General features: G+C 38.1%; 8 protein-coding genes across 15 annotated transcripts; 5 read left to right on the top strand and 3 right to left on the bottom strand.

Annotated features, from left to right (window-relative positions):
• The first annotated feature begins 24,967 nt into the window (after positions 1-24,967).
• On the top strand, positions 24,968-50,932 carry boc (BOC cell adhesion associated, oncogene regulated). Of its 2 annotated transcripts, none has more exons than XM_065258173.2 (19): positions 24,968-25,293; positions 35,169-35,294; positions 35,597-35,875; positions 40,269-40,415; positions 41,389-41,532; positions 41,616-41,909; positions 43,307-43,579; positions 44,198-44,457; positions 44,949-45,114; positions 45,566-45,625; positions 45,958-46,167; positions 46,322-46,500; positions 46,608-46,707; positions 46,828-46,950; positions 47,051-47,233; positions 47,378-47,583; positions 47,673-47,761; positions 47,856-48,007; positions 49,824-50,932. In XM_065258173.2, the coding sequence occupies exons 2-19, from the start codon at positions 35,186-35,188 to the stop codon at positions 49,955-49,957; spliced, it is 3,108 nt and encodes a 1,035-aa protein (XP_065114245.1). In that variant the 5' UTR covers positions 24,968-25,293; positions 35,169-35,185; the 3' UTR covers positions 49,958-50,932. The 2 variants fall into 2 exon arrangements, with proteins under 2 accessions (XP_065114245.1, XP_065114243.1); XM_065258171.2 differs by having other exon boundaries at positions 24,989-25,293; positions 35,594-35,875.
• A 118-nt stretch (positions 50,933-51,050) lies between these two features.
• Positions 51,051-61,799, bottom strand: LOC135740120 (basic helix-loop-helix domain-containing protein USF3). The gene is made up of 7 exons (XM_065258170.2): positions 61,706-61,799; positions 61,011-61,099; positions 60,873-60,937; positions 60,700-60,731; positions 60,509-60,591; positions 58,935-59,031; positions 51,051-58,813 (listed from the first exon to the last, which is right to left on the bottom strand). Exons 3-7 carry the CDS (start codon positions 60,917-60,919, stop codon positions 52,080-52,082), a joined length of 6,993 nt encoding a protein of 2,330 aa, XP_065114242.1. The 5' UTR covers positions 60,920-60,937; positions 61,011-61,099; positions 61,706-61,799; the 3' UTR covers positions 51,051-52,079.
• Positions 61,800-62,130: 331 nt separating this feature from the next.
• naa50 (N-alpha-acetyltransferase 50, NatE catalytic subunit) lies at positions 62,131-65,676 on the bottom strand. 2 transcript variants are annotated; one of them, XM_065258169.2, is made up of 5 exons: positions 65,469-65,676; positions 64,141-64,274; positions 63,941-64,060; positions 63,671-63,737; positions 62,131-63,572 (listed from the first exon to the last, which is right to left on the bottom strand). In XM_065258169.2, exons 1-5 carry the CDS (start codon positions 65,474-65,476, stop codon positions 63,395-63,397), a joined length of 507 nt encoding a protein of 168 aa, XP_065114241.1. In that variant the 5' UTR covers positions 65,477-65,676; the 3' UTR covers positions 62,131-63,394. The 2 variants fall into 2 exon arrangements, with proteins under 2 accessions (XP_065114241.1, XP_065114240.1); XM_065258168.2 differs by having other exon boundaries at positions 64,141-64,277; positions 65,469-65,665.
• Positions 65,677-66,471: 795 nt separating this feature from the next.
• atp6v1ab (ATPase H+ transporting V1 subunit Ab) lies at positions 66,472-74,026 on the top strand. Its single transcript, XM_065258167.1, has 15 exons — positions 66,472-66,624; positions 67,895-67,987; positions 68,155-68,283; positions 68,829-69,043; positions 69,230-69,367; positions 69,461-69,612; positions 70,187-70,349; positions 70,433-70,541; positions 70,631-70,753; positions 70,870-70,984; positions 72,414-72,477; positions 72,692-72,895; positions 72,978-73,072; positions 73,149-73,320; positions 73,395-74,026. Exons 2-15 carry the CDS (start codon positions 67,906-67,908, stop codon positions 73,485-73,487), a joined length of 1,854 nt encoding a protein of 617 aa, XP_065114239.1. The 5' UTR covers positions 66,472-66,624; positions 67,895-67,905; the 3' UTR covers positions 73,488-74,026.
• A 1,819-nt stretch (positions 74,027-75,845) lies between these two features.
• gramd1c (GRAM domain containing 1c) lies at positions 75,846-88,102 on the top strand. The gene is made up of 18 exons (XM_065258166.2): positions 75,846-76,053; positions 76,706-76,813; positions 77,155-77,290; positions 77,382-77,482; positions 77,850-77,945; positions 78,040-78,120; positions 81,836-81,960; positions 82,069-82,225; positions 82,317-82,476; positions 82,561-82,707; positions 83,082-83,200; positions 85,404-85,546; positions 85,649-85,752; positions 86,097-86,267; positions 86,399-86,465; positions 86,651-86,770; positions 86,849-86,954; positions 87,071-88,102. The coding sequence occupies exons 2-18, from the start codon at positions 76,718-76,720 to the stop codon at positions 87,137-87,139; spliced, it is 1,998 nt and encodes a 665-aa protein (XP_065114238.1). The 5' UTR covers positions 75,846-76,053; positions 76,706-76,717; the 3' UTR covers positions 87,140-88,102.
• A 587-nt stretch (positions 88,103-88,689) lies between these two features.
• zdhhc23b (zDHHC palmitoyltransferase 23b) lies at positions 88,690-94,650 on the top strand. Of its 4 annotated transcripts, none has more exons than XM_065258161.1 (5): positions 88,690-88,928; positions 89,901-90,070; positions 90,292-90,999; positions 93,122-93,289; positions 93,371-94,650. In XM_065258161.1, exons 2-5 carry the CDS (start codon positions 89,934-89,936, stop codon positions 93,642-93,644), a joined length of 1,287 nt encoding a protein of 428 aa, XP_065114233.1. In that variant the 5' UTR covers positions 88,690-88,928; positions 89,901-89,933; the 3' UTR covers positions 93,645-94,650. The 4 variants fall into 4 exon arrangements, with proteins under 4 accessions (XP_065114233.1, XP_065114234.1, XP_065114237.1 ...); XM_065258162.1 differs by having other exon boundaries at positions 89,887-90,070; XM_065258165.1 differs by having other exon boundaries at positions 89,884-90,070.
• A 74-nt stretch (positions 94,651-94,724) lies between these two features.
• On the bottom strand, positions 94,725-105,285 carry ccdc191 (coiled-coil domain containing 191). The gene is made up of 15 exons (XM_065258160.1): positions 105,251-105,285; positions 104,834-104,963; positions 104,572-104,727; positions 103,975-104,377; positions 103,607-103,760; positions 103,330-103,520; positions 102,221-102,470; positions 101,351-101,793; positions 101,153-101,244; positions 100,217-100,299; positions 99,821-99,922; positions 97,819-97,962; positions 96,747-96,899; positions 96,367-96,521; positions 94,725-94,914 (listed from the first exon to the last, which is right to left on the bottom strand). Exons 1-15 carry the CDS (start codon positions 105,254-105,256, stop codon positions 94,743-94,745), a joined length of 2,634 nt encoding a protein of 877 aa, XP_065114232.1. The 5' UTR covers positions 105,257-105,285; the 3' UTR covers positions 94,725-94,742.
• A 1,192-nt stretch (positions 105,286-106,477) lies between these two features.
• qtrt2 (queuine tRNA-ribosyltransferase accessory subunit 2) lies at positions 106,478-118,171 on the top strand. Of its 3 annotated transcripts, XM_065258158.2 has the most exons (9): positions 106,478-106,548; positions 106,710-106,959; positions 107,055-107,110; positions 108,227-108,303; positions 108,453-108,662; positions 108,929-109,128; positions 111,978-112,147; positions 115,468-115,564; positions 116,069-118,170. In XM_065258158.2, the coding sequence occupies exons 2-9, from the start codon at positions 106,757-106,759 to the stop codon at positions 116,298-116,300; spliced, it is 1,245 nt and encodes a 414-aa protein (XP_065114230.1). In that variant the 5' UTR covers positions 106,478-106,548; positions 106,710-106,756; the 3' UTR covers positions 116,301-118,170. The 3 variants fall into 3 exon arrangements, with proteins under 3 accessions (XP_065114230.1, XP_073669280.1, XP_065114231.2); XM_073813179.1 differs by lacking the exon at positions 106,478-106,548 and having other exon boundaries at positions 106,624-106,959; positions 116,069-118,171; XM_065258159.2 differs by lacking the exon at positions 106,478-106,548 and having other exon boundaries at positions 106,630-106,959; positions 111,978-112,129.
• The last annotated feature ends 13,499 nt before the right edge of the window (positions 118,172-131,670 follow it).

The following is a 131,670-nucleotide window of genomic DNA, read 5'->3' as shown; positions in this document are numbered from 1 at the left end:
AGATGTTATTAAATTAAGGGATTAGGATATGCCCTGTAAGGGAAACCACCCCTGAAAGTATTAAACTTTGCTATGTTATCTGCCCGCTTTGTCTGTGATTTGTACATGAATAATACACCTTGCTGCTTGTTTGGGGAGAAGTGTGCTATAGCTTTTCTAAGCCAAGTAGATGATAAAAACAATGAAAAACTTTTAAAGACTAGTGACCAGAATATCACAGAGATTTAAGGGTGGGATTTAATTGATGGATGAATCTTCTGAATCTTCCTGTAAGCACTATTGGGGCCATAATCACAAATGGAAGCTACATCACTCTAGCTTTAACCGGCCACGCACATGAGCTCCTCGCAAGATTTCTGATCAGAGAGTAAGAAGAACAGTTAGAAGAGTAAGAGCCAAGGACCACTCGGAAAACCTGAAGTTTGAAGGGGGAAGCATCATGGTGTGGGGCTGTTTTTCATCGCATGGTACTGAAAGACTTGTAATTGAAGGAACGATGAATGGAGCCATGTACCGGGAGATTCTTGAGAAGAACCTGCTGCCATCCACCAGGTTGATGAAGATGAGACGTGGTTGGACCTTCCAGCTGAAAAATTATCCAAAGGATACAGCAAAGGAAACTCTCAATTGTTTTCAAGGTGTAAGAATAATAAATATACATAATAAAGGCTAGATGTCTCATCCGCGCTTCTGGCCAATGGAGTCGATGTCCGCACCTGGCGGCCATCTTGTCACAGTCAGCTCGCTCACTCGTAACAAGTGCTTTTTAAATAACCATAACTTGCTCCATTTTCTACCGATTTTCAAACTGTTTGGTTTATTATAAACATCAGAGATGTACCTATGACAAACGTTTGTAAGAAACCAAACCATTTGTAAATCAGTCAAGATTTCAGCGGGATAATTCAATTTGAGTATTTGTGTTTGTGCAAATCACTCACCTTACATCAGGTACCACAGAGCTCGCCGGAAAGCTTGCCTGTGACAAGATCCCTACTGAAAAATCCAGCCCAGACCACCATAAGCTGGTTTTAGCTGGTCTCTTGGCTTGGTTTTAGCTGGTATTGCTGATGTAGCAAGCGGGTCTAGCTGTGTTTTGGTCACTTTTTAAGCCGGTCTAGCTGTGTTTTGGTCACATTTTAAGCCGGTCTAGCTGTGTTTTGGTCACTTTTTAAGCCGGTCTAGCTGTGTTTTGGTCACTTTTTAAGCCGGTCTAGCTGTGTTTTGGTCACTTTTTAAGCCGGCCTAGCTGTGTTTTGGTCACTTTTTAAGCCGGTCTAGCTGTGTTTTGGTCACTTTTTAAGCAGGTCTAGCTGTGTTTTGGTCACTTTTTAAGCTGGTCTAGCTGTGTTTTGGTCACTTTTTAAGCTGGTCTAGCTGTGTTTTGGTCACTTTTTAAGCTGGTCTAGCTGTGTTTTGGTCACTTTTTAAGCAGGTCTAGCTGTGTTTTGGTCACTTTTTAAGCTGGTCTAGCTTTGTTTTGGTCACTTTTTAAGCTGGTCTAGCTGTGTTTTGGTCACTTTTTAAGCTGGTCTAGCTGTGTTTTGGTCACTTTTTAAGCTGGTCTAGCTGTGTTTTGGTCACTTTTTAAGCAGGTCTAGCTGTGTTTTGGTCACTTTTTAAGCAGGTCTAGCTGTGTTTTGGTCACTTTTTAAGCTGGTCTAGCTGTGTTTTGGTCACTTTTTAAGCTGGTCTGTGTTTTGGTCACTTTTAAAGCTGGTCTAGCTGTGTTTTGGTCACTTTTAAGGCTGGTCTAGCTGTGTTTTGGTCACTTTTTAAGCTGGTCTAGCTGTGTTTTGGTCACTTTTTAAGCTGGTCTAGCTGTGTTTTGGTCACTTTTTAAGCAGGTCTAGCTGTGTTTTGCAACACTTTTTAAGCAGGTCTAGCTGTGTTTTGGTCACTTTTTAAGCAGGTCTAGCTGTGTTTTGGTCACTTTTTGAGCCGGTCAAGCCGTGTTTTGGTCACTTTTTAAGCCGGTCTAGCCGTGTTTGGTCACTTTTAAAACCGGTCTAGCCGTGTTTTGGTCACTTTTAAAGCCGGTCTAGCTGTGTTTTGGTCACTTTTAAAGCCGGTCTAGCTGTGTTTTGGTCACTTTTTAAGCCGGTCTAGCTGTGTTTGGTCACTTATAAAGCCGGTCTAGCTGTGTTTTGGTCACTTTTTAAACTGGTCTAGCTGTGTTTCGGTCACTTTTTAAGCTGGTCTAGCTGTGTTTCGGTCACTTTTTAAGCTGGTCTAGCTGTGTTTTGGTCACTTTTTAAGCTGGTCCAGCTGTGTTTTGGTCACTTCTAGCTGGACTTAGCTGGTCAGGCAGGAAGACCAGCTGAACCACCAGCTTTGCCAGGGCTTAAAAGTTAAAAAAAATTCAGCTCTATTTTTTTTATTTTTGATTAAATAAAAGAAAAAAGTATTGCAATGTATTGCAACATGCGGCATACTGTACCGTATCGTACCGTGACACATTGTATCATGGCGCATGTATCGTGATATGTATCGTATCGCGAGGCCCTTGCCAGCCCTAACAAGCAACCCTTTGCCACCCACAACACCCTAAAATATCAATAAAAGCAAGTTTTGGGCAAATCACTATACAAAAAAAAATCGAAGAATTCAGTTACGTTGAATTGTTAACCCTGTTAAATTCAGAAATAGTAAACAACCTGATGTTAAAACCTGTAGTTTCAAGTGCTTCCTGTAAAAAACCTGACAGTGGCCTCATTGAGCACTTCAGCAAGCTGATGTACAAACATACAGTTGAGACGGTATACATGTAATCCTCATCCGCTGTTTATACAGCCTGTAACTGCAAACCACTATACAACACAACACTCCAAACCTCCTCAGAAAAATAACATCCTCTCACAAACAGCACAACTAAACCGCACAATATACCCTAAACCACATCGCTCGGTTCAACCTGCCAGCGTACCCCACCGTGGTACGCTCCAGGGGTAAACTAAATCAACACCTCCCTGTCCCATTTTTCCTCACCTCTCTTACTTTATCTTACCTCTCTATGCTCTCATTGCTTTCGCTCCACATTCTTCTCTTTTATCTTTCTCTCCACACATAATTGATTAAGGGCCGCTTCCATAAATCAATTTGGTATGGGCATCAGTCAGTAATGAATGGGGGAAGCCCCCCTCCGAGCGTCCAGTATTAATCTAGCACAGCATGCCTTTCCACTCAAAACTCTTTCTCTCGCTTTCTTTCACAAGCACATACGCACTAACGCAAACTACACACAAATGCCAAAAACACACTACTTAAGCTCAGAGGGGAGCTGCCGTTCATCCTGAATGCAGAAAGAGAGAAAGAGGAGGATGAGAAGAGAGGTTGGAAAAATGAACAGACAGGCATGTGAAAGAGAGACCTTGTGAAAAACTATGATGGCAGGGCAGAAAAGAAGAGATGAGGGGAGTACACACATACACACACATGCACTAACATCCACCTTTTTAAAGCTAGTATAAGCAATGTGCTAATGAAAAACAATTTCTTTCCTTTTTTAACTTCCCAAACAGTTTTTTTAAATACATATTGTAGCTTTGATTTATGAACACTTTATTTTTAATTTACAGTATATCCTATTAAGGGGCAGTTTCCTGGACAGGGTTTAGATTAATCCAGGATTAGGCCTTAGTTATAATAGGACATTTAAGTAGTTTTTACAAAAAACATTACTGGTGTGCATCTTGAGACAAAACAATTTGTTAATATACAGTATGTGCAAACGTCTTAGGTCACCATGCTACCATTATATTTGTTGTTTTTGCAATGTTATAGTGATCATATGATTTCTCAGTCTCTTTATTAGAATACAACCAGAAAATACAGGAAATGTGTATGTAGTATTAAAAACAGTTTAAAAGTATAAGCTGAAGTGTGATGTAGGGCAAACTCTCCTTCCACTTGAGCAATAGCATTGCAGGATCCTTAAGCATAAATGAAATTAAATTCTAATTTCTAATACTAATCAAATGACTTCAGGACTTTAGTCTCCTCAAAAAAGCTCAAGATGTGTTTTGTGCCAAGAGGTCACACTAAACACTGACTGATGCCTAAACAAGACATTAAGTTCTGAATTTTTTTTTTTTTACATATTTCCTGTATTTTCTATTTGTATCTTAATAAAAAGGGTAAAAAAATAAATATGGATGGACATTGAAACTTTGCTAAAACAACAAAGCTGGTGATGGTGGCCTAAGACTTTTGCACATTACTGTATATTAGTGCAAGATGTTTTTAGTCTGGGCATAGGATAAGCCCTGGCCGGGAAACCGCCCTTTAAAGTATGCACACTGTAAGAAGTCATTTCAACTTACTATTCACTATGGATGAGTTGCTATAACTAATTAAAAGTTTAAATTGCTTACTCGATTAAAAAAAAAAATTAAGTATGTAAAAAGATTTAAAAGCTTACAAGCTTGCAAAAGTCACTAAACGCCACTTCCGTCAAAAATGGGATAATGATAGCAAATAAATGCTCTCGGCATGTACAATACGTATCATCAAATACTATAAATAAATGAGCTTAATCCCGGCCTCAGGTCATTCAGAAATACCGGTTTGTTGGCAGAATCCATTAAACGCGCAAGAATTTTTTTCAACAAGTGCATGCTAGAGGAATTGGATGAACGATTGCATGAATACGGCAAGGTGCAAGAGTTTTTTACCCAGTTAACGGAGGTTTACCAAATATATGAGGTAGTGGTAGCCGGTGACAACTTTTTTCGAGGGCACACAATGCGAAGTTCGTCACAACATGTATGTAGCCCATTATGTGTGTGGTTCGTAATTTCAAAATATGTCAAGTGAACCTATGTGCATCACGTGTCTTGTCAAAATAAGTGCCTGCTGCAGACGCATCTAAAGGTTTTATGATAAAAAAAGATGCTCGCATTTGCCAGATACTCGCATAATCTCATGCGTAATCAGAGTTTACTGTTAAGAGAGTGTCTTGCGTGTATTTTGTGAACGTGAGCATTTCTTATATCATTAAAAACGGTTTTGACGTGTGTGCAGCGGGAACTTATTTTGACAAAACACGTGATGCACATGGTTCACATGACGCAACAAACACATATTTTGAAACCTAAAGCAACACATGACACTCCCAACACTTATTTTGAATTTGCAGTCACGAGCCGCCACTGGTATGAGAAAGGACAGTTAAGGGTGACTGGAGACTTTATAGAAGTGAGGATTTTTGTACTTAGAGGGTTTTGCAGCAAAAGACAGTCAAATTTGTTAAATACCAATGAAATGATGAAAGTAACATTTGTGAAATTTCAATTACTGACTAATAATTTATTACTGAGCCTAAAACTCATTTACAAGAAAACATGTCAGAGGGTTTCACATATGAACTATGTTGCATGACATACGGATCACATATTTTTTTTTACTGCACTTGGTAAAAAAGTGATGGACGTATACCACATTATTACATTTTGTCTTGACTATAGGGAGGTATTTAGAATGGACTGTATGCAAAACGATTTAAGACAAAGTCTTTTCTTTCCTCATCCTCTCTACCTTTATCACAGTTTTCCCATCAATTAGCTTTTTTCTCTTTGCTGTTTCTCGCCTTTCACTACTTCAGTTCTTCTTCCCTCTCACTCGCCCCCTCATCCCCCTCTCAGCTGCAGAGTGTTAGGGTCGATGATAGCGTAAGCTGTATGGCCTCTAAAAACAGTTTGTCTTAATGAGCTCCGAAGAGGCGGGTCACAGCTGAAGCCAATTGTGAGACCTTCCTGTCGGCATGGCTGCAGGCTCGGGGGTCACGAGGGGTCGCGCTGGCCCCATCACACCAGTGGGCTCCAGCCCAACAGTCTGATCCGCAGACTCAAGGGGACACATCTGGTTCTGATGCAACTCTGCAGTCGGCTCTCAGGGTTTAGGAGCGAGAGGGAAAGGGGTCACATTCCTCTCAGTGTCAAAGTCAGGGCCGAAGGTGTGCGTGACGTGACATATGCCCCCTGATCTTTCTCCTCCTCTTCCTCACGGGCAGGTGAGATCTGGATAAATCGACGTGGCAACGCTTTGAAGGCATTGCCAGTAAAACGAGCAGCTATTAACGATCGTAACTAACAAGCTGCAGGCGTCCTCGATGCGCGTTCTCATGCTAGTTTAACACTCGTCTATTTCCATATGTGCTCTTTCTTTCATGGATGCCTGAAGCTAATACTTCACAGGCCAAAACACTATTTCATACCCTCTCAAAGATCCAAGGATCAAAAGGCGATGTACCTGCACACATGCGGGTAACACATGCGGCTTTGTAAATGATCAGACATGCAGATACATTCACAGTCTGCGATCTGTTTGTGTGATTGTGCATTCGTATGCATGTGAGGACATAACTAAACACAATGCAGTGTTTGTTAACCTTTTTGTGCATTGTCTGTGTTGATTTTAAGGACAGTTGCACAGATGAGGGTCTGAAAATATCAAATATGCATTTGTATAATCTAATTGATTTCAAATAAATATATCAAGGTTATATTTTCACACAATGCTCTTTACATTATGTAAGATGATTTTACAAAACAGTGAATCATAAAAAATGATGAGACTGGTAAGATCACATTTAGTAAAGCTTACATTTGGTTTAAACACAATGTTCAGCACACACACCTTCACGCATGCGAGGTGTCACTAATGATGGAACATGCAGATCTGTACACACACACACACACTTTACAATTATGCAAGCCTTTGTGGTTCCAGATGCTTTATACACCTGAGCCCATAAAACAGAGTGCGTTAAGGCAGTAATTTCTATTCTACTTCTTCGAACACACAAACGTGTACACACATGGTGCCATAATTGGCTCCTGCAACCTTCTCGGCTCCGACTAAGAGTGAACCCCCACTCCGTCTCCCCCACCCTCGCAGGCCCATAAAAGCACATCTGGAAAGGCAGTCTATTTCTTTGCCTCTCTCTCCATCTCTGTCCTGCTCCCTCATTCAGCAAAAAAATGAAACAGCATAGAAAGAGCCTCTCATGAGCGACTACAAACCCAGAAATAACCCTGTCAGCTTAAGTGAAATGTCCTAATGAACCATCACCAGATATACTGTTAGCCACGATGACCGCTCTGGATCTGCTTAGGTACGATTTCACTGAGCACCACTGAGATCCTTACATTGAATAAATGGCAGTTTTGGCGTATTCATGGGACTGTCTGGTTGAAATTAAATTGAACTTCAGCACAAAGGGTAGTTAACCTCTTCTCATGTGGCTGATTATATATCATTACAGGTACATTTATTTTTTGCTTTTTACGATGGTTATATTATTAATTTGGTATTCATTGTCATGGATCATAAGATATTAGTATGTAATCAAACTGACAGTCATAGACAGAAACACACACACACACACACACACACACACACGACTGTCAACATTGTTACTCTTCATTGAAAATACAGTAATAGAATTGACACAACAGGAAATTATAATTTTTAGCTATAAGACACTTTTTACAAAAAATATTTATGCTATGGTCTATAACATCTTGTGATCTGTGACAATGAGTACCAAATCATTAATATATAAAAAAATATAATAAAGTTTAAAACATGACTGCACTGTTTAAAAGTTGGTCAACTTAAAAACTTTTAAAGAGTAAACTAGCATGTTCAAGTTCAATGAACTCAAAATTTTGAAGGGTTGTATTTTTTAAGATGTAAAATAAATCTTGTCCCTGGAGTATGTATGTGAAGTTCTAGCTCAAAATATCACATAGATAATTTATTATAGCATGTTAAAATTGCCACTTTGTAAATGTGAGCAAAAATGTGCCATTTTTGGGTTTGTCCTTTTAAATGCAAATGAGCTGATCTCTGCACTAAATGGCAGTGCCGTGGTTGGATATTGCAAATTAAAGGATTAGTCAATTTTCTTAAAAGAAAATCCAGATCATTTACTCACCACCATGTCATCCAAAATTTTGATGGCTTTCTTTGTTCAGTCGAGAAGAAATGATGTTTTTTGAGGAAAACATTATTTTCCCATTTTAATAGACTTTAATGAACCCCAACACTTATAATGTGTTTTAATGCAGGACTCTAAACAATCCCAAACGAGGCATAAGGGTTTTATCTAGCAAAACGATTGTGATTTTTTTGACAAGAAAAATAAAAAATATGCACTTTTAAACCACAACTTCTCATCTTCCTCCGGTCCTGTGACACACCAGCGCGACCTCACGCAATACGTCATCACGTTAAGAGGTCACGGATGACGTATTGAAACTACGCCCCAGTGTTTACAAGTGTGGAGAAAGAGGACCGCTCCGACGTTGTTGTATGTGGAATGAAAACTTTGAAACAGCCATTTTAAACTGCATTAAAACTGTTAAGTGTTGGGGTCCATTAAAGTCCATTAAAATGAGAAAAATCCTGGAATGTTTTCCTCAAAAAACATAATTTCTTCTCGACTGAACAAAGACATCAACATTTTGGATGACATGGTGGTGAGTAAATTATCTGGATGTTTTCTTTTTTTTTAAATTTACTCCTTAAGGGGTGGTATTATTATAATAAGATCCCCTTCTGACATCACAAGGGAGCCAAATTTCAATTACCTTTTTTTCACATGCTTGCAGAGAATGGTTTATCAAAGTTTCTGGGTTGTTCTTTTTCACATTTTCTAAGTTGTTAGAAGCAGATTTTCATGATATGTTTAATGCAACCAGGTAACTTACTTACTTACTTTTTTACGTTGAACCAACAAATATTTTTTACACCAAATGTACATGCATTTATAACAACATGAAAAATATTGTGTGTGCACCCTGTAATGAACAAATAGTACAATATTAGTGCCGGTGTGCATCTACATTTTGTTCTGGATTCGCTAAGGCTCTGCCACACCTCCACTGCACTTGTCCACGATTTGCCTGTCGCTCAATTGGTAAAGCATTGCGTTAGCAGCACAGAGGTTGTGGCTTTGATTTCTTGGGAACACACATGTAAAGTGTATAAATATAATGTAATGCTTTCTTAAAATACATTTAGATGTCTTATCCTGACTTGGCTGTAAAGACATTCCTGCTTTGCTTGACTATGTACCCTTGCTGTTTTCTGCACTTATTAGCGTGAAAAATGATTGAGCGTAGAAAAGTATTTTAGACCCAAAAGTCATTGCAGTACAACCAAATATCATAATGTTATGTTGGAGCACTTCATAGACTTCCTTCTTCTTATTATTAAGGCGGGACTTTCTTTGTACAGCACTCCAATGTATTTGTTTTTTGATATAATCCAAGTTTTAGCTCTGCCAAAAGATGACGCATTCAAACAGATGATCCTATTAGTAAGATATATTTAGTACTATGCAGCGTGTTTTGAAGAATCCTCTAAACGGGACAGTTATGACTTGTTTGTTTTATATACACACACATGTGTCTGAGCTGTAAGATGTGCGGTCTCTGTTTATTCACCCCTGCTTTCTGAGGCCACATTGGCTCGTGGGAAATAGGAAACAATCCTGCTGGGCGCAGTTCATCCACCTCAAGCTTTTCTGACTTTTTAATTGATGTATTATACATTCTCTGTGTGCGAAACAGCACAAACTATCTCCGGCACTTGGACTATAACTATATATACATTTAATGAGAGCCTCTGTGGTGAAGTAATGGCTGGTTGGGTTATATGGGAATTTGGTACTGGAATTTGTTTTAGAGCGCAGGAAGGAGTAACCATCTATATTAATTCATCGCGATAACTCTCCAAAGATAAGCTGACGCGGTCTGATTCAGTCTGGCTGTGATCATACGCTTTCTGTTTTCCAGCGGATCTAGGCAGAAGACCAGGAAGAAAATAAAGCTAGCCACAAGAATCTTCTGGCTGGGCTGTGCACTTTTTTCGCACTGCAACTTCTTTAGGCCCAGAGAGAGAGAGACGAGGGTAGGAAAAAAGACGCCAGCATTTTTATTCTCATTTTTAATGAAGTCTTGAGAAATGGGAGCTATAGCTGCATGGGTTGGGTTTTACTTATGAGCCCAAGGCTCTTAAGCAGGAACATATGCGGCCCCTCGGCCTGAGGGCTCAGGTTACTACGGGTACACTAAAATGTTGAGAAAGAAAGAGAGGGACGGGGTAATAGAGAAGGAGACAAGGAGAGCGAGAGAGTGAAAAGATTAAGAAAGAATGCGTGGGTATTTGTGTGTTAAAGAGGTAGTTCACCCAAAACTGAAACTTGTTGATTCAAACCAAAACAGTTTGAATCTTTTTCCAAGTCAGTCTGGTTCATGCAGTTACAACAAACATGTTCATGTTTCAAAAAATAGGATGCAAAATCACAACGTATCATGTGAATAGATTCCAAGGAAAAAGGCCATATGGTTATGAAACAGCAGGCTGAGTAAATGATTGAATTTACATTCTTTTGGTGAACTATTTCTTTAAAAGTGAAAAAAGAGAGAATAAGAAAGAAAAAGAAATTGGTAGAAGAAGATTGAGAGAGCAGGAAAGAGGGTGGGCAGTTCTGCGGTAGGTAAATAGAGTTCTGACCCAGGCCCAGTCATTGGAACAGCAGGCCTTCTGCTCCACGGGATTTGCTCTGGGTTTTTGTTTTGTGTTTGGAGGGGGAAAGGGGAGATGGGGGCACTATTAACCAGCACCATCGTTTTTCTAATTAGAGCTTTGGGGAATATTTTCTTAAGGACTGTCGACCCTCCCTGAAGGACTCCCAAGAGAGAGGGAGTGTGTGTGTGTGTATCTAGTGGAAGGAGAGATAGGAGACATAAAGGATGTATGTGCCTATATACGTCTTGCATACGTGCATTTCGGTGTACATATTTGTGTGTGTAAAATGTATAAGAAGTTTGTTTAAATATAAACTTTTGTGTAAAAAAGTATGTAGTTTTCTAAACCAGATCAATACATTGCAGAGAAGACTAATTTATTTGAGGAGGCTTTTGGAAAATATGTTTGGAGTTTAATTTATGTATTATACAAATAGTTTTTCTTGCCTTAACCATGCACTTCACAAAAGTTTTAAAATAATTTGTTATCGCCATCAAAAAACACTAATTCAATAAATACCCCAGAAAAATGTTTAATTATCTTGCAAAGTTTTGCTTCCTAAATATAACTAACTTGTTTGAATAATGTTTAGTTGCTTTAACTAGAAAGGACACCAGCTTTACTTACTGTAGTACCAAAAAAATATTTTGAAGAGTACTTGTAGCAAATAGTTTTGTACAACATCAGCTTTTATAACACCACCGTAATATTTTACTATGTTCTTACCTCATCTTAGATAAATTAATACATAGGCTACCTATCTTTGTATCTTTTGTAAAGCGCCTCGTGAACAGTGTTGGGGAAAGTTACTTTTAAAAGTAATGCATTACAATATTAAGTTACTCCTCAAAAAAGTAACTAAATTGCGTTACTTAGCTACTTTTCATGGAAAGTAATGTTTACGTTACTTTTAAGTTACTTTTGCGTAACTTTATCTTACTTGGCTGAGGCTTAATCTCTTTCAGGCCTTGCAGGTGTTTTTATGATTGCAAAAATGTCAAGCTCTGGCCTGCCATCTGTTTATGACTTAAAGGGGCCATGGCATGAAAATCTGACTTTTTCCATGTTTAAGTGCTTTGATTGGGTCCCCAGTGCTTTTATCAATCTAGAAAATGTGAAAAAGATCAACCCAGTAACTAAGTTTAGGTAAACCATTCTCTACAAGCACATGAAAAAATAGGTTGTTGGAATTTGGCTCTCCTTATGATGTCATAAGGAGCTCTTATTATAATAATACCACCCCTTAATCTGCACTATCCAACCACAGCACTGACATTTAGTGCAGAGAAAAGCACAGTTAAGTTTTAATTGCAACAAACCACCATCATTGTGATCAGTGTTTGAATTTCATCAGCTCAATTGCATTTTAAAGGACACACCCAAAACGGCACATTTTTGCACACACCTACAAAGTGGCAATTTTAACATGCTATAATAAATTATTTATATGGTATTTTGAGCTAAAACTTCACATACGTGCTCTGGGAACACCAAAGATTTATTTGACATCTTAAAAAAGTATTGTGTCATGGCCCATTTAAACTGTTCCCGCTCAGGCACACAGAGTGCGTAATTCTATGTTAATGTGTTCAGTTTAATTCAGTACATTACATTATTTTTAAATTGAATTAATTAAACTGAAAAGTAACTCATTACTTTTTTTAAAAGTAACTCAAATATTAATGTGTACATTTATAAAGTAATGCGTTACTTTACTCGTTACTTCAAAAAAGTAATATTATAACGTAATGCGCGTTACTTGTAATGCGTTACCCCCAACATTGCTCGTAAATGTGTTAGCATTTAGCCTAGCCCCATTCATTCCTATGGCTCCAAACAGGGATGAATTTATAAGCCAACAAACACTTCCATGTTTTCCCTATTTAAAAACTGTTACATGAGTAGTTACACGAGTAAGTATGGTGGCACAAAATAAAACTTTTGTTTGGAGCCATAGGAATGAAAAGGACGCAAAAGAACACATGACAATTTTAGTGCATAATCCCAAAATTATGCCAAAAGACACACACGTCTCTATCTCATGTATACCGCATGGATGTAAAACCACCCTCACTCCATCAGTCATAAACACACACACACTGTTAGTTCATTAGGTTGTGATGGTCAAGATCCATTCTCCTTGTCGAGGAGCAAAGGAAAATTTTCTTTTCTCTTTTCTTCCTTTTCCAAACCTTCTTTTCTTCTCATTTTATCCTTGTGCTGTTTCTTTTCAGTGAGTCTGCTGCTCTTGTCGTGGCTTTGATCCCCCACCCCCCCATTTGTGGGCCTCTACTGAGCTCAGTGGAGCGATTTCCTGAGTCTGCCTAGATTAATGAGTGTGTGTATGTGTGTACTTCATAGTGCACTTGAAAAAAATAGTGGGAGAGAATGAGACGAGTTAGAGAGAGTTTATGTATGTGTGTGTGTGTCTGTGTCTGTGTGGTTCTCCTCTGGCTTTTCAGAGACCGCACATTATTTTTGTGTTTTATCTTCAAAGTCACTGCGTCCACAGTGTGCCTGTGTTTGCCTTGCTCCCTCGCCATTTTGAAACATTTGCAATCACAGAGCCCTCGTTGTGGATATGATGGCAATCTCGCTTCCACAATAAAAAAAGCAACAAGACCGACATGCACGCTCACGAGTAGAGTACACATACACACACTTGCCCTCGCCAGAAGGGCAGTTTGGACAGCAATGTGTTTGCGTAAACGTAGATAAAGTTGTTGCTTTGCAACGCGTTTCTTCCAAATAAATCAACGCCTATCAGATGCTGCATAAAACGAAACCCATAATCAGATTCTGAAAGAAATCGCAAACGGCTAAAAATAACTGACTTATTGGAGCCATGTGTGGATTTTGAGGGGGGAGATGTTACTGTGGTGGGTCGCATGAATCAACCGGTGGAAAAAACAGTTTGTCTTTTCTGAGATAACAGCCACGTGACTCCCGGCCGAAGCCTGTTTATTTACTCTCACTTAGTGTGTGTATGTTAATACGCAAACACACATTGGATAACATTAATATACAAACACATACACATCCTCTAATGCCTTTTACTGCTTACACACATTTATACAGTTTTGTTGCTTTTCACTATATTTTTAGGACAGGGTGCAGACGGAGAGGGGACTTGAACCCAGGGCACACTTCATGACCAGTGTATACACACAAAATACGTCATTTATATTCACTTACATATACAAAAACACTTGACACCCTCTAACATGTAATTATTATGGTGTAATGTATACCTTACAAAAAATAAGTATACTTCAGGTTTATTTTAATAAGTATACTTAAGTAAAGTTCAAGGTATACTTTATGTAGTAAAATACTAATATCAGTATACTAGTATAGTATACTTTTAAAGGTTTATATAAAAAATGTCTCACTTTTTAGTTTAACGTGTATAAAAATAATAAACAAGGAGTATACACTATATTTTTCCCTTGTTCTGAGATCACACTACTAGTAAACTTACAGTTATATGGACAGTTTAATACATGGCACGTTTTTGTGTATCTAATGACTGCACAATTTGAAGTATACTTTCAATAAATTACTTATTTTATACTTTATCGTTGAAGACTGCAAGTTTTCTTGAGTTTTAAATCATACTTTTATTTTAATAATTTCATATTTTTTCATATTTTTGAGTTTATAAAACAGTAACACTATATAGAAAAGTATTTTATAAGGTACTGAGTCGAAAAAGTAAACACAACTTCACTGCAGAAATGATACTGAGCCCCTTAGGTGACATTGGAATAAAAAAATCTAAAGTATAGTTTCATGTGCTAACGTGAAACTTTCGCGTGCTCACGTGAAACTTTTGCGTGCTCATGTGAAACTTTCATGTGCTCACATGAAACCTTAATGTGTAGAATTTTTTAAAAGTTTAGTTTTGTGTGCGCGCATAATAGTTTCACGTGCGCATGCGAAATTAAATGCGATTGTTTCACGTGAGCATGTGAAACTAAACTTTATTTAATTTTTGCTCCATGTCCCCTTAGGGGCTCCATATTATACAGCATGAACTTAAAATAACTTGTTTTTGCAAGTCAATTCTACTATTTTAAGTTTTGACTTGTGATAAGTTGACACAACTTATAAAGACATGTTTAAATGGTTTAACTTAATTTGTGAAGTTAAAGTTACATAAAAATATATAAAGAGTTTGGTTCCAAAATGAGATCAAACATTTTTCAAAAATCTCATTTTTTATTTTGCATTCAAATAAAATAAACCAACTGCAATTGGTTTATTTTTATTTAAGCCTTCATAACTTAAAAATACAGTTAAGTAGCACAATAAAAACATGATAACACAATAATAAACATTTAATAATAAACATTTAATAATAAACAAAAATTGTAAAAATTTAATTATCTCATTTTGGAACCAAACTCTTCATATGTTATGTTTGATAAAAATGCAGCTTTTTTACAATGTAAAAGTAAATTAAGAATACTTTATTGTACTTTTAATTATATCCTAATCAAAATATTGAGTACCAGTATATGCCAGATATTCTTTATTTTTATATAATTTCAAAATTCTAAGAAGTACGTAAAAAGTAAACTGAAGTCTACTTTCTAATTCATAGTTTAAAAGAATGATACTTGAATAAAGTTTTCTACAAGGGTACATTCCAAATAAATGAATACTGTAGGTGAAATAACAAATAATAACAAAGTAACTTAAAAATGTGAGAAGAAAAAGATGGTGCAGTAATATTACACAGCTATGCATGATAGTTACACAGTTAAGTGGCCATCTAAAAATTCGGACTCCTTAATACCACGATTATTAACAAATATTACACATACATTTACATTAATAAGAACTATTTCTCATTAAAACAAAAAAGAACACTTGGACTAACACGAGTAGAAAAGTACAAAAACTTTTTTTGCACATAGACATACTCACGTAGACTTACACACACTTCCACGTCTGAGCAGAAAGTGTGTATAAGGGTGCAAGTGTGTTACAGGCTCGACTATGACCCAGGTGTTTTTGATTAGGACCCCTATCAGAAAAAGACTGAGGAGCGGGGGTGTAATGATGGAAGAGAGTCAAAAACTCTCCCTTTTAACTCTGAGGCCCGTAGATCAAACCCTAGCCAGCTTCCCTGATAGGCTCATAAATACCTCCTCCAAACCAGTTCTCATCCCTTATCATACTGTTATTGCTACGCTGATTGCAGTGGTTTAAAGGAAAGGGTTGATATGTGTACTGGAGTAACAGCGCCGATGCATATCCCGATTGTCTGTGTGTGTGTTTGGAGAGAGTTTTGATAAACCAGTGTGTTTGAGTTAGAGAACGAGTTATCTGTGCCTGTACCTGTTTCTGCCTAGGCCTCTCGGTCTTCCAGCAGAGGTACTGGACTGTCTGAGTGTTTGTTAAGCTTCTGTGCGGTTTTGGCGAGTATGGTTGAATTTGTGACACTGTGGTGATGAAGTCAGGAGCAGAGCCAGCGTGTGCAAAACCCGTTGTTGGACGGCGCATTGTAAAACTCTGTCTGCTTATTTGATAAGAACTCGTCCGTCTTGAAGGAAAATAAACAGCTGGCGAGTCTTCAGGAAGGAGATGTTACTAGAGCACAACACAATATTTACATCACTGTTTACATCATAATACACACCCGTCTCTCTCTCTCTCTCTCTCTCTCTCTCTCTCTCTCTCTCTCTCTCTCTCTCTCTCTCTCTCTCTCTCTCTCTCTCTCTCTCTCTCTCTCTGAGGTGCACTACTTGACTGACTGTGGTTTACATTTATGCATTTGGCAGACGCTTTTATCCAAGGCAACTACAGTGCATTAGAAGGTATAAGTGTTGGGGGAAACGCATTACAACTAACTTGCATTACGTAATAATATTACTTTTCTGAAATAACGAGTAAATGCATTACTTTTTAAATGTACAAAATGTTGATATTTGAGTTACTTTTTTTAATGCAAGTTACTTTTCAGTTTAATTAATTTTATTTAAAAAAAATAATGTACTGAATTAAACTTAATTTATACCACGGGCCAGTTGAATGCATTTATTCTGATTGGCTGAGAAATGTAATTTTTTTGTAAACCGCACACCTAACCTGTCAAATGTCTTAAAAATAGGCACCAGAGCAATGTTTGTGGTAACCGTGGTATAAGAGGAATATTTGACTCTGTTCCTATGAATTATAAGAAGATAATGCACACCCACAGTTATAATTCAACGACCCGTCAATTATTATTACTTATATATTAACGTAGAATTACGCACTCTATGCGCCGTGGCCAAAGGCGGAGACTACTTAAAGGAACAGTATGTAGGATTGTGGCCAAAACTGGTATTGCAATCACAAAACTTGTGGCTAAAACTGGTACTGCAATCACCCAACTGGTGGCCAATACACAAAATGACAACATAAACATCAGTTGAGGGCTGCAACTCCACTTTTTAAATGACAATATCCTGGCCGGACCACTGTTGTCAGTGATATAAGTACTTGAAATTTAAAGGATTTCTTAATGTCTAGTGACATATCAGGGCCATTTTAAGATTATTTAAGATTTTTAGGGCTGTCAAAAGATTAATCGCGATTAATCGCATCCAACATAAAAGTTTGTTTACATAGCATATGTGTGTGTACTGTGTATAAATATTATGTATATATAAATACACACACATTCATGTATATATTTAAGAAATATTTGCATTTAAATACTGTATATACATTTCTATAATTTATATTATATAAAAATATAAATATAACAATTTTTTCTTAAATATATACATGATTGGGTGTGTTTTTATATATAAATAATAATTATACACAGTACACACACATATGTTATGTAAACACAAACTTTTATTTTGGATGCGATTAATCGCGATTAATCTTTTGACAGCCCTAAAGATTATTAGTTGATATACATTTTTTACATACTGTTTCTTTAAGTATTTTTACTTTTTACATAAAAGTCAATTTTTAATTATTCATATTTTATCAGTGTTTTTCTTTGGAAAATATACATTCCAAAGCATATTATCATCATTTTTACTCAACTACATTTTATAATTTCAAGTTTTTGGTTTATATTTAATATTTAAGTACATTAAACATCTAGTTCTTTTGTACTTTCACTCAAGAAAAGTAAAAGTACACAATTTTATGAAATTAGGTATTAAATCAATTTTAAAATGCAATATAAAAGGAATACACATTATGATTCTATGCTTTAGAATGTAGTGAAAAAAATTTTGTAAAGTAAAGTACATTTTTTCCCAAGACACTCTGATAAGATGCTTGGAAAATTTACTTAAAATACTTCAACTAGTGTCCGCCTCTGGTTGCGGCTGAGTGGGAACAGTTTTAAGTCGGAAATGGAGATGGCAGGCCAGAGCTTGACATTTTTGCGAAGGAAATATGCAGTTTCGGAATGCACAACTTCTCTGTCATAAAAACACCTGCAAAGTAACGCAAAAGCAATGAGAGCATCACTTTTCATGAGAAGTAACCAAGCATTGCAATTAGTTACTTTTTTGGGGAGTAGCTTAATATTGTAATGCATTACTTACAATAGTAACTTTCCCCAACACTGGAAAGTTATACGTTTTTTATCATTATATGTATTATTCCCTGGGTTCAAATCCCTGACCTTTTGTTCTGGTAATGCAATTCTCTACAACTGAGCTATAGAGGAGCACAGGACTGTGGTTACTGTTATTGTTAGATATAGATATATTACTGTTGGCTACTATATCACTAGTAAAGATAAAAATGTAATTAAAAATTTTTTATAATAATTTATGTTTGATTGAAATAAGAAAAATGTAATGGATTTGGCAGCTAGTTTATTGTATTTAAATTTGAAACATGTACATATGAATGCTTTCTCAAACAAATTAGCATTAATCTGGAGTAATTGACAAACAAAATTCCCAAGAGATAAAATCTATATTTTTATATTTGTTAAATATGGCCTAACAACTTATATTTTTTTTTTTTATTACCATTTTACCATTATCTGTACAATGCACATAAAGAAGTTTTTGTGCGTGTGTGTGTGTGTGTGTGTGTGTGTGTGTGTGTGTGTGTGTGTGTGTGTGTGTGTGTGTGTGTGTGTGTGTGTGTGAGAGAGAGAGAGAGAGAGAGAGAGAGAGAGAGAGAGAGAGAGAGAGGGGGGGGGGAAGAGAGGGACTGAAAACAAAATAGAGCAAAAAAGATTGAGCCCTATGTGTCCCCAAAAGTTAAGAGAACTGATGAGAAACAAATAAAACTGGTGACAATGTCATCAGTCAGTATGTTTTCCTGGGATTTGTTTCACACAGTCTCTCTCCATTAGTCTCTACATGTTCTCTGCATGATCCAAATGCCTTAAATGCATGTTTTTAAGTGGAAAGAGAGCGAAAGTCATAAAAAGCAGAAGGATAAGTGAACTGGGAGTAAGTTTCCTTGTGTTTATTTACAATGGTGACTTTATACTGGTCTCTGTGTGACCCTGCCTCTGGCTATATGAGTGACAGATAATGATCAGAGGGTCTCTTATCAGTCGGGTCGCTCTGGAATGGTCAGACTGTTGTACAATGCCAAGCCCCGGGAAGTCGTGCCGAGATGTTATTATGATGGTATGTCACAGAGTTCCTTGCCAAGACTTAAATATCTCGACACAAAGGAACATTCACAATTCATACATATGCAAACGATAATCAGTATGCATATTACTTAAAAACCGTGTCTTCACACCTGGAAAAATAACATTGCATTGCTCACTTCTACTACAAAATGCAAAGTTAGCACATTTCTAAAACAAACAGTCTACCAAACTCTCAAAAACACACACAGCTCCGAGCTCCCTCGGTGCATATGGTCGGCACTTAGATTGAATGCTTTGTCAAGAAGGTAATTTCGCTTGCGTGTGAGCCATTGCTCCCAGGTTGTGTGTGTGTGAGGCTCTGTGAGAAGTCATTTTCCGAGCCTGTTATTTGTAGCGGGTGAGATCATGCTTCATTGCTGACACCGAACATAAAGAAGCATTGAGTAAAGAAGAAGCCTAGGCCAAAACGAGAGGTGCGCGCACGTACAGAGAGAGGTAGATTTACAGATGTCTGCTTACACACTCGCTCAGGTACACAACTGTACACACCAACACAGGGCTACATTTATGCACACACATTCATACAGACTGGGAGTGGACTGTCAGTGTAGTGGAGAGCCAGAGGACCGTGGGGACTATCATTTTTCTCATTAATTATGACCGTCTGGCAAGCCCAGGGTCCAGGAAGTGTGTGTGTGTGTGTGTGTGTGTGTGTTGGGTTTGGGGGGGTGTAGAGTATGAGGGTAAAATAGGGAGGGGCAGTAAAAATCAAGATAGAGAACTTTGTGTAGGAGGACAGGGAATGTGAATGATAAAACCAGGTGTATGGAAACGAAAGTGAGGGATATGTGTGCAACATATTTCTTTTTACTCCCCCTAATACTTTCAACAGTCCACCCTAAATCCTTTAGACCAAAACATCTAGACTGAAAAAGACCTGAATGCCATCAAATTGTTCCAGAAAAGTGTATTTTTCTGATTATATTTGCTGTTTGAAGAATATTTTGCTGAACACCGAGCATTGTTGTTTAGTTAATAAAGACATCACTTTAATTTTTTGGTGAACTGTTCCTTTAAATGCTTAAATGAATGAAATCCAAAATCTCTGAAGTACAATTTTAATGATGCCTGTCTAAACAGCAAACCCGTGTTGTTTATAATAAAAAATAACCCATAAAACACAGTAGGAGACACAATAACAAATAAAGACCTCTAGATGAGTGCAACATTAAAAAAAAACGTAACTAAACCCACATCGTTATTTTTCCCAATCGGCCTGTGAATGAAGTTTTCCGTGAAAACTTCTAGAGGTCATTAACCCGGGTTAAGACCGGGCCAGACCAGGTCAGGGTCACTCTGAAATATTATCCTCATTCCTTAGTTGAGAGTCTGGCCGAGCGACACAGGGATTTCATCGGCTCCATGTCCAATTACTGCAGTCGGTCGCATCTGGAGCAAGTTAACAGGCCGATCCAATCCAACCGCGGCACGGCAACATACGCCCCAGTTTTGACGACACAATCGCGCGAGGAATAATAACAATAAAAGCATATAGAGCCCTCACACACATGCACGCACAAACTCTCCCATCCAGAAAAATAATAACATCTATAATACAGCAGGAAATGAAGAGTCCCGGAGGCTAGGGCACAGGATCACACAACTTTACACAGGCCTTACTGTGTACGCACCAGCGTGAAATGGGGGCTTTGTAAAGCGTTTCGCTGAGAGTATTTTAATTTATAGTTTAAGTGGTGTGCGTGCATGGATGTTTGGACAATTTGTTTGTTGTCATGATCTTTTAAGCTTTTTAAAGGGATACAAATTCTGACGTAAATGTAAATTTGTGTCTAGTGTTCAGCCCATGTGAATGCATGCTAAATGGTTTGTTTTAAAAGTGTGATTGAGTCATTCAGGTAGCGTTCTGTAAATGTTTAATGCAACCTACGAGGTTTACACGTGTTTTGTGTAGGTGTATTAGTAAACAGTGTTGTTTAAGTACTGAGTGTACTTGTGTAAGAGGCACTGACGGCGACTTATTCTTAGTTTTGTCACACTGAGGAAGTGACACAGCTGCTAAGGTCAGCAGGAGACACGGTGCTCGGGGGTCGTTGTCATGGCGCCCATAGAGAGCAATAGGTTTGGAGACTCCATAGGCACACGTCCACTCGTACATTTTACAAATACACTCTCTCAAAAAGTGCCAAACACTTGCCAGACTGCGACAAACACAAGAGTGCCACACACACTGCCTACTTTGCAAAGCTTTGAGCAACAAGTGTGAAAAGCCTAGCTTTGGGAACAGAACATTACTTCTATAATAATCACTACTCCAATCATCTGCATATCAATCTGTGCGTCTTTATTATATAAAGCTGAGGTATCCCTGAGAGGGAGCAGTGCATGCTGGGAATGATGCATGCTGAGCCAGAGGCATTCTGGGAGGCAGCTTCCCTGCAGGCTTGGCCTCTGAAATAGCAGCATGGTTAATGGCCCTTTCATGGCTTGGCCACAAAAGCTTTTGTCTGTGCCTAATTCAGCCTATGGTGCATAGAGCAGGGAGGGAATGTGGCACCCAATGCTTTAAGTCCTTCCCATAACTCTCTCTGTCTGAAATGAAGGAGTATGGGTAAAGGTTTGACAGGTTCATACTGGAGCCAAGCTTATATCTGCCTTGTGTTGGTATTTAAACATTTCTTATAGATTTATGTACAGAATACAAAAATATTAAATACTTTACTAATGAATACATTAAAGGTTGTGTATACAGCAGCATATTCATAGACACATATACAGTAGGCCAAAAAGTGATGTCCTGGGGGAGGGGGTGGTACAATATTTGCTTTTAATGCCCTCTCAGATTAGATTAAACGTTTGCTGGGCAAAGATTAATCGCGATTAATCATAAAAGTGATTTTTTTGCATAATATATGAGTGTGTGCTTGTGTGTAATTATCATGTATATATAACTACACACACATAAATATATCCATTTCAGAAGTATTTTATTTATATATCATTTTTAAAAATGTATTTATAATATAGAATATATAAAAATTAGGGCTGTCAAAAGATTAATCGCGATTAATCCGTCCAAAATAAAAGTTTGTGTTTACATAACATATGTGTGTGTGTGTGTGGTGTATAATTATTATAAAAACACACCCTATATAATATAAATAATATAAATGTATACACAGTATTTAAATGCAAATATTTCTTAAAAATATACGTGAATGTGTGTGTATTTATATATACATAATATTTACACACAGTACACACACACACACACATATGTTATGTAAACACAAACTTTTATTTTGGATGCGATTAATCGCGATTAATCTTTTGACAGCCCTAATATAAATACAAATAAATTAAGTGCTCGGCAAAGATTAATCGCATACAAAATAAAAGTGATTTTTGGCATGATATATGAGTGTGTGCTGTGTGTAATCATTCATGTGTATTTAAGAAACATTTACAGGTAAAATTATATATATTTATATTTTTATATACTCTATATTATATATAAATAAAAATATATATATAAATAAAAAAAAATTTAAATGAATATATGTATTGTGGTTAAATGTATATAATAATTACAGACAGTACACAGAGATATATTGTGCACAAAATCACTTATTTTGTATGCCATTAATCACGATTAATCTTTGCCCAGCACTAAAATATATATACACATGTAAATGTTTCTTAAATACATACATGACAGTGTGTTTATTTATATATACATAATAGTTACACACAGCACACACATATTATGCAAAAAATCTGTTTTATTTTGTATTCGATTAATCGCTATTAATCTTTGCCCAACACTAGATTAAACCAATAGGTGTATGATACAAAATGGACGAACAGTAAACTTCTGAGGTATTTATTGGACAAAATGTTTTGGGGACAAAAGGCAAACCACAGAGTATTAGGTAATCCAATTTTTATTTGAATATACAAAACAAGTGCATAGAAAAACAAAAAGCTTAGAGGTAATAAGCATACATTGACTAAAGTTTTATCTGTTATTAATATTTCTTGATATTCTTTTGTGTTAATATTTTGTAGTCATTGTCCTGGTCTTTAAAAAAATGTGGACATGTGCTGTCAAAACACATTAATGCAGCATGCATATGCATCTTTCATAAAAGATCAGTTTTACCCCATGCATTATATTAATTGTGTTTAAAAGTAAATCATATACTATTATCATAAATATTCTATATATCATATATTAAATAAGACCCAGTGCAACACATAAATTTAACATTATTTGTAATTAGCAGCGAGACACACACACACACAACATAGACAAATTTTTTCTTTGCATAAACAACCTCAGACCACAGATTCACCCACATATGTTTATACTGCAACTGTGCCAAATGAAGCTAAACACACTGAATATAAACCATAAAGTGCAGTGCAACGTACACACTGCCAACACATTTGCCTATCCAGTCATGAGCCAAGCCCTATACATCACGTTACACCTATTAACTTCACAAAAAAAACACAAAAAAACAAGCCACAGTCGTTCCTTATTATTGCTGCGTCACAGTTGTGGAATTATTTGTGTAAAAACAGCAAACTAATTCTACATTATCAGAGTTTACATATGGCATCAGTTATCTGCTATTAAAAGTTACCTAACAGAAACCTATACCTCAACTAATTGCATTGCATGAGGTCATAGGTTTGATTCAGAGGAAAATATTCCAAAATGCTTGAATCACCATTATCTCACATGTTTAGTTTGGTTGTGCAATATCATATCAATAGTCTGTTACCTTAAGGTATGTGATAAGTCGGATACAATGAATCAATACATCCAAACCCTAAAACCTTGGACTCCACTGGCAGTGTTCAGCTAGTGCAACTTGCCTGTGTGTTTTGGCAGTGTGTTACAAAGTTCTTTATAATGAAATATAGCCATAGAACTTTATTGGTAATAGTTACCGCTCGCCTACATACCAGTGAAGACTGATGGCATGACTAGAACAATGAATAGTATTGATGTAACTAATTACTGGTGCAATTACAGCATGTGTGCATGCCTGCACAGTGTGCGTGTAAATTGGAGAGGGTCTGATTGTTGGTGTGTCAACTGCAGCTGTGTCCACATGGGCAGGATGCCCGTACAGCTAATAAGCAGAGAGGTCCAATTCATCCTCTGCTGTAACATCGGCTCTTGTGCCAAGCAAACCAAAAAAGAAAACATGTGGCCCTGACATGGCATGCAGAAACCAAGCAGGATCAACCACACACATCGCTTTATAGAGACATCGCTTCACAAGTTAACTTTCACCTGTGGAGCCACAGGTGACACACACAAACAAGTAATCTGCTATTTTCCATAGATAAAAAAATATAGTTGTAGAGCATTGTGTTAGCGGCACAAAGGTTGTGGGTTTGATTCAGTGATCGTCGCTTTGGATAAAAGTGTCTGCCAAATGCATAAATAAACCAAATGGCTCTGTAATGGTATGATGAGTGATTTTTAGCATCACACAGGGGAATTGTGGTCGCCATAGAGTATGAGGAGTTGCGCACCACAGCTGCGCCTGCGGGACTGTGCCATTCAATAGACGGGGTCAACGTAGACTCTTTGGGGACTGAACGCATAGCAAATCAGGGAGAACAGAAAGGGCAACAGGAGGGGGATGGGATTTAATATCCTCCTTGCGCGCATAACTTCACTAACATTTGCGCCAAAGAACCACTGTGCACAAATTACGCACGAAAAAAAGAAAACGCAAGTCCTCATCACCGCAAAAGTTTGACACTCAAACTTCAAATCGCATTGCTTTGGGAGAGACAAGCGTAACTGCGTGGAGATTTGGGAAGGAATCTTCATTGTTCAGATCCCTCCTCCTTCTTGGGAAGTGGGAGGACCCGAAAAGCTCCTCGCAAAAGGGAGAATTGTTCCAGGGCTCAGTCATCCAAAAACGTCCTTTCAATGCGAGAAGTTGGGGAGCTGAAGAAAATGTCGGTGCTGTAGTAGTAGTAAATAACTAAAGCGGCAGCGGTTAAAGAGAGAAAAGAAGCGGGCGACTTGCATTTCTGTTGGATTAAACCGCGAAAACAGTTGAGGAAAAAGTCGAGACTCGGAAAAAGTAGTGGATTCAACTCCAAACTACTGCACGTTTCTGGTAAGTCTCTCTCTCCTCCCCCCAAAACATCATCTCTTGTTTTTGGGAACCCCACTATGCTTTTCTAGATTTACTTAAGTTTCATTCAGGTTTTTGTGTTTGCAATATATTTCAACTTTTTGTGATGATACGGTGTGTAGTAGTGCTCGCGCGTTGTGCATCACTGAAATAAGTTTTTATGTATTCGTCAAGAAATGATGCGGGTGTTAGCTAACTGGCTATTTTGTTTCGTCGATGATACTTGTTGCAACAAATTAGAAGTAAACGTTACATTAAATCCTTTTTATTTTTCGATGGTCATATATATATATATTATGCTAAAAGTGCGTGTTTTAACAGAATTTCAGTGAAAGAAAGTAAAATGCGTTTTCCACTGGAGTGATGTGCAGCCTTTGGTGTCTCCGATGCTAATCAAAGGCAAAATAAAACAAATTTTTGTACGACCCTCTTGTTTGCTTACATCAATGTATCAGTCTAACAGCGTAAGTAAATATATTATGAGATTTTAAGGCATCTCTGTGTAAATAAACATTTTTGGCATAGTTTTACAGGCCTCGTTCCGCTATAGTAGTTGACATTACTATGAATCCCAGTGCACACCAAAGCAAAACAAATGTTGTTGTAATTCACCCTGACATTCTTATAATATGTTGACTTTTGTGTTTTTTATAATAAACAAAGCTTTAACATGTTAAAGGAATTTTATAATAAGAGTTGAACGTAAATAAACGTTCAAAATGTCAAGCTTGTTGTTTACTAAACAAAAGTTTTGCTTTTTTAAGTACAATAAGGTTGCTGTTTAAATCTAGCACGTTGATGTTTCCGTTATAAGGTCAAAAGACGACAAAAGTATTTTTTGAATGCTCAGCTCTTTATAAAACTTTAATGTGGACAAACAGAGTAAATATTTAATTTATGAAAAAATTAAAAACTGTCTACAGACTTCACATAAAGCAGTTATTGGTGAATATTTAATTCGTGAATTTGTCAGATGCTTTTATCCAAAGTTAGGTTTACATTTTATCACCATGTGTGTGTTCCCAGGGATCGAACCTAACATCTCTCAAAATGTTCATACAGTCCATCACCGCATTAGTGTCACACATTTGTTAATAATTATAATCTGAATCCTGTAAGTCCTCCTAAACCCAGGTGCTATTTAGTTTTTTGGGTCATGCATTCGAATGATGAAAACAATTGAGAGGAATGCTGTCTGACCATGCCATTGTTTTAAACTATCTGATTTTTTAGGAGTCGGATAGCTGCGTTTCAAAGCCAAGAATTCAATTTGAAGAAAAACTGTGGTAGCTCGGTTTTTGCTTAAGATGATTGGTGGTCGGGTGGATCAAAGTCGTTCCATAATTGATTCCAGTCTGATTATCTTGTTGGCTTTTATAGCGCTCTGACCTTATTTGGTTATAATGCTGGGAAGGCCTATTAGCTGTGCACAGATGGATGCACAGATTTTTGGATGACATGCCCTCACGGCTTCACATTCTTTCGGTGTAACAGGTATCCCATTGCTGAGCCCGAGGGGCCTGTGTGGGGATTTGGGAAGGTTGATAACAGAGTATTAGAGGGGTGAGATGAGCGCATCAGGTATCAGCGTGGCGGAGATGTTGGGTGTGTGACATATGTCTTTAAAATGCTTTTGTTTTGGTCAGCAACTGGATATATAGACATTTGATCCAAATGAGAGAATGTGGTGGTTTCTTTTTTTTTTTGGAAAGACCATGTTTTGTTTAAGGGTGTAACTTTTCTGTTAATTTGCAGAAGAAGTAATAAAAAACACCTCCAGGTTGACTTTCATGTCTGTTACGGCGGGTATGTTCATGCAGCCATAACAGCCTGGAGGAAACAATCTGCGGGTTTGTGCGTGTGTAAGAGATGCTCTCCAATCAGGATTATCTTCTCATAGTGGAATGCACGGCTTGTCAGGCTGCCATTTCTGAACATATAAGCCCCGGTTGCAGAATTATCCAAAGCTTAAAGAATGGCAGCTGTCGGGAGACAATTTTTAGCCTGCAGTGAGAAATAATTATCTATGAAAGTATAAAGTCTCTCGTGGGTCTGCACCTGGCCAGGGTAATTTACTTTCAGGCCTTTCTCTGTTTCATTACGCACATGATTACACCTGGACATCCAGGTGGCTAGCTGTCCTTCTCGTTTTCATGAACGCAAGCAGGATTTTCAACTTGGAGTTACTTTTGTTTAATGACAATGCATGGCTCGTTCTGGAAATAATAAGATTCACTTTGGCTCAAATACCTTATCTTGTGAAATTTGTCAGTATTAGATGAGCTGTGTGTCACTAGTAGTTGTTGTTGTTTTAATTGTTAGGTCAGTAAAGTGTCAAGCTCTTTTTTGGACCTTAAATGTCTTTGACTTCAAGGAAATGCGCATACGTAGTGGTGTGCTGCTATTTGTCTAAGTTTGTCTGTTGCAAGTCAGTGAGATCATTGATAAACTCCAGACCTTGGTAAGTAAGCAGCGACTGTTTGCAGACAAACAGCTCAGTGTGTAAAGCAGATATTTGTACAAAGATTAAGGCCCGTTTGACAAGCACCGAGTAATAGAGACACTCTCAGAGTCCATTCACACACACTTGATGATAACTCGCCTTCAGATAGCTGTGGCTCACGCCGTTACAATCACACACATGCTCTAAAACATCGACACACACACCAGAGCTCCTTTTAAAGGGGTGTGAATTATGTGATTATGTAAAAAAATATGCTTTTTGCATATAGTTATAATGTTACAGAAGATCCATTTAAATGAACCATCTACTCACCCTCATGTCTTATGAAACTTTAGAGTACAATTTTAGCTAAATCTTAAGTGAATAAGATAAATATTTTTACTGTTATACATTGAAATAGCTTAAAGTTGCATATTTGAGATCTTCAAATTTGCATTCTCCTCCACTGCAGTTTATATTATAAATACATTATAACTTAAGTAGGACATTTTAATTTTGGTATGACATCAGTCTTGGACTTTTGTACATCATCACAAGTCCATGGGTTACTGTATTGTTGTAGTTCTTCGGGTATGTTTATTATGTGGTTGGTTTTGCTTTTGATGTGTCTACAAACTCTGTGGTCATGGATGTTGCAGGTGTTTATAGTTGACAAGAGCTACCGTGTCAAAGCCAAACCTATGGCTCTAAAGTACCAGTCAGTAGACTTTAACCACCATATGCTGTTTCGAAGACATTTCAGACACTTTTCGACTTTAATTTCTTTGTTTGCTTTGCGGTTGTTTTGTTTTGGGTTTGTTGTGTCTGGGCTGTTAACAACCTTTTACTAGGGATGTGAACACGTGGGATTTATTAACCGATTTAATATATGTCTTATTACTAAAGAATTTCATATTTTGGCTGAGTCTAAGCTCAGTGGGTTCCTGTGGAATAATGTGAAGAAATTGCTTTAGATATATAATTGGTTCCATTCACTCTAATGGAAAAGTTGCCAGGTCCCCTGCACTAAACCCCCCCTCCCTCTGTATTTAATCAATACTGGAACCTGGACCTTTCATAATACCTGCCTTGGTGGGGAGCAGCGCACAAACAGAGTTAGTCTAATCCTAACTGACAGTTCCCATCGGATGGCCAAATAGAGGTATGTGGTCATGTGACCCTCCTCCTTAAACTGCCCCCAAACTCAATAATTAGCGTGTGCTAGTTAACGCTGCCTTGTTATATATGAATTATGCAAATATCAGTGCGTTTAATTGATTAAAGCCTCTGGTCTTGGCTCAGTTGTTTGCTTGTTAATTCATTGAGTGGGTCTCATTATTGCAGTTTTTGGGCAGGGGTGGATGTTGCTCATTAATACGTGAAAAGGAACGGTGATTGGGGGATTGGCTTGTTAGTGGCGCTTTTGATGTTTAATTTTCCGGCATGGGAAAAACTGATGTCTGTGAAGTCCATTGTAGGAGTTTAGGCAGAACTTATAAAGATTCAGCTTTGCGTACACCTGCTAATCTCTTCTGAGAGTCATGAGAACGTTCTAGGAGTTTTGTGATGAGGAAGAGCCTGAAGATTAGAGCAGCCAGCAGGTGAACTTTGTTATAAGGTTAGTATTAAATATTTAAGACACTTTTTTTGCCGACATGAACCCCAAGAACCTTTAGATAATGTTACATTTAAAGAACTGTAAATGGTTAAATGTTTTGAAGTAAAAATTGGGAGACGTGCTAGATGTTATGACTGTAAACTAGGGCTGCACAATATATAGAAAGTGATGGAATATCGCACATGTGCATATCAAAATGGTTTGCAATAAATGTCCGATTTAATTTTAATATCTTAAAAAGAAACATAACTCAAAGTTTCAGGTCGATGTGAATAATATAGTATCTGGCACGCAGATGTTAGTTGGGATATGCATGTGTGTGCAAGTGCGCATGACAACGGTGATTTTTCTTTTTAACTATTTTTTTATGTTTGTCAACATATGTTGGTTATATAATTTGTAAAAATATATTGTAATACAATTTAATTTGATTTTATAAAGAAATATCATATCATAATTTAAATATAGCATTATTTGGCATGATTTACATATAACATTTTTCTTTAATATCTCACAGCCCTGTATCGCACTGTAAACTCTTATATTTTTAGTTTTAAGTGACTTGCGTTGCATACAAGGTATACATTCAGTATCTGTGTTTCCTGGAAATAAAAAATGGCAAAATGGTTCAAATTATCATTTCTTTAAAAATCATAATTTCATATTGTCAAAAGATTTTTTAGGTACTTTTGTATGAAATCACAAGCCAAACACTGCACTGTAAAACCTAACAGTTAACTTATCTCAAACCATTTAAGTAAACCGGTTACATTAGACCATTTAAGTTTTAAAACACATAAATTTAAGTACTGTGAACTTGAGTCATGTGCAATTATGCACTTATATTTAAGTAGTGTGAACTTAAATATAAGTGCATAACTGCATATGACTCAACTTTTTTAAGTTCACAGTACTCAAATGTATGTGTTTTAAAACTAATGCAACCGGTTTACTTAAATGGTTTGAGTTGAGTTAACTTTTAGGTTTTAGAGTGTGCTGACCTGATGAGCTGCAAATCAGCAGAGAAGTACACAGATTAAGGACCATAAAAGTTATATTGCACTTTTATGCATTTGGCTGACGCTTTAATCCAAATCGACCTACAGTGCATTGCGAGGTATACATTTTTATCAGTCCATGTGTTGCCTGGGTTCGAACCTGTGGCCTTTTGCGCTGTCCCGCAATGCTTTACCACCGAGCTATACAGAAATAGTTAATCCAAAGTGTATTATCTCCATTTTGACTTCTTCCTCCAAATGGCCAGCAAACGTCAAGCATCCACCATCTTCCCCCTCGCTGGTCACTCACCTATTGATATCCACTCTCTAATTCGGACCCCAACTATAACAGCTCTCGTCCACAAAACCCCCCCTTCTTACTAACCCAAAACTCCAGCGCTCACTTGTCCATTGAGCTGCCCCCATCAGCTCTTCCTCTGGCCCTTCTGAGAAGCGTCTCTCCTTTCACAGCGAGCCGTGGGGTTATTGTCCCTGTGTCGGCTCACTGCTTTACAATGACTCTCCACTCTATTAAGATGCGTTCTGCCTGTTACTGTCGCCCAGAGCAACGGCCCTCCCGCAAGGCAGATATGTGCTGCGGCATTGTGGGCCATGGGCCCGCGCAGGCAGTTGAACCCGGCACCCCTCACACTTGACACCGCATGTGTTTATCTAAAGGGGGGGCATTGTGATGTTTGGAGAATCGTGGATTGGTCGGGGGGTTGAGGGACGTAAATAGGGTAAAGGAAGAGGGCCGATTACATATTCAGCGACTCGAGGCGTCAGAAGGAGCTAAACCACACCTCCTCCCCTCGCTCCTTGTTGCCTCCTCCTCAGAGAAGATAGCAGATGGAATGTGAGCGCTACAAGGGAGGCCCACGGGCGGCCAAGAGCAGTTTTATCCCATTAGTAGGGTTGTCAAAATGAATTTCACACACTGGAGGACAATGGTGACCAGAGTGGCCCTAGAAGAAAAGGCTCCATTTAGTCACAAAGAGGCATTATGAAGTCACTTCAGCATTATGCTTTTTGTCGCTCTCTCTTTCGCTCTTTCTCCTGCATACGAGTCTAAACGCACATGCCTTTGTAAGCCCTCATCCAGATGCTCAGATCAATGTGATCCAAAGGGGTCACGTACTAAAACAGGCATATGTTTTTTTCACTTACAGTATTTATGCATTTGGCACACTTGTATCTAAAGGGACTTCAAGGTATACGTTTTTAAATCGAACCAAGAACCTTTAATTCTATACTGATAGTAATTGAGCTACAGGAACAATCTTTTTAACACTACTACATGTGGTGCAATATAAATAATTGACAGAAATTGATCTAGAAAGTGTTTTTCTCAATGGTGATGACAGGAGCTGGATAGGCCATGTGTGCTCGAGTGTGTGTGCGACTTTTGATGCCCGGGACAGGTGGCTTGACAGCAAAGGAGAGACTTTTGGCCCCTTTATCCAACTTGCATTCCAACAGCTGCTCTGTTGACTGCACACAGACACACGGCACAACTTTTCTGGGTGTAAAGAACTTAATATTGCAGTTGTTAAGACCTAGAAACCGCAGTTGTGTTGGTAGTTATGATAACAGTTGACCACCGGTTGCAGACGGGGTAGTGGCTAAAAGCCCAGAGTTTGTAAGCAGAATGTTTGTAGTTAAGCTCTGTTAGGAATACTTTATAAACTCTTGTTTATTTTTTTTAAACAGCAATTGTCTCTTTGGATATTGTCTGTTGGATTTGGGTCTGCTGTAATAACAATGACAGCTGTAGGATTAATCATTCTGCTTATACACTCTTAAAAAAAAGGTGCCACACTATGCCATAGACAGAAGAACCACATAAAAAAACAAAACTAAAAAAAAGTTTTGGAAAAGTTTCATTGTAGTGGAAAAATGGTTCAAATGGATAAATTTAAAAAAAAAAAATTCCAGTGTACCGTGGGAGGGACACTGCATTATATGACAGAAAACTTCATCAAATACAACAACTCAAAAACAAAAGGCTTAACATGTCACATATCTTTTGAAAGCTGAAATTTTTGGGATTCGAATGATAAACTGTAAATGATGTAAACTGTTTTAAGATACAATCAACACAGCAGGTATCTTTTTGGGCATTTTTTAGCCTTTTTCAGGAATGCTAAGGGGTTAAAGAACATTGACTGAAAGGATATTTTGGGAACCAGAAATGTTCTTCTATGGCATCGCTGTGAAGAACTTTGTAGCACCTTCATTTTAATAGTATTAGTAGTAAAACATAGTAGCTGTAGTTTGTTTATTGTTTACAGTATTGTTCAAAATTACCAGTTCCAGTTGTAGACTCATAAAAAATGCAAATAACTGGCTACATAAAGTTTTTTTTAACCATCCAACTCTACAGAATCATACTAAAGGTATATTTACACAAAAACAACAAAAAAAAACCTTCTGAAAAAATGAGAAATTGTTGAGCAATTCCAGCAATATGGATGTGACATTTGCAGTCAAAGCTCGAAATATAAATTCTCAGAAAATGCATTTATTACCAATAAATTAAACCATCTGTTTATATTTTCCTAAACCCCTGATAATAGAGTTCAGACATTAGAAAAAATCAGTCTGTTTACAAGATTTCTATTTTAGAGGAGGGAAATGTGCATTAAGTATGTGAGACATAGGACACATGTTTTTGGGAGACAACATCTTTTTAGGAATTCTGTGAATTAAAATGCATAAACCAGAAGCAATAATACTCAACAAATGGAGATGGGATGTCTCTCTTTAAAGAACATTTCATATGTATTTTAGATTTTGTATGCACATTTATGAGGAAGAAACAGTGTTATGTACAAGACAATACAAAGGATTTGCACTTAAAGGGAATTTATACCGTTTTGAAATCCATTCAGTTGATCTTGAGGGCTGGCGGGAACACTTTTAGCATAGCTTGCCTTAGCATAATCCATTGAATCTGATTAGACCATTAGCATTGCGATTAAATTATATTAAGCAGTGCCCAAAAATAGCCCTCAACTATTGAAAGTAACCATGGGGACTATTTTCGGGCACTGTGTAATATCATTGCACCTGCTGCAGCCATGTTACGGCAGCAAAGTCCTTGATTATTACGCCAGAATGAGAGTATAGTTCCTAGACATGTCGGACTAGAAAACCGCAACTTTTAAATTTCCGTCGGTCTTAGTACACAGTGTAACTACAGAAGAGTCAAGTTTTAAATAGGAAAAATATTAAAACTCTTTGGTTATTTTTGTGTGCGATGCTAATGGTCTAATCAGATTCAATGAATTATGCTAAGCTATGCTAAAAGTGGTAGCGCCAGACCCGGAGATCGGCTGAATGGATTCCAAAACAGTAAAAATCAAGTTCATGTTTTAGTTGACATTGAGATATTAACTATCAGTTTCAAGAGCTTGCACTTTGAAACATTTCCAAGCCCCCACAACCCCATGGTCGTGTAAATGAATGGCCAAAAGTAATAAAAAAAGTTTCTCGTTTTTGTCTGCGTATTGTTGTTAGTTTGGTAGAAACAAATCGTTGTACATGTATTTGGTCGTTCGCGTTTTGTTTTATTATCTACCCCAGTGTGCCTGGAATTAACGTCATGGTGTTTGTACTCCACAGACGAGAAACAAATATACCATGTTTGTACTAAACTGAGAAATCGATCATTGTTTTAGCACACTGTAATTAGAAAAGATGACTTCATTACCAACATTCTCTACCCAGTCCAGACTAAATAACATCTCTCCACAGCTTCATACGAACAGCACGACTTGTTTATTTCTGCTGTTGGAACGGAAAAACATTTATTTAGGGCCAACCCCAAAATCAGTAAATGGCACACATTCTTATTCCGTCAGCAGAGTTTGGCTAATAGCTAATGGCTATGTACCTACCAACTCCAGAAAAACAAGTCCAAATCCCAAGACGTAGACTTCATTTATTTTCGCAGAGTTGTTTTTTAACATTTTCTGGAGTTCGGTGCCACGTTCCCTCCCATGTCCCAATTTTTCTGTGAGGCTTCATTAATCATTATGTACAAGTGATGGGAGTGTGTTTTAGTGTGTGTGTGTGTGTGTGAGAGAGAGAGAGTGAGAGAGAGATTTGCAGTCTGGGAGCAATGGACCACCCTCCTCCTCCTGACGGGAAGTTGTTAGTTTAACCTGACAGGAAAGAATTCGGGAAACTTGGCAGTGCGAGCCAAGGGAGAGAGAAATGTTCCCTTTCCTGCATTAACTGTTAATACACTAACCATAACTCTCTCTCTCTCGCTCGCTCGCTCTCTTTCTGTTAATGTCTCTGTAAAGATCGCATTGCACTCAATATTTCCAGAAAACACAAATTATATCACTCCCCCACCCCATTGTTTTTTGTGTGGAGACTTTTTCCCTTTTGAACCCGTGCCTGTATCAGTTACACCTGGCTGAAAGATTTCTTGGGTTTCTATCCGGGCACCCGCTTCATCACAGGTTTGATGGATGTGGGTGCAAACGGATGTGTTTCAGTTTGCTTTAGGTGATGCACTTAGCAGGCTCTGTAAGGAATGGTTGTTTCAGATGGTGCACTGAATGCAGGCAGCTTTTGCATTTCGTTTACTGTGGGCTGGCAGCATCAAATCTGTGGCCTGTGCTCCGAATAGGATCTTTACTAGATTGTTAGTACATGATTCAAGTCATTTATATAAGCTTTTGTTTAATAATTAGAATATTTAGAATAAAATTGTGCTTTACGTAATGTTATGCTAGCCATTTTTGAAATTATAACCTTATTCTTTCTTGTTTTCCTTCTCTCTTAGGGGGTAGTGTATGGAAAATGTCTGGGATATTGGATTGGATTCCTTGGGAAAGAAAGCGGAAGGTTCGAGTTGTCTGCACCCTGGGTGCACTGCTGTGCTGTTTGCAATGTAGTGTTGCATTAAGAGGTGAGTTTCTGCTGTTTTACTTAAAAAGATGAAATTAGTTATAACTAGTCCATATGGGTAAGTTGATATCTAACAAAAAATATGATGCAGAGTTGATGTACAACAATACTTTGTGTACACTAGACATTTACTGTTGCTGTGACTTACTATGCGTATACATATTATCAGTATTATGGGATCAATCCCAATTCTCTACTAAGTAAGCAACATACATAAAATGTTAACATACAACATACATACATACATAATTGTACCTAATGTAGTATTTATTCATCATGCATCACACTTTTTGTTTTTAGAAGATGTCCCAGTCTTCACAGATGAGCCTCTCTCTGTGGTACAAAAAGTGGGGGGCAGCGTGACCCTGCGCTGCAGTGCCCTGCCCAACCATGTCAACATAACCTGGCGGCTGAACGGTCGCGAGCTGCCAGCTGGGGGCGACGAGGAGCTCGGAGTGTTGGTGCAACCTGGCTCGCTGTACATCCCTACCCTTTCTAACCTCACCGTGGGCAGATACCAGTGTGTGGCCACCACCAGTGTCGGGTCTAGCGCTAGTATACCGGCCAACGTTACTGCTGCTAGTGAGTAGACCCAAATTTTTTAGGCATAAATGGATGTGGTGTGAACTTTGAAGGTTGTTGTGCTGATGAGTTTATGAGTCTTTATAGTGTGCGTGTGGTTGTGTATTGTGGTTGCGTGCCAGGCCGAGCAGTACTGGTGGTGTGTGTGTGTTTGTTCTAAGTTATTAGCAAATGGCCTCCTCCCTGTTCCTCAGTACTTTTCTCTTAATTCAGAAAGGGAGACAGAAAAAGCGAGTCAATTTTGTGAAAAATATTTGCGCAGAAACCTGAGTGCACTTTTGTGAGTTTGTATATGTAGCAGGCTCCAAAAGTCTGTCTTTTATTTAGCCAGAAGGGTTTTATTTGCCATATTTTTATTACAAAGTATGTTTTACGCATAACTGTTTGGTTAAAAGGTGGAATCGAGAAATTGTCACCCAAACTGTACAAGAGTAAAGTACGTTTTCAATCCTTCGTTATTCTGTAAGTCTGGCTTTACACTTTTGGACCTCACTGTTTGTGTAGATATGCCCATGCACCCGTGTTTGTGTGAAAGTGTGAGGAGCATTAGTTTGGCGGGGCCAGTTGAGACAGGATCCTCTGTCAAGATGAGACGCGACATGAGATTCTTGACACCATCTTTACCTCCGCGAGGCAGGCTTGCTTTACATCATCCACCCCCCAACTTCCTTCTCACAAACTTTCTACTCTTGACATTTAATGCTGGATTGCATTTCACTCCTCTCAAAGATCATTTGTTTTTTCTAAGCTCTTTTTTTGCCTCTCCCTCTTTCTTTTCTTTTACTTTGTTGTCTTTTTTTCAGCTCTCTCCTGGTGCGTTAGTTGAAGTACTGCGGGGCACACACGTGTGAGATGTAATTGATAAGGTCTATGAATCAGGATTCAAGGGTGGCTAGGGGCGCCCAGATGCTAGTTCTTAGCAGGGGCCCCAATCTCTGAAGATTCCCACATTGGCCCCTTTTTTAATTTAATGAAGACCTCCTCCCTTAGTCAGGGGGGGGGTTGGACGGTTCCACTTGGAGCGCGCTTGCGTGTGTGATCGCAGATTTACTCATGTCTCCATATTTTTAAGCTCTGCTCGTTTCTTTTTGCTCTGTGAAAGTGCTTGGCCATCCCTGGTATCTGTCTCTGTAGGAATTCTGTCTGAAGTTTGTCCCACAGGGAAGACTGTTGCATTATTTCAAACTCTCCTCAAATTCCTCCACAGACAAGCAAGACTCCCCTATTCCTAAAGCCAAGAAACATTCCTGCACTCGTTCTCTCTCTGTCTCTCTCTCTCTCTCTCTCTCTCTCTCTCTCAAACAGCTCACATATGTTTTTAATTCATAGCGTAACTAATTTTCAATAAACTCCGATTTAAAGTTATACACCCTGAGTGAAGTTATTTTTCTTGAACGTCTTTTAAAATTACACGAATAGTCTGAGAAACGCTGCTGATTCCACGTTTACTAAACTCAAACCGTGATACTGTAAAAGTCATAAACACACACACGGCTACACAGCAACAGACATAAAAATGATGAATGCCAAGCTACCATCCAGCATATATGAAAGCAAAGCCAAATGGAGTTGGAAACGTAGCTGATCTACTTTATAAATACCATTAATCCTGACAGCTCCCAGCATTCCCCGCTCTCCCGGAGATCTACAATGTACAGTACACACAAAACGCACACATCACCCTTTACCTCCTCACATGCATACAAACATAATAGAAGCATCTAAACATTTATTTTACAGTTTTTTTTCCTTGTGGTTTGACATTCCCGGCCACTGTTTTTCCATTTGTCTATTTTCTTTTTCCCTCTCTTCATCTTTTATTTTTCTTTATATGTCCGTTTCTTTATATGTCCAGTTTTATCAACAGGCAATGTTTTGCATATCATCACTGCACCTAAAAACACAACGAAAAAGTGCTGAAGAAAAGTTGAAAATGTCATATACCAAAAAATGAAATTTCATTATTTATTTACCCTCAAGTTGTTTCAAACTTGAAAAAGTTTTAAATGTTTTTGTTCTGCTGAACACAAATGAGTATATTTTGAAAAAAATCACATCTGGGGGACCATTGAATTCTATAGGATTATTTTTCTTACTATGGAAGTCAATGGTGCCCCAGATCTGCTTTATCTATTTTAGAAAAAAAACAGCATTTTCAACTTTTCTTTACCACTTTTTTTTTTGTTTTGTGCAAACAGAATTTTTACTTTTAAGTCGTTCCTGATGTATTCTTGCTTCTTGCACACATTGCACTTGTCATGGAGTGGCATATACGAAAACAATTTACACAATACAAACTGAAGCAGAATGAAGTAAAATAATCTTTCGACAGCATTTACTTTTTGTCCGTCTTGTTATTTTCGTCATTCATCACCCCTCGCACACCTTAAAGGCTCATGTGGGCAGTTGTTTTGTGGGGGCAATGTTTTGAGGTCACCTCTCTGGGAGAGTCACAAGAGGGGTTAAATTTGTGCACTTTTCAGGAATTTAGGGGAGGTGTGGGGCATTCTGGGAGAGATGGGCTGTAAAAAGACCCTGATTGATTTTGCAAATGGCTTGTCACACTGGGTTTTCCCCCAAACCCTTCTCCAGCCTGCTGTCAGCCACTTATGCTGGGTTTCTCATCTACTAAAAATTATTTTAAAACTTCAAAAATCAGATCAGGCAAGTGGTATATTTACATGTATCCAAAGCGACGGTGCATTCAATCTATACATTTATCAGTGTGTGTGTGTTTCTTGAGTAGAAACCCATGACCTTTGCATTGCTAACAGAGTGCTTTACCAGTTGAGCTACGGAAACTGTTGTAATCAAATTCAGATTATTTAAATGTTCCTCGGGTTTCATCCATCATTGTATGCGTTTTGGTTCCAGGAAGAACCTTTTTAAACTTTACCTCATTGATATTTTGGCTCGGCTTTGCCCGTCGTGCATAACTTTGAGTCTTTACAGATGCCAAGTCATATAACTGAACTCGGGAGAACAATAAAACGATTTGATTTGTTAGGGGCGAAATGAACAGTCAGGGAGAATTTGATTAAATTCGGGGGTTTTTCAGGACACTGGACAATTTTCTCTCTCTGGAAAATATTTTCCTACACAGAATGACATGCTTATGCAGACTCACGTCGGTGGAGTCTTTCTCTCTTATTGCAATCCAAACTGCTTATCCTTACATGAAACTCAAGAGGACAGATCACCTTTGGCCTTTTGACCTCATTTTAGCCTGGTCTGACTTAGGCTCAAGAAAGCCAGACTTTGTGTCTCTGTTTGTCAGAGCTATTGGATGTCTGCCCATTTGATATCCCAGGAAAATTCCTAAGCGCATATGCGCTCCAAAGCTTCTCAGTTACAAAGATACAAAGAAGCTTTCAACCTCAGAGTTCTCAAAAATGGGTCTTAGATGTGCAGCCTTTTTTAAAGCGTTTCCTATTTGAACTGATAATATAGGTAGCCTTCTGCAAAAAATGGATAGATTGAGCAGAACTTACATTTTGGCCTTTGTTAAAGTTCAAGCTACAAAGTCACATGCATTTTTTTGTTTGTTTGTTTATTAGGGCAATGCAATAACAAGAGTAACAGAGCAAATGTTAAAGGAAAACATCACCGTTTTTCAATATTTTACTATGTTCTTACCTCAACTTAGATAAATTAATACATACCTATCTTTTTTTTCAATGCGTGCACTTCACCTTTGTACAGCGCGTCGTGAATGTGTTAGCATTTAGCCTAGCCCCATTCATTCCTTAGGATCCAAACAGGGATGAATTTAGAAGCCACCAAACACTTCCATGTTTTCCCTATTTAAAGACTGTTTCATGAGTAGTTACATGAGTAAGTATGGTGGCACAAAATAAAACATGTTTTTTTAAGCAGATAAAAAATGAGAACTACATTGTATGGTGGAAGAGCACTTTTTGCAGCACTTCAACCTCGGCGTGCAGTAACATCCTCACTCCTGACTACTCCCCCTCTCGTGCAAATTTCCCTTAATATTATTTAAGTGCTGCAAAAAGTGCTCTTCCACCATACAATATAGTTCTCATTTTTATCTGCTTAAAAAATTGCCCCCTTTTTTGTTTTGTGCCACCATACTTACTCGTGTAACTACTCATGTAACAGTCTTTAAATGGTGTTTAATGGCTTCTAAATTCATCCCTGTTTGGATCCTAAGGAATGAATGGGGCTAAGCTAAATGCTAACACGTTCATGACGTGCTGTACAAAGATTAAATGCATGCATTGAAAAAAGATAGGTATGTATTAATTCATCTAAGCTGAGGTAAGAAGATAGTAAAATATTGAAAAACTGTGGTGTTTTCCTTTAAACTGTATGTTCGAGAAACTGAATTTTGTTTATGTTATTTATATGTTTCTCATGTGTTTGAATACAGAGCTGCGAGATTTTGAGCCAGATGACCAGCAGGAGATCGAGGTAGATGAAGGAAACACAGCAGTGATCGAGTGTCATCTACCTGAAAGCCAACCTAAAGCTCAGGTCCGCTACAGTGTCAAACAGGAGTGGCTAGAGACATCTAAAGGTACTTTCACATTTTAAACTAGGTCTCATTGCTCTCTACAAATATGCAACCCTGCCTCAGTAAATCACAAAACAGTGACTTGAGCTTGGTTTTCATTTTTCTATATAATGTGAAAATATAACCTTAATATCTTATCGACTGAGTAAGGTCATGTCAAAGATTGAAATTAAAGTGAAATCAAATTTGAGATTATTATTAGATTATGAAACTTTAGCAGGGCAACAGTTTAAAGATTTAGGAGATTCTTGCAAGTTAGATTTTATAAACATGTATAAAGCTAGCTGTCTAAATATCCAATTTAATAGCACAGGCATTTGGAGGTAACACTATCGCCCCCTTGAGTAGTGAGGTTCGCTGGCGCCACAGTAACGTAAGAACACAAGTATGTACAACGGGACCACACGCTTGCAAAGTGTCGGCCAAGCATTTTAAAGTATTTTTCTACCCTTCTGTCTCTCCGTGGCTGAAATCTAAGAACCGTTTCATGTGAGCTTTCTAACAAGCCACAGAATTACAATTCAAAAACGTTTCTCTTTATTTGTTTCTGTCATTTTAAAGAGCACACTGGCTGGTTCTGGTATGTGGTGTTAGATGGCGCTTGTCTTTTTGAGAATCAGGTCTTCAGTGCTGTCTGGTCTTGTCCACTCAAGGCGTCGTGTTTTAGCACGGTTGTCTTTTGTGTCTCACTGTTTAAATTATCAGTTTAATGATGATCACAGCTTTGATTTAAGCAATTGAAAAGGTTAGTTTCGCACGAAACACAAAATTATGCCTGTAGGAGACACATGTGTGACGCTACCTGTGAAATCTCACAATGGAATTATAGGATTAGGAGCATCAAAGTCAATATTAAAGATATCAAGGTTATAATTTTACATAATGTTTCTTTTGTAGAAAACAGTAAATTGCAAAGTCTGACTTCAAACAACCTGTTATCAATGTTATAATCTTCTGTTCTCTGATTGTCTCCTAGGAAATTACCTCATCCTGCCGTCAGGAAACCTTCAGATAGCCAATGCTACGCAGGACGATGAGGGTCCCTATAAATGTGCCGCCTACAACCCTGTCACCCAGGAAGTAAAAACCTCCACCTCTACCGATCGTCTACGGATACGACGTACGTACACAAGGCATACAAAAGCAAACTTGTGCAGTCAGTATGTCAGTTGCGTAACATGTATTCTGTCTGACACACTCCAGGTTCGACATCCGAGGCTGCACGCATCATCTATCCGCCGGCATCCCGGTCCATAATGGTGAACAAAGGCCAGCGGCTTGTGCTCGAGTGCGTGGCCAGTGGCATTCCCACACCACAGGTCACATGGGCAAAGGATGGCCTGGACTTGCGAAATCATAACAACACACAATTTCTGCTTAGCAACCTGCTGATTGACACGGCAAGCGAGAGCGATTCGGGCACGTACGTGTGTCACGCTGACAACGGCATCGGCTCGGCTAACTCCGCTACCGTGCGGTACGACGTACAGGTGTTTGGTGAGTATTATTACTAAAGAGCAGAGTTGTTTTAGGTTTTTTAGTATTCAAAATAGTTTGAATAATCTTATATATAGTATTTGTTAATTTATTTATAATTATTTTTTAAGTTATTTTTTTATAATTTTCTATTAGAATTTGTCATTTATTAGTTTTATAATTTTTATTAATTTTAGATCTGTGCAATGATTAATCGCAATTAATCGCATATAAAATAAAAGTGATTGTTGCATAATATATGAGTGTGTGCTGTGTGTTATTATTATGTATATATAAATACACACACATTCGTGTTTGTATTTAAGAAACATGTACATGTACATGTTTATATAAATTTATTTATATATTCTTTATAATATATATACATTTAAAAAATATATATATAAATAAAAAAAATCTGAAATGAATATATGTGTGTGGGTAAATATACATAATAATAACACACAGTACACACACATATAATATGAAAAAATTACTTTTATTTTGTATGCGATTAATCGCGATAAATCTTTGCCCAGCACTAATTTTAGTTAAAGGTTGGTTTTATTTCATTTAATAATTGTAATGCCTGAGCTTAAAATCATTTCAGTTTATTTCTAGGGCAACATTTCTAATTTTCATCCACTTTTTAACTATGATTTTTTATTTTTAGTTTATGAACTAATATTTAGGCCTATATTTTGTTTACTTTCAATTAACTGACATGATTTTTACAGTTTCAGTCTTGGTTAACAATAAAAACACTGCCATACAGACAAATTTTCAGTGAAACGTGGCGTCTTCATGCATCGACAACCATATAACTGCACCAGTATCTGTCTACGTTTAAAACTTGCGGTCGTAAAAACATTTGTGTTTGTTGTGACTGGTGAGGTGGCCCCCAAATAAGAACACCTCCTGGCTAGCGGCCCCCATGTAATCTCAATTAGAGCCCCCTGCTGTAGTTATGGAAAAATAATGTGTGTGGTGGCAACATTTCAATTTCCAGTCATTTTGAGGTAATAAGCATCCGAAATGAGCCCACAGTACATTAAGCGAACAGAAAGAGTACGTGTGTTCGCGGGATTGAGCTTGGGAGACATTGATGAGGTTGTTTTTGCGGGCCTGCAGCTGTGATTAATTTCGCCAGTCTTGCTGCTGCTCTAATGAGCTCGAGCTGATTCAATACCAGCCAACCATCAAGTTTTGGGAGAAGAAAAACCCAGTCGCTTCCAGACTCCTCCAGACTTCACAAACAGCACTTGTGGAGATGCACTAACGTGCCGTGCACGCTAAACTGTCAGCGTGCGTGTTGATTTATGCTATTCAGCTTGCACATATCGGCTGATGCTTGACAGACACGCTGACATCCTTGCAACTTAATGTTTTGACATGAGATTCCCTTCTTGTTTTGTCAGAGCCCCCACAGGTGCGTGTCGAGCTGCAGCAACAAGATGTGGCGTGGGGCGACACGGTGCGTTTCAGCTGTCAGGTGAGGGGCAAACCCACGCCCACTGTGGTGTGGCTCCACAACGCTCAGCCCGTGAGCCCATCGGCGAGGCATCGAGTGTCGTCGCAGGTGCTACGTGTGCTGAATGTTGGGCCGCAGGACGACGGCGTGTACCAGTGCATGGCGGAGAATGGCGTGGGGAGTTCCCAGGCCGCTACGAGACTCCTTACTGTCCCGACAGGTATGCAACACTTTAGGGGAATAATATACTAGTAGATTTAGGTTTCCTGTTAGTTGAGTTAGCAGTTTTTGCTCATTGGCGTATTATCAGACAAGCTGTTTTTATTAAAGGGACACTCCACTTTTTTTGAAAATATGCTCATTTTCCAGCTTCCCTAGAGTTAAACATTTGATTTTTACCGTTTTGAAATCCATTCAGCCGATCTCCGGGTCTGGCGCTACCACTTTTAGCATAATTTAGAATAATCCATTGAATCTGATTAGAGCATTAGCATCGCGCTCAAAAATAACCAAAGAGTTTCAATATAGCCCAATTCTGTAGTTAGATTGTGTACTAAGACCACCGGAAAAGAAAAAAAATTGATTTTCTAGACCGATATGGCTAGGAACTATACACTTATTCTGACGTAATAATCAGTGACTTTGCTTATGTAACATGGCTGCAGCAGGTGTAGTGATATTACGCACTGCCCGAAAATAGTCCCCATGGTTACTTTCAATAGCAGGGGACTATTTTCGGGCAGTGCATAATATCACTACTAATAATCTCTTTAAATATACAATGTGACACTGCCTCTGAAAATCCAGCTTATGTTGATTTTACCATCCCTAACTTTAGTGCCTTCACGGTCCGGTAAGCTACCCATGATTCGACCAATGAGCCCAGACAAGGTCTTGCGGGAACAGCCACCATTGAAGCCTATGGCCACCAGTGCAATGCTGCCTCTCGACTGCTCCGAGATCAGAGTGTCACTTGCCGATGCTCCAATTATCCTGAGCCAGCCACGCACGGGAAAGGCCGACTTCTATGAACTCACCTGGAAACCACGTCATGATGGAGGAGCACCTGTGCTGGAATATGTCATAAAATACAGAAAGGTACAGCAGCACAGTATTCCAAATGCCACCTTGTGATGGTTTAAATAGTTGTGCTTGTCAAGATAAAAGCATTTCTAATGTGACACAGTCTGTGAATATAGGCTAAAGTTTCATAATTTAAAAGCGAGATAAGGAGCAATCATTGACTTTTTACATAAAGGCGGGGTGCATGATCTCTGAAAGCCAATGTTACCTAAACAAACACGCCCCTACCCCAATTTAATCTGGACCTTCTTTTGATAGACCCGCCCCACACATACGCAACCCAGGCAACAATGTCAGTTAGCAGACACGCCCCTTACTGCTGATTGGCTACAAGTGTGTTTTGGTACTCGGCCCAACTCCCTTTTCCAGTGTTTTTCAAAAATCATACACCCCGCCTTTAATTAAAATTTTTGACAAGACCTTACTCATTCAGCATTAAAGATATAAAGGTTATATTTTCACAGAATGTGTTCAGTAAATCATAAAAATTGTATTGTCTCTCACAGGCTGGAGAATCTCCTGGTGAGTGGATCACAAGCAGTATTTCGGGCTCCCAGCACAAGCTGACTTTGACTAAACTACAGCCCACCAGTCTCTATGAAGTGGAGATGGCCGCTAGGAACTGCGCTGGACTCGGGCAGCCCGCCATGATGACTTTCAGAACAGGCAAATGTACGCAAACATACAGCTTAGGATTTGTGCAAAATGAGTTGTGTATGTAAGGGTTAAAGACCAGCTGACTTAAAGACAGGGTCCATGATCTCTGAAAGCCATTGTAGACATTTGAAATCACCTAAACAAACACGCCCCACACATACGCAACCCAGGCATCAATGTCAGTTAGTAGACACCCCTTTTACTGCTGATTGGCTACAAGTGTGTTTTGGTAGTCGCCCCGACTCCGTTTTCCAAAGGGTTTTTCAGAAATCGTGCGCTCCGCCTTTAACATTATCCCACTTATTTCATGCCTCCCCAATTTTCCTGATTGTCATAATTGACCAATTAAAGTCAGGTGACCCAGAGAGACATGTAATAAATCAATTGAATGCTCAGGTCCTTATTTAGCGCCAGTGTTTTTATTTAAGTAAAGTGAGTTATTAAAGGCTGCTTTCATTTTCATCAGGGAGAAAAGGAGGACCTATAGGGGCTCCAAAAACACCAGTGGTGCCACCCCGGCTCTCGCGTGAGTATTCATTTGTGCCATATTTATTACAATAATAATAATAGTATGTTTACTTTGTTGCTTTAGTACTAACCTCTTGAAGGTACTTTGTACTATATACAGCAAACTTATCATAATAATAATTTTATACACTAATAGTTGATTTTAGCATTATGCTAACATGACTGTTTTCTTGATTCCTTTCAATCTTAAAACAAGGATGAGATTACAGTAAGTTTGTTATGTGTTGCTGTACTTGAATGTGCGTGTCTTGTGTGCATGCATACACACTCTCACCGCTGGTCTTGATTGTATTTAATTACTTTATAACAACCTTAATTTGTTATTTACAGCTCCGGAAGCACCAGACAGGCCTACGGTCTCCATGGCGACAGAGACCTCAGCTTACGTGACGTGGATACCTCGCGGGAACCGCGGATTCCCCATCCAGTCATTCCGTGTGGAGTACAAGAAACTACGTAAAGGGGGTGGAGACTGGGAAGCGGCTGTGGATAACATCCCACCATCCCGCCTCTCAGTCGAAATCGCGAGCTTGGAGAAAGGCGAGTATTATTTTAGCTATGTATTATTGCCCGACTGTTCTCATGATTTTAAACTTTTTTTATTAAAGTGAACTTTAATTACTTACAAACAAACAAATGTGACAAAGTAAATGTTTATCAGGTTTTTTACTTATTCCTTCGCAATATCTTGCAGGCACATCATACAAATTCAGAGTTTTGGCTGTTAATGTGTTGGGAGCGAGTCCACCCAGTGCTCCCTCTAAAGCTTACACAGTAGTGGGCAGCGGGCCACCAAACCGACGTCCTGTTGACGGACCCTACATCACATACAACGAAGCCATTAACGAGACCACCGTTATCCTCAAGTGGACGGTAAGTGCTGTCTTTTTTTTAACTTTTTTTTACCTAGCTACCTCACCTGTTGCGTGGTCAAATTCATATTATGTGGTTTTAATGATTATTACTTGTTGTTTTTACAGTACACACCAGTAAATAACACTCCTATTTATGGCTTCTACATCTTCTATCGACCCACCGACAGCGACAATGATAGTGACTACAAAAAGGATGTAGTGGAAGGTGAAACAACTTGACTAACCCATTATCTATTTAAATATTGAAATATTTTGTGTATCGTTATTCACATTGAACATATACGAATAAGGGGTGTAAAATGTAATGTTTTGGGGTTTTGTGTAGGTGACCGATATTGGCACTCCATTACGGACCTGCAGCCCGAAACGGCTTACGACATTAAGATGCAGTGTTTCAATGAAGGAGGAGAGAGCGAGTTTGGAAATGTTGTCATCTTGGAAACTAAAGGTTTGTATTCTTAATCTATAAACCACTTCTTAACCTACAGAGATCTCTAGATTCTGATGTGGCATGGATATTAACCAGTAACATCTGTGTGTACTTACAGCACGCCCTCACCAGAGGACCACACCTCCCGAAACATCATCCTCCAGACCTGACCATCTTGGAAACCCTGTGCCACGGCCTGGTGATCTGCCTTACCTCATTGTGGGCGTGGTGCTAGGGGCGTTTGTTTTCATCATCGTGGCTTTCATCCCAATCTGTCTGTGGAGAGTTTGGGCCAAACAAAGTGAGTTTAACAACCGAAACATGCAAAGTAGTTAAAGATCTAACTGTTTTGTATTGTCAGTCTTAGTCACTGAAAAAGTGTCTAAATGTACACACATGGGTATCTTTGGAGATGATTGTAATTTGGGATTTTTCTTCATTTTAGAACAAACCCTCGATATGCGCTTCCCAACTTTGGCACCTACAGTTTCTCCATGCCAGTACACCATGGTACCACTGCAAGGTTTGGCTCTTGGTCGGCCCTGTGGGGTAGACCCCAACTTGGCACATGCCCACACCATCTATGCTCCTAAAGGAGAATATATTCCTAATGGGAAACACACTATGCAACCCCTACCTGGAGTTAACCAGGTAAGAAAGTGGGATATCTAATCTGTATTAAACAACAAAAGTATTCAAATGACCCTTACTGATATTCATTAAACCCTTGACTCTTGTAGGAGGATGCTGGCTATGAGTATGAGAGTGATGCTTTGTTGCCTCAGAAACATCCCAATACACAATCGCATATCAACATTTACTGTAATGGGTAAGAATTTATTTTGTTTTTTAAGCGACTCTTAAATTTGTGAATGAATTTGAAACAGAAGTGTGTACTTATAAGTCATTTTGGTTGTTCATAGGGTACCTGGCTGTCCTGAAGTGGGTTGCTGTGAGAGTGGTGACTCCCCATTGCAGGTCATCAGCTCATCTGATCCTCCACAAAATCCTGACTCTGTGGAGGACAATCACCTTTATACTGAAGCAGTTCACATGGAAGTGGAAATGCCTGCAGGTGTGTATAGTTATTTTAAGGTGCTGTTAAATGTATTTTCCTAGGCATAGATAAATTAAAAGAGTTCTGTACATGGTTATGACATATCGGGAGCCTCACACTATTGTTTCCTCCTCATGTAAACCTCGTGCATGCAAAAGACCGCTGAAAAACAGACCAAACTCAACAACATAACACCGACTGTGTAAACTAAGGTGACCAGACATCCCCGTTTTTTTGGTGTTCTGTCCCCGTTTTACAGCACGTCCAAAAAACAACCAGCAAGTACACTGAAAAATCCAATCATTAACGTTTGGAGTACCAGACGGAGCAATCATGTAATGATTATTTTCACCAGCAGAGGGGGTTGCAAGCCACACTGATTACTTGATCGCAGGTCACTGCTTTAGCGAAGAATTTACTACGAGACATGAGAAAGCCTCATCAAGTTATCATCAATCGAGTTATCATAAGATATGAAAACAGTCAAAATTATGGGGGGTTAAGGTACTGAAGTAACTACTCATGTTAAATTAAATTAATAAACCGATGAAGTGAACTGATGGTAGAGCATGGTACGGAGCATTTCTTATTATTCTTTCTGTTCTTCACGTTTACAATGCTATGAAATCAGCTGAAGTACGTTAGCACTTTTGAAGTCAATTTGATGAGGTATGTCATATATGTGCATTGTATTAAAGAAAATGGAAAAAAATAGATTTAGGCTACAGAAATTGTTCAGTTAATTTAATTGGAAACACTGCAAAAAAACAACTTTTTACTTAATTTTTTTTCTTGTTTTCATTTAAAATATGAAAAAATCTTAAATCAGGATGCATTTTCTTAATTAGCTTAATGACATAAGAAAACAAGTCTAGTTTTTAGACCAAAAAATCAAATTTATGCTTAAAACAAGCAAAAAATATCACTTAATTCAAGAATAATTTTCTCGCAAAAAATCTGCCAAAGGGGTAAGAAAATTATTCTTGAAAATTATTCTTCTATTAAGTGATATTTTTTTTGCTTGTTTTAAGCATAAATTCACTTACATTTGATATTTTTTGTCTTAAAGCTAGATTTTTTCTTAGGTGATTTTGCATCTTGATTTATGAATTTTTAGATATTTGTACTGTAAACAAGACAAAAATACTAAGTATGAAAGTATTTTTTTGTTGTTGTTGCAGTTAACCCACAACAATAAAAAGATATAAACGTTTTGTCCCCATTTTTAATTCATAGATTACAACAAATGAGTTTTTAATCATATTTTGATCCTTAAACTAGGAAATGTCCACGGTTTTCATTTTAAAAATCTGGTCACCTTAGTGTAAACTCTGCTAAGAAAGAATCAATAACAACAGTCCTTTCAGAGTAATTTATTTCTGATTACAAGCAAAATAAACAACAAGTAGATTACCTTAGTTCAAATCATAGCTAAAGCGTATAAACAACACTGAGCTAAAATGTGTACTATGTATACAATATTACCTGCAAACCGGCTGCCAAACCTCCCTTCACCTAGCGGTGATCCATGATCGCCATCTCTCCTTGTCGTTAGGAAACCAAAACATTTGTTATTTTTGACGAGGTGTTTGTTTCAGAGTTAATTTTAGCCGCTAAGTTAGTCAGACCATTAAACAAACAGAACCCGGAAGTAAAGTTTCGACCTCACGCGTAACCGCGACAACGCATGTGCGTCCGATGAAACCTTATTTAAGAGAATTAAGCAGTGCTGAAACCGTCAGATATTTTAAGTGTTATTGTTTTGAGTCTCAGAAATACCATAATACAGTTCACAGTATATATAACAGTGCATTTTCTGTTATCCTCTCCACAGACTTTTCCCAGTCAACTGCAGCTGATACAGGCATGAATGGGTTTCTTCAAAATGCTGAGCAACCGGAACTTAGAACAACTTTGAACTTAAGGCGACTTGAAGAACCAGGGACACATGATCTTAAAGATGGATAAAACGCTCAAAAAATAAAGAAAAACAGAGAAAATATTTATTTTTGTATAACAGATGCTATATTTATATATTTATGTCTTTGTACATAGTATAGTTTTTTTTACTGTGTGTATATATAGGTTTTTATTTCAGATGTTACACGTTTTTGGTGTGTTTGTCGGTCATCAGCTAGACATTGATGAACATTTTCATAAGCATGCTATAAAAATTATCCTGTATTAAGTTTCAGATTTCCCACTGACAAGATTGTGTTGATGTTGGAAGTACAGCTAGTGGAAAATGTTATGCTTTTAGAGCATAACACACCAATCATTACATTGTAATGCGTAGAGATTCGAGACAGATAACTGTTTAAAAACACTTTGCATCAAAAGTATTTGTAGAATGTGTACACAACTTATACCTTTATGCATAGGTATTTTATGCACAGTATACCCACATGTTTTATGATTTTATAGCATGTAAATGCTACTGTAAGGTTACAAGATACGCCATTTCCGAAATGTCTGATTGTAACTTTTTTACAGGGGTTTCCTCAATTTAAGTAAGCCATTATGAGTGATTGTGTTTTTATAGCTTTGTATATATTACTAAAAATTATATATGTTCATCATTAACAAAAATAAGGAATATATGCAAAGTATATGCATTCTGTGTGTAGTAATATTGACTGAGAAAGAGACCATATATTGTAGGTATTTATTTTTTCAGTATTTGAAAGATTGTTCAAATGGGCACGCCTACAATATCCAGATTTCTGTGTTGTAAACTGAGTTGTAGTCAAACTTGTATAGTTAAATCTCTAATAGATTTTACTGTTGGAGACCTGCAAATCACCTGCATCAGTATTATTTTCCCATTGTAATAAACACAAAACATGAAGGAAAAGAACAATCTCCAACATTATCTAGAAGTGTAGCTCTTTGGTTACATGGATTGAGCACTATTGCTTGTAAATAAAGCTAAAGAAAATCATATTTTCTTGTTGTCATTCTAGTCTTTTATGTTGTGTATTTAATAATAATTAAGTAAATGTGAAATGTAAACAATTGTGCTAGGAAAATCAATGTAATGTTTTTATGGAAATAACTGGAGTGAAACATTTAATATTTGCTGAAATTACTTTTGATCTTGTCTATTACTACACATGAATTGTGAAATGCCAGTAAACATACAAAATAAACAACACAAACAAAAAAATGCTAGAACCCAACACAAGTCACTGCTGACCCTGCATAAAACAAAAATACCTGATATAAATAAAATATGGTGCAAATTATTTCTTAAAAATCAAATGCAAGACCCAAAGCTACAACTTAAAATTTGAATTAAACAAAACATGTTAAATTATACGATGTAGTGCTGTTGGATAGCTTTATTTTTCTGAGGTTTAATTACACAGAATATATAATAAATTAATGTATTTTTGTAATTAAACCACGCCCCCCCCCTGACACCACCTCAGGGCAACCCATGGGGCCACGGGCCCCAGGTTGAGAAACACTGGCTTTAAGAAAGCTTAGTCAAAAAAAATGTACTGACATCTGGTGGATTTACCATGCTAAAACAATCAGAAATCTAAAAAACCCTAGCATGCTCCTTATGACCATCAACCACAATGGGAGACCAAACCAAACACATCTATTATTAGATTAGATAGAAACTTTAATTTTTTACAAGTATCTACAGACAATGCAAGCTTTTTATAAATAATTAATTTTTTCCTGGAATGATAAGATAAAGTTAAAGAGATAAAAAGAAAAGATTTTTTACATGGGAGAAATAACACATACTTTACAAAATGGATAAAAAATATCTACATTAGCATTAAATGCAAAGTTATAATCGTTTTTGCTGTGGCATTTAATACCCATTCACTTTTGTCGCTACATAATAAAAGTTAGTAATTTTCTCTTAAATAAAGATGGCTGTTCTTAAAAAAATAACATGAAACAAGTTATACATTATGCAAAAGCATGACAGTATCAGTAAGAAAACCTAAACAAAGTAAATAGACCAACAGCCAGTAGACAGAACATGTAACGTCTGATAGATTTTTGCTGAGAACGATTTACACTTTAGTCTTTAAAATTAGTCTGAAAGTGTTTTTTAAATGGTACAGCCTTAAACAGCAGAGGTCCCATCATGTCCCAAAATATGACTGATGTTGTGGGCTGGGCGATTAGACTGTTTATTTGAGTCTGATGAAGTAGTGTTTGCAAGGGACAACAATGGGGACATTGGCATAGATGAGCCATCTGGAGGCATTGCTGTGGCAATTTCAGGAAACAAAGAGGTCAAGTTGAAGTTAGACAAATGAGGTGTGATACCTGATGAGTTTGCAATTGGCATAGGTGTTATTTCTGTGAGAAGAGGGAAGCTAGCCTGTGCAAACCCTACAGGTCTGGGGGGAGAAAGAATAGAACCGAAGCGATTGTTCAGAGGTGCACTCGCGGTCTTGTCGGTGCTTGGACTAGTAAACATCTGATTGGGGAAATACTGTAAAGGAATCTCACTTGGAAGGCTTGGATGAGCAGGGGAATATGAGGGATAAAACGAAGGCAGAGTGTTTTGGGGTTCCACAGGAAGGAGGGCTGGGGTGCGAGAGGCACTGGGCTGTGTGACTGGTGGGATGAAAGACGCATTGGCATTAATGGGAGGTGGTGGGTTCATTCCTCCATCAATGAAAGAAAAGCCAAAATTCTGGGCGAGATGTTGCTCAGACACCAAATTGTTTTCACTGCTGACCTGTGCACCATCTGCCATAAAACGCACAATGCTACTTCGCCTAGCTTCACTTCCTGTTTGTGTACGACCAATGAGCACTCCTCCACCCGATGGAAGAGGGAGGGAGCTTTCTGGTTCAAAGGGATTTTCAGGTCTCAAGTTGCCTGTCCGAGTTCGATCTCCTGGACGGATCTTTGTGTTTTGTGGATCTGGTCCAATGTGGTGGGGACGCTGACTAACAGCTGAGAGTGACCTGGCTGAGCCTTGAGTGTGTCCTGTGTCTGAACTGCTATGTGGTGTAGGAGGATGGAGTGGACCTGCTCTAATAGGTGGACCATGCAAATTTCCGCTCACTTGAGAAAGGTGGCCTTTGTTATTATCTCCTAGACGTATGGGAGCAGATTTCTGTGCTGGGTGTAAATTGGGACTAGAAGATTTAGCTTGAAGCTCTCCGGCAGAAGTCACACAGTTGTATTCTATATTCCCTGAGGTACAACTCTGTGCTGTCCTTTGGTGCCCATTTTGCTCAGGAATATGTGGTGCCAAAAGACTTTGCATAAAGCTTTGGTGACATCCTTCTTGATTTCTTGTCAATCCTGCTCCAATGTGCAAACCTTGAGCAGTAGGATGTGGACCTGAATATGTCCCACGTGAACGCCCATCTCCTGTGGGTCCACTACTCATTCTGAATCCTGCTTGTGACTGAGGACCTCTCTGGATTTGGGGAACAGATTTGCTGGTGGACATGTCACCACTTCGAGACACTTGCACTTCAAAGTTACTTAGCTGATGTCCACTAACCAGAGCCTTAAAAGGTCCACAATCTGGTATTCGCTGTGTGTCTGTGGTATTGACATGATCAGGGGGTAGCCTACTCTGAGAATTATGAGCAATATTTCCTTTACCACGTGATGAATCTACATAGACTCGTAATTCTGACTGGTCCTGTGCATTGTTTCGGGGTGCTTGCAAATGCACCCCCATACGTTGCTCACCAGTAGCAGGAGCTTTCCCTATAAGAGCCTCTGCTGAATAACTAGAAAGACGATGACGCTCCTGACGCGAAGGAGTGCAAACAAGATCTGAAGAGCGAGAAACAGAATTGCTTGCCTGGGAGGTCAACTGCTGCTCCATTGAACGAGAAACCATTAGTCTTTGCAAAGCTCCATGGTCCTGACCAGGTGTACGCTCTGGCTGACCTAAGCGATTATTTTGATGTGCCCTTTGACCTGCCTGTTGTGCCTCACAATTTTTGTCCTGTCTAGCCCCAAAGTGCTGCTGCTGAATTTGTTGCTGAAGATGCTGATGACGTGAATGTGAATTCTGTGGTGGCAATTGCTGTTGTTGGTGTGACTGTTGCTGAATCTGTTGTGCTTTTTGTTGCTGTGACTGCTGCTGTTGATGGTGCTGCTGGGACTGTTGCTGCTGATGCTGTTGTTGGTGTTGCTGGGGAGGCTGTTGTTGATGTTGCTGCTGCATGCCACTCTTTTCCAAATGGTGTTGCTTTTGCAAATTAACAGTGGGTCCTGTCTGCCCACCACGCACCACTCCTCTTTTTTTATGTACATGCTGCTCTTGTAGTAGGGTTCTTTGATGAATACTATGGATCTGAGATTCTGGTGGTGTCAGGTGATGCTGTAGCTGATAAAGGTGCCTTTGGTCTTGCTGTTGTTGATGTTTGAGATAGGGGTTTCCACCCAAATTCTGTCCAGACTGTGAAGTGTTATGTTGTGCATGGCCTTGTTGTAAATGCACCACACTTGGCTGAGTGTGTTCATGTACAGGCACCTGAGTAGAGCAGTGTCCCTCAATAGGCCTAAGAACACTGCTCATGAAAGTATTTCCAGAAAACAAAGGCCCAACACCATCGGGGTGATTTCTTGTCATAATTGCAGAAGTACTTGAGGGCATCTGACTAACCATCATTTGGACATTATCTGTAGCTTTAATATCTACTCTTGAAACATTTCCTGCTGGGCATGGCTTTGAACGCTTACTTGGAAGCATAAGATCATCTTGGGCAGACCTTTTTGACATGTCCTTTTGATGACGCTCAACCATTCCAACACCAACATGAGCATTCTTCAAAGGTGCATATTCATTAGGTTGTGATGGGCCAGAACAGGTTGGAGGAACTTGAGATGAAGACTGAGGCACCATAACGGTAGCGACCCCTGATGATGGAACAGAGACCTGCTGTACAAGATTAGGAGATCCTGGATAAGGCTGGCTGGAGCTTGGTCTGATGAGGTTGTTTACATTAAGGCTAGTGACAGCACTAGGTTGAGACTGCGAGTAAGCTATGCTCTGTGAATGTCTGATGCCAGAGGTGCTGCTGACCAAAGGCTCAACTGGTGGACCTCGTCCAGAGACCTGAGATGAAGCTTTTGACATGGGTAAATCAGGCTGCCTTGTCATTTTAACCTGTTGATCATTCATGTTCTCCTTGGTAGAAGGGGTTGGCTGCATTTTTGGAAGGTCCCACCCTGCAGCAACAGTATTTGTTGGATTATCAACACTGCAACCAGCAGCCCTCTTGCCTGGGCTCTCTTGTTCAAATATGGCCCTTGCAGCCATTGCTAATATTTCTGCCTGCTCAGAAGTAAAAGAGAATGAACCAAAGGTACTTGAAGAGGCACTAATGTTGTGACCTGCTGGGAGCAATGATGCAACAGAAAACCCTCTGCCCCCCGAACCTCCTGCCATAGGTGAATCAGTCTGTCTACTGGTTCCCAGAGAAGGCTCATAGGAATCGTTTTCTAATGTACATTCCTGTTGTGAATGTACAGCAATCTCTTTTTGAGCAAAGGCACCTACTTCTGTCACAATCTTCTCTGTGACACCACTGGATTGTCCATCTTTGCTAGAATGTGTGTTCATATTTGATTCTGTCAACTTGAAGTCTGAAGTTCCATGGTTAGTTGATGTCATTGATATATTCATTGTAGGTGTCTTTTTTGGAGACTTGAATGGATCTGAAATCCCAGATGTTGAAGCATGAATTGGTTGAGATGACAAAGAAGAGTTTGAACCAGACATTGAAGGGATACTAGATGTCGTCTGAACTGGAGGAGAGTCAGTCACCTCTTTCCTCCTAGCAAACTTGACTTGAATTTGTGAAATGCTCTGACTTGGCATGATAGAAACCACTGGTCGGGTTGTTAAATCAGCAGTAATATTCAACTGTCTACTGGGTGTGGACATATCACCTGATACTGGGGGCTGACTAAGTCCTGAATTAACAGATTTAACTATTGAATTTGTTTGGGTAGAGCTAACAGTGGTTAGTGGAGTGGATTTCTCTGCTAAACTGGGCCCTGAATTTGATGATCTGCCTTCATTACTGGTGCAAACATTGCTGGCAATCTCCTTATTCTTACTAACAGTTTCTCTACAAAATGGCACACTGGAAGAGGAGTTAACATGAACTTTTGATGTAGCAAGTGATGCTGTAACCACATCCACAGTGCTACATTGTGAAGAGAGAGCAATACTAACACCTGAACAATTAGGATTGGAACCACTATCTGAAGTAAGTATCTTTTTACTGAAGCTGTCAGAATTTTTAGAAATAACTATGCTACCTTGAGTAGAACTTGGTAAACTAACACTGCTAACTGTTACACTGTCATGCACAGGGACAATGTCAATAGATTTTGTTGTAGTCTTAGACCCATTCCCTGAAGGCGAGACAGAACTCTCTTTCGATTTTTCACTAATGCTTTCAGAACTACTGCTTGCTAAACTAACACTGATTGGAGTAGGTGCATTTGAAGGGTTAATTTCCTGACAAAGTGAATCTTTCTCTAAAGAATTTGATAAATTAACACCCGTTGCTTTAGTGGACAAAGTAGTATTTGAAACAAGTGCTTTATTTTTTAAAGCAATTTTACCCACATTTTGTCCAGGTTTAGGTTCTTTTCGTTTAACTAATCTGGTTCTCCTGATTTTGTTTTGTTTGGTTTGATTTTTAGAGATTACACTGCCATTCTTTGGCAGGATTTTAATTGTACCGCCAGCAGCATTTGATGGTACAGGAAGAGAGGGGGGAATACTTGTTTCACTACATGTGCTGACATCTGAACCACACACTGAGAGAGAAGGTTGCACAGTAGTGTACGAGGGTGGAGTGATGGTGTATATTTGTAAATTGCTTTGACTTGAAACCTTAGCTATGCTCTGACTAAGACTGGTTAAAGCCCCCAAGCATTTCATTGCAACATTAGAGTTAGGTTCTTCACAGGCAGGTTGAAGGATTTGAGTCACACTTTGACCAGACTGTGAGTTCCCCTTTTCCAGTGGCTTTGTTGGTTGCAAAACATAAACCTGTCCATTCACAGTGATAGTCTGAGGTGCTTGTGATTGCAATTGCGTTGAAGGCCGTGGAAGAATGTTCACCAACTGTTTTGGCCCAGCTGCCTGCATGCTGATTGTACATGTAGTATTCGAAGTGGTCATCTGACTGGCTAAATTTTGGGATGCAGTTGACACAATGGCAGTGGTTTGACTTTGTTGTGTAGGTGTCAAAGTAGGTGCCTGAATTATGACAATGTGCTGGCAGGGTGTCTGACTAGTAATATCGTCTCTGAGAACCTGTGATGTTGGACATGAACTTCCCTGTTGCAAAATTACAACATGCGAGTTATTTTGCGAAGAGGTGGTCACAGCAACTGGTGTTTCATCAGAATTCACCTGCAATACCTGCATTGTCTGCAATACTGGCAGTGTGGCAGCTTGAGGTTGAGGCACAAAGGCAGGCTGTGTTGGTGGATTAATGATTGGCTGAGCCTGAGGCACCACACTGAGATGCAGCTGAGGCACAACGGCAGACTGGGCATGGGGCACTACTGTAGATTGGCAATGAGGCTGGGATGGCATAGCAGGCTGAACCGGAGGTTTAGGTTGTATGGTGGGGTTTGAGCTGGGCTGAGGTTTTGGTAATAGTGCAGGTTGAGCTCGAACAGCTGACTGTGAATGAGTCAACTGGGCTGGCTGTAGTTCAACAGGTTGCTGTTGAAGCACTAAAGCTTGGGACACAATGGTTGGTGCTGACAAAAGTGAGGACTGTTGAACTACCCCAGTCTGAGGTTGTGGCAGAACTGCTGAATATATCTGAGGCGGTCTTGGACCAGATGCCTGAAAAGGAATGTGTTTTGGTGTTGGGGCCTGCAGCTGCATAGGAATCTGCGGTTGCAACTGTAGAGTATTAGACTGCTCAATGTATTTTGTCCCCAATGAACACACAGATGATTGTTGAGAATTATGTGAAATGCTGGCCCCATCTGTGACCAATGCCTGAGAAACAGGTTGCACTGTATTTCCTGCAAGTTGTAGTGTAGTCCATGTAGTCTGGGTGCTGCTAGTTGCACTGGTTCTAAGAAGGGTAGAGCTTGTTGGTAATATAGGGCTTACAGTTTGGACTTGAGAATGTACAGTGGTGGCACCAGCAGCAGCAGGAACCACTGGGTTATTGATCACAACTTGAGGCAGTGAAGTTAGGCTAAGCATAGGCTGAATTCTGAGAGGCATGGCTGAACTGGTAGCAGAAATGAGACTAGTTGGGTTATCTGGTTGAAGTTGAGGAGGGAGTGGGGTGGAAACAGCAGGCTGGGAACATATACTTTGAACAGTAACATAATTCATAGATGGGGTTACTCTTGGAGTAGCTGGAGCGAGGGGAGAATATTGTTCCAAAACTGTTAGACATGGCTTAGGCACAGCAGGAATAAGAGTTGCTACCGGTAGATGTGCAGAAGCAGAGGAGATTACAGCTTTGTTTACAGGTGTTCCATCTGCAACACCAAAAGGTTGGCTCATGCCCAATGCAATATCGCATGACGGTTGGACTGTTACAACATTTGTTGGTTGTTTATCGAGGTGAGAAGCTGGATTTGTTGGAATAGTAGCTTCGCTTGTAGGACAGGAACCGTTACCATTGGAGTACAAAATTATTCCCTTTGTCAAGTGAGTTGGAGTTACTTTGGCTACTTTTGCACAGCGCTGCTTCCCTTTCCAGTGTATAGTGGGATCATCCAGGAAATTGATGCCATTAGCTTTGAGGAGCTCAATATAATGAGCACTTTCTTTGCGCAGGTCCTCCACCTGTCTCTGTAAGCGCTTTATCTCCTCCGCTGCAAAGGAAATAAACAAAACTCAAAATGGATACTGCACAAAAGTTCACACACTAATTAAATACGTATTCTTATAAACAGTCACTTATAAAACAGCCACTGTAATGAAATCATGGCTCACCTTGGACTTCATCTCCTCCATTAAGAAGCATTTCATCATTTTGTTGCTTCAGCTCAGTGATGTAGCGAAAAGCCTCAGCCAAAATCATATTTTTACTCTACAACAAGAAGCAAGATATCATTCATTGAGAACTCTATAGGAATATTAAAACATTGTCACTCTATGCTTAAAGGTGCAATGTGTACATTTTATGCAAAATAATATACATAACTATGTTTTCAGTGGTGTATAAAGATATTACATAATGAACCGTACAGAGCCTCACTACTTTGTCTCTGACGACATGTTTGTCCTTTGCTGCCTACTGTAGCGTCTCTATGTGCTTCGTGAGGAAGGGGTAAGCAGTAGACTAAAGCCGAAACTATACTAGGGACGTCAATAATTTGAATAAGAAATCATTTGTATTGCCTACATGTCGAACACGGCCATCCGCGCATAGCCGCGATGAGTATATTTGAAGAGTTTTTTTGCAAAAAAGATTCAGAAATCTCATGTTTTTTTTTAAACATGTTTTGACAAAAAAAAAATTAAAAACGGATTTATCTCGTTTTGCATCCAAACTCTTCATTTGAAAGCTGGGTGGCCTTAAAGGTAGGGTAACAGATTTGATCCTGAAACATTTTTAGTTATGCTGGTTAAAAGTCTCCTCACATCCTGATAGCAATCACTGTGTTAAGTTGTTTAAATGTATTTGTAAAAATTTATGTCATCTGTGAAAGGCGTAGGACCAAAATATGTTCAACAAATCATAGATTTCGGTCCGAACGGACGTTTCCTTTTTTGTCCCTCATACGTAAGCGTAATTTGAATTCCCACCGCGCAGCGAGTCCACGCAGATACCATACGTCATCGGCGCGTTCACGTGCGCTCTGTCTGTAAATAGCGGGAACAGCAAACTTTTCTGCTGAATTGACAACCTACACAGGAGCAACAAAACCAAATGCATCTTTTATAACAACAACAGCAAAAACTGCCTGGATCAGCAAGAGCAAAAATCCAAATTAACATCAGTAACTTTACTGCTTTACCACGAGATGCAAACAGCTACAGGAGGCAAAGGGTCTGAAAGGGTCATTGCACTGTTTATTTTGGTAAGGTAGGTACGCGATATGTTTTTATTGAGATGGATTCAGATATTATACTTTGATGAAAAGTTGTGTTGCTTATGAAATTTGTGTTCGTTTACGTATTAGCATAACGATATAGTTAATACGTCTACACAACCGAACGTGTGCTTAAACTAATTCTGATGTACATCAGTTGTTTATGTTGGTTATTTTGGAAGTGTTATTCACTTTGTACTGCAAAGTTTTCTCACTGGTGAATGAGACATGAGACGTGACCGTCTGATCTGTGCGTGTTCATGTGTTTGGAAAGAGGCGTGACTTTGGAGAGCGATTTGACTCGAGGGTTGGATTGGGATTTCATTGCTAGGTGGCTACCGTTAGCATTTTTCAAAATGTGTTACCCTACCTTTAAGCCATTTGTTGCAAATCGCAACCTCATGGCCAGATGGCGCTAAAATCTACAGAGTGCACCTTTATTTTTTTTACCCATTTCATTAGCATTTTTACCTGTTTCAAGGCCTGAGAACATGGCAAAAGTTCTCCGATCCGATTAATGCCAGCATTGATTTTTTCTTTACGGTGTCTTTCCACTGGTGATTAAAAAAGTAGAATATTTATATTTTTTATTTAAAAAAAAAAAAAAAAAAAAGATTTGATCCAAGAACCATTAGAATACTTGTACTGTAATATTTTCTCACCTGCATTATGAATCTCCTTGTTTTTCTTCCGCCTGATAATTCACAGAAAATTATAAACAGTAACAGTAAATTACCTAAGACCTTTAAACATACATATGTTGCCCAAACAAGAATAAATTTCTTATTTTATTAGTATATATACATATTATAATATAATAAATCAGTTTCCGTACCGTGGAGATTTTGGGTTATTTTTCTGATTTTGTACTATCTCCGGCATCCTGGCATACTCTATAGCCTGTCAAAACCAAACAATTTTAGCAAATATTAATTAGAAAAATATATATAATATATGCAAAATGACGTGTTACCTTCCAGCAATAAGCATTCAGTAATCATGTGTGTGAGCTCATCAATGATGAAGACCACAGACACAGGCGCCTACTGACCCTAAAAACAACTGGAGCAAAGAAATGATCAAATTAGCACACAAAATAAACGGTGTCATCTACGTACTACAATGCTTGTTACTGCCAGTGATTCAATAGGAGCACTGGAAGATATTTAAAAGTCTGAACATTGCACTGATTATAGCCACGTCAAGTTGACATGTCAGTTAGCAACACACATTGATATAAACTACAGGTCGTAACCGACTAAGCTAGTTTATGAAGCCGAAGTCAAATAATATAAACGTAATAACAAAACGCCAGCTTTAGGGTTACCTGTCATCTCTTTAACACTACAGAGGCTAACAGACTTAGCTTGTTAGCTCTTGTTAGACACCTAGACTGTAGTCAACTGTCTGCGTTGCGCTCTGCGCCAGAACATAGCAATTTAATGCAAGAAAACGGAAGAAAAACTGCACAAACATTACACTACTTAGTGAGTGGCTTCGTCAGCGTGCCCTTAACATAAAATATGCTTTTAATATGGCAGTTGGCAGTGAGCTAACACGACAGCAACAACTCTGCTTGGTTAACTTAGCAATAACTAACCAAAAAATTGCATAACGATCCTCTTTACCACGGCGTGACAGCAAGTCTGTCACTTACGCGGAACTTACCGTCTGCTTATCCATCTTCTGAGCCGATATCACTGTAAAAACTTTGTCGATGCTTAACCATTTACTCCATCTCTAACCTAGCATAAGCCTGCCAGTCACAAAATAATAAGGCGGGATTTCCGTTTCGACCAATAACCGTGAAGACAAACGAGACTTTATCCAATCAGATCACAAGTTAGCGCAGAAGGGGTGTTGTTGTTGGTGACGTCATCAAAAACGCATGCAGTAGACGCGTGAAGAAATGTTTGTTGTTATTAGCATTGTGAACTTTGTAAGCTCGTTAAATTTTAAACCCACTTCAAATTTAATTAAATACGAAGGTATATCATGTGAAAAAGCACATATAGAATAACGTTGTTTGAAATGAAACAACACTAAAATAACGCAGTGTTGCGTTGATATTTGAAATGAAACATCATGAAAAATAATGCAAATAGTATTTTTTATTTAGAGGTTTAAAAGTCATACAATATAGAGCTCCAGAAAAAGATAAAATTTTTCAAAGAAAGGAGGAACCAAAAACATGCTTTAACTACAATGGAGATGGCACGTCTCCCCTGGCATGCACTGAGTCTGGGCTTTTCCTGGGATCTGGATCTTTAAGTCCCATATAAATAACTTGTAGCAACACTCCCACATTGTGTATGGGAAACAGGTGGTAATCAGTGAACATCACTGAAACGTAACATTAGTAGAATTAGTTTGGTTCTGCTTGCAAGTGTGAGAAACTAAGATTCAAATTTATAAACACTCAGATGAAAACTTTCAAACAGTACTGAACTCTAACTTGGTGGTTTAAAAATAACTACAGAACCACATTCACCAAATTCAACACAACCGTCAAGGCCCATAAAAGCCATTACTGTTTGCAATCTAAAAGCATTACATCTCACCAGCAGCATTATAGCAAACCCCAGAAAAAGTTCAGACTCAATCCACAATTAAAAAAAAATGGGGGATTTTAAATAATGGGCTGGAAAAAAACATTCACAAACAAGTGGAGTTTACTCCCCTTAACCCCCAAATAGTTTACCCCACTCTCTTGTTCGAGGGGGCTCTGTGCTCCTTTTCCTCGAGACAGAATGAGGCGGCTGACATCACAGAAGACGTTGCATCACATGCAACACCCTAACATTGCATATTGCCTGTATGGTAAAACAGGACGTCTCAGCCACCAGTAAATTCACTTGCCATGCGTCCAAGGGCTTGGTATTGGGGTGATCGAGTTCTGACGATTCCATGTCTTCGGTTTCAACGACTGACGATTCGAACAATTACTCCAAGGTCTGCCAGGTGGGACATCTTGAGTCAGCAACTGTCATATTGAGAAAGACTTTACCTCTTTAGTTCTATTGTTTTGTCCAAGCAAAGCTATGTCCCCTTACCTTTAAACAAATCTAAAACAAATGCGAACAGTATGCTTTGCAAACATAACCTTCACCAGTCAGCAGCTTTTTGGAGCACTTATGGATTCTGCTTGAAAACCTCCATTTAATTTCAACTCTCTAAATAAACAAACAAAAAATGCAAATTTGGGGGGACTACGGTTTTTGCACAATAAATGCAGCAATTATGTCATTGACTTTTCTGTCTCAAATGTCCTCTGAAAAAAGTGGTGAGTGTGTCAACCCTGGGGCATCTGTTACAGTTCCATTTGGGGAATAGACCAATCCGAGTCTGCTTCAACCCCTAGTCGGCTTTCTGTAGCTCTCCTGCGGGGGGCGCACATGGGCTACGTAAGCTTTTCTGAAGAACGTGGGCATCTGCAGGCTCTATTCTCTTGTAATAGTTCTTTTTTGTCTCGATGATCTCAAAGCCAAATTTCTGGTAGAAGTCAATTGCAGACTCGTTGCTAATTTGCACGTGACTGTGGAAAGCACAAGGAAGAAATAAATACAAACTATTCCATATATTGGTTTTCAGAAATTAAATTTGCAGCATAAAGATGTTTTTCTCCAGACTCACAGGTAAATGTTGTCAAAAGTGCCATCCTTCTCACAAATGTTCAACACATGGTTCAGCATTTTTGTTCCTTCAAACAAACAAGATATTAGTAGCAAATAACAAAATCCAAACAACACTGCTTCAAATTCATTCAAAAACGCAATAATTCGATTTTGCAATCATAAAGCATCAACCACCAATCTGGAATTTGACTCATACACATGTACACGCATGCATTTAAAACTGCGTGTGACGTGACCATTCCAAAAACATATAGAAAAGTGATCTTACCTATGCCAAGTCTGCGGTAAGGTGCTAGGCAGCCCAATGTCATGATGTAGAGTCGCTTCTGGTTCTGAGAATGATCCACTCTACAGCACACGGCACCGACTGCAATGTCATTGAAGTACGCTGTAAAAGGTTTGAATGGTTAGCATTTCCATATTAAAAACTGCACAGGTTATTAGGTGGACAAAAGTTTGGTTTCTTACCTAGCTTGGCGAGCTCTCCTACCTCCAGAACATCTTTGTAAAACTTGTCATTGTAGCTGACAGGGAATATCACTTGGTTCAGACGCTTCAATTGTTTAATGTTGTGGGGAGTAACGTCCCCCAACTCGATCCGGCTACTAGAACAAAAGCAGAAGTCAACTACCTGTTTAGTTATACCTATGCGTCAAGCACAGTCTCTTCAGTGTCACTTCAAACAGTGACAGTTCAGTTACAATTCACACACAGACACACATTAAAAGTATTTCTTTGGCCAATTTATGAAAACAGTAAATCATCAGTGGTTCACTTTTATAAGACAGTTGTATTTTTAGGAGTGCGGCATGCCTAAGCCCAGCATTGACATAACAGCTGCCGATCACGTGATCACCACGGCACTCGGACAGGCAGCGGCGGGATGAGATGACAGATGCAAATAAATCGGATCCTAAATATGGAGGATGCCCCCTGACACACACTTACAAGTAATAAACAAAAACAAAAGCCCATGACTCACAATAATCGCAATGTATTGCTTCAAATAACAAAGCGTATTTTATTCTTTCTGGACAACAGGCTACATACAAATACCAGATGTAATCTGCGAGTGATAAATATGCGAGATGATGTGGATTTAACGCGAAAAATACTGTAGGGACTATTTTAGATAAAGTTGTTTTAAAGGGACAATATAACCAATATTGGTCTTTGTCAACATGGTTAAGTGCACACACAACGAGGTGTTTAATAGTAGTTGTCACGTTTACATTATCCGACAAAATTCAAATAAGTTAGACATATGAAGTGTCTTCACCCTGTAAACTCAAGTGTCATTTGCAAAGGCACGGTACACTCCATCACGTGTGTCACACCTACATTTAATTATTCACATAAAGGACAAAAACAGCAGCGTTAATGTACAAAATACCGGCATTTATAAGAGCCTTCACATCACGGAGAAATAAAAGCATGGCTGGCTAACCAAGATAGCAACTTGGAGACTGACTCAACATTTTCGGATTTAGATTCGACAACACGACCCGGTTTGGCACGAAACTAACTCGTGCCATTTGTGCTGCCGCGGAGTTTGGATCATTTATACAGAACGTGTGAGATTTTAAGACGTTTTTCGGGAAATGAACGAAAAAATGCGAGGGAAGGACTGGGTGGGAAAACTGCGGCGCAAATTTCTCTTCTCCACCTTAAGCGCGTAGAGAGCTAGCAGCTAGCATTTGACCAACTCTACTACCCCCCTGCTGGAAAAAAGAGAGAACACAGAAGGAAAAAACTTTACTTGTGGAGAAAAGACCCTTTCCGGTGCGTTTACTCACCCTTTCATGTTGAAGAAAACGCGTTTGTTGTGAGGGCTACAGGGGAAGGTGGCGATATTTGGCGGTCTAAAGGGGAAATTGGGCAGAGTTTGGGATGTGATCCCCTCCACATGTATGTTGCTAGCAAAGGAGCTAAGCAGTCCGCATTTGCCTCTGTGCTGGGGCCGATGGTTGCCAGGTCTTCTTGATAAAATCACCCCAAATAGCTTAAGTTCAAGATCTTTAACCTACTAAAAGATTTACAGAAAAATATTTTGAAAATATTAATATTTACGAAGACTATTTAGGTAGATATAAACACACACTTAATGCTTTGAAATACACTTACGATCTCAAAACAATAAATAGTTGCTGTTTCCTGATATATGAGGACTTGGCAACGCTGACTCGGGGAGGCTGGTTCTTGTCAACCTTCACCACTGACAACTAGAAGTAACAGGATGTAGAAAAACGGGATGTGACGTTTGAAAATTTGCGTTCCGAAAATACAAGTCCATCTTTATCAAACAATTAAAAATAAGATATTCAGAAATATCTAAATAAAACAAAACATTGGGAAATATAAGAAGACGGCATGTGCATTGGGTGTTAATGTAAAGATGATTAACTGCTATTTAGTATCCCCCCAAATCATGCCATGCTAATCAAATTTCACCCCACATTTAACATTTCACATTTAACCTTACACATATTTTGGAAGGTTAAATGTTAAATGTGGGGTGAAATTTGATTAGCATGGCATGATTTGGGGGGATACTAAATATTGTGCCATCTTTACCTCCAGTAATAGTAAAACAATTTATGTACAGTATACGACAGTTCAACACAACATTTAATGTTAATACGTATCTATAGTTGATTATTGTAATGCTTACAAAACACCTTATGTTATGTATACTCACAAACTTAACCTTTACTAGCTATAATCCACAAAGAATACACACAAAACTTAAAATTCACAGAAATCTCGTGTTAACAGCAGGGGGCGATGTGGAGTTTTCAGCACGCGCTGTTCAGTTTGCAGAGGGAGAACGGGCTCTGTCGTCAGCGCTCGACTGAATGAAGTCAGCTGACTTTTCTCCTAGCTCACTCATCATCTTACAAAATAGATCTTTTGGACCCTTGTACTGGACACAGGACTGTCTCGTTGTCTGAGGTATTTAAATATTTTTACGATAATAATTGTCAAGTAAGGATTCATTCGTGCATTCGCAATGTATCGCTTAGGTTCAACATTTAACATATTTTGATTAGAATATAATTCCCAGGTCGCGTTTCTAGATAATTGATTAATTAATAATTATTCCGTTAATGCAATCTTATTTGTTTTAATGTACATTGTGTCCTTGAGGCCGAATCACTGCTTCTGCGTTGGACGCATCCTGCGTTGTATCCATAAGATGGCACAAACGGGATAAACAAATTCCCAGATAAAACGTCGTAAAATGTTCTTTTTTTTCTTAATCTGACCACCATGATGTCGATCTGTTCACAAAACGTAGACCATTCATACTAGCCTAGGTCTGCGGCAAAGGTCATATAGATGAACATCATCACGATCATGTGATCATCCAGCATCTCCGTGCATCTCGCGAACAAATACAGCAACTACAACATTTACGATTACTATTGAATAACTCGTGCATTTTTAAAATAATAATGTTTTGGCTTTGATGCAGTAGTATATATGCTCAACATGCTTTGTATGTAGGCAGTTTATTAGGCTTTAAGACACAAATGCCTTCGTTTCCACGTCTTGTTTTCCTGTGGTCTATCCAATTTTCTTCTTTGTTTACTCATTATGTCCCATGAATCACGTAACTCAATGAACAAATTTAATATCAGATAGAGCAGTCCTGATGTCATATGAGTATCACGTGTTGTAAATTCAAATAAACCTTGAAGTTAGAGTGCTTCCTCTTGAGAGTTTTAAAATAAAGCACATAATATAATGCATAACTATTATAATGAATTTTTGGTTTTATGTATTGGGCAGTTTTATTATCTGGAGGACCTTAACTAAAAAGGTTTTGCTTAAAGATTCATGATTTGTTTTTATAACACATTATGAATAACTTATGAACACCAGTTTTCCAGATTTGCTCAATTGTATCTTTTCCTTACTTCCTCTCATAGTTTCCTTTTGTGTCATGTGCCCTAGTCATGTGGCAATGCTCTGTAAATGTATTATGTATAAATATGGTTTTACACAGTAGATGTACAGCAGTTGACTTTAACTAATACAGATTTTTCAGATATAAAAAATAAGAAAAATCTATATTAATATAAGCATACAAGCCTGTTCTCATAATGCTGATAATTCCATAGATAATAATACAATATAAAAATCTGAAAATGTGAGGATTTGATTTATTGGAAACCTATTTAATTTATTATTTGTCTTTTTTGACCTCTTTTTGCATCAGACACATTAAAAATGGACTTTTCCAAGTTGCCCAAGATCCGAGATGAGGAGCAAGAGGGACAATTTGGATATGTGCATGGCGTGTCTGGACCTGGTTAGTAAAAAACAAGATGTCATGTGTTTTATAATCTAAGTTGTAATGGTTTAGATTTTCTCATGTCATAACATTGTGCATAAACATTTCTTTGAAAACATTTTTAGCTGCCCACAAGCCATTGTTAAGATGCCATTTTTTTACTAACTCAATACTTGTGTTTGTAGTGGTGACAGCAACCAGTATGGCAGGAGCTGCCATGTATGAGCTGGTGCGTGTGGGCCACAGTGAGCTTGTGGGAGAGATTATAAGACTGGAGGGTGACATGGCCACCATTCAGGTGTATGAAGAGACCTGTATCCTTTAAACATAACAGATTTGTATTCTGTTTAGTATTAGCATTCTGTTTTGTGTGGCCTATATGTAACTATATGCACACAAACATGAACTGTTTTCTCTTAACTCTTCTTGTGACTTCTGTTCTGTATTATATACTTTTAAGAAGTTTGTTTAACTTCGTTCGGGAGGAGCATAGTCATGTAATTCAACCAATTATAGCAAAGAGGTCTCCATATACTATATTGCTGTCCCTCACCTCTATCCCACAACAGTTTTTGCAGCATCCCTCCTTCACCCCATTGTCTCACTTTCAGCTTGTATATCTATCCCAGTTAAGGACGGCAGAGAACTCTGCATTCGTGCTTATATTCAAAACTCAGAGCCCTCTCCTTGGACAGCATGCCATATACTATTTTATATCATATTTGATTATATGTTAATGTGAACTCATGCTAAATAAAGTCCATACGATTGATTCATGCCATTAATTAATTTATATACTTTGTTAAATCTATTGAACAGTATTGCAAATAGTATAGCAGTTTTCCTGAGCTATCATCAGCTGGTGTGTCTGTCGGTGACCCTGTCCTGCGTACCGGGAAACCCCTCTCTGTGGAGTTAGGACCGGGAATCATGGGTTCAATCTTTGATGGTATTCAGCGTCCCCTCAAAGACATTAATGACCTCACCAAAAGCATCTACATTCCCAGAGGTGTCAACATTGGTGCCCTTAATCGTGACCTGAAGTGGGAATTCACTCCATTCAAGAGCTTACGTGTAAGTGGCTTATTTAACATTAAAGGAATGAAAAGGCAGTAAGCTTAAAAACACAGCACCAAAAATTCCCAGTTTCCAAGGGTCAGAAAGAGGATAGAAAAACTAGACTTTAAGTAGACTTCTGGTAATAAAAACTATGATATTCCCAATTTTCAATGACCCAAAACAAAATGTTTTTCATCACAGGTTGGCAGTCACATCACCGGTGGCGATATCTATGGCGCAGTGTTTGAAAACTCGCTTATAAAACATAAAATCATGTTGCCGCCTAAAAGCCGGGGAACTGTCACATACTTGGCTCCACCTGGCAACTATGATGTCTCGGTAAGACAAGTAACAGCTTGATTTCTTTAAATAATGGTAAAATAAGATTAACTGTGTAATGCATGTCAAAGCGTGTGTATGTGTGTTTGTTAGGATGTAGTGTTGGAGTTGGAGTTTGAAGGTGTGAAGGAGAAGTTCACCATGGTGCAGGTGTGGCCAGTGCGTCAGGTCCGTCCTGTCACTGAGAAACTTCCTGCCAATCATCCATTGCTGACTGGGCAGCGGGTACTGGACGCCCTATTTCCGTGAGTCACAGTTGTGCTGTGTTTAAAATCACATGCTAACATGCTTTATACAAAATCTTAAAGGCGGGGTGCATGATCTCTGAAAGCCAATGTTGACATTTGGAATCACCTAAACAAACACGCCCCTACTCCAATAGAATCTGGACCTTCTTTTGATAGACCCACCCCACACATACGCAACCCAGGCAACGATGTGGGTTAGTAGACACGCACCTTACTGCTGATTGGCTACAAGTGTGTTTTGGTACTCGGCCCAACTCCCTTTTCCAAAGTGTTTTTCAAAAATCACGCACCCCGCCTTTAAGGTACACATTGCTTTGATAGAGGGATAAATGAAAAATCCCACTATGGCTATCCCATCCAATGTTCCCCTTTTAGCAAGTCTGATAGGACGAAGGTCACTAAATCAAATTTTTATTCATGAACCAGGTTTGATGAATTTAAGACATCTTATACAAAAAACTCACTATTCTGATTATTTCTAATGCCTCTATGTGTTTATTTGTGAGCCTGTGTGTTGTTCCTGTATATCTAAAGTTAGACATAAATATGAGTATATTCCTTTGATCCATAGGTGTGTGCAGGGGGGAACCACGGCCATCCCTGGTGCTTTCGGTTGTGGTAAAACCGTAATCTCTCAGTCCCTGTCCAAATACTCCAACAGTGACGTCATTGTCTATGTGGGCTGTGGAGAGCGTGGTAATGAAATGTCAGAAGTACTCCGAGATTTCCCTGAGGTAAGAAACAACATGGCTATTGATCCAACAGCAAACAAAATTTGTTTGGTACTTGGATGATTGACAGTCCTCTTGTTTAATAGCTTACCATGGAGGTTGATGGTAAAGTGGAGAGCATCATGAAGAGAACAGCCTTGGTCGCCAACACATCCAACATGCCCGTAGCTGCCAGAGAGGCGTCTATTTACACAGGTTTGTTAAAGCGGTTCCCACCTAAATCACTTATACTAATAGAAAAGCATGTTTGTGATGATCAAGTATGGCTGTTTATGTACTTTTAGGAATCACACTGTCGGAGTATTTCAGAGACATGGGTTACAATGTGAGCATGATGGCTGATTCTACATCTCGATGGGCAGAAGCTCTAAGGGAGATCTCTGGTCGTCTGGCTGAGATGCCTGCTGGTACGCACTTCTCCAATTACAAACAATGTGACCATCCTGGTCACCTGTGCATTTTGCACAACTGGTCCAGGAAAGCATATAGGCTGCTACATAAATCTGTGTGCTTGCGTTCACAGATAGTGGTTATCCTGCCTATCTTGGGGCCCGATTGGCTTCGTTTTATGAGCGTGCTGGAAGGGTTAAATGTCTGGGTAATCCGGAGAGAGAGGGCAGCGTGAGCATTGTCGGAGCGTAAGTACACCTTACTTAGGTTGCATTTATACTGCCTGTTTGAAATTACTCAATTTCGATTTTCCCCTCAAGTGGCACAGATTGCATATGACCCACGGACGTGTAATCAGGAAGAAAGCAGGTGATTCTCACGAAATCCAGATTTAGGTGTCCAGCATCAGATTTTTTAAAAAGCCCTTGAAGCACATATAAGATTAAGGTCTGAACTTACTATAACCATTATTTTTAGAGGATTTAAAAATATTTCCTATAGAATTATTTACATTTTTTAGATTATCATAAAAAATTATCATTGCCGCAACATGATATTACATTAAATATATGCATTTACAAACTCATGTTTTGGTAATGAAAACTAAAAAGTTGTCTAGGTACTATGACAAACAAAATTTCAACTTGGTAGCCATCTTGAGTGTCACAGTCAATTATGACCCTTCCAACAATTTTTTTTGAAAATGTTAGTTCCTTGAGGGCTTAAACAATGATTGAAAATGTCTCGCGGAGGATGTGAGAATTTTTCTAGGACACATATATATTACTTCTTATTGGCTCTACATTTACCAATGATCACCAAATACCACATGTTTCTTTACTGTAAATGTTTATAGTATAACATGCACTGAAGCTTTTTATTTTTTCATTATAAATATTTCCATGTCAAAGAACCCAAATCCAGTCATGGACACGTTGCGGTAATGAAAATTTTCCCCTTAAATGTGGAAAAAACAACAAAATTGGTTTGTATGATGTCATTTGAAATCATGTGCAAAATAGTACATGAAGAGATGTTTGTGACTGTATGCTTCCTATTTTGATACTCTTACTTTGCATATCCTTTTTTTATCACCTTATGAGTCTAATTTCGCAAAAATCCCCTAAGTGCATAAAATCCAATATTTTCCGATCGGTTTCAGGCCTCATTCATATGTGGAAATTAATCTGATCGGATACATGGATTCACGCCTGCAACGTAAGCGGATAGATCGGATATTCCCATCTCAAGACATGTCGTGCGTCATTAAAAATGCGATGCTTGCAAATGATGTGACCACCCATGATCACATGACTCTTCTTGAGAATGACAGCTCTGCTTAGTGTCGTAATGTCTTGTTACAGAAATAAAGCTCTATAATCTTGTATATTCATTTTGTTTGTGTCCATTGCATATCAAGACATTTTACTTCCTCTTGAGGTTTAAGCTGTTCCTGGTCAGTATGTCTACCTTTGCTTAGTGTTTAGTGTAAATGCAGATATCGGATAGCTTTTAAAAGATTATGTAAGCAGGTCGTCAAAAAAATCAGAGGCTACAGGCAACAAATCGGAATTGGGCATCACGATTTGGCAGTGTAAATCCAGTCTTAGTGTTTGACTTCAGTCATTAAAGGGATGAAATGCTTGTCTGCTTGCTCAGTATTTGTTTTAATTACAGTGTGTCGCCCCCTGGTGGAGATTTCTCAGATCCTGTGACTTCTGCTACATTGGGTATTGTCCAAGTAAGTGCATATTTCCTTCTAACTCCAATACTTAATACACAGTCATAATGCTGCCTCGTAGCAGTGTATAGCTTATTGTATTCCTTTATTATTTCTGGAAAAGGACAAATGTGACCCTATCTGTAAAATTTTTAGCTGGGTACAATTTTTATATTGGGTTTTTACAGACTGGGTCACAAATAAATGTCCCATTTATTACTTCTTACACGTCCAGGTGTTCTGGGGTCTGGATAAAAAACTTGCTCAGAGAAAGCACTTCCCCTCAGTAAACTGGCTCATCAGTTACAGTAAGTATACGCGAGCTCTGGAAGAATACTACGACAAACACTTTCCCGAATTCGTGCCATTGCGTACCAAAGCCAAAGAGATCCTGCAGGAGGAGGAGGACTTAGCTGAGATTGTGCAGCTTGTGGGAAAGGTAAGTATCCTGGTACAAATTTCTTTTTCTTCGTTGTTATGGTCATTATTAATATGCATTTAAAATGTTTTCATTTTTATAGGCCTCATTAGCTGAAACGGATAAGATCACTCTGGAAGTCGCCAAGCTGATCAAAGATGATTTTCTGCAGCAAAATGGATACACACCTTATGACAGGTATCAAACACACGTTTACACAGTTAAGCACATTATGCTTATATAAAAAAAACTAATCACTCGATTTACGTTTCAGATTCTGTCCGTTTTATAAGACGGTGGGAATCTTGTCAAACACGATAGCTTTTTATGACATGGCACGTCATGCTGTAGAGACGACCGCACAGAGTGACAACAGAATCACTTGGAGTATGATCCGTGAACACATGGGGGAAATCCTCTATAGGATCAGCTCCATGAAATTCAAGGTACATGACCTGATCCATCACATATATGTTGTACTTGAATCTTCAGTATTGTAATACATGTTGATACATTTTAGGACCCAGTCAAAGAAGGTGAGGAGAAGATTAAAGCCGAATACGCCCAACTTCTTGAGGACATGCAGAATGCCTTCCGTACACTGGAGGACTGAGATTCATGGCAGAGATCATAAACTTCATAAATATACACATCTAGTCAAAGTCTTCTTGCTGTCTTCTACATTTCACTGCTTTATGTTTATCTTGTGTTGTCGTTGTAAATGCGCTAGTGTTTTATCGTGGTGTCTCCAAATACAAGACATTTCTTTCAGTGTGTGTGCATTTGTGTATATGTGCAATATGTATTTTTTTCTGTTCAAACTCTCTTTATATTTTACCGATCATCCTCTTCATAAATCTAGATGTTGTTATTATATAAAGTGATGTAATTATTGTTCTATTTTTATCTGTACAGAAGATTGAAAGACACGACTTGAGAGATTCACTATATTTGTCGCTGGTATATTTACAGTCACAATGGTTGCCATCATGTTTACTTTGTTTGGCAAATTATTATTTTTTTGTTGATGATGATGATGATGATGTGCTCATTGCAGTATTGTCCATTGTATTTGTTGAGGAGGCATTACACATCCTCTTCAATAGTCAAAAATGTTTAAGTCCTAAAAATAAATATTGATTGAATATTGCATTTACTATTGAAGTATTTATTTGTGAACTGTTAGTCAAAATAAAACACTTTCTGTAGTTTATTAGAAACAAATACGTGATTTTTTTTTTTTAATAAAAACTTCCAGGTAATATTATTATACCTTAAATTTTACACAATATACATATACAATATATGATGGAAAAACACATAAGATATTTAAAAATGAAAGGCACTATGCCATTATTATATTATGTAAATCATAGTATTATATTTGCATTTTTGTTATCAGATTCTTTATCTTAAATCAACTTCAAGCTATACATTGTTTCAGTATATGTGTTCCTGGGAAATTGGTGTTAAGGAAGTACCCAGTACAAACTAAAATAGATTGAAGATACACTGTTAAAACAATTGCACTTAACTTTTAAGTATTATCAACTTCGATTTTCAATTTATTTCAACTTTTTTTTTACTAGCGACGAGTTGCTGTAACATATACAATTAATTTTGAATAAGTTAAGCTAACTGATTTATTGTAAGTATACGTTGCACATCTGACACCAGTTTGGTTGGTTTTCTACCCCTGCTCAATATTTAAATCTATGCACTTGGCAGATGCTTTTATCCAAAGTGGCTTTTATCCAAAGTGACTAGTGCATTCAAGTCATTTGATCAGTCTGCGTCTTCCCTGTGAATCAAACCCACAATCTTTGAGTTGTTACCGCAATACTGTACCAATTGAGCTACAGGATGTTTGTATGTCATGTCCATACTGCTGCTTTATTAAATATCATACAGTTTTAATGATCAGAAATCCTTTGAAATAAGTCCTGACTCCAGGTTCCTCCTAAGTTGTTGTCCTCATCTGATGCAGATGGCTCACTGTGGGTTGCATTAAGGGTTTTTAACTTGGGTTGTAAGGTACTGTTCATTTCTGCGGGTGTTTTAGTGATGACATATCCTATGAATAGCTCTACAGAAACCAATTGAATGGAAATTGGGTGGTGATTTCTTAGTAACCTTTCATCCCTCTGCAAGGAGCAGGTTCTCAGGACAAGTATTTCTAGCTTTGTACAAGTCACCGTGCAGATATTATATGCACTTTGAAGATTTTCATCATCTTAATCCTAAACAAATAGGCCTACTTATTTCCTTATTTAAGGTAATAAGAACTGTTGCTTCTTTAACTACAAAATGTAATTACTTCATACAGGTCAATTTTAGTAATGTTGCTTGTCACCATTCACTGTTTATACTTAGTCAATTCTCAGAGGTTGAATATCATGTTTTTAGTAGAATTGTATACATTTGTGTGCCACAATGTAAAAAGTTTTGACCTTTGATAAATTTACATAACTTATAAAAACAAGTTGAAAATGTTTAACGGAGTTTTTTCAATTAAAAATATATGTTGATTTGACAAAAATTGATTTGGCATCTATTTACTGAAGTATGTGTTCATATAATGGTGTCAGATGTATTTTGTATGACTGGTCCTACTACATTTTTCTTGACTAAAATGTGGCTGATCTACTTCCCTGCCCTGGGTTTACTTCTATATACTTTATAGCCTTATGTTTATGTTTTAAACAACAGTCATATCTCGTTACATTCATATTTTGTAAATATTTTTAATTAATTTGCTGCTTGGATAAGACATGCACAAATAGCCATGCAATCGTTTACATCTCTTTGTTAAAAAAAATCCCATTTTGATTTAAAAGAAAATCGAAAAGTTTTACATATTCCCACCCTGTAGCCTATTTAAAGGCTACGTGTGAACTATGCAAATGCGAGCTCTGCTTATTCTCAACGGCATGCTACTTCATGATCTGCTCGTATATGACTGTACACCTGTTGCCAGGTGTGAATAGGGCACAGTTGCAACAAGAGAGGGAACACCAACAACACGCCATCGAGACTCATTATCTCGGTTAAAGGTTTATAGGCATTTGCAGTATCGGCGACGATTAGAGGACATGGTAACACTCTTAAAGCCACCATTAAAACAAATGGATCTGATCTAACCAGGACGTACCCCTGATTTTCATCGTTTACTTTGAAAGGTAGGCAACAGTCGCTGCGTGCGCGCGTGCGGTGAATTACGTCGTGATAGACTCTAGGAGCAAGTAATTTCGCGCTTATGTTTATTTTATTATTTTAATGATGTGTGTACCCTGTCTTAGTCTGTGTGATTTCTAGATTCAAATCATTTTAATGCTTTTTAATGCTGTTCGTTCATTTTTGTGTGATTATACATACAAAGTGTTAATACTGTCAACATCTGTGTGAAGATCCTATGTGAAGAAATAGCTACTGTGGTGGTAGCCTATATACTTTTACTTCTTAGATGCTTTGAACATTGCCATAATAAATGTGAACAGTTTATCAATTTACTATAGTTTCATACTGTATAGCCTACATTAACAAAGTTTTGTAATTATATTATATTACTATATTATAATATTACTATAGTAAATATTAAAGTGTAGCCTATTTTTTCATTTGGTTATCTTGGTGAATGAGATTATCACAGGATTGTCTAAATGTACCTTTAATTTACCTTCAAGATTAAAATATTAGGGTATGATAAATATTTTTGGGTGAGCTTTCCCTTTAAGTTTTGGTTTAGTTGGCAGCAGATCAACCAGACCATGCCCATTTAAGTATATTAGTAAAACATTTATCAATCGATACTGAAGTCAAATGTTTCTTTAGCAGGCGACAGATATGACCCATACACCGAAGAAAGTGACGGGCAGTGAGCTCACACAGGAGAGTCTCTGTCAGTCTCTTGAAGCCAAATTGAGCCCAGAAGAACCAGAGGTGAAAATCTCAAATAAATCTTCATGCATACCTTAACAATGACTTATTTTCAATGTGTAAATGTGGCCTAAGATATCTGTATTGGACAGTTAACTGTACTTTGTCCTGCAAAAGATTACAGACCTTGTATCAGACATGATTGCTAAATATTATGAGGTATTATTAAACTCGCAGGGATGTAAAATGTGTTCCTGGAAGAATGCTTAATGCTGATAAAGATCTGTATTGTAACGCGGGCCTGAAATAACAAGCTTGAATGTGCAACAAGAACTAAAATGGCTGTATTTATAGAAAATGGAATGAAGCATGCTTTTGGTTTGAAATGTGATTTGACCTCACAGGTCCCTGAAGTGGCTGGGCCGAGCATAACAACATCGCAGCCAGCCGAATCGTTGCTTTACACAAATTATAACCAGAGGAGCGATGAGTTCAGGAAGTTATTTAGAGAGGTGCCCCAGTCGGAGAAACTTATTGCAGGTAATACTTGATAGAGGGAGACAGAGAGGGGCTAAAACAATGGTTGTGTAATCATAATAGATCTTATTTGTATAAACCATCTTTCTTCTAGACTACACGTGTGCTTTGCAGAAGGATATCCTATTACAAGGACGCCTCTACCTCACAGAGAACTGGTTATGTTTCTACAGTTTAGTTTTTCGTGGTACAAAAGTGAGTACTAGAGAAAGATAATAACCTCATAACCTCACTCTAAAAATTGCTGGGTTATTTTAACCTATAATAGGTAAAAATTGGACATAACACATACTAGGTTAAAAATGTTGTTATGCAACCATGGGTTATAATAACCCAGCATTGGGTCAATTTTAATATGAGCTGACCAATATTTATAATAATATGAGCTGTCCGAGCTGTCCAATATTTACCCATTATAGCTTTGAAATAACCCAGCCATTTTTAGAGTGCTCTATCAAATACCATGTCAATGCAAAATATTTCTAGTATTGTATGGATTGTATGCACTTTTTGACGCTTTATCGTGAATAATATTGTGGCAATAAATGTGACTTTGAATTAGATCATGTTGAACATGAAGGATATCACCTCAATGTCAAGAGAGAAGACTGCAAAATGGATACCAAACGCTATACAGATCAATACTCTTTCAGAAAAGGTGGGTATATGCTGTTTAGTCAAGTTTGTCCTTTATGATTTTGTGTTTTGAAGATGAATGTATTGTCATGACAAAAAATATTCATTCTCCACAGCTGTTCTTTAGCTCTTTCTCAGCAAGGGAAAAAAGTTTCCAGGGAATATTTCGGCTTTGGCAGAATATTCTACTCGAGAAGGTAGGACCTTTCTTTTCAACTTTACGATTAATAATAATAACATGTTTATAATAATATGTTTATAGCGCAAGAACCCAAGGTCACAAAATTATACAATTATTAGACAAGCAATAATACAATCAATTGTCAAACAAACAGTCAGAAGGGACATTTAGAAAAACAAAAGTTGACAACAATTAAGTACAGAAAAAAATTCTTTATCCAGCAAAAGTAAATAGATGAGTTTTAAGTTGAGACTTAAAGGTCTGAAGAGAGGAGGTAGCACAAAGCTTATTTCATAACATTTCTATGTGTGCATTTGTGTAACTGTGATGTTACCTGGATGGTTTACTTGTACTTGGTATTTGTACTTTTGTCACTTTTGGTGTAATTGTATGAGAACGGTATGTTAAAGAAACAAACTTTATGGGGCAATTTCCTGGACAGGGTTTATCTTAGTCCCAGACTAAAGTGCACTAAAGCTGCCTTAATTTAAAAACATCTTGTACTAACATATCTTAACATATATCAGTGCCATTGTTTTGTCTCAAGATACACACCAGTATTGTCTTTTTGTAAGGTTTGTTTGTAAAAACTTCTTCAATGTCCTAATATAACTAAGGCATAGTCCTGGGTTCATCTAAACCAGTGGTCACCAACCCTGCACCCTCCTGCCTATTTTAGATCCAACCCTGCTTCAGCACACCTGCTCTTATTTTTGGGTAGCCTTGAAAATCTTGATTAGCAGGTTCAGCACTGAAGAAAATGATTCATTGAATTTAATAAAAAATTTTAAGGTAAGTGGTTGTAATCAATTTATTTAAGCTACATTTAAATAAAGCTTAAATAAATTGATTGCAACCACGTACCTTAAAAAAATTGATTGAATCCAATGAATAACTTTTTTCAGTGAGGTGTGCTTCATTAAAGGTGAACTCTCTAGGAAAGTAGGGCCCTGTCCCAAATGGCACACTCCTGACTTGTGGACTTCCTCAGAGTCCACACTTTGATGACATCATGTAGTGCAGACCATAGGGACCTTTGACCACGAGGGTGCACCAGAGTTGTATTTTCGGACAGACTCGAGTGTCATGCTGGAACTAGGAAGAGAAGTTGCCCATTAGTGTGAACCCCTTCCGTCGCCTGATTGGCCTGATTGCTCTTTCGCAAAGGACTTCTGGGTTGGTAAAGTGTGTGAAGCTTGCTGGAGTGCAGATCACATCAAGGGTGCAAAGGAGGCGCTGATGAGCACACTTCGGGGCGTAAAAATTACAGATGGTACACCCTACAGAGACGTACACTAAGCGAGAATGCGCAATTTAAAGTGCCCCTATTTCATTGCTAAAAAAACAGCTCTCTTCCTGAAACGCACAGATTTGAAATGCTCCGTGTACATGATTGGCCAACTAATCTGTACGTTGTGATTGGCCTGAATACCTCTGACGTCAGCCGGAAATGTGACGCTCCTTATCATGTTTGAAAGATTCGTGCACAATGCAATGCTAACAGGAGTTAACTTACAGGCTGTTAGTCCAAGCGGGAGGAATTATAATAATGTCGGTCTTGTCTACATTACCAATCCCAGGAAGTAAACTGTTGACTACAATCCGTGTGTTTGATGTAGTCCAAGAAAAGAGATTTACGTTGGAAACGATAACTCGCGTCATCGTTTACTTTGGGGTTTGTATCTTTTGCACATGTACTAATACACACTTACACACCAAAGGAAATGTAAAATGTGAATCGGACAATAGGTGCTCTTTAAGGCTACAAGACTGAAAGTCCACATAAAGTGTGCCATTTGGGACAGGGCCTAAATCTCCAGGAACAGGGTTGGTGACCACTGAACCCTGTCCAGAAAACCGCCCCTAAGTGTTAATTTGTAGCAGAGATGTGTGTGCTGTTTGTGACTTCAATAGTATGGAAAAAATATTTTGGAAGTATTGTGATAAATGATGAAGACAATATTTTGATAAATGATGGTAAGCACACAGTTGATGGTACCCATTAAATTCCATTATATTTTTTTATTTCTACTATAGAAGTCAATGGTCACTATCTGCTGTGTGTTTACCATCATTTCTCAAAATATCTTCTTTTGTGTTCATCGGATAAAAGAAATTCATACAGGTTTAGAACAACATGAGGATGCGTAAATGATGACAGAATTTTCATTTTAAGGTGAACTATCCCTTTAAGCACCAACACCAACTCATAATTTATTATTTGGCAGATTAGAGCGGTTACTAATGTGGCATATTAACACAGTGTGAGGAAAACAAAGATAAAAATACCCTATAGACCTAAGGCCATGGATATGCTTAAGTGTAAACAACCTAAATCAGTTGGTTGACCCCCCTCAAGGCGTGGCTTTCTTCATCTGAAATCACTTTGTACAGAAAACACAGCCTTTTCTGCAGATACACACATTTGAAAAGCACATTATAACAGATATGATAGTGTAAAAAAAAAAACAGATTTAGGGAAAGGTCATGTTTTATACAAATATATAGCGGATCACTAGGCGGCGCACTTTCATGATGTGAGTAAAAGCGTCTTCCTGATTTCGGCAAGAGTTTGTCACGCAGGTTACTGGCGTTCAGCAGGTAGGGAAGCACCAAAGTCCTTTTACTATTACACCACCGCAAATTCAAAACATATTTTATAGTAAGCTGTTTATTTAGACAGGCGAAATGACCATACATGGGTGGAGAATTGTTAAATCGTTAGCTATTCATATAACGCTAACATAAACCGGTTTGGTTTGTTTATGTGTTTGTTGTTGTATACGGCCTTTGTGTTTTTAAATTGAGTTGTGGTTGTTTAACGATTTTCTCCCACAGTGTGGGTGTTTGGTAACTTTAAACTTAAAATACTGTCAAAAAGTTATTTTTCAGGGCGAGTTTTTTGCTCAAACGAATTATTGCGTCTGTTCCCCGAGTCCATGACGCTAATCTCGTTTATTTACATGTGCAGTCTGTGTCGCACAGTACAAACATTACCCTGTGTTTCCATAGTAATACTGTAGTTACTTTTCATATGTATAATTAGCACGAGATTTCTTCAAAAAAGCTTTCAGGGTATTTGTCTTTTACACTGTTTTTGGTAACAAACTCTGCTAAAAACAAATTATGTAATGGTTATAATGGGAGGTGTAACGTTATTGGTTTTATTGGAAAGTGTAATGGTTTATGTGGTTCTTGCTGGTAATGTTTTGGGTTGTGTTGATGGGATGTGTGCATATATGTGTGTGTGTGTGTATATATATATTTTTTTTAAATATAGGGCCCAGAACACACAACATAAATATTTTTTGTAGTAACGTAGATGCTAAACATCTGATGGTTCATCATTGTATTTTTAAAAGAAACCTTTATACATTGTATTGTTTTGTTAGCATCATTTTAATGTTGTAACTAAATTAGTTGATATAAATGTAGATATTTGTTTATTACTAATATTTTGTACGTATTTGTATAGCTGTATTTGTTTGTAATACTTTATACATATTCATGGAGGTTTGGACCTCCAATGGGCCTACAGGTTTCATCCCTGGTGGTAACGGAGGTGTCGAGCAGGTTAGGGCTGTTTCATGTGATAAAAATCAGGATAGAAACTCGGGGAATGGGGAAATTGTTTTAGTGTTTTATCAGACAAAACGCAAACGATCCAATGGGTGGAGATGAGAAAAACTAAGTATAAATTGCTCAATGCTGCTTTGCTTCCTGTATTGCAGAGCCTGACGAAGTCCGAGCTGTTGCAGATGATAAAGCAACATTATGGCAATGACTTGGGGTTGAGTTATGATGAAATGGAAAGCTTTGTAACATCAGCTGATACAGTCACAACTGCTCAACCAAGGTTAACTATACGTACACATCTTTACACCTGCATTTTTTATAATAACTACGTTTGAATAAATGAAAAAGATTGTTTACTTGGTTTTAATGGGTAATCTCTATGTTGTAGTCTAAACATGCGTGGAGAAGATAGCACCGGGAGGCCAGAAAGACCCACATCACTTCGTCTTCCTCAGGGAGAACTGAATTCCTATGAAACCAGTACACCACAGGGGGATAATTCACAATCTTCAGTTGGACTCCAAAGCACACTTTCTGTAAATGGGGTACGTCCATTAAACACTAATGGTTACCTTTGCATATATCAGAATATTGGTTTGCTATAAATTATTTGTTTATATATTAAATGCTCGACAGGACGATACTCTGAGCCCCTCGTCCCGTCAGTGCAGTCCAAATCTGTCATTGAACCGTTCTGGGTCCGATCGTGTTTCTAAACGCTCCTCTCTCTCACTGGATCTGAATGCCAATGAGGACCAGCTCTCGGATAACAGCAGATCTGACAGCCTGGAAGAGGGTGAGAGTCTGACTTTGTGTGCGTGTGTGTCCGAGATGTGTGTTTGTGCTTTTGTTTACATCAGTGTTTTGTTTTGTCTTGTAGTGGAGGAACGTGAGCCTGCGTCTCCAGCATCTCAGGGAAGGCTGTATGTGAACAAGGTGTTTCACATTAGCGCGGAGAAAATGTTTGAACTGCTTTTCACCGATTCCAATTTTATTAGGAGATTTCTGGATATTAGGAAGATCACAGGTATTTCTGTTTACTGCTGGATATGAGTGATTGTATAATTGCAGGTTCATTTGGTGTCCAAATCACATTTTACATTTTTAATAATTTGGTACACATTGTCATAGATCACAAGATATTGCAGGCCATTAAATAATCACCCATATGTTATTCGTGTAAATCTGCACCCACAGAACATCTGCAGAATTCAAAGTGGTAGTCAATACCATTCCTGACTTTCATATGCTAATAATAATATAGATAAGTAGTTTGCAGACGCACCAATACTTGCGATTTCAAAATGCAAAACATCAGTGTTGACTTTGGCTTTCGTCACATACTGCATGGTTTTGCATATTATACTATTTAAAGTGATAAATGACTGTATTATTTTGTAGGTTTGACCTCTACGTCATGGCAAAGGGATCCTTCTGGCTGTATGAAAAGGACTTTAAACTACAGCATCACCATTACTAACCCGCTAGTCGGCAAAATGTCCACTGCCACAGAGAACCAGGTAACTGAGGGCAACTGTACTGTAGGACTGTGAGGTGTTGGTTAATTGTTGTACAAATAATTGCATGTGGTATTATGTAATTGTCTTTGTTTATTTTATGTCATCATTGTAGTGAAAGCTTAATACACATACATTATATAAAACATGAAAACCTATTAAAAATAGTATTGAAAAAACTAAAAAGTAAATCAAAATAGTACGCCATTAATAAAAGAATACATTTTTCAACCATTTTAATGGGCTGGTTTGTCAGTTAACATATCACATTTACATTTAGCCAAATTGTGTGCAGGAAGAAGAAGAGTTTGTTGGTTGTATGATAATCCAAGTTCTGCGAATTTAAAAAGGTCACTGTCCCTGCCAATATAAATTTGCCAATCTCATAAATCTGCAAGTCTTAAGTTATTTGTTTATCCATTTTTATTTGGTGTAAAGTCAAATGTGCTTTCCATGTTTTTGGCCAGAGCAAAGTCAACCATACTTTATCCATTATGTTTGAGTTTTCAGCTCACACTTTATGGCACATAAAATAAATGTTAAAATAATAATGCATTAGATATATAAGCAGTCCCTCCAGAAAAACGAGATTATGCGATCGCATGATTGAATGCATAATTAGCCAAAGTCCGCATATTTATGCAGCGGCTGCATTTATTTAAATACACCGCACTTTTGCCATATAAATTGCAGATTTCTGCGTACAAAATATGCAGGGCTTGCTTGATTTCATAATCACCGCAAAAAGTCACAAATATCTTCGCAGAAAGTTGAAAAATTTTGCATTTACCTCACACAAGCGCAGCCATGTCCCCTGTTGCTATAGGAGCATTATGAAGTAACGCAATTACGTGACGTGAACATCAATGGAAAGCTGAAAAAGCTGCAAATAAATTTTTGCAAGTTGCCGCAGTGGTTTTTTTTTGCAAGTTGCCGCAGTGGTTTTTTTTGCAAGTTGCCGCAGTGGTTTTTTTTGCAAGTTGCCGCAGTGGTTTTTTTTGCAAGTTGCCGCAGTGGGTTTTTTTGCAAGTTGCCGCAGTGTTTTTTTTTGCAAGTTGCCTCAGTGTTTTTTTTTTTGCAAGTTGCCGCAGTGTTTTTTTTTTGCAAGTTGCCGCAGTGTTTTTTTTTGCAAGTTGCCGCAGTCTTTATTTTTGCAAGTTGCCGCAGTATTTTGTGTTTGCAAGTTGCCGCAGGGTTTTGTGTTTGCAAGTTGCCGCAGGGTTTTGTGTTTGCAAGTTGCCGCAGGGTTTTGTGTTTGCAAGTTGCCGCAGGGTTTTGTGTTTGCAAGTTGCCGCAGGGTTTTGTGTTTGCAAGTTGCCGCAGGGTTTTGTGTTTGCAAGTTGCCGCAGGGTTTTGTGTTTGCAAGTTGCCGCAGGGTTTTGTGTTTGCAAGTTGCCGCAGGGTTTTGTGTTTGCAAGTTGCCGCAGGGTTTTGTGTTTGCAAGTTGCCGCAGGGTTTTGTGTTTGCAAGTTGCCGCAGGGTTTTGTGTTTGCAAGTTGCCGCAGGGTTTTTTTTGTGCAAGTTGCCGCAGGGTTTTTTTTGTGCAAGTTGCCGCAGGGTTTTTTTTGTGCAAGTTGCCGCAGGGTTTTTTTTGTGCAAGTTGCCGCAGGGTTTTTTTTGTGCAAGTTGCCGCAGGGTTTTTTTTGTGCAAGTTGCCGCAGGGTTTTTTTTTGTGCAAGTTGTCGCAGTGTTTTTTTTGTGCAAGTTGTCGCAGTGTTTTTTTTGTGCAAGTTGTCGCAGTGTTTTTTTTGTGCAAGTTGTCGCAGTGTTTTTTTTGTGCAAGTTGTCGCAGTGTTTTTTTTGTGCAAGTTGTCGCAGTGTTTTTTTTGTGCAAGTTGTCGCAGTGTTTTTTTTGTGCAAGTTGTCGCAGTGTTTTTTTGTGCAAGTTTCCGCAGTGTTTTTTTGCAATTTGATGCAGTGTTTTTTTTGCTAGTTGCCGCAGTTTCATTGCATAAATATCCCACATATTCCATCGCATTTTTTAAGAAAACGTGTTGCAAGATCAAGGATTTTTGCCCGCAACAATCACAAAAAAACTTTTTTTTTTTCTGGAAGTACTGCATAAGAATTGGCCAACAGACTATTACTATACATCACATTCTTTTTGCATGTGAACCTCCACACAAATAATTGCACGGTTTAAAAAGATTGCAGTGTAAATGTATGTTTGTGTGACCAAATGTCTGTTATGCTCTCTATGTTTCAGGTACTATATAAAGAATCAAGGGAAGGTCAATACTACATGGTGGGTGCTGAGGTGTACATGCACGATGTCCCATATCATGATTACTTTTACACCCAGAATCGCTTCTGTATCATCAGTAACTCCAAACACAAGTGCAGACTCCGGTAAGCAGTATTTTTATATCTGTACGTCTCTCGTTTGTCATGTATGTGTAATTGGAGTCTTTTAGCAAACAACTCTTAATCTCTTTAATCTCCTGTGTGCAGGATCTACACTGATGTGATATACAAGAAGCAACCCTGGGGTCTTGTGAAGTCATTTATCACTAAAAACTCATGGAGCGGGATAGAAGACTACTTTAAACATCTTGGTTAGTATAATGGTTTTTACTCTCTCTAAAGAAGTCCCATGTTTCCGATTAGACCTTTAAATCTGTATTTTCTGAGTTTCGTATTGTATTACCAACAACCCGTTAGTCTGCAAATCAATGTTATAGTCGAGGTCTGTACTCATCCCTTAAGTTCCATAAAGTACTGAACAGATCCGAGTGTCGCTAAATGCTTTTAGCAGCATGTGCGTTTTCTTTCTCCTTAAAATTACTAAATAACAGGGATGCCAACATCCTGATCCCTAATCGATCCACTTACGTTGAAATCAGGCCTCTTAAATTAACACTGTTTCAATTCTCTTTGCCGATCACAATGCACATCTCAGAGGCGGAGCTTCTTGAAGAAGAGGTTGAGATGACACAAGGAAGTGGAGACGCTGGGAAGGCTGGAACGTTGCGTAGGAGACGAAGAACATTCAGTCGCTCCCTACAGGAACACATGAAGCCGGGCAAGCAGTACAGCTTAGACTCCGAACAGCAGAGAGGGGGCAGCATGGGTACAAATGTTATTTTGGAATACATGAATTGATAAAGTGTGTATTAATTTTGTTTGTCTCTGTGTCTGGATGCTGGTTTTTAAAAATGTGCTTGTATGTATTATGTACATTTACTTCATTTTATATTATAGGTGCAATGGACATGAAAAACGCACAAAAATTGAACGTCACTACCATTATATTTGGGATGAGTTTAATGTAAGTTTGAGTTTAATGCAATGTTTCATTTACTTTGTTGAAGACACATACTGATAAAATGTATACCTTGTAAGTCGCTTTGGATAAAAGCGTCTGGCAAATGCAGAAATGTAAGACATATAAAATTTCATTGTTAACCATTGCGATGCAGAATTATTATAAATGTACATTGTTTTTTCTATTAGACTTTTTGTTCTGACGGTTCTGAACTTGGGGTTATTCTTTAAACTTTGGGCAATGGAGGATGTCGCCCATCGTATGTATCTGAGCACCAAGCACAGAATGAGGGAGAAAGCAGAGTCCAAGTAATAACACTTTTATTTTAATCCAATTTGAATTTGACTCTTTTTGAAGCTAAGCACTCACTATTTGTCCATTTGCAGTTTGCAATCTGACCTAGGGACAAGACAGGGTCTGCCACTCAGAAGTCGAGAGGAAGTGAACTTACTGAAGACAGTACTGCAAGACTCCATTAACCTTCTTGAACAAGTAAGTATGTTTGGGTAGTGTAATCTGGCTACATAAAACTAATACCTTCCTTGGCAATATATCGTATACATGGGTAGATGTTTTGCTGTTTCTGACTGCTCCCTTCTTCTTCACAGCTACGCAGCTCTCTTATGGTGCTTCAGCAGAATTTTCAAGTCTACAACAGAACCTCCTCACAGCTTTAATGGCATAAGTATGGTGACCTGAGAACACAAAGGCATTCCTCCCTTGAGACCTGCCCTCGCTGTGGAGCGTTGTCATAAGGACTGTGCCCAAAGGCAGACTGGTAGCCATGTTCATAGTCTCTCTGGGCCTTCATGTTGTTGGTTGTAAGCTTTATTGACTTTGGAGGGGATCTTCATGCTGGCATACTAAAAGTTTCCTCCTGGATTTGTTCACTTTACCCTGATGGCCTTGAAACTGAAGGAGAAAAGTGACTGTGTATTTTTTTCATTGTTCAGAGTTGATGAACTGAAACATTAAAACAGCAGCACAACACACATGGCATATTTTACTATTTTGATGACGGAAGCCTTATAAAAGGAAATCATAAAAGCTTAATGGATTTGGTGCCGTTGCACAGGAGTCTTCTCTTTGGAGGCAATGCAGGCCCATTGCTTCTACATATCAGGAGCTTACGATCTGCCTAATGTTCATGTGGCCTTATCTCTTGAATTAGACAAATGTTTTTGTCTTAAGATACCTCTATGAATATGTCAATGATTGCACCTTTTAAACGTACTAAAGCAGGGATCGAATGATTGTACACACAGTAAATTGTAGAATTCAAGATTTTAATGTGGAGAAGGTAAAATAACCAAGTTTAAATTATAAGTGGTAAGGTTTTACCAAATTTCCACTTTGTTTTCATACCACTTTTGGTACTTTTTGGGAATGCACTGTGGATGGGTTTAATGTACATATAATTCTTCACAATGGGAACAGAAAATGTTGGTAATTTATTGTATGGAAATGTATATTCCTCAATATATTTAAACCTTTCACAGACAAATTGAAGCACAATTTGATATGTACATATTTTTCATACTGATTTGTTTTGTTCTTTTGAAATCTTGAATACATTTACTTGTAAAACTATTTATGAATAAAATCCAATTTTAAAAATGTAATAAAATATATGCATAACATTTAAATTGATCTATTATTATTATTATAATTATTATTTATTTATTTATTTTGTGAAAATTTGTATGCAAGACATTCCAAAAAGATTGCTACTATAAATGAGTATTTGCAGTTTGAGACTTTCAATAGTACCTTTGACGCTATTCTAACTACGTTGCGATTTATTTAAACCAAGCTTGATGACCAATTTTATTAGTTTGCCAACCGGTTCAAAGTAACAACAACAAAGTGATGTTTTCATCTTTAAAACAAAGCCAGTCTTGAAAGGACTGTGCAGCTGTTAAAAAACAATAAAGGATAATGAAAATATATAGTGCAATATATTCGTCGTGAGATTCATTAAAAATTAAATTAATCAGAAAAGAGATACTTTATTTACATTTACCTCAGATACTAGGATAAAACCATGGGTGTGTTCGACTCGGTTCGACTTCATGCGTCGTTGCGCAGACAAATCCGGACATATAATCAAAGTACCGCGAGAGTGATTAAATATCATAGCTCTCGGGATAGTTTGATGTCATAGGTCGATCGGTCTGCCCATCACTGCAAGAAGTCGAACACACGTCATTTCTTGTCGGCGCTCACACAATGGGCGGTTCTCGCGCAGCAGTTGTTCACGTGTGAAAGACTTCCTGATACAGTTTGGACTGTATTGTATTGTGTTTCCAGTACAGCGGATATTCCTTTTTCTTTTAGATATAGACCAAGTAACTGAATATGTGCCGGGGGAGCACGAGGATGGAATATTCCAGTACCGTGAATATGAAACCGGACAGCTGACTGTCACACCTGAGAACAACCAATCGCCTTTTACTTCTTAAACAGGTAGGTGTTGGTTTATTTGCGTGGTGCTGCAAAACCTCGCAAACAAAAGCATGAACATGCTTGTTTTTATTTACCTTAACTCGTTTCATAGGACCAGTATGCTTTTATGAGTTAAGTTGTTGTTTTGGACTGTAACATTAGCTGATATTTTATAGACTTCAATCTAATAAGTTTAGTAGTACTACTAGCGAACTACCAGAACTATGGAATGGGTTTTGATTGGCTGTTAATGTTTTATCATTGTATCCACCAATGACACACCTTTAAATTGCACGTCATTAATCATGTGACTGCAAACTCGAGTAAAATCCCACTCCCAAGACACCTTGTACTGTGTTGGTGAAATTGTCCTGATGAATCCTCTGGGAGTTTAAAGGGGACTTTTCTTTTAAAATCTGACTTTTTCTATGTTTAAGTGTTATAAATGGGTCCCCAGTGTTTCTATCAACCTAGAAAATGAGAAAAAGATCAACCCAGTATCTTAGTTTTGATAAACCATTCTCTGCAAGCATGTGAAAAAATAGGTTAATTGAAATTTGGCCCCCCTTGTGATGTCAGAAGGGGATAATACCGCCCCTTAATCTGCACTATCCAACCACAGCACTGCCGTTTAGTGCAGAGATCAGCTCATTTGCATTTTGCAAACGGCACATTTTTGCTCACACCTACAAAGTGGCAATTTAACATGTTATAATAAATTATATATATGGTATTTTGAGCTACAACTTCATATACGTACCCTGGGGACACCAAAGATTTATTTTACATTTTAAAAAAGTCTTGTGAAATGTCTCCTTAAACCATTTATATAAAGGACACTGTAGGACATACTTGCTGTATTTATGATTGACCCATAGAGGGGTACAGTAAAATATTTCTGGGGTGTTTGTAAACTCCCGAATCACCTGAGACCATTATGAGATTGTTTCAGACTGACAGATACATCACAATACAGCAGTGTTTCTCAACCAGGGGCCACTGGAGGGCCATTTGTTGGTGTCCATCATGAAGAAAAGATCCCATCGAGCACTAGATCAAGAGGATCCTCTGTGCTGCTGCGAGTATGTGAACCGTCAAGGTGAGCGGAGCCACATGGCAGCATGCTGTTGCGACTGTGAGGATTTGGACGAGGCTTGTGACAGGTGAGGGAGGGGCAGTGAAAGCTCTTCTGATTCATGAAGTGGGCACCAAAAATCTGTGATTCTGTTGTGTTTGTGTTATTTTGGTGGGATTTATATGTGACCCAAGTCTCAAAATCTGATTAGGAGCATCAAAGTTTGATTTCAGTCTTCGACTCAGTCATTATTAAATATATATCAAGGTTATATTATTTACATTTAAAACACGTTTTTTTATTTTCCAGGTGGATGAAGAGGGAAGAACAAAAAACAGACTCCGTGTCTCGAGTGTTGGCCACCATTAATGATCGTCTACGAGTGCCCTGGATATCCGGGGCCAGACCAGTTGACCTCTCGTTGATTCCTCCCCTTATACTGCTTCCTGTTTTTTTACACATAGCATCTTGGCACTACCTGTTGGGTATTATAGTGCTAACAACATTACCGGTCACAGTTCTTTGGTACTACTACGTCACCCACCGCAAGAAAGGACGTACTTTGTTCTTCCTCAGCCTCGCCATCCTTTCCCTCTTCTACATGTTCTACCTCTTCGTCACTGAAGTTTTTTCCCGTGGTGATGTGAATCATTTTCAGTTGGGTGCCGTGACCACCGGTGTCGCTCTCACAGTCATTTTCCTCATAAACACCAAGAGGGGGCCGGGTTATGCCAGGCCACGCCCCGCTGACACTCATAGCACAGTTACCTATCACAGCCCACCGGCGGACGTAGATGGCGCATATCTAAATGGAGCCCGACATCAGGTGGTGATAGCCAATCGTGTGAGTTCTCTCCATCAGAGCGGTGAATCTGGGACAGCACAGGAGAGCGTGGAGCACAGGGAGGTTCAGAGGACAAACTGGTGTGATGTTTGCAAGCTGGTACGTCCCCCGAGAGCCGGGCACTGTCGGATCTGTGGCGTCTGCATCTTACGTCTAGACCACCATTGTGTCTGGTGAGTTTCTATTTATAAACAATGTTTTATCCCAGAGGGTCTCCGTTCATTATCCATGTCATTGTCATTAATCACAAAGTTAGGTTGTGAGTTTATAAGGAAACATCTCTATTATTATTATTTCTAATTCTTTAGTCCTGCACCACATGAGCTATGGACATTCACATTTAGGTATTAAAGGGACACTTTTTTAAAAATATGCTAATTTTCCAGCTTTCCTAGAGTTAAACATTTGATTTTTACAGTTTTTGAATCCATTCGGCTGATCTCTGGGTCTGGCGGTACCACTTTTAGCATAGCTTAGCACAATCCATTGAATCTGATTAGACCATTAGCATCACGCTCATAAATAACCAAAGAGTTTGGATTTTTCCTATTTAAAACTTGACTCTTCTGTAGTTACATTGTCTACTAAGACCGACAGAAAATTAAAGTAGCGATTTTTTTTTTTTTTAGGCAGATATGGCTAGGAACTATACTCTCATTCTGGCGTAATAATCAAGGGCTTTGCTGTCGTAACATGACTGCAGCAGGCGCAAGGATATTACGCAGTGCCTGAAAAAGTCCCCTGCTATTGAAAATTACAAAGTGGACTATTTTCGGGCACTGCGTAATATCATTGTGCCTTCTGCAGCCATGTTACAGCAGCAAAGTCCTTGATTATTACGCCAGAATGAGAGTATAGTTCCTAGCCATATCTGCCTAAAAAATGGCAACTTATAATTTTCTGTTGGTCTTAGTACACGATGTAACTACAGAAGAGTCAAGTTTTAAATAGGAAAAATATCAAAACTCTTTGGTTATTTTTTAGCGCAATGCTAATGGTCTAATCAGATTCAATGGATTATGCTAAGCTATGCTAAAAATGCTACCGCCAGACCTAGGGTTGCCACCCAGGTCTGATAAAAAACCTGGACATATCAATGACCCGACCAATTGTTTTGCTCACAAGCCCCCTAACCCCCCCCCCCCCCCCCCCAAACAGCATAATATTTCTATAGACCTATGCAGTTATTGGCAACACTTTACAATTCTTATTTGTTAACATTAGTTAATGTATTAACTAACATGAACTAACCGTAAGCAGTATGTTTGTTACTGTATTTGTTAATCTTTGTTAACATTACTTTTCATGGTTTATTCATATTAATTCACAGTGCATTAACTAATGTTAACAACAATTAAATAATGTGTTATTAACATTAACAAAGGTTTAAAAATTGCTTTATAAGTGCAGTTCATTATTAGTTAATGTTAACTAATGTAGTAAACTAATGTTAACTAATGAACCTTGTAAAGTGTTACCCAAATATTTGTTAATTATAAATAGGTAAATCACTTTTACAATTTATATAAGCTGCTTATACCATTTATGTAAACCGTTTTATTTATATTCCATTTAAACAGGTCTAAATAGCAACTAGCTGGCCTGAATAATGCACATGAAATTAAACGTGTTGAACTCACCTCAACATGTCTTTTACAATCATTTAACCCACATGGGCAATGCTTGAAGTCACTGTTACAAACTGTTCACTGTGCAAGATTGTCATTATTTTTAACTCTTATAAGACAGGGGTACACTTTCGTGTAGTCTGGCGTAAAATGTGTCTTATGTTTTCGCTTTTGGGGCGCTCCTGTTTCTGAGAAGAGATAAAAGCCCGCCCATACTGACAATTGATTGGTTGATTTACCGAAACAGGCCAATCAGGATGCTCTTTGTCTTACATGCGCTTACTGAGGTACACACACACACACAGACTCAAGGTCTCAGTCTTTGCCGTGCGCGCGCTAAATAACATATTTACATAGCTTTTCGAAAACCGGGACATTCAGTGTCCCGGGAGAGTTGATAAATTTCCCGGGACAGGTTATTAAAAAGAAGGACAATCCCGGTAAAACCGGGACAGGTGGCAACCCTAGCCCAGACCCGGGGCTCAGCTGAATGGATTCCAAAACTGTAAAAATCAAATGTTTAACTCTAGGGGAGCTGGAAAATTAGCATATTTTCAAAAACAGTGGAGTGTCCCTTTAAGCAGAGGCTTTGAAATTTTAAGTTTGTTTGAAAGTGACTTAAAAAACAGGTACTTAAGTAACTTGTTTGTCATTTTGCGTGTGTTAGGATCAACAGCTGTGTGGGACAGGCCAATCACAGCAGTTTCCTTCTCATGCTTTTTTTCTTCCTGTTGACGTCACTGTACGGCATCAGTTTGGTTCTGGGAAGTGTGTGTCCCCAGCAGAACGTGATGATCGCTCTTTTCTACTGTCCTAACGTGTACGACCAGTACAGGTGTGGTTTGACACAAACAGCATGTTTTTAGATCTAGAATGTATTCACTCTTATTAATGTCTCCATTTGTGTGTTTGTCAGCACCGCTCTGTGTTTCACTTGCGCCTGGTACAGCAGCATTGTGACCGGAGGTCTCCTGCACCTCCTGGTTCTGCAGCTTATCAACGTAAGCTATAACACGACCGAACGAGAGGCACGTCTCGCCATGAGAGAGAAAACCGGCCGCAAGCTGCTGTGGGGTCTGATCGTGGACACGGGCGCCTACTCCCGAGGTTTCTGGAACAACTGGACAGAATTCTTAACCATGAGCAAAACTCTAGAGGCATCGACCTCCAAACCAACACACTTGGTGTAGAAGTAAATCGTAGTCTCTTCTGACTGATGGACCTTGTTGGAGGGATGCTGATGTATAGCAGGGGATTAAAAGTGAATCATCACTCATATACTAATGTGAAGCATATTATTGTGCTACCTTATGCCTTCAACAGCTGTTCCAGAGTCAGTTTTATGGCTCTGATTTGTGTGGTCTGTCTAAAAATATAAGAGATGGATAATGCCTGTTTGGACCACTAGATGGCAGTGTCACAGTGTGCTACATCTTTACCAGTGTAATTCAATATTATAGTACATGATCATCAGGTGTGATCCGATTAGATGGTGTTTACAAGGCAAGTCATATGAGATATAAAAGGACAATTTAACACATGCATTTTTTTATTTTAATGATTATTGATGGCTACATTTTTATGCATATATATGTTCAGTTTTATCTTTCATGTTTCAGTCATCTTGCATTGTTTAACTCTCAGTTGTATTTATAGCATTTCACCTTTTCTTCACTAAATCAACTTCAGTGTGGCCCAAAGCATTAAACGGTAACATGTCTTATCAGAAAGTGTTTTAACTTTGTCAGGAATGTTGTCGTGATGAGTCATTGTTATTCATTGCATTTCTGGTTCTACATTTGCTCCCAGTTGGATTATGACACTTATTTTTTTGTCACTTCAAATCTAAAGTTTCTCCACGGAGTTATGAGGTTAATGAACACTTTACAGCTGTTATGTCATCCTAATGAATGTTTAATGTTAGGGTTCAAGTTTGTGTGCTTTTCATGTTATTTATCTGAGGACTTTCTGTTGCTTTGCATTCAGCTACTTTAAGAATTTTGCATCTTTGAATCAAAGCGGGTTGCATTTCTTCACGTTCCTTCTGAGCACAAAATCATTCACAGATACAAAGGCGCTTCAAATCCGGATGTTTGTTTTCTATTTGTCTCCATCATTGAGTTTCAAATGGGATTAGATTTTACACAACAAGTTCATTCAAAATGTACTATGGAAAAATAAACAAGCATAAAAAGATTAGCAGCACTGATGTCTCTTTTTAATGTCACTTGTCGATGTCTGATATAAGAGTAATTGTAAGTTTGACAGTCGGAGCTTGTGTGTTATAGTTAAAGAGGCTTTACAGAGCTCCACAGGGAGTCAATAGGAGAGATGCGGAAGTCGGGTAGAATTTCTGACACTTTACGTCTCAGCTCCTCCCTGCGAGATTCACGTTCTTTTTCTTCTCGTAAGACAGCTGGAAGACGCCTCCAGCCAGCGAAACATCTTTTGACTGCTCTCCTACAAAACCAAGAGAACCAGGATACAGCATATATGCAAATATCTCACCACATTATGCTAGTTTGCTACATTCCTTACATCTATCCATCTATCAAGATTTACTTTTTTCATGTCTGTCCTTCTACCTGTCTGTCTATCTACTTTCATAATTTCTATCTGCATGTCTGTCTGTCTATCTATCTATGTACCTATCTATCTATCTACCCCATCTATCTATAATTACGTTTTTCATGCTTGTCTGTCTTTCTACCTGTCTGTCTGTCTGTCTATCTATCTATCTGTCTGTCTACTTTCATCATTTCTATATGCATGTCTGTCTATCTATCTATGTACCTTTCTATCTGTCCCATCTATCTATAATTACTTTTTTCATGCCTGTCTGTCTGTCTGTCTGTCTGTCTGTCTGTCTGTCTGTCTGTCTGTCTGTCTATCTATCTATCTATCTATCTACCTGTCTACCTATCTATCTACCTACCTATCTATCTACCCCATCTATCAAGAATTACTTTTTTCATGTCTGTCTGTCTATCCACCCCATCTATCAATAATTACTTTTTTCATGTCTGTCTGTCTACCTGTCTGTCTGTCTGTCTGTCTATCTATCAATAATTACTTTTTTCATGTCTGTCTGTCTGTCTGTCTATCCACCCCTATCTATCAAAAATGGCTTTTTTCATGTCTGTCTGTCTATTTATTGTCTGTCTGTCCGTCCGTCCGTCCGTCTGTCTGTCCATTCATCTATCTATCTAAATTACTTTCATCCTGTCTGTCTGTCTGTCTATCTATCTAGAATTACTTTATCCTGTCTGTCTTTCTACCTACCTGTCTGTCTATCTACCTACCCCTATCTATCAAGAATTACTTTTTTCATGTCTGTCTATCTATCTATCTATCTATCTATCTATCTATCTATCTATCTATCTATCTATCTAGAATTAATTTTCCTGTCGGTCTTTCTACCTGTCTGTCTACATACCTGTCTGTCTATCTACCTGTCTATCTATCTACCTGTCTATCTATCTACCCCTATCTATCAAGAATTACTTTTTTCATGTCTGTCTGTCCATATATTGTATGTCTGTCTGTCTGTCTCTCTCTACCTGTCTGTCTGTCCGTCCGTCGATTCATTCATCTATCTATCTAGATTTCTTTCATCCTGTTTGTCTGTCTGTCTGTCTATCAAGAATTACTTTTTTCATGTATGTCTTTCTTTCTACCTGTCTGTCTATCTTTCTGTCTGTCTACTTTTTATCATGTCTATCTGCATGTCTGCCTATCTCTCTATGTACCTGTCTGTCTGTCTCTCTGTCTGTCTGTCTATCTATCTATCTAGAAATACTTTCATCATGTCTGTCTGCCTGGGTACCTACCACCCTATTTATCTATCTATCATAACATCTCACATTTACACGGATTTCAAGGTAGACTAGGTGGAGAGACGCATATGCTGACCTGGCGTCATGCTCCTCTGCACGTTGCTGGTTGTCCCAAGCTATCAGTCGTTGTTCAGTGGTGTGATCCAGCAGAGCCATGAAAAATTTCCTTTCTGTACGAATTTTGTACAACCGTTCGGCTCTCGCTTCCAATATAAAGCGCATGTCCTTTAACTGTGGCATGCAATGAAATCAGAGATAGACAAGGACTTTGCTAGTATTGCTAATGAGTCTGCTATTACTAAATTATTACAACTATTAAAGTAACATTATCTAAACTAATAGAGTTTGGTTAGCTTAAATGGACTTTAAGTCACTTTGAATAAAGGCATCTGCTAAATGTGTAGCAATGCTAAGATCATGGGTTTGATTCCTATTGATGTGTGTGTGGTGCTTTACCCTTCTCCAGTTACACATGGCTCTCCGAAGCAGAATCTGCTGATATAGCCGAACAGCTTTGGATTCTCTCTCTGCATGAGCTTCATCCACAACTTGTATCCAGGAGCAGAAGCAGTGTCTCTGAAGCCACTGTGCATAATGATCTGCCGCTCTCTGGAGGAGAGAAAAGAGGCAAAACCACCCGAAACATAAATAACTGTCTCCTTTAATTAACAATGCCATCATTTCATATGCTCGCAGGGTTTATCTGGATCAATAGCAAACTTCCCTGCTGACTTCCTGTTGGTTGGCTACCTAAGTCAGAATGTAGAGATACTGAATAAGGGGATTACAGGACCAACTGCTGTTGCAATTAATTGGACGAGTGGTCTCTCCTCTCATGGGTATGGATCAATGTAAATAATATACATTTCCTGTTCTACTTTAGAGCAATAGTTAATCCGAAAAAAAATTCTGTATTATGCTAGGCTATGCTAAAAGTGCTAGCGCCAGACCCAGAGATCAGGTGAATGGATTTCAAAACTGTAAAAATCTAATGTTTAACTCTAGGAAAGCTGGAAAATGTGCAAATTTTCAAAAAATGTGGAGTGTCCCTTTAATGCTTTCGCCCTGTGTGAATGTACCGTTAGACTTTTGCACAATACTTCATGTAAAGATTCTTAATACTCAATAAAAAATATATATAAAATGACCTGTGAGGGAATAACCACAGATATTTAATTTTGGGTAACCTGCCATTTAAATCACTCTGCATTCTGTCTTTGTCCTTGTCAATCGCTCCCTCTCAATCACTTCGTCTTCCTCTCGAACGTCATTCATCTGCTGTCTGTTAATTCATTTTGATAGCAGGTGGTTGGCCAGGTGGAAAGGCAACAGTATACTGTAAACATCATTAGAATTTGGGGGCCGGACCAAGAGTTTAATATAAGGTAACAGGTGGTCTTCCTGACTGCTTGTGTGAGCTGGCTATAATTCTTTGGATGAATAATTGAGCGTGCGGAGAGCAAGTGAATGAGTTGTGGTGTTTCTGTAGGGCGTGAGAGAGTCGTGTGTATGCTGTGATGGTTCTGACCTGTTCATTGTTATGGCTTTGCTCCAGTAGTCGCTTCCATGGTGCCAGACCGCGGTGAAGTAATAAGGTGTTGAGGTAGTGCTGGGCCGCTCGCTGTAACAGTTCCTTTTCCTGTTCTGCTCTCTTCTGCTTCTCGAGCTCTCTCTAAACACACATACATAAACATGTGTCTTTAGCTATATAAATAGAGACAAATTTGGGTGGCACAGTTGGTTTCTGTGTATAGTTTGCATATTCTCCCTGTGCCAGTGTGGGTTTCCTCCAAGTTCTTCAGTTTCCCCTCACAGTACAAAGACATGCAGATTAGATGCTGGAGGTGCCCTTGGGTGTGTGAGAGAGTGGGAATGAAACTGTGGACATTAGGCTACTAAATATTTATGGTTCTGGCCTGAATATTGCTATAGATGGCAACAACTTAAACAAACGGCTTTCGTGGAACAAACGTAACTTCTGGTAAACTTCCACAAGGAATCAATAACAATAGAGTCCTTTTAGAGTAGTTTACAAGCTAAATAAAAAACAAGTAGATTACCTCAGTTCAAGCTAAAGTGTATCAAAATCCACTTTACTGTGTAAAGCTACAGTGTTAACTACAGATCGACTGCCAAACCTCCCTTACATAGCGGTTATCCAAGATCGCCGTCTCCTCTCGTCTTTAGGAAACCAAAACAATTGTTATTTTCCACGAGATATTTGTTCCAGAGTTCAGAATAGCCACTAGTCAGACCATTTAACAAACAGAGACTGGAAGTTAGGGGGTGCGCACACCAAAGCTTTTAAACGCGGCTGAAAACGGCAGGCGGACACCGACTGCCAGCTTTTTGTCAGCTTAGCGCATTGGTTGCTGTGATACTTCTGCTTTGTTTATCATTCCTTGTGCGATTCGCTGGTTAATTGTTGTGATGTTTATCCCGCCTCCACTGTGATTGGACGGCTGTGAGAGAACTGACATTGCCAAGCTGAGCTTTTCACCCAAAGTTAAATATTTTTCAACTCTCGGCGCTCATCGGTGAGCGTGGAAAAAACGTAGAAACGCCGGCTTTCAGCGTGGAAAAAACGCCAGTTTCTGGCTTTTTTGAAAAACGCTGCACTTCTATTGGAAACAATTGAAAACATACGCCGGCTGCGCGGGTAAAAGCTTTGGTGTGCACGCCCCCTTAAGTTTCGTTCAGACATGTAACCACGACAACGCACGTGCATCTGATATAGCAGCTGGCATGGTGTGTAAAAAGAAGAAAAAAAATAGGGACACACCATAGACTCCTACTGTTTTATAGAGCTACTTTATTTGTAATTACTATAGACAGTAAATATTATGCTGCGTTCAGACCAGCCTTGGTAGAGATGAGTGATTTCAATGTTAAGTCAATGTAAAGACGCGTTGACGCGCGGACGCAATTCCTCGCATGGCGCGAATTGAGCGTAACGTGCAAGTAGAAAAATTTGAACTTTGGCGGAAAACGCACCGCATTAACCAATCAGGAGCTTGCTCTAGTAGTGACGTGTTTACAGGAAGCAAGCAGAGTTGCAGAAGCCATTCCCATGATGCAAATTTCCACATGAATGTCTCAATGACTAGAATTTCATGCGCGGCTTTCACGCGTGAATAAAGCGAGTAAACTCAAAATGTTCAAGCGGCAAACTACGCGGTAGATGCGAATTTGATGCCTCAAACGCGGCATATTAAAGATATTAAGATTATATTTTCTCCGAATGTTCTTTACATTATGTATGATGATTTTATGTAGATGACAGTAAATCTTAAAAAATTGACTTTAGCTGGGTTTTCACAGGCATGGTCACATAAAGGCCTAAATCTTAGTTGAAAAACTTCAAGTTAAGTTAATGTTGAGGCAGTAAAATTAATCGAAGAAATCGAATAAAATGACAAAATCTCATAGCAAAGTTACTAAAAATTAAACTAATACTAACATGGAAACTGTAAAAATAAAAGCTAATTCAAAATATAAATAAAACTAAAATAATAACGAATATCACACACATTTCTCTGCTGTCTCTTTTCTTCCCTCTTCCTCTCAGCCTCTTTCTGTTTCTCTTCTTCCTCCAATCGAAGTTTTTCCTCCTCAGCCGCCTTCATTTGAGCCTAAAGGACAAAATAACAAACAGACACATTTACATCTTTATTTACATTTTAGGCAGGCACCTTTATCCAAAGTTTTTTTTTATCCAATTTTTTATCAGGATATGTGATCCTTGAAATTTAAACCCATGACATTTGCACTGCTAATGCAATTCTCTGCCAACTGAGCAAAACACATTCAAAAGCTATGCTATGCTATGATTGCATGTGTTTGATTTACACTAAAAGCGTTTCTACTGTAAATGCTAGTTTACAGCATTCTCTCTCATATCTTATACTGCATGAGAGGAAACTTACAAGCTTCTCATCTTGTCTTTGTCTTCTTTGCTCCTCCATTTCTCTCCTGCGCTCAGCACGCTGCCGTGCTCGCTCTTCCATTGCTGAAGGAAAAGAAAGAAAGAAAGAAAAAAGTTAGAAATAAATACATGAACTAATGGATATAAAAGTAAGCAAAAAGGAGAAAAAAGATCTGTAGGCACAAATAAATATTGTGACAGGTTAGACTGTGGTGACTGTGTCTGATATTTTTCTCTAATTAACCGTCATGCAGCAAATCACTGTCAAGTGTCCCAAGAACAAAATGAGGATGTGGGTGGAGTAACTTTACATTGTTTACAGTATGTGTGTGATTATGTATCTGTTGTAGCTATTAAATGTTTATGTGTCACTTTAAACTTTATTTGAATTTTTAAAAACAGCAAAACTCCAGAAAACTTGGTTACACAATCACTGCAGATAGTGCAATATGTGGCACTGTGTTCGCGTAAAGAAAATATTTAGATCGGATCTGAGCGGCAGGACAATGGTTTGTTACATCTTCAGTGTGAGGGGAAACTCATTGGTCACTGCCAAGGCCCCTAGAGTCTATCCCACCACACCGACTGCCAACAATAAGACTCAACACAATATAACTCAGCAGGGAATTGCTAACACCCACCTTCTGAGAAATGTGGCTGCATGTACCAACTTAGTAAGGGACACTGAAAATCGGATTGCGGGATGCTGGCTTTTCACGTGCGCTACACAACAATGACACTCATAGGAGTACATGAAAGAGATATTGTGTGGGTGTGATATTGTTCTGGGTTTACATAGTGTTTGCACACATCACTGAGCCCCTACATTCAATGCATTCAGAGCCTGTGAAGATTTAAAACTAGGACATAGTCATGAAATGTACTTTCTATGCTAGGCACCTCCTTCAAATTGGTCAAGTGTTTGTGTGAGACTGACCTTGTATACAAGGATGAGGAGGTATGGAGCGTCCCGAAGCTGCTTTACAGACCGTACGGCTGGTGGTGTTTTCTCCTGAGGCGGTCTTTGGTCTGGCATTGTAAGAACATGAATAAATTTGTAATTAATATTGTCTAATTCCCAATGTGTCTCTCTGACTCTTATACACACACACAGAGCAGCATTATATGACAGTACCTTGGTTTTTCTGTGCTTCCTCTTCCTATATCTGCATTAGGTACAGGTGCAGAGCAGGTGCTCAAATCTCCAGTTAGTCCTGCTGCTAAAAGTGAATTTTTTTCCGCATCATGTCGCAGTTCCAGCATGTTCTGTCTCTCCTGCAGATGCTGAATTTGCTCCTGTTGCTCTTTCAGGAGACGTTTTTGCTTGGCTAGGGTTTGCTGCAAGGCCGCATGGCGGTGTTTAAATCGTTCACCAGGTAGCTCTGCACATCGACTTCGGGTGGTGGTGTGCTGCAGTTGGCCATCGCGGGCCTGTCGAAGCTCAACTGGCGTGAGAGTGGCGTGCCGACGCGTTACCTGCCAGGCCTGAGTGGGCGGGGCATCTGATCGGCCATTCTTGTTAGTCACAGTGGCTGGTGAAACAGGTGAACTGATTTCTAGAGCTGCTGACATATCCTGCTGTAGGAGAAAGGGGTTTTTAAAGGAAAAGCTAATCCAGATATGAAAAGTCAGTCGGATTCATGATGAATATTTGTTTCAATCAAATCTGTCACATTCATTTCAATAATTTGAAACCCAGATCAACCGTGTCATTGAAAAGTTTGTTTACAAATCCATCATCATTTTCTTGCATGTCAACCTAAATGATCATTACTTAAATTTGCAGCTTCTACTGTGTTTATCTGAAAATCCTGTCCCTGTAGCTCAATTGGTGTAGCATTGCTTTAGCACAACAAAAGGTTATGGGAAATGTATAGCATGTGTGTACTGTAAGTCGCTTTAGATAAAAGCATCCGCCAAATGCATAAATAAAAAAGTAAATGTTTGGAACAACATAAGAGCCTTAAGAGGTGGCAAACTAAAAGGTAAATAAAACTGATCTCACCTGATGGCTGATGTTTTCAGAATGAATGAGGTTTTCAGGTGGGTTGGTGTTTGGTGGAGGTGTGGGAGTCTCTGCTCCTAACTTCCCAGAAGCTGCTGCATTTATCAGGGCAGCCATTTTACTTCTGGTTTCTTCTTGTATTTTAAGAAGCTCCTTGCGCTCGTGTTCTACCCGACACCACACGTGCCAATTATTGATGCAACGTCTCAAAAGCCTCCTGCGGTCACTCTCCACCGCCTTCTGACAGCGCCTGTGGGATTACAGATATGATTCCGAACCGGTCTGATAACCAGGATTTATTTCAACCTTTTGTTAACATTTATTTAAAGGGGACAGATCATGAAAATCTGACTTTTTCCATGTTTAAGTGCTATAATTGGGTCCCCAGTGCTTCTATCAACCTAGAAAATGTGAAAAAGAACAACTCAAGAACTTAGTTTTGGTAAACCATTCTCTGCAAACATAGGTAATTGAAATTTGCTCCACTGTGATGTCAGAAGGGGATAATACCGCCCCTTAATCAGCACTATCCAACCACTACACTGCCATTTAGTGCAGAGATTAGCTCATTTTGCCCACACCTACAAAGTGGCAATTTTAAGATGTTATAATAAATTGTGTGATTCTTAGTCAGTTTAAAGAGATAGTTCACCCAAAAATGAAAACTCTGTCATCATTTTCTCATTCTAATGTTTTTCTAGATATTTTGATACATGATGGTAAGCACACAGCTGATTGTAACCATTGATTTCCATAGTTGGAAAAGAAATAAATTGAATTAAATATGTGATGAAGAAGATATTTTGGTAAATGATGGTAAATTGAATTTCATTGTTTTTTCCTTCTATGGAAATCAATGGTTACATCATCTGTGTGCATACCATCATTTATTAAAATATCTGCTTTTGTGTCTAACAGAAAAAATTAATTCATACAGGTTTAGTAGAACATGAGAAATAGGAAAAGATGACAGAATTTCCATTTTTGGGCGAACTATTCCGGCTATGGCTCCAGTGCATCATCAACCCGAAAAGCATCAGACCAAAAGTCTGGCTCTGTTTAGACAGTTTAATTCTAATGTTCAGTGTCAGACTCATACGTTATCTTACCTATGGTCCTGTCTCAGCTCTTCTTCAGTTCTCTGAGCTTCTCTCTCCTCTCTTCTGGCCCAAACAAGAGCCCGCCATGCCCGCCACGCCCTCAACTGCCTCCTCCAATCACACAGTGCCGATGCTTTGCCCATGCGCACCCTTCTTTCCAATACCACCGAGTACCATGCAGAAAAATGTCTCTGCATGCACTAAAACACATAAGCATAAAACCAGTCAAAAAGTTAGTGTCTTGAATTAAATATAATTCTTGTCCAATTCTTAAATATAATCCAACCTGTAAACTGAGAAGGTGAACTTTGGCCTCCAGCTTCTTCTGTCTGAACTGAAGGTCTCTGTCCTTTATCTTTTGTGGAATAAAATGTGGATGTTTTTGAACGACAGGGCACTCGGTGGGGCCTTTTCTTTGTTTTTGAAGCCGGTCTCTCTCCCTGTTCAACACAAATGTAAATCAATCGCTTAAAAAAACATTATTATTTATAACTACTAAAAGGTTTTTATATTTTTGTGGTAATCCTGATTCTAGAGCCACTTTATTCAATTACAAATTATGAATTCTTATTATAACATGACTAAATAAAATATCTAGTGCTATGAAGTTAAACGGTACAAAAGTTTGTCAGGATGAGAATCTGGTTGTTGTACATGTTTCGTGCAAGCAGCTCCACACTCCTTTGCTCCTCCATCTCTCTGCGCAGGCGAATCATCTCCTGTTGGATCATCACCTCCTGTTCACGCGCCTCCTGTCTCTTCCTTGCCTGCTTCTCCTGTTCCAGTCGCCACGCCTCCTCCCGTGCCTCCCTCAGCATCTCCTTCTCTCTGCGCAATTTTTCCCGCTCTGCATCTCTACGTGCGCGATTCTCCTTGACCTGTTTATGGCGCATTTCCATGGTGATGCTAGGGTCTATCCCTGTCTTTTTAATGCTGTCAGAGTTCATGTCGAGATCCTCCACCAAACGACCGTCCAGCACTTCTGTTTCCATCAGGTCCTGGAGGAAATTTTCAACTACAGAGTTCTCCTCTTCCTGTGCCAGATGAGAGTACAACTCTAAAAAAAAAGTGAGAATGAAATTAAAGGAAGGTGAGGCGTATCAATATATTGGCAAAATCCATGAATTCCTATTGGCTATTGATAGTTAGAGTAAGATTTGGCAAAGGGTTAATTCTGATCTTGTCTCTAAAACATCTATTACACTGATGACATAGGGGTAAAGATAAAACATGTAAAGCTTTTATTTGTACCATCAAAGTTATTATAGCTGGGTTGTGTGGTCCTAACTAATTGTTTGGATTCTGAATGGTCCATTTTACAGGAACTCATCTCCTCTTCCTCATCATCATCCATTTCAAGCTCTAGACGTAACTTCCGGTTCATCCACTCGCTCAGAATAGACTGAGCTGTAAAATAAAAAGGATACATCAAGCACTGTTTGAATAAGTTCATCGCGTTATAGGATTTTAATGATTGCTTTTGCATAAAGTAAAGAATTTTTTTGAAGTGCACCTTCGCTGTACGCATCATCATGATCCTGTAGCTGCTCTATGCTCTGCAGAGCCGCACTGTGTTTAGCACTGTTTGTTTTTTTCAAGGAAAACACCTCTGCTACAGCAAACTCTGAAGCCATTTCAACTTTCTAAAAATGACAATGCAACAGAATTTACTATTATGTAAAAGAAAACTACACCCACACTCTCAAATAAAAGGTGCAAAAGTTTTAAAAAGGTACCATGTTGGTATAGATGTGTATCTTTGAGGAACCAGTACCTCTAAGGTACCAATATGCACCTTTTAGGTACAAAAATTTATTTTTTGTAAAGGTACCACCCCAGTGACAACTTTTGTACCTTCGTGTACCTTTTTTCTGAGAGTGCACAAAACAAAAAAGAAATTGCTTTGCATGATATCGTGACTTGTGCGTACCTTCATCCACTGCTTTATATCATCCTCTTTCAGCTGCGCCTGTAACATGAGAGATTATTTAGCTCTGCCCACTGTATTAAATAGGGTTGTAGCACAAATTACCTCCTCTACAGTCATGAGTCGATAAAAAGTGGGGTTTACCAAGCATACCAACCTTGGCAGTCCCTTTAGTTAATATAAATGTATATGAATATTGCATCACACTATAGACATACACATCTAATATTACATTTATGTCATGGACTTAAACTGGCTCTATTGTGAATACACCTGTTGGTTTGCATTGCACATTCACAAATATACATACAAATTCACTAATTTCCCTGAATGAATATACTTGGAAACTAATTATTTAAAGAGGTTCAAAACTGAAGAATAAACGATAATATTGAGCTAAATTTTGTAAATGCTTTCGTTATCATATAATGATGAATATACTTGTAATGTATAACACAAAATTAAATTCGTTTTATTTTGAAGCGACTACACTTGTGTTAATTACAGAAGGATAAAAACGCCAAATTATACAAGAGGAAATGTGCTTCACTTGCCTTATTATTGCTGCCTGTTTTACTCTTGATACATGTTTTCCAGCGTCTGTGTATGGGATTAGACATTATCGCCAGTAGATGAACACGCTTTTGGATAGCTCTGGTATTTTAATATGTTTTAGTGAATATTTAAAAATATATTAAAAAGGAATTTACACTGTGGATAATCCACGTTTAAAATTAAGCTTTCCCATAACACAACCACAGAAACTTCCACCTTGCTAAGGAATCATGGGATTTGTAGTTTGAGCAGATTTAACGCAGTATCAAGCGTCAAGCAATCCGCGTCGAAAAAGAACTACAAACTCAATGTGACAGAAGCGGAAGCTGTGTAACTATGGAAACAGTTGCTACCTCTTTAAACATTTATGAATGAACATGTACCTAATGTACATAACAACAACAACAACAAAAGGGTTTTATACATAAAGATTAAGGCACACCAGCTGACACCCATTTCCACATAACTGAATAGACTTATCTGAACATAAACTTAGTGAATTGTACAGACAAGTAAATATTAACATATTTTGTTGAATTTCACCTAAAAATAATTCGTTATGAGCCTTTGCACTATATGCCTCAGTTGCACAATTGTTTTAAAACAGATTTTATTTACCACGTAGTAGTAAATCAGCACTTGTAATTGTTTTGTAATGACGTAGTAATTGTGCGACGCTACTCCAATAATTCTGCGACAACCGGTTCTCACATGTACTGCTTATTGAAACGATTTGCTTCGCTTTGGTAAATGTACAACAATATTAGTGTTTTATTTGTTTGGTATTACATATGCTGCTTTTTAAAGAAATCAGAAAAACATTTCATCGTCGTTGTGTGATCGCTGTATAGTAAACTTACTCACTCTTGCATGTTAAATACATTTCAGCACTGTTTCCTCTTTATAGATCACAGTAACATTCATATTAGGACAAAACACAGTTGTAGAGGTGTGATGAAGCTGGAGTTGTCTCGAGTGGTTCAGGGGTGTCGATTGGGAGTTTTGACTGGATTGGGAAAAACGGGTCATCAGCACTCATTAGAGGTTCCTGGCTGTTTCCTGTACTCTCGGTGTGCAACTGTACCCCATCTGACCCAGGACACATTACACACGTTAAGCGATCTGCCTTCGGTCACACAAGTTACAGTGGATAGCCTGTAAGTTATTACACTTTTGTTTGACATATTTGATTTCTTTAAATTTCTTTAAATTTGATTAACTTAAAATCAGTTTCTTATTGTGTCTTTTTCAGTGCAGAGCATCAGGAGGTGCTGGAGGAATTTAAAGAGGGTGTCAAAAAATTTGCAGGTTAGCAGTTTACTCTTTTACTACCTAGTTGGCATTTGCTTTCACTTAAAATGTACAGTCTCAAGACACACATGTGCAATTTCAGTGCACATTTGACATTATGGTGCTTTATGTATAGGCTATCTCTATGTAAAAATATGATTTTGATTTATAAGAAATGCTTAAGTGTCGAGACTTTGTAACAGTTAAGATACATGCCAATATTCCAAACTCCATAAATGTACTATAAAATCATATAATATTTGAATTTATTACACAACACTATAAAATGCTTGATTCTGATTGGCCAGTCGCGACATTCCTAGGTATGTTATTCCAATAACAACTGCCTGAAACTAATAATGCACGGTACCCTGGGTGCTGCAAATAATTTTGACAGGTACAGTTTAATATTACACAAAAATAAATATATATGTTATTAAAAGACATATTTATATGACATTTTATTATATTTACAAATGATAAAACAATATAGTGTGTTTTTCGTGACATATGAACGTCCTGTCTTATTTTAAAAACTGAAAGTAAATGTATTTCCTCGCAGAAGGTCTGCATTTGTTAAAAAATAGCTAATAAAAGGTTTTTATTTTACAACCATACTGGAATGGGTCCGTGCCTCAGTTGTTGCCTTCAGCAATTCAACAAGTAATGAGAGATGTAATTGCATTTACAACCCTGCGTTCCCAGACTTTGAGCATATTGCAAAAAACATGTCTTGGGGCAGCTTCAACGGACTTATGGTTAATTACAAAATGGCACTTTGCACAGAAATGCAACTGCATGATGCTGTCATTCACCTCTGTTATTTCCATGTGGCCTGTGGTGCCATAAGCTGTAGATCTTTCCATGTATGTGTTTTTTATGCAAGTTGACTTTTAAGTTGAAGTTAAATTTGTTTGGACGTGCTATGCATGCAAATAAATACTTGCCATTTGTTGTAACATGCATGTTAATGTGCACGTTATTTATTTTGCCAGTAAACAGTGTTTAAAATCTTGTCGCCAATATTGAAATTTTGAATAGTTATGATATCCAGAGTTTTGCTAGTTATAACAGTTGGCTGGTCAGCTTTTACATCAAAGTGATTCATTTGAAACTGATGATGTCTTTATGCAGGTCTTCATAATACTGCCCTTTTCTGCTCGCAGCATGATTCTGCGAATCCCAGTCCTGCTGGTCACGTCACCAACAAGGTCAGAGAACCGTATCAATGGTTTTGTAAATTTATTTGATAAAATCTCATACGCTGCTGCTTTTTGGATTCTAGTTTTTGTGTCCCCCGTGTCTGCCACTCTTATTGCTAATATTCAGGGCTGTAACGGTCTGTGGGTTGGTTTAACAGACAGTGTCAGTTTGGGGCAGCGGCGGACGGATAGAGCTGACAGTGGCTCGCTTCATGGCGATTCAGGCAGCTATCCAGCCTGACTGCTATCACAGCATGGCAGACGGAGAGACCTGGCAGGTCAATACGTCTCGCAAGCGAGTCCGCAAAGCAGTGGACCGAACTCTGGCCCATCTGGATGAGTGTCTAATGTTGCACCAAAAAACCCAGGTCTGTACACAAAAAACATTTAGAGTACTGAGTGAATACTTGTTAAATATCTGTGGCTGGAGAGTAAATGTAAATGCCAAAATGAAATTTTGCTGGTTTGTATGCTTATGTATCACAAATCAGCACTACAATCACTGAATTGTTTAGGATGTTATGTAATATCACTCTTGGAATGCTGCATTGTTTATGTAATTTATTCCAAAAGCATTTTTTATGTTGCTCATCACAGTTGGTTTCATTTTTTAACTCGCTCTCTGTGTTCACAGGAATTGAAACGGGCAGAGATATTTGGAGTCGTGGAGGGTGGAGATATCATGGAGGAGAGACTTCGCTCCGCTCGAGAGACCGCCAAGCGTCCTGTGGGTGGATTTGTCCTTGATGGATTTCATTCTGCTGCCATGAACCAGGATGTGAGAAGTCAGTTGATTCAAGCGATAAATGCAGAACTTCCCCATGAAAAGCCGAGGTAAGTGTGGCATCTATTTAAAGGCCCCACATAAGGTTCAGCCCAGACAATAAAATGCTGGTTCTCTCTTTGTATTGTTCGAGAGTGAATCGAGAAGTCATTAGGAAGTCTGCTTTTGAACGGCTCTCGCGTTACTGTGATGTCATCCGCATTTCTGTGTTCTTCGTCATACACGTTTGTTGAAGATGCGTAGAGCGACTGCCTTCGGGACGTAAAGTCAACACAAAACGCTGTAAAACTTTCATTGTAGAATAATAAGGAATCAATCAATTAAAACAACATATCTACACAGACTGACATTTCAAAGTGACCTAAAAGATTTTTTGTTGGAATGGATTGGAACGAATTATGGACGTACTCCTCGCTTGTAAGTCACATTGGTCTACGGCTGTAAGTACTTAAATGTAAATATGGTGAAACTGCAAAATATTGCATGAAATGCTGTAATAAGAACATACTGTTACTAATACAGTTAATAAGAAAGTTTACCGTTAACAGTAACATTTAAGCGATTTTAGACTATTTGAGCGACAAAGATGCTAAAGTGAACTGTTTTCAGTGCGCATACGCGCACAAACTCAAAAGCCCAAGCGCGTTTCAAAAATCACGCAAACCAAAGGCATTATTTTTGGGGCTTGATAGGAGATATACGCACAAACTATATTGTAATACCACAGTCTCTGAAAGTATTCTCATAAAAACAGTCGTTTATTATAAGTGAGAAGTTGATCATGTGTCAGTAAGTGTATAGATCGCTTCTCCGTTGTTAAAGGGACAGTTCGTCTTATAAGAAATGCTTATGTTTAAGTCATTATGTTAATCAAACTACAAAAGACAAAAGGAAAATCACTTTTATAGCTTTTAAAAGATAAATTATAATTAATTTATAGAATAAAAACAGTGTTATATTAATTTGATATTGTTTCTCTACCTAATCAATACTGTTAGATCTTACTTTATTTGTAACTTTGTTCTTTTCTATTGTAATGTCTTGATTTGTTCTTATTTTATTTTCCCACATCACTTTTTTTGAAAATTATTCAACCCATGACTCAAAAACCATAATGTAATTGATTTAACCAGTACTATATTGTAAAATTAATTCATTTTAAATTAGATGTAGGCCTTCAGGTCCACCCTATTGCAAGGCCAACTTAAAATTTTATGGCCTTGCGACTGATGGTCAGATTATGGCAAAATAAAATTATTGCAGATGTAAAATAGTAAGGGAATGTTACTTGTTACAGCTTTCCACATTTATCAACCCATTTAATTAAACATGGTTTCTGTTACTAGTCAAATGTTTACATTTTAAATTTGAAATCTAAATTGTCCATCAGAATTAAATAATTGAAATAATGGTCATGATGTATTTTTTGCGTATGTTGTGGTGTGCATTTTGTTTCTGCGCACGTGGAGGGATGTTGAGTTCCTTCTTTTTTGTCCTTGGCCAATCACATGCCTGAAGAATAAATAAGTTAAGTTACAGCATGTTCCCTAATGAGGCCATAATATTTATTCTGGGGGGGGGGTCCTCCCACCTCGCGGCCCCATCAGAGGCCACATCGCCCCTCGAGCGCCCTTCTCACCTTTTTCACCCCTGACCCGTTTTCATGCCTGTATATTGTGTTTCCCTGCATGCTTGTGTCGATAAGTATTTGAAGCAGCTCTGGATCTGCGTTGAACTGCACTAAAAATCAAGATCTGCTGGCTTTGTATTAATACTTAATGATTTACCCTGGTTTGAATGTAGTTTTGATTTATCACTTTGGTTCACTGTTATCTGTCTTTCCGGGGTACCGTGGGAAAAGTATTCCCGAAACAACAACAGGAAAAATGCAGTGTAAGATCCCAAGTCTCTGAAATGCACAATAGCTTGATGATCTTTCATATTATAGCATCACGGAGTTAGCACTTCATTATATACAAAGCAGTTGTTTAATGGTCTGCTTAACAGTAAATATTACAAGTAAAAGTTTATTGCAGGCTGATCTTATAATATGAAATTAAACTGTTTAAGCTCTGTTGCTCATTTCACACAAAGGTGTCTTAAAAGATATTGCACTAAAAAATCGAAGAGTCAAATAGAAAGTGGAAAATGGCCAAGCAAGACTTAAAGTTTTGTGATGTAAAATAAATCTTTGGTGTCCCCAGAGTACATATGTGAAGTTTTAGCTCAAAATACCATAAAGATAAAAATGTGCCATTTATGGGTGTGTCCTTTAAAATGCAAATGAGCTGATCCTGCACTAAATGGCAGTGCCGTAATTGTATAGTGTAGATTAAGTGGCGTTATTTTCCCCTTCTGACATCACAGGGGGAGCCAAATTTCAATGACCTATATTTTTCCCATGCTTGCAGAGAATGGTTTACCAAAACTAAGTTAATCTTTTTCACATTTTCTAGGTTGATAAAAGCACTGGGGACCCAATTTTAGCAATTAAACATGAAAAAAGTCAGATTTTCATGATATGTCCTCATTAAAAACCGAAATTATGCAATGTTATAAATGTTTAAGAAATATTAGTGACTATAGCTTTCATTGTCCTCCCTCCTGTCCATTTTTAAAGCCTGTTATGATCTTTTTAAAACTGTAATATCCAAACTTGGTCATGTTCTGCAAATTTTGCATTTAAACATTTGAACATGAATACAACAAAGCATTGTTGCAGACAACCTTGTTGCATTTGATTCTTTAACAACACATCTTGGTATAGTGTATTTTTTTTTTTTTTCGGGACATTGCACATTAATGAGCAATCCAACATTACTGTACAGCCTGTAAATGAGCCAGGTTATAGCATAAATGCAAATTTTCACCTGTAATGTGTTTGCTGTGTGTGTGTCAGGTTAATTCTGGGGGTCGGCTGTCCTGATGAGGTGATCAGCTGTGTTGAAGGAGGAATCGACCTGTTTGAAAGCTTCTTCCCATTCCAGGTGACGGAACGAGGTTGTGCGCTCAACTTCAACTACACTATTGATCCTGACCCTGAGACGGCAGGTACATCATCCCCTACAGGTGTGGAGAAGCTTATGGTCATAATGGTGGCAAGATACTGGAGAACTTTGACATCGAAAAAATTATTATGTTTTTCCAAACTTGTCTACTACCTCTTTGTTTCCTCCCCTATGTACTTGCCAAATATTTTCCATTGTTTGGCAAGCACTGTGACAGTGACTACGCATTTGGTCAAAATTGAGTTAAGGGTTAAAATGGGCTTTGTGAGAGCTGTTGTGCCTTGTGACAAAGTCAAATGTCGCATTTCAGAGAAATGCGTGTGCCAAAATTGCTGTAACATGTTTGACTGGGTGCTGTAAAAAACTTTAAAGGCATTTTTCTCGGTTTCAGTGTTTGCGTAGTTACTGCTCTTAGCCTTTTTTAGGGCAGTATAGTTATGTATATATTTTGTGTTCCTGTTGCTTAACTGGCAAAGTATTGCATTAACAATGTAAAGGTCAGGGGTTCAAACTAATTAAGGGGCGGTCACACTAGACTGAGCATGTAAATATTTTTCAGACGTTGCTGTGAATATGGTGGGAGCATATTATGGTGGGAGCATCTCTGCTTTAAAGTGGAGAAAGATCACACAGTTACGTACTTATTTTGTACTGGTCAGATGTTTTTACATGATACGAATTTGCAGGTCAAAGTTCACTAGACTTAAACTTTGGTACGCAGCAAAATATCGGTTGTGGCTAGAAGGCAAACAGCTAACGCAGATATCTGGTGAAATCTGGCCAGATAACCCCTATTTTTATCCTAATCCTACCCCCAAACCTAACCCTAAACCCAACATTTCACAGAATTCAGGCCATGTATGCATCCCATCTAGCCAGAACAGCTATTTTGATCCTAATCCTACCCCAAACCCAACATTTCACAAGATATAGGCCGTATCTGCATCCAGTGTTGGGCAGTAGCTTCACTACAAGTAGCGAAGCTAGTAGTTTTAACTACAATTTTCAGTAGCTTGGCGGTAACTTAGCTGCTTTCTAAATCAAATAGCTTTTCAGTAGCTAAGCTCTGTAGTGAGGTAGCTTCCACACAAGCTACAATTTTCAAAACATTTCTTAAGCTGTCCTGAATTTGAGAATAAGTGCATCATTTTGAATCGACACAGGAAGTCGTTTGTTCCGTATTTTCAAATTGTGCAGCCTTCCTTCATTCATACAAAACAGTACCACTCGCATTCTGTGAAGACTCGTGCTCTGCCTCTGACTGGGTTATTTCATCAAGCCAAGCTAATATAAAAACATGTAATAAATATTACAATTGAAACTATTAATAGACCACGATTGGAGACCCCTGTGTTAAGATATGTCAGGGCAAGGTGTTTTAAGGCAGCTCAAACATGCATTTTATTCTGGGAGTAGGATAAGACCTGTCCAGCAAATTGCCCCATAATTTGAAGTATCTAGGCCTACATTATGCTTGTATTGTCTATAATTACCAAAATACTAAATTGAAACTGAATAAATAATTACACAATAAAACTGGTTAAAAATAAAAAAGTAGCTTGGGTGTAGCAAGCTACTATTGATGTAGCTTAGCTTGCTACATTTCCCAGGGGGGTAGCTTCAGTGTAGTGAAGCTTAATTTAATGTGAAGTAACTGGTAGCTTAGCTCACTACATTTTCCAAGTAGCTTGCCCAACACTGTCTGCATCCCATCTAGCCAGAATAGCTTTTTTCATCATAATTCTAACCCTAAACCCAACATTTCACAAGATATAAGGGGGTCGCACACCAGACGCGCGGCAGCGCCATGCCGTTCTAAAAAAATCGAACACATTGTTTTCTATGAGGTGGCGCCTGTCTGCAGCGCCCAGCTACGACTCAGGAATATGCCCAAATCCATGTCGTGCCACTCACATAGTTTAACATTAAATAACATCATATTTGTCCCAAATATTTAACGATTAACATTGGCTGCTAATGTATATTTAGCATTTTTAAGTAGATGCTATCAGACTAAGTTTGCGCTATTTTATGTGCACTTCCGGTGTACGATACCTCCGAGTTGTCCTAGACGCAACTCGTCGCAGCGCTAAGCTGTGTGTCCGGTGTCACCCCCTATAGGCCGTATCTGCATCCCATCTAGCCGGAATCGCTTTTTTCATCCTAACCCTAAACCCAACATTTCACGAGATTTAGGCCGCATATGCATCCCATCTAGCCAGATCCGCTATTTTCATCCTAATCCTAACCCTAAACCCAACATTTCACAAGATTTAGGCCGTATCTGCATTGCCAGATCCGCTTTTTTCATCCTAATCCTACCCTCAAACCTAACTCTGAACCAACATCTAACGAGATTTCAGCGTTTGCTGTATCTCTTCTAGCCATAACCCGTAATATTTTAGCATGAGCTTGCGCTTCCGGTCTGAGGCATCTGATGCCTATGAATAGAAGTCAATTGACTAAAAGTGTAGTAAGGCTGCGCCTTTACTGATAAAATGTAGCGCTTTGAATTTTTTTACTTCACTTTGAGTTTACTTTTAAATGACTGTGATTTAGATTATCTAAACCTGTCATCGATAAAGGAGCTGCTTTTGCACAACATTGAGTTAATAAATGTCTAAGCTGCTTATTTTTAGACACTAGGAACACTTAAGAGCATGTGGTGTGATTTTTCACATTGTTTGTTGGTGCTGGTGGGGGGTTTCTAAAAACTAGATAATTTAATATAAGCCCAAACAATAGAGAGTGTGGGTGCTTATTCATGCTCCCTTTAAATAAAATAATTGCCTTGTTAGAAAGAATTAAAGCCCTAGAACACATCAGTCCTTAAATCCATACTTCATTATGGTTTCCAAAGTTTTATTACCGCTTTATACCTTAATGAGACTAGATAGATACCAGAATCTGTCCCTTAAGTATCTGGATTTTATGAGACATGGGAAATTCAATGCCGAAAATAAATAATTTATTAGTGTTTGGTACTCACTGGTCTGTATGGAGAGGGAGGTAATCAATGTTTTAGGAAGGTATTCAAGTTCAGGACAAGTGCTTACAGAATGAAGAAAAAGCGGAAATATCCCCTTAGCCAATTAGAGGGGATCAGCCCTCTGTCACGCCAGATTACAAGTGTTCAAAATCACACTGCTCTTGTTCATTTGTGATCCTGCTCATGATTCTGTGAAGTCAGGTCATGTCAAAGATTGAAATCAATGTAAAATCTCATTATTTAATCTAATTATAATATCATTAGTGTTTGACAGAAGAATCCCCTAATCCTGAAATGATATAAATGAAGCACTGCCTTGGTGTTTGAGTATTACACATGAATGGGTTTTATCTTGAGATTAATGGTACATTATTTGTGTGTGCATGACGCAGTGCTGGAATCGAATGGAGAGACGCTTGCTGTCATAAAGCGGAGCGACAACGAAGATGGAAATATGACGCCTTTCGAAATCAATCTCAAGGATAAAAGGTATGTGTGTGGTATGTAGCTAGACAAGGACATGCCCCTTAACTATCACACATCTCTGCTCGTATCACACGAAGGTTACTAATTCACGTCTCGCTATCTCATACACCCCAGCTGGAAGGCAAAAAGAATGAATGGCAATAAATTCATTCTTGCTGGCGCGCATATTATCATAACATTGCCTACATTGCTGGAGTCAGATTAGATTAGTGGTGTAAGGATCGAAGGATATTAAAAAAACATTTACAACGCTCATGTGAATATAAACCAGTCTGTATGTACTCTCTGACGTGTAAAGATCGCATTTGTAATGATGGATTTAAAGGTGCCGTAGAATGAGGTAAATAAGGTAATAATAGATCATTTCATTCTAAGGGTTGTAAATGAACATGTAAAATGTCTCTGGATAATTTTTCCACTCAATTAAATCACATACCTTCTATGTAGATATCAGAGAACAATTTACCAGATTATTCAATGTATTCTTTGGCACCTTTAACATTTTAGGTATCAAGATGATTTCCGCCCTCTTGTGGAGGGGTGTGGCTGTTACTGCTGTCAGAAGCACACAAGAGCATATGTCCATCATTTACTGGTGACCAATGAGCTGCTGTCCGGCGTTTTACTCACGCTGCACAACACGGCACACTACCTCGGCTTCTTCAAAGCACTGCGGGAGGCAATCGCCAACGATCATCTGCAAGACTTGAAAGCTAGAGTTCTCCATCGCAAAGACTGAGATGTGTAATTAAAATGATTGAAAGACTTTTGGGATGAGAAACGAGCTTCTACTTCAAATTATGAGGGAGTCATAAGTACGCTCTGATTTCAGAGTATGTATGTTTACATGAATATAAAGCTGGATTTTGCAGCGCATGGCCCTCGCATGACAATAAGTGCAAGTAATACTGAAGATTCCCATTTCAGAGTTAGCCTACGGATTTGGATTTTCCATTTGTTCTGCTTAATGAACAAATTTACCTATGAGGAGTATTAATAATGGAGAAATTGCATTTTTAATTGGGTAGGCCTTTTGACCAATTTCACTCTCTAAGGCTTTGAAGTTTAATAGCTTACCTGGTTTTCGCCACTGGGTTTTTCTGTTACTATATTATTGTAAAAGATACTTTGTTGTTATCATAATTATGTTATTATATAGCACACATTTGAAATATGCAGTTTTAAGAACAACATTGCAAAAATTGCATTTTTCTTTCGAAAATTACTATTATAGCAAATCTGGGCATTTTAAAATTAAAGATTTTTTTTATCACAATACAAATCTTGCTCCCTGTCTTTATGAATGGTCTTTTTATACTGCTATTACTGAAATAGATTTGTTTTTATATTCCTTTCAACTTTGCAATAAATTATGAATGAAGGACTTCAGGATGAATGTAAACTATACATGCTTCTGCAAGGCCAAAGCTTGCAGAAAGCATGAATGGGATAATAATGAGTATTGAAGAGTGTGTGATTGCTGCATTTCATTCCCATTTGTTTTACTGACATCATTGGGCTTGCACTGATTCCAATACAACTTCTATTAGGTTTTTCAGTGTTGTTTCTCAATTTGTTATCTCAGGTTTTGTAGCCAATACATTTGGGACAACCACATAACCCTTGAGAATTTATTTTGATGTATTTCAGTGCATACTCTACTATGAGTTAAAGCAGGTTGCATTTATGTTTTAACGATGGTCTCTGACGCACTCCCAGCAGGTCGGTTTTTCCTCCATGTTTTAGCCAATTACATAATTCGAAAGAGCCAGGAGAGATCATTAAATAAAGTTCCTGGGAAACTTCCCCTTGTGCTTGTCAGACTTGAAACTCATAACTAGCAACATTCAGTGGAAAGTTATATGTACTGTATGTATGGGGTTTAGGTGGTACAATGTCTATGTTTTCAGTGAAAAATCCAGTCACGTGTGTTTACCTAAGCAGTAGTTTGTTGGTTTAAATGATGTTTCTGTACAAACTGCAGTTTTTTATTTATATTGATATCAGTGACAGGCTATACATTGAAATTCTTAATCCCAGGCGTTTTACATCAGTACAGAATAAAAAGTCATTTTATTTGCAATATACTATAAATCACTTTCATATATGTTTTGCAGTTGGTTGAAATAAGTAAACACAATGATAAAAACAATAGTTTGATATTTTTGTTTGCCCTTCTTATGGTCTGTTTAATAACAACCGGACACATTGTGACAACTTGCCCCACTATCAGTGCCATAGCAGCCTATCTTTCTTTCTAAGCAATTAAAGTGGATATGTTCAATATCTCTTAATAGCCGAGACTTTATTTCATGTACCTATGCAGAAATTGACTTAAAAAAAACTTCCTGGGAAAAATTACATGAAGTGTGTGACGACCAGCCCCGCCTCCACTATTAATCATACTTGACACGGACCTGTGCAGCTTTTCAGTTTAAATGACACTTTATAGACTATTACAACAACCAATCTATTAAAGATTACTCGTCATTTTCCCTCTGGTCTTTTGCTTGCTTCTCTACTGTGTCCTTTATATTTTGTACCTTTCTTTTTGTGACCTATTTAGGCACGCATGAGTGCTTGAAATGACTTTGAAAACCCACACTTGACAAAGCCTATTTCCATTCAGATGTACTGCTTGATTGTGATGGATTCTCACTGGCTTTTTAAAACCCAAGGTGATATCTCATGTAAAATGTCATCCTTTTGAGGGTAACTTAAGTATGTCCATTGCATAAATGAAGTGCTGGGGATGGCATCAGGGTTTCCCACTGAATCTATGTTCAATCATAAGTGTCAGTGATCTGACACAGACTGTGTCCTAATGCTGTTCTGTGCTGTATAATATGAATTTATATTTTGGTTGAATGTCATTGAATTTTTCTGGGCAGATTTACAGTTAAAGATGAAAGACAGCAATGAGAGATAACTTGAGCCGTCTGTCCCTTTAACACTTAGGTTAAGTTCTTATTTAAGTTGCCAACCCGGTCACTGCTTATATTTTTAAACCAAATAAAATATATATTTTTTAAATATTTTGTAATAAACTTAACATGAAACATGTAAAATAAAATGTATAAATATTTTTATTCCTAATTCGTTTTTACTGTTCCTTCATGTCGATAATGAATTCAAGTTATCACATACTTTTATTTATTCACATCAAATATTTCAAAGCATTTTGTGAGCTAGTTGTCTTGTTTAATGTCTTGGAACAATTTTTGGCATCCATGTAGAGAAAGCAGTTTAGAAATCATTTTCCAAAAATATTACTGAACCAAGACAGCCGAATAGTTGGACACTCATTGATGCGCATTTTTTAGATATTCATTGCAATGCTAAGTTTAATATATTTTTATGTTTTTTTCCATGTGTGCACGGCCTACTTTTTGTTTTGTCCGTAGACTAAAAGGTTATGGAAAGTTGAGATAAAGGTCACTGATGTCTGCTGTTTGCATCTGAATAGGTCAACTAGAAAGTAGTGACCTTCTCTCAAGCCTCATCTTTCATCTGTTATCTTTCTTTGGTGTGAAACTGTGAATTGATTTATCTGCTTCACCCTGTAAGTTTAGTTTTTATTAAATGATAAAAGTTGCTGGACTTTTGGAGGTGACAAATATGTCTCATGATCTTTGGAAAGTTTACTACAGTTATTGAAATGCGTGGTGCTCAACAAACTTGTGCATTAGATGAGTCACATTTTTTTTCACTTGCATGAAATAAATAAAAATGAGTTTTTGCAGACAACGTGTTTATACTGTAATCTGATGAGCAATTCACTATATAAAAAAATGCTGCATGAAGTTAAAACAACTTGGTTTGGCAAGTCAATTTAACATGCTTTTTTAAGTTTTGACCTGTGATCAGTTGACATAACTTATAAAAACAAGTTGAAATTGTTTAACTTAATTTGTTAAGTTAAAGTAACACAAAAATATATGTTGATTGACAAAAATACTGCATTTATTACTGTAAGTTTCCTTACAAGGCTGTATGTTTGTCAGTAAAGTCAGAGCCAAATTAAAATCTCAGTGATTGGTTTCACAAGGTCAGTTTTATTTTTAATAGGATAAACACACGCTGTGATTTTATGGCCACTCCATCTCATTTTCTATTTTTGGTCAAACACCATCAGTTGTTTAGGCTGAAAATCCAGACACACAATGTCACGCTGCCTGTCAGACAAAATGGTCAAAAATGATCCCTAGCTGAAAAAGTACACCTTTGCACCTAAATAGTTCAGATTAGTACCTCAGAGGTACACATTTGTACCAAAGAGTGCATATTAGTACCTCAAATGTAGGGGAGAGTGGGGTAAGTTTTCACACTGGCAAACATTTACTGAGCACCATACATCACAATGGTATAAATCTCATACCAAATAAAAGAAGGAAGTCTTGGGCACATATGTTGTATTACATTTTTATATCTTATCTCATTACAGAGTTGTAGACTGTTGAATAGAGAATGTTCACTTGTGACAATTTGCCCCATGGGCGAGTAAATTGTCTCACTAGATTATCTAAAAGGAAGAACACTACTTAATTGTAATTATTGATTTTAATTTTAAAATTCAAACCAGAACTGGAGGGCTTTTCACACTGTGCTTAACCCTTAACCCTTTTACACATAATTTATAAGCAGGGTTATCCATGAAATTAACCCAGGGTTAGAAAAAACCCTTTTGTTGGGTTAACCCCGCATTGGGGTACCATACGCATGCAGTGTGAAAAAAGCAGGTTTAGAATGTTATGACCCCATTTAAACACAGGTTCAGGGTTGCTTGATAACAAACAGGTGTAGGAGCGGGGTTGGGGACTCCTGACCCAGGGTTTAGGAATGCACAGTGTGAAACGTCAGATTATGAATACCCAGGGTTATCTCTTAACTACTGGTTAAATATGAACAGTTTGAAACATGAAACAGATAACCCAGGATTCTGTAAACCCGGGGTTAACTATTTCCAGTGTTAAAAGCATATGACGACTTGCCTCAAAGTCATTGAGACAACTTGCTCCAAACTGACATGTGTGCTAATGTTTGCTAAATGTTAGGCTTTGCTCAACATAGCACATCAGCTAAAGTATCAAAAGACATGTTATTGTCTCCTCTATTTTGTGCAAAATAGTAATTTTTAACATTCATACCTGTTAAATTTCTTAATTTTTTTTTACTTTTTAAGACAAAAAATAAGAAAATTGTGCTAACGTCAGATTAAAGTGATCTTGACCACATGTGAACACAAAATTGACTATAGAAGAAATTATCACACAAAGTAGCTATTTGATTTTTGAGATAGTGCCTCTAGTGTTGGAGTTATGAACTTACCCCGATCTTCCCTAAATATTAGTACATCAGCATACATATTGGTACCAAACCTGTACCTAAATGTAGTACCCCAAAGGTACATACTGGTACCAAATATATCTGTATTAAATTTACATATTAGGAACTTTTTAAAGGGTACTGCCCACAGCCAGGGACCTTTTTTATCTTTTTTGGCTCAATGGTTCCATTAAGAACCATCAACATTCAAAGAATGGAAGTTGTAAAACCATTGAAAAGGTTCTTTAGATTATTTAAATGTATGAAAGAAATGCTTTTTTATATAACCTTTGACTGAACGGTTCTTTGAATAATCAAAAATGGCAATAGAGTGCAATAGATCATTTGTCTAGTGATGACAAGATGAAATATACTCCAACAGTTTACCTAGCAGTTGCTTATTTCAAGACTATAATTTTAAAAAAGTATTATAAAATGTCCCATATTTCATTCCTGTAAAGCAGCATATAAACTAATTCAGCACAGTGTATAGTTATATGAAAAGTTTCCTTCTTAAGAACTGGGGCTAGTGATTCATCCAATGTTAGTCACTTAGGATTCAACACAGAAGAGTTCAGGCTTAGGTGACGTTTAGTTGAAGGGCACACTACCTGTGAGACAGCAGTGGGGTTGAACGGGCAATCATACAGAGGCTTTGAAAGAAATGTCTAATCTTTCTAAGAGGAAGTCCTTTACATTACCTCTGTGATGCAGTTCTCTGAAACCTGGAACTGGAGACCGTTTTAGATTCTGCAGATTTTTGTAAAAAGAGACTGAAGATCCAAGTTTCCAGTGTCGCATGCTAACATGGGATCCCCTTAGGGATCAATAAAGAATCTCTGTGTGAGGGTGGCATAATCTTTTCTCAAAGGAACATCAGACTTTACAATTCTTCATGACCTTAAGCCTACAGCTATATGTCACTTCTCTTTTTTTAGTGTATTTTATATTTGACGCGTCGCCTGCATGTTTAAAGATGATACTGGTGACGTCTACAGGAAACCGCCTCTCACTTTCAGTTAATGGATGTCCCCCTAGTGGTTTATAAATATTCCTCATTTATCTTTTTGGGAATTGTTGGACGTGTGCAATGCCCTCATTCCTGATCCACAATAGGCGAGGTTAAAGTAAAGCAGGTTATTTCCTGATAGCCAAGCTCAAATCTTTATCTGACAGCAGACTGATGCTCTGATCATTACATTATAAGGGCAGGCATGAAACTGAATCTGAATTTCATGCCTTAGATATGTGTTGGTTGAAGATGTCTCCTATTTATGTGCTTTTACATATATTTTACATTTATCTACATGCATTTCATGCATGCATGTGATTGTTTTCATATGTGTGTGATTCAAAAGTGTATTTAAGGATGGCTCATTACCTATCTACTGATGTGTCATATTTGAGGCATTTATTATGCATTTATTAATGCATTTTGTGCCACGAGTGTTGAAAGCATTAACACAACTGGATAAAAAAATTGATTTAGTTTATTGAGGAAAAAAATAAACCCTGTTTTGTTAAAAACCTTTCACTTTCTCTGTTTTTTTGCATATAAGAAACTGCTTTCCTTTATGGTGTTATACAGATCCATATACTTTACCATGACACATTTTGCTAGTGTGATGTATATCAACACCTTTACAACTGGACAATATTTGAACCCTCTTTCTAAGTCGTTCTGCTATCTGCAATCTCTTCTTCCTAGCATCATGTTTCTGTAATTTCATTCTTGGAGGTAAATGAACTCTGTAACCTCTGGATGCTGAGATAGCTGCTATATATTTCAAAGATTAATGTAAATTTCCTGTAGGGATCTGAAAATCCATTACCTGAGGAGAAAAAGCTTCAGTATTATTAACCTCCTCTAATGCATGGTGAGGGCAGACTTTTGACTATAAGGGTGGCTGAAAAGAGAGATAAAGAGTGTGTCTGTGTCTGTGTGCATGTACATGAAAATATGAATGAAAAAAAAGGATAGGTTTATCCTGTTTCACTCTACAATATGGTTCCATGTGTTAAGATTAGTTAACATGAACTAATATTGATCAATACATAGGCCTAACACATTTATTGATCTTAGTTAGTGTTAAATTCAGCCTTTACTCACACATTGATAAATAAAAAATATAGTTATAAGTGAAGTTTATATATCAAATATATAATATGTAAGGAATAATTGACGACTGGCCTTTGAATTATTAGAAAAATAATGCATTATTTTTCAATAATTCAACGACCGGAGTCAATTATTCCGCTTATACGGTTACCACACCTAAAGACATCGATCACATGATATATTTAAAGGGATTTGTCCGGTTTTTGTTCTTAAATCGCTATTGTGAGTAGGACTATTTCTTCAGCGTCTAATCCAACGGCTCTTTGCTTGTTCCAAAACGTCATTTTAAAGCTGGCAATGGAGGCTTGAGGCGGTGATAATGCAGTTATTAAAGGGACACCATGAAACTTTTGGCCACTAGGGGGTGCTAGACACGTATTTTTCACTTCTAGCGCCCCTAGAGCCCACAAGTGCCGCAGCACTGTCGCAAAGGAAAGGAACTGGCCAACCTTAAAACTAAACTAAAAACTAAACATTTAAAATGCTAAACGATCAACATTTTGAGACAACAGGGAGAAACGCAGTCATGTTACAACTTTCTGATGAGGAACTCGTCGTGGCAGAAGCCATTTCTCAATCTGAAGGTTGCAGCCTCCGGATGTCGTATTTCTAATACGTCATCAAGACTGTCTTATTTCACAATATTAACAATTACAAAGTTGACTATTATACTTAGTTAATCGTAAATTGTTGCAGTATGCTTATGACCTGCGAATGTAATGCTCAGTTTACCTTAATAACCCAGGCTTGACGACGTGTGCAGCCTGCATATTTGACCTCCGGAGGCTGCAGCCTTCCAATTCAGAAACGACCAGACGTATTTCCTTGCCTTTTTCCAAACAAATATTGTTGCATCCTCTCTCTCTCCCTCGCCACCAGGATTTTCCGCAATGGCGCTCGTTATTCCTCTTTTTTGTGTGAAAATCGCTCCAAATCCAAGTAAACCGATGCGTTTAGGTCTGCCGCTTTGTAATACGTCACGCGAGTGACAGCGGAACGCAGCAAATGAGGAAGAGAGAAGAGAGAAACGCTCGGATCTGATTGGTGAATGAAGAGGGTTTGGTTTTACACTGTGAGCAAGTTTGAGTGCTATAGCATCCTGGATTGTAATGTAAATATCATAGACACAGTAAAAAGAAAGGTAAATACGTGAACACAGCATCTGAATACAGGGAACTATATGCAATATAATCGCCGTAATTTATAAAGAACATCGCATTTATGTATGAATCAACAGTTTATATAAAAAATTGCCTTAAAGGGGAATCGAACCCGGGTCGCCCGTGTCATAGGTCCGTGACACTAAAGACTGTGCCACAGAGTCACATATTAGAAACTGCTCTCTACACTCCTTAAGTAGCCTCCAGCAAAATTCACGTTAAAAACAAATTGTGTGGAGGAAGTGACGTATGCCGTAAAGCAGTCGAATTTTGTAGTTTTTTTTTTGTGCTCTGGTTACTACCAGAAACCCTAAGTTTTAAAATACGAGTAAAAGTGATACAGACCCCGTCAGGCTATGGTAGACATGTCATTCAACCTATTTAAAGTCGATGTACTATCACAAGGGTCTTGAAAATGTATTATGAAGGTTGAAAAATTACATGGTGTCACTTTAATGAAGTTATTAAAAAAGAGAGAGACAGAGAGAGAGAGAGAGAGAAAGAAAGAAAATTATTACAGTTAACTATGCGAAGTGATATGGAATGTGTTCGCTGTTCGTTTCCCAGAAAATAATTGCAGGCCTCAGAACGTTCATCAGCCAATCAGATTCAAGCATTCAACATACCCGTAGTATCATATGCTGCGTTCCAGAGCCCATACAAACCAATAAGACGTGGGACTTATCCTAGCTCCAACTAGGAAAAGTGCACTGGAATGCCTGTCGAAGTGGAACCTCCTACTGGTGAACTCCGGGGAGTTTGCCCTACCCCGACTTTGCAAAATTAAGTCAGAGGATAATGGCGGCGCCCATGGAGTCTTCCGTCGTAAGAGGTAAAGCTTCAACGAATAGGCTATAAACTGTACTTCTCTGCTTGTTGGTTTTTTTAGACAAATTTTGTAATTTGAACACAACTTGTTTTTTATATTATGACGTGAAATTGTCGTTATTATCTGTTAGCATGAAGCATAGCGCGGCGGTCGTCCATGTTTTCTGTTTACGTTTCACTTCAATTGCCTGGAACGCTTTGAAGTAGGAGCTAGTACACTTCAGGCAGGATAAGTCCCACGTCCCAATGGTTTGGATGGGCTCTGGAACGCAGCAATAGATATGTATAAAGGCTAGATGTCTTACCGCGAAGTCTCTAACGTCGTCACCTGGCGGCCATCTTACCTCAGACAGCACGCTCACTCGTAGCATTGTTGCAGATACTTTCAGTAGCGCCTCACTGCAGAACACGACATCCAGGGGGCGGGGTTGGATTTAGATCCAGGGGCGGAGCTGGATCCCGATCCAGAGATCCCATTGGTCGCCAGTTTTACCACAAGACACGTCATACACGTGTTGCTGCGTTACCATTTCCGCATTTAGTCGTAACTAAATTAAGTTATTATTTTGACATAATAACTAACTTCACTTATGACTACAATAAAAGTAGTGCCTTTAGGGTGAAATGTAAGTTTTTTGCTATAATGTTTTGGAGTAAAACATTTTGGGTAAGCCTACTACGAGTAATCTTACCACATGCAGTTTAAGACCTATTAATGGATACAGTATTAATATGCATAATTATTAAGATATATAGGCTATGGCATGTTATTTAGAAATTAATAAATTGAATGTTTATCTTGTATGGACTTTGAACTTGTTTTAACGTCTTTGCTTACAGCCATTAGGAAACAGGTTTACTTTTTTTTTTAATTTGCTAATAAAAGATATCAAATAAATAAGTTTATATATTTACTCGTATGGGAATAGCTGTGTAATAAGTGGGATAATGTACAAATAAATCCCTTCAGTGATATCAAACTGTCGGGAACGTGTCCTTACCTCCCCTTACACCTAACTGTGATACTTTCTAAATTATGAATCTTTCTCAACTATATTATTAATCAAACGTACACTTAAATTGATAAGAGCAAACGCTGGTGACCACAGGTTGCAACTAATTGCGGGCTGCAACAACGCAAATATACTGGTTCATTTGGCGGAACAAAGTATATAAAGTGGGAGGAGTTGGATCTAGATCCAACCCCGCCCCCTGGATGTTGTGTTCCGCAGTGAGGACCATCTCGATACTTTTAAATGACCATAACTTGCTCAATTTTCTACCGATTTTCATACGGTTTGGTTTCTTACAAACGTTATTAACATGGCTATAATTATGGATGCTTTAATATGATTCATAAAAATTATTCAATAAGCATACAGTGTCATAGTAACAAACCAAACCGTTTGAAAATCGGTAGAAAATTGAGCAAGTTATGGTAATTTAAAAGTACATGCTCTATTAAACGCAATGCTACGAGTGAGCGAGCGCCCTGTGGTAAGATGGCCGCCCCATGCGGGCATTCCACTCAATTGGCCAGCAGCGCGGGCGAGACATCTAGCCTTTATACATATCTATGCGTAGTATTATCCTGCTCAAGCTCTTCCCATCTTGTTGAATCGTATTCATTTCTTTGTATTTTTATTAATAATTAAGTTATAATTAATAAAATTGCTGAATAAAAATGGTCTGAATAAAAAGTGAGCATTAGTTCTGAAATATCTTTGGTATCTGGATGTTCTTTCATCTAAATTCTTTTACTTTATTTACAGCATATTCTTTTTTTATTTTAAATGTATTTCATTAAGTTCTGTATATAAGGAATAACCCAGTACTAAGTGGCAAGAATGCATGTCAATTGATTTGCCTCAACCCTAGTGTCCTTATTTACAGCTTCAGTAAGGAGAGAGAGAGAGAAAGAGAGAGGAAGAGAGAAAAAGAGAGAGGGAAAGAGAAAGAGAGTAGATCATCAATCAATGCCATCAAAAGCTACTTTGTATTTTAACCGTCCGTTCCAGTTACTCTATAAACCAGCAGTGCCCTGTGAACCACAGGGCAGGGAGACAAACGCAATCTAATTTACTATAACAGATGGGTCCAGATTCAGGGCTGTTCGTCTAGACAGCCAAAACTTCTGCTTAACCTTTCCGAAGTTGTAGATGCAAGCAGAATAAAAGCAGAATTTTTTGTGTCCATACTGCCAATTCTAAAACTGTTATGTTGACATAATCTATCACTAAAAGCAAAACTATATGAAATCCCTTGACCTCAGTATATAACTGAGATGCTACACCAAAAATAACCTGACAGACAGACAATGCATTTCATGTGAATTATATGTATTTCATCATCATACACTGTCAGTGATTTGGAAACACCCACAGATTGTATTTTGGGTGTTTTTAAAAAGAAGGGGTTCCCATGGCATAAATCTACAGTAGGGTGATCGTGTGAGATATAAACTCAGTCAAACACGAAAGAAGATATTTTGAGAAATGTTTGTAACCAAACCGTTCGTGGACCCCATTTACTTATTCTTTTTTCCCTACTATGGAAGTGAATGGGGTCCACAAACATTTCTCAAAATATCTTTGTATTCACCAGAACAAAGAAATTTGTACAGGTTTGTAACAACTTGAGAGTGAGTAAATGATGACAATTTTTTTTTATTTTTGGGTAAACTATCCCTTTAAGTTACAATGGCGTACTTATGGAGTACAATCACTGTTCCATGGTAATGCCATAGTATTTTGTTGGTGCTAAGATTTTGTTTCCTTGCTCATCTGAATGTTGGCTTACTGACAACTCCGACATCCCAGTAGTCTTAAAACGTAATTACCTGAGCTGATTCCAATGCAAATCCGTTGCTCTCTTTAATGGACCCGCAAAGGTGTTTAACCAAGAAGTCTTGGGGAGAAGAACCACTGAAGCTGATTTGTGTTTGACAGTCTTAACAGCTGTCTAAATGTCATTTTATTTCCTCTGTAAGCAAAACAGACAATGTCACACGATATTGATCCTTTGATAGAATGATAACCATTGGCGTGTTATTGGATCAGTAAAAATAAGAGTTTCCCTTTTTTAAATGCATCATTCCAAGCACCTCAGCAGCACCAGCAATGTATCAGCACCAAATTCAAGGGCATAATGTTAACCTGAACTTGCTGTCAATATTAGAAGAGACCTTGCAGGCCTCGGAGACGAATGGGCCCTTAAATTTCCCTCTCCAGCTACCACCAATGAATCCCTTTAAATGCATTGTTTTTCAAACTTTATATGTTGGTCACGGAATGAAGGTATTCTGGTGCTTTTTACTTTTTATCACGTAAAAAATAAAGGGGGAGTCATTTGAAAAAGTGAAGGAACAGGAATCATGTGACAGTGAAGGCGTCTCACGTTAACAAGGGGCAAGAGCACCAAAATGCATTTTTATAGGCTTTAACAGTTTCTAAAGGATAGAGAGAGATTTGCATAATTATCAGAAAGCGCACAACGCTGCCACGGTAGATAACAGAGTCGATCAACCAAAGTTCTGTCTCTTGTCGCCACGACTTACATTTAAAGCTCAACAAGAAACGGTTTATGAAGGAAGGGATCCAATGAAAACGAGCAACAACCCATGTCATTTTCAACACCAAAAACACTTTCAACACGATGACAGTTGTGGCTAGAAGGGATACAGCTACGGTAAAAATCTCGTGAAATCTTGCTGGATTTCATCCTAATCCTACCCCAAACCAAACCCTAAACCCAACATCTCACAGTTTTGGCCGTAGCTGTATCCCTTCTAGCCAGAATCTGATGACGAAGGAATGATCTGAAAAGTGAGAGGGGCATAATCTTTGTGTTTGGGTTTTTAATGTTAATTAGGTGATGTAACATTTGCCCAGTTTGCAAGGATGTCACTTGTAAATAGGTGACAATCTCCCACCACAACGTAAAGACAATAAATCCTCTTGTCATTAACCAATGTGAATAACTCAAATAGGACACAAATGTGACCTTGACTGTAAAATCCAGGCTAATGTCTCATAATCTAATTATGATATAGAATACATTAATTAATCATTAATTTCAATATTTGGCATGGACTAACTCAGTCAATAAATATCACGGTTATATTGTAGGAAACAGTAAATCACAAAAATGACTAACTGGATTTGGAAAATGGCTCTTAAAGGACCATAATATCTCTGGTGTGAATGAATTAACTTATACTGCTATTATATGAGAGACCAATGGGTGGACAGAAAGCATGACATAAAATAAAGAGTCTTCTTTTAAATTCAAAAAATATATTTCAGTCCAACCCACCTCCATGTTGACTGATCATTAAAAATAGAAACCTATAGGCACGAACACATCAGGCATGTTTATACCCAACAGTCTTTTATAAAAACAACAATTAGTAAACTAAAAGGACTCCATTTTGTGGAAAAGTCGATCTACAATGCCTTGCAGATTAGGATCTGCAGTGAGAGCGAGTATGTCTGACAGATAAATATGGAGGAGTGGGAGTGCAAAAATTATAAATAAATAAATTCATGTATAAGTATATAAAACAAACATAAATAAATAAATAAATACAAAAATAAATATGCAGAGAAATATAAAAAAACATAAATGAGTATTGCAACTTTGATTTCTTTATTTTTGTATTAAAATATTTTTAAAACATTTATTTATTTCTTTATTTAATTATAAAAAAATTATTTCCACACATATTTATTTATACATTTATTTATTTCCACATGTATTTATTTATACATTTATTTATTTCCATTAGGGTGAACATATTTATTTATACATTTCCATGTCTAATATGTTAATGAGTCAATAAATAAATAAATGTAAAAAAAATAATTAAATGTTCACATAAATACATAAATAAATACATAAATGTGGAAATTAATAAAATAATAAATACAAAATTATAATTAAATACAGAAATAAATAAATGTTTAAAAAATATTCTAATACAAAAATAAATAAATAAAAGTTGCAATACTCATTTATGTTTGTTTTTTTATATTTTTTGCATATTTATTTATTTATGCTTGTTTGTTTTATATATTTATTTGTACATTTATTTATTTATTTATGTATAATTTTTGCACTCCCAGTCCTCCATAGATAGACGTTAGGCAACAGAAAATACAAAAGAGGGTTCGTGTTTGAAAAAGCAACATCCAATTTAAATTCATTAGCTGTCAGTCGATGACAGTCAGCAGACTCATAATTCTGCAAAAGTGGACCACACACATTAAACGGAGAGCTCAGGAGGACGCTGGAGCCAGTGTTTAGTCATTTGTATGAAGACGGCATCAGTCACATCGTCATTGTACCGGCACTCATTACTACACACATGATGTGCACAAGCCGAGTCGCTCCGTGTGTGGCGGGAAAAAAGCGACGATTTGGGTCAAGCTACACTCGAGCATACCATTTTTTCACTAATTTCGCTTTCATGCAATCTTTCTCTGTGTAATCATCTGGCTTCCAGCTGAGCTCTGGTTGAAAGTCTCTTTTATTTCTCTCACGCATTCGCTTAATCAACTTGCTTGTTTTAATTCACTCGCTCGTACCTCCAGTCACTCAATTTCAGTGAACAAACCAACTTATCTATTTCCACACATTTGTGTCTCCTTTTATTTCCTTTTATTAGACTTCCTCTTATTTTCTTTGCACCCTAGTGTTTGTGGATGTATCTGTATGCAGACCTCATGCAGGCAAAAGTTTAGTGTTGGCTCCTTTAGGGTGAACATACAGTGAGACAAAGTAAAAAAGCAGTTTTATGTTTGTTTGTTTGTGTGTGTGTGTGTGTGTGTGTGTGTGTGTGTGTGTGTGTATGTGTGTGCGTGTGTGAAAATTAATTATGAAATATACAAGTTTATATGAAGAGTTCAGATGCATAAGCTCCTTAGCGCCACATCCATCAAAAATGAAATAATGATATTAACCGAATACATGCTCTCGGCACGTATAATACAATTATCAAACACTTTGGCTTCAAGTCTACTTAATCAATAATTTGTTGTCAGAATCCATTAAAAGCCACGTCGATTTTTAGTCAAGACCTCAAAATGGAAGACGAATGTGGATTACAATCAACTTAGGTCCTTTGTAAGTACTTGAACCTGAATACAACACTAATGTAGCAGCCACATGCAGCACAGCGCCCCCTAATGTGTGCTTCAGTTTTGGTTAACGGTTTTCATGCATTCTGACTTATTAACACAGTTTAAGAGTTGGTTTCCTCATGCTTAACTTAGGCAAAGTATCAAAAAAGCAGTTGGACGTGTTACAGAGTATTTCTGTGCCGAATGCACTTCGTCAGGGTTCGTACAAGTTTTTTTCCAACATGGGTACATCATACGTAGCATGGGTAGACCTTATTTATCATTATTTTTATGGGCACTTCCCCAGGAAATGCACGGCTACACGTTAATTAACGAGAAAGCGAGGACAGAGGACGCTAGAAGTCACTTCATGCAACAGCTTTGTTTTATATAAAGACTCAACAATGGCATGAAATGTCCTGTCCAAAAAAGTGGATTTTTTTAAGTGGAGGTTTTTGCCAAAAAAGCTTGCATACACTGGTTTTGCAGCAAAAGTAAGTTTCTAAAGGATTATCAGGAAGACCATACTTATATTGTGTTGGACCCCCTTTCGCCTTC

The sequence above is a fragment of the Paramisgurnus dabryanus genome, chromosome 22 (genome assembly GCF_030506205.2).
Source record: "Paramisgurnus dabryanus chromosome 22, PD_genome_1.1, whole genome shotgun sequence".
Classification (NCBI taxonomy): Eukaryota; Metazoa; Chordata; class Actinopteri; order Cypriniformes; family Cobitidae; genus Paramisgurnus; species Paramisgurnus dabryanus.
Note: the sequence above shows the minus strand (reverse complement) of the source record. Positions and strands in the feature narration are given on the sequence as shown.

Bases quoted from the DNA above. Each gene is read 5' to 3' on its own strand.
- boc (XM_065258171.2), top strand. From the start codon at position 35,186: ATGTCTGGGATATTGGATTGGATTCCTTGGGAAAGAAAGCGGAAGGTT. The intron at 43,580-44,197 runs GTATGCAACACT...CCCTAACTTTAG, and splicing joins ACTCCTTACTGTCCCGACAG to TGCCTTCACGGTCCGGTAAG. The intron at 47,234-47,377 runs GTGAGTTTAACA...TCTTCATTTTAG, and splicing joins GAGAGTTTGGGCCAAACAAA to AACAAACCCTCGATATGCGC.
- LOC135740120 (XM_065258170.2), bottom strand. From the start codon at position 60,919: ATGCCGGAGATAGTACAAAATCAGAAAAATAACCCAAAATCTCCACG. The intron at 60,732-60,872 runs GTACGGAAACTG...GTGAATTATCAG, and splicing joins AATAACCCAAAATCTCCACG to GCGGAAGAAAAACAAGGAGA. The intron at 58,814-58,934 runs GTGAGCCATGAT...TTTCCTTTGCAG, and splicing joins TGGAGGAGATGAAGTCCAAG to CGGAGGAGATAAAGCGCTTA.
- naa50 (XM_065258168.2), bottom strand. The intron at 63,738-63,940 runs GTAAGATCACTT...GTTTGTTTGAAG, and splicing joins TTACCGCAGACTTGGCATAG to GAACAAAAATGCTGAACCAT. The intron at 63,573-63,670 runs GTGAGTCTGGAG...TGCTTTCCACAG, and splicing joins ACTTTTGACAACATTTACCT to TCACGTGCAAATTAGCAACG.
- atp6v1ab (XM_065258167.1), top strand. From the start codon at position 67,906: ATGGACTTTTCCAAGTTGCCCAAGATCCGAGATGAGGAGCAAGAGGGA. The intron at 69,044-69,229 runs GTAAGTGGCTTA...TTTTCATCACAG, and splicing joins CTCCATTCAAGAGCTTACGT to GTTGGCAGTCACATCACCGG. The intron at 69,613-70,186 runs GTGAGTCACAGT...TTTGATCCATAG, and splicing joins GTACTGGACGCCCTATTTCC to GTGTGTGCAGGGGGGAACCA.
- gramd1c (XM_065258166.2), top strand. From the start codon at position 76,718: ATGACCCATACACCGAAGAAAGTGACGGGCAGTGAGCTCACACAGGAG. The intron at 77,946-78,039 runs GTGGGTATATGC...CATTCTCCACAG, and splicing joins TCAATACTCTTTCAGAAAAG to CTGTTCTTTAGCTCTTTCTC. The intron at 82,477-82,560 runs GTGAGAGTCTGA...TTTGTCTTGTAG, and splicing joins ATCTGACAGCCTGGAAGAGG to TGGAGGAACGTGAGCCTGCG.
- zdhhc23b (XM_065258161.1), top strand. From the start codon at position 89,934: ATGAAGAAAAGATCCCATCGAGCACTAGATCAAGAGGATCCTCTGTGC. The intron at 90,071-90,291 runs GTGAGGGAGGGG...TTTATTTTCCAG, and splicing joins TTGGACGAGGCTTGTGACAG to GTGGATGAAGAGGGAAGAAC. The intron at 93,290-93,370 runs GTGTGGTTTGAC...TGTGTTTGTCAG, and splicing joins AACGTGTACGACCAGTACAG to CACCGCTCTGTGTTTCACTT.
- ccdc191 (XM_065258160.1), bottom strand. The intron at 101,794-102,220 runs GTGAGATCAGTT...TTTCTCCTACAG, and splicing joins CTGAAAACATCAGCCATCAG to CAGGATATGTCAGCAGCTCT. The intron at 94,915-96,366 runs GTCAGCATATGC...TTGGTTTTGTAG, and splicing joins GCAGAGGAGCATGACGCCAG to GAGAGCAGTCAAAAGATGTT.
- qtrt2 (XM_073813179.1), top strand. From the start codon at position 106,673: ATGTTAAATACATTTCAGCACTGTTTCCTCTTTATAGATCACAGTAAC. The intron at 112,148-115,467 runs GTGTGGAGAAGC...TGCATGACGCAG, and splicing joins AGGTACATCATCCCCTACAG to TGCTGGAATCGAATGGAGAG. The intron at 115,565-116,068 runs GTATGTGTGTGG...TTAACATTTTAG, and splicing joins ATCAATCTCAAGGATAAAAG to GTATCAAGATGATTTCCGCC.